The 144,179-nt window shown below is 40.1% G+C and overlaps 4 protein-coding genes across 8 annotated transcripts in view; 1 reads left to right on the forward strand and 3 right to left on the reverse strand.

Annotated features, from left to right (window-relative positions):
* Positions 1-20,957: 20,957 nt before the first annotated feature.
* On the reverse strand, positions 20,958-74,309 carry LOC109419854 (uncharacterized). Its single transcript, XM_029853685.2, has 13 exons — positions 74,159-74,309; positions 68,283-68,473; positions 68,011-68,195; positions 67,483-67,945; positions 51,945-52,170; positions 48,517-48,712; positions 47,965-48,449; positions 27,997-28,183; positions 27,445-27,929; positions 22,111-22,154; positions 21,889-21,913; positions 21,665-21,818; positions 20,958-21,598 (listed from the first exon to the last, which is right to left on the reverse strand). The coding sequence occupies exons 1-13, from the start codon at positions 74,174-74,176 to the stop codon at positions 21,093-21,095; spliced, it is 3,165 nt and encodes a 1,054-aa protein (XP_029709545.2). The 5' UTR covers positions 74,177-74,309; the 3' UTR covers positions 20,958-21,092.
* LOC109420716 (larval cuticle protein LCP-30-like) lies at positions 27,298-56,185 on the reverse strand. 2 transcript variants are annotated; one of them, XM_062850270.1, is made up of 3 exons: positions 56,034-56,185; positions 48,517-48,712; positions 27,298-27,929 (listed from the first exon to the last, which is right to left on the reverse strand). In XM_062850270.1, the coding sequence occupies exons 1-3, from the start codon at positions 56,049-56,051 to the stop codon at positions 27,412-27,414; spliced, it is 732 nt and encodes a 243-aa protein (XP_062706254.1). In that variant the 5' UTR covers positions 56,052-56,185; the 3' UTR covers positions 27,298-27,411. The 2 variants fall into 2 exon arrangements, with proteins under 2 accessions (XP_062706254.1, XP_062706253.1); XM_062850269.1 differs by lacking the exon at positions 27,298-27,929 and adding an exon at positions 47,932-48,449.
* A 21,986-nt stretch (positions 74,310-96,295) lies between the features above and the next one.
* Positions 96,296-97,242, forward strand: LOC109419855 (larval cuticle protein LCP-30-like). Its single transcript, XM_019694141.3, has 2 exons — positions 96,296-96,485; positions 96,551-97,242. The coding sequence occupies exons 1-2, from the start codon at positions 96,296-96,298 to the stop codon at positions 97,051-97,053; spliced, it is 693 nt and encodes a 230-aa protein (XP_019549686.3). The 3' UTR covers positions 97,054-97,242.
* Positions 97,243-132,665: 35,423 nt separating this feature from the next.
* The window catches only part of LOC109420713 (integumentary mucin C.1-like), a 15,061-nt gene continuing 3,547 nt past the window's right edge, over positions 132,666-144,179 (reverse strand). Inside the window, exons 2-4 of one of the 4 annotated variants that reach the window (XM_062855031.1) lie at positions 134,419-134,641; positions 133,988-134,153; positions 132,666-133,921 (exon numbers count right to left, since the gene is read on the reverse strand). In XM_062855031.1, the coding sequence (XP_062711015.1) occupies positions 133,270-133,921; positions 133,988-134,153; positions 134,419-134,641 (1,041 nt within the window). In that variant the 3' untranslated portion in view covers positions 132,666-133,269. Of the gene's footprint in view, positions 134,154-134,418; positions 134,642-144,179 lie in introns of all 4 variants that reach the window. The other 3 variants (XM_019695169.3, XM_062855030.1, XM_062855032.1) reach the window with 3 other exon arrangements.

The raw sequence follows: 144,179 nt of genomic DNA on the forward strand, positions 1-144,179 counted from the left end.
CGTTAAAAGCGTGGTCGATGGAAATTTCGCAAGTTTTACGTCTGTTTGTCTGTTGGGCTGCAAAACGGTGAGTCGATAAGGAGAGCGTCCAACATAGCTCTGGTCCTCACAAGTTCCTACCTCATGCTTCCACGGGTCAAACGATGACAAAGACCGCCAGCTAAGAGTTGTGTGCTTAGCTGGTAGTGCAGCCTGGGCACTGTTGTCCTTCTGACTTCAGCTAGATTGAGGAGGTACGATCCGAGCGTCTGTTCACCAAGGAGGTGCGGCTCAAACAGCGTCTGTTCTGGCATCCAGCGGCTGAGTATGAAATGCTGTATTGCGTCAGCTATACCTAAGAAGGCAGCCCCTTCAACGCAATGTAGGTAGCGCGGCCCCGGTAAGGTAGCCTGCTGAATACCTTCAAACACCCAGAAAAGCAATAGTAGAGTAAACGGATTGATTCAACGGCAACAGACCCGGCAACGAATAAAGGACAACGATTGGAAAGTCGGATCTTGGAACGTGAGAACTTTGAATGAACCCGCACGTGTTGGGCTCCTGGCTCGTGAACTGCGGAATGTCGGCGTTAACGTGGCCGCTATCCAGGAGATACGCTGGCCCAAAACTGGAGAACGCGAATTCCGAGCGGTGGATCCCATCGCCAACACTTCATTCAAGTACCATATCTACTACAGCGGCGGCGATAAGGCAGAACGCGGAGTTGGCTTTATAGTGATCGGGAAGCAGATGAAGCGAGTTATTCGGTGGAAGCCGATAAGCGACCGAATCTGTGTGTTGAGGATGAAGGGCAAGTTCTTCAACTACAGCCTGATCAGCATCTATGCGCCAACGAACGACAAACCCGATGACATGAAGGATGAGTTCTATGAGAGCCTTGATAAGGCCTACGGAGAGTGCCCAAAACAAGATGTCAAAATAGTCATCGGAGATGCAAATGCGCAGATCGGCAGAGAAAGTTTCTTTCGGCCTGTCATTGGAACGGAAAGCCTTCATTCTGTTACCAACGATAATGGTCTGCGTCTTGTGACATTCGCTGCTGCTAGAGGGATGGCAATCAGCAGTACCTACTTCGCACGTAAGAATATCCGAAAACACACCTGGCGACACCCGAGTGGTGACACTTGCTCCCAGATAGACCACGTGCTGGTCGACGGGCGACATTTCTCGGACGTCATAGATGTGAGGTCCTACAGAGGCCCGAACATCGACTCGGATCATTATCTTGTAGCCTCTAAAATTCGGGCGCGATTATCCAGCGTCACGAGTTCAAGAAACAACAGGACGATGCGTTTCAATATCCAGCGCTTGTCAGCCGAAGGGGTTGCTGCACAGTACCATCAGAAGCTAGACGAGAGGATAGGAGAGACCAACGGATCTGGAGATGTCAACAGCTTGTGGGGAAGTATCCACGAAGCAGTGACAACAACAGCGCAAGAGGTGATTGGTACCGCTCAGCGACGCCAACGTAATGGTTGGTTTGACGAGGACTGCCAACGAGCGACGAACGAAAAGAATGCCGCCAGAAGTCGAATGCTAGTGGCCGGTACCCGGCAGAACAGAGAGCGGTACAGGGTTGCAAGAGCAGAAGAGAAACGAATCCACCGCAGAAAAAAACGACAACACGAAGAGAGTGTTATTGCTGAAGCGCAGGAAAGTATGGACAGGAACGATATGCGGAGATTTTATGCAACTGTCAATGGCGCGCGGCACAAGACTGCGCCAGTGCCCGCCATGTGCAATGACCGGGAAGGAAATTTGCTGACAGACAAAACAATGGTGGCAGCCAGGTGGAAGGAGCACTTCGAAGATTTGTTGAATGGTAGCAGCGAAGGAGCACCCAGGAATAGGATTAACATAATGGATGACAGTCAAGCAGTGGAACCACCAACACTGGATGAGGTTAAAAAGGCCCTTAAGGAGCTGAAGAACAGCAAGGCTGCTGGGAAGGACGAGATCCCGGTCGAACTTCTTAAGCACGGAAGCGAGCAGCTACATCAATCAATCCACCAGATTATTATAAAGATTTGGGAGGATGAAGAATTGCCCACCAGTTGGTTGGATGGCCTCATATGCCCAATCTACAAGAAAGGGCACAGACTGGAGTGTGCCAATTACAGAGGGATTACCCTTTTAAATTCGGCGTATAAGATACTGTCGCGTGTCCTGTTCAACAGACTGCGACGTCTTGAGGAGTCCTTCGTCGGCGAATACCAGGCTGGTTTTCGTGAGGGCCGATCAACGACGGATCAAATGTTTACCCTGCGGATGATCCTAGATAAATTTCGGGAATATAACTTGCAGACTCACCATCTGTTCATTGATTTTAAAGCAGCGTACGATTCAGTGAAAAGAAATGAGCTTTGGCAGATAATGTCAGAACATGGTTTTCCGGCGAAACTAATTAGGCTGATACGCGCAACGCTGGATCGATCAAAATCAAGTATTCGGATCGCGGACGAAGTGTCTACGTCGTTTGTGACCTTGGATGGATTGAAGCAGGGGGATGCTCTTTCAAATTTATTGTTCAACATTGCACTCGAAGGAGCGATTAGGAGGTCAGGTGTGCAGAGGAATGGCTCTATCATCACACGGTCGCACATGCTCCTCGGTTTTGCGGACGATATTGATCTCATCGGCATCGATCGTAGGGCAGTGGAGGAAGCTTATGCTCCTCTGAAGAGAGAGACAGCGAGGATAGGCTTGACGATTAACTCTACCAAGACGAAGTACATGATAGCGGGTAGAGACAGAAGCAGGCCTAGTGGTGTTAGTGCTGAGGTAGTGATTGATGGGGAAGTGTTTGAAGTTGTTGAAGAATTTGTTTATCTTGGAACACTTGTGACATGTGACAATGACGTTTCCCGTGAAGTGAAAAGGCGTATTGCAGCTGCGAATAGGGCCTTTCACGGATTGCGTAGCCAGCTTAGGTCCCGTAACTTGCAAACGCAAACAAAATTCGCTCTGTATAAGACTCTGATTCTTCCGGTTGCCCTCTACGGTCACGAAGCGTGGACGTTAAAGGAGGTAGACCGAAAAGCTTTTGGAGTTTTTGAGCGCAAAGTGCTGCGGACAATTCTCGGTGGGAAACAAGAAAATGGAGTGTGGCGCAGACGCATGAATCACGAGTTGTACCAAGTGTACGAAGATGCGAATATTGTGAAACGTATAAAATACGGCAGACGTAGTGCGAATGTCGGAAGAAAGAATAGCGAAAACAATATTCAGCAGAGAACCCGGTAGAGGTAGGCGACTTCGTGGGCGGCCGCGAACTCGCTGGCTGCACGCGGTTGAAGAAGATCTACGATCCCTACACGTTCGGGGAAACTGGAGGAACATCGCCCAAGACCGACGAAGATGGTGCTCTACTATACGCTCGGCATTGGAGTAAAGTTACTTTGTAGCCAACAAGGTATCAAGGTAGGTACGTCTGTTTGTCTGTGGTTTAACCTTACAATCTATTTGGCCTAACGACCCGACCCATCTGGCCTAATGGCATATTCGACTTAACGACCCTTTCGGCCTAACGACCCTTTCGGCCTACCAACCCTTTCGGCCTGACGACCCTTTCGGCCTAACGACATTCGGCCTAAGGGGCTGTCCATAAACCACGTGGTCATTTTTTTAGGACTTTTCAACCACGTTAATTGTTAGAAAAGGGGATAGTTTTTTGAAAAGTTAGTGAATAGAAATCAAGAATGGTTTGGAAAGGCAACTTTTTGTGTTTACTTCATGTTCCGGAACAGTTTCTTCACCGAGAAAATTTGATTTTACTACCACAAAAAAAGAGCCATCTGTGATATTTTTAGCTTGGAATGCCGATCTATTGACACGCTTAATGCTAGTAATGCCTTTCGTATATAAACAAAACCAGTTAATGAAGGCAAATTTGCAACATTCAGTTTGAGTGTTTTTTTTTAATAAATAGTTTATGTCAATTCCTTGATTTTGCTTTGGCTGACCAAGCCATGTGAGAAATTCCACTGTTGAAAATGCTTTGACATCCATGTGCACAACAGAACATATGCTCGATGAACAAATTGAGATTTGAAATTATGAAAAGAAATCCATGTACTCTGGTGAGACTCGAACTCACGACTCCCAATTCGCTAGACGGGCGCTTCAATTCCTTCAAGCTACGGAGTCACTCGACTATCTCCGTCGCCAGTAGGCCTAGAACTGAACTCGATTCCACAATCGCACATGGTTATCATCTTTTCACAATCCAAACCTCCTTCGGATGGGATTAGATCAAAGCAGAGAAACCGTAGAGGAATTCATTACTGCGTGGTAATCACGTTGGATGTGAAAAATGCGTCAGCTGGGCCGCCATTGAATGCGTCATTCATCACCTAGGAGTCCTGGATACTGGAGACCCGAGCAAAGTTTCATAATAAACGGATAACGAACTGTGTTATCTTATATCAAAAATAATAATCAGAATTTGTTCTCAGTTTGGTTGAATAAGCAGGCAACCTATTATATCCGCGATATCATTAAAACATCACATTATGTTATCATCAGGGGCATTCTGATAACAATTTCTGAAAATCAATTGAATTGATCTGATTGAAAACTCATTTTGTTATCAGTGAGATATTTGCTCGGTCATTGATAACTAACTTCCAATGTTGTTGTCGATGATGACGCCTTAGAGTTTGACAGGTGCGGTTACATGAATTATCAGGGTGATGACACAAAATTGGTACATTAATTCTGGAATGAGCACCAGTTATCATTTTGTTATGAGGCTGTTATTCGACTTTGCTCGGGGAGCTACTTCCAGAATAAGGTGCTACTCTATGACACTGACGAGGGCAAAATGAGGTACAACCACGGCTTCGTGGTCGTGCGGTTAGCGGCCGCAGTCGTCTAGACGTATCGTAAGCCTCGGAGTGTGGGTTTGATTCCCGCTCATGTCGGTGGAAACTTATCGTCAAACGAAAGATTCATCACTGAGCCACTGGGTGTTCTGTGTATTGTCCGTTGTCTAGTGTAAGTAATGTATTCAGTCTGTGCAGCCTCTGGCTGAAGACGGTGTGAATGTCTTTTAACACAAAGGTCAATCTTGGGCTCGGTACTATGGAACGCGGCGTAAGATGGTGTATTGAGGCTCAGACTTCCACCCCGAGCAGAAGGGCATACCTTGCAAATACCATGCGAAGAGCAACATGTGCTCTAATACCTAGAATTGTTATTGCTGCGTTATTCTACGAAATGTTATGAGAACATCACAATAACAGTTGGAGGTATTTGAGCAGACTTTGGTATTGATGTAGTATTTGTTGGCTTAGCTGTGAAAATAACCGAAGAACAAGATTTGCTATTACATCATCAAGTCATCGAACAAATGAAACATTTAATAACAAGAAATGTTATTAGTTTGTTATTCAATAACTTTAGGATAACAAATACAGCACTTGAAATTTGAGGTATGCATTAATTATTGAAATAACAAGACTTGTTATATTCTAGGTGTTATTTATACAAAATTTTGGTATTCGTTTTTGTTATATTGCCTCTTATTACCACCTAATGGAGGGCATATCAAGGTATGATAGTATTTAAAATAAATACCTTGATATGTTATTCTCTTGTTATTTTCTTCTGCTCGGGACCGGGCGTAAAGCCGGTCGGCTTTGCCGATGACATTACCTTCACGGTATACATCGAGTCGATAGAGGAAGTAGAACTGACAGCGGTGCATGCAATTGGCATAATCGTGGATTGGATGAGGTCTCGTCAGCTGGCACTCGCACACCACAAGACGGTGGTGGTGAACAACCGCAAGTCCGAACAACATGCGGTGGTCACTACAGGCGGGTGCGCGATCAACTCCAATCAACTGAAGCAATACGGAGTCATGATCGATGATAAGCTGATCTTTGGCAGCCACGTGGAATATGCTTGCAAGAGGGCAAGCATGGCGATTACGGCACTATCGAAGATAATATCAAATAGCACGGCAATTGTCTCGAGTAAGCGTAGGCTTCTCGCGACAGTCGAGCGCGCTAGTGGTTAACCGAAACGTAGAGCGGCTCGAAAGCACCCACAGGTTGATGGGCCTTAGGGTCATCAGCGCATACCGCATACGGTGTCAAAGGACGCGGTATGCGTGCTGGCGGGTATGATGCTCATAGCACTTGTGGTGTCAGAGGACGAGGAGTGCTTCGCGAGACGCGGCACAAGAGGCGCGAGACAGATTGCCAGAACATCGTCAATGTTGGAATGGCAGAGGGATTGGCCATTTTCCAACAAGGGTAGATGGACATTGGACACACAGGCTCATACCGAGCGTGTCTAAGTGGACGAGCAGGCCCAATGGCGAGGTGAATTTTCACTTGACACAATTTCTGTCAGGCCATGGGTGCTTTAGGTGGTATCTGCCCAGATTCGGACTGCAGGCTCTCCTATGTGTCCGGAGTGTGCAGACTGCGACGAGACCGCGGAGCATGTGCTCTTTGAATGCCCACGCTTCGTGGAGCAATGGCCGAGTATGCAGGAGGTATGCGGTAGAGATATCACTCCTGACAACATTGTTGAAATGATGTGTACGGGGGAGGACAAGTGAGATTCCGTTTCTTCGACGGTATCTGGAATCGTCCTTGAACTACAGAGAAAATGGCGAGCTGAACAACAGCTGGTTGCGTTGGCTCCCCCTCCCCATCCTGGAGCTTGAGTTCAACGGGGGTAGTCTAAGTACTAGCCAGGGCCCGAGCCTCCGGGGAAGAGTTGAAAACCCGCCTTAAGGCGGTAGCAGGTGGAACGCTTACCAGTAGAGTGTACTCATTCACGAAGTCACCCCCCTTTTCGAAGACATTCCTGACGTGCGTACCGCGAAGGTAACCCTCGAGCAATCGCGTCTTTGACTACCTGCAGTGACGCCGCGCTTACGCTGTGTACCACATTCGTGCTTTTTTCATGGTGCGTGTACTCAGTACACGACGCGACCGCTCCCGGGATAAGGAACAGAGAGAAAGAGGTTTTAGTGTCGACCCCACATCACCCGAGGATCCACCTCTCGGATATCTGTAAAAGCAGATTTCCTCTTTCTATAAAAAAATACATGCGCCGAGAAAGTCCCGTGCATTTTTCATTCAATAAATGACAGTTAAGTTGTTGAAAACGTTTGGCAAACTATTCATGCAAAATAGGTTTAATGTTTTGAAAGTCTTCACCTACACATATCTATTTTTCATATGTTTTTAGTGAAAAAAGTTGTTCATGCAACTAGTTGGTTTTTAAGATTCATACCATCACAGAAAGTAACTGGTGGCTTCCAAGTGCTATCAGGGGAATTTGAGGTAGGTTTAAAGAGCTTCATGACGTTCAGGAATGGGATTTCAGGAGAGCTTTCGGAGTTTTGGGAGCATTTTAAGAGGTTTTAGAGATTTTAGGGGCGTTTACAATGCTCTGCGGGGAGTTCCGGAAGGACGTTATGGAGTTTAAGGGGGTCACAGAGGGTTCAAGGAGTTTCAGAAGGGCTTCCGAGAAGATTAAGGATACTCAGAGAGTTACTCGAGGGCTTCGGGGACCTTTATGAAAAAAATCAGGAAGGTTAAGAAAAAGACAGAAGGACTTCAAGGAAGACCCAGAAAATTTTGAGAGGTTTTGTATTGGAAACCAGTGGTTTTTTTGGAGCACTCAAGGGTGTTTCAGTGGACTTCAGAGGGTTTCAAGGTGGTTCAGAGAGTTATCAATGGATTCTATGGGGTTTTATGGGCCTCCAAGAGAACTAAAAAAGGTTTAGAGAGTTGCAGGGGATTTCAGGAGCATTTCAAGAGTTTTAGAAGGGTTCAGGTATCGGTTGGTCGGCTCCAGAATGTGATTAAAACGGAGAAGAAGAAAGGTATCATTACTTTGTATTCACTAAACTTTTCTTCAACTTACATTTATGGGTAAATTCAGTGGGTGCGATAAGTTTTGAATTAATGATTTTGTAAGGAGGACATTGAGCATGAACAATTCAAATTCTTTAGCTGCCATGACATGGATTCGCTACCATATGTCCTTAAGGGTTTTGTCTAGATTTATATCAGCTAAAACAAATCAGGTTCACGTGTTGTACTGCATTGAAGTCTTTCTTTGCACGAAATTGTAAAAACAGCTCTCAGTCCAACACAGTGTCTTAAATCGTATGTCTAAGTACTGGACAAGTGGAAAGTGATGAAAAACTTAATTGCCGGTGATTTTTCAACGGCACTGGGACGTTATCTTGGATCATCAGTACCGATTGTTGTTGCAAGATATTACTCCCACAGATAAAGAGACGTATCATTCGACTTATTTCCATTGTACATTAACCCTCCTAAGATGTTAGGATTTTCGCACCACGATGGCGTAGTGTACGTTCAGCGTACTTGCCTGGGCATATTAACCCCTACATCCTACTAGGGTTAATTGATCAAACCAAACATATCTTTTATTCAACTGTATACTACCACTTGCGTATTCTTCTACATCTACTTCTGGCAATACATCCCAACTGCAATAAAGGCTGCTTCTCAGCTTAGTTCTATGAGCACTTCCACAATTATTAACGGGGAGCTTCCTTTGCCAATCGATCTAATTCGTGTGGCCGGCAAGATATTCGGTTATATGGTCTTTGTAATGTCTACCTACTGCTACAAATGCTCAAATGGTCGAACTTTTTCGAACTATTTTTAGAATTTTTGCACATGCACTACGCTGTTTAGTTACTATGCTTGCAATCTACCAACCCTTTAACAGCAACTTCTGTTTGTCTAAGATTGTCTTGATGCAAACCTGCTAGAATACCTCAGCAATTGTACACCGCTCAATTCATAGTGAATCGAGTTCGTTGCATCAACCAAACCGAAGATCAATCAAAAAAATTTAAATTGTAGTACAACCTAGAAGGTACTTGGTAACTGTTTACAAATTTCGTATTCCTATCAAAAATAAAAAAAAAAACATTCCTAGTAAGAACATCATTAGATGCATTTTTTCCCCGATCCGGTTCGAAATCGCACCTTGCTCGTCGTCATTTCCTAGAATGTCCTTGGCCATCACACTGTCATCGGCTATTATCGAGATGTCAAGATGATCACCGCTGCTGCTCGACGACAGATGCTAATAAGTCAATAGACACGACTTGGTGCAACTTTCTTGGCGACGGACGACGATGACGACGAAGACAACGATTATATCATACACTTCTCGTCCAGTACCCCGCGCACAATGCATAATGCAGCCGCCGGCCGGAGCAGCAATCTACGGACGGACGTTGTTGAGGTGCAAGAAATACAACCAGATATTCTCGATTGTGGTGGCAGGTAAATCCGTTGATGCGTGCTCATCACCGAGGCGAGGGTGCAGCACATCTCGCTTTCGATTTCATCCGCGCAGATAAGTAGGTAATAGGTTTGCACATACCAGCGAGTGGAAGCTGGAAAGTGCGAAGCGTTTTGGAATGCGTTTTGTTGTGAGGTATGTGCCCACAAGTTAAAGATTGCGATGATGGGAAAAATGTCAGATGAACTTTTTGAAATGTCAACCGGTAATAGGGTTAGAACATTAAAGAAGCGCGTGAATGCTTGAATGCGAATTGGTTGAGTTTCGATTAGTCATCGATTAAGCTAGAATGAGAAAATGCAAAACTAATGGAATAATGAGATGCATTGCATATGCGTTTGAAGAACATTCTACTTTTTATTTTGGCGTAATGGTCAAACTGTGAAAAAGCCTGCTTCTCAGCGTAGTGTTTCATGTGAGTGTTATTTGTCATTTTGCATATGACGATGCACGATGATAATTTATGCTAAAGAAAGTTTCATCAAGAAAATGCCGTGTACCGATAGGAAAACGACCCTGTCACTCTCTCATCAAAATTTATGGAAAATAAGTGTACTATATAAGCCTGTGACAATATGTACCTGATACACGATAGCCTTATTTGGCTTGTGGATCCAATGATCTATCTCAATTCAGATGTTTGATAACCATAACTAATCATTGTGCACAATGAAAGAGCTGACAGAATGTAATAATACACAGCAGCCTGAGTTCCTAATAATTTTGAACAAGATTTGAAATGCCAATAGATTTGAAAACCACTTTTTTTTAAATACGTTATCCTGGACATCCATCAGCACATACCTACCTGACAAATCATTGTACAAATTACACCTTACATTGTTTTTGAGAAAGTGATGATGTTCTGAATAGTTTACTAATACATCAAATTCGAAAAAAACCGAAGTCGATTAAAACAAACACCTTTTTATTTCGATGAAAGTTTGTCTTAAGATAGATAATTATGTTCCCTACCAATCGTCCATACACAACAAGATGAAAAAACTTTAAAATAAAAATATAGTTTCTCATCCAAAGCCCAGCTGCTAAAAGATGTCCCGTGGAATTTTTCGGCAATTTTGTATCTAGGCCAGTCTATTTTAGCAGCCATTGGAATGCCGCAAATTGACTCAAACTAGAAGTTCAGTTTCATTTTTGAACAAATTTCGTGAAATAAACCACTGTACAATGAACTAATAAACTGTATACAATTATTGATATTTGCCAACATAATTTTTGATTATAGAAAATGATGTTGTATGACAGTTATCATTGAACCTGCTGACAAAAGTATCTGCATATCAGCTCATAGAGGGAACACTTTTGTAATAAAGCTTACTTAAAGGTATGTACAGCTAACAATTGTTTAACTTTTGTAATTATGATTAACCTGGGCTTGTTAGGGGAAAATCTGTAAATAAAAAGAAAATCGCGTTAAGTACTGTTCCTTTGAATTCCACTAAGAATTTGCATCCTTTGACAGATACGTATTTCGACCTCAACTGTAAGGTCGTCTTCAGTGTCTTGTACTAGTCGAGTCAAGGCTCCAGTTAGCCTACTGGTTAAGGCTATGGATCGCCAATCTGGAGACGGCGGGTTCGATTCCCGTTCCGGTCGGGAAAATTTTCTCGACACCCTGGGCATAGTGTATCATTGCACTTGCCTCACAATATACAAATTCATGCAATGGCAGGCAAAGAAAGCCCTTCAATTAATAACTGTGAAAGTGCTCAAAGAACACTAAGTTAAAGCGAGGCAGGCCAAGTCCCAGTAGGGACGTAGAGCTACAAAGAAGAAGAAGAAGAATTTTTGAGGGCGAAGATCTTAAAATTTGAGAAATTTAAAAGAAAAACGAAAAGTATCAATTTGAAAATATCATCATGAAATGATAATTTTCATGATGAAGAACGATCAAAGGTTGTATCTAATTCGGATTCATTTAACTGTTATACGACCCGTCAGTAGCTAGTCAATAAAGCAGCTTGTAGAACAAACATTGAGCTTTCGCTTACGCTTGGTGCGTAGGCAACAAGCAAGGTGTTCAGCTGATAGCTATTGGACGGATGCTGTGTGGTTGCTTCATAGGAATCGACGAGCACACGGCGAGTGAAAGAAGGAACCATATACGCCGGTCGAATCATGCAAAAATAAAAGTTCGAAAAAATGTTTTGTATGGAATTTTTTTTTGCACGGCCGTGCTAAAAAACTTCCGTGCAAATAAAGAATCGGGTGTATTATTATTATTAGTGATAAGTGATTTTCATTACGGAAAAATAGTATTCAGGCAATCATCCTAAATCGCGAAATGGAATAAATACATTCAAACCTTCATTTAGGTAGGATCCATTTAGGTAAAATCTATTTACAGTGTATCAAACAATTGTCGGTACAGCAATTTTTTGGTCAAAATAATTTTTCATTCAAATGTTCATAACTTTTTTATACGTTAATCAAAAACGCTGAAATTTTGACCAACCATAAACCATATATTGAAGCTCCATTGGTAAAATTTTGAGCGAGATCGAATAAGTTTTCTGAAAGTCATAATTCATATTTTTTGTAGTGAATATAAAACCTCAAACGTAGCCGCATATGAAAGCCTTAAGTTTAAGTTGTCACACACAAGAAATTGAAAAAGTTTCATCGAGTACATATTGAGATATAATGTTTTAAAAATGTGTTCAAAAATCTTATAAGTTTTACTAAAAGTTCTATAACTTTCACGAAACTTATTTGATTGCGCTCAAAATTTCATCAATGGAGCATTAATATATGATTCATGATTGGTCCGAATTTCAGCGTTTTGATTGACGTTTAAAAAAGTTATAAACATTTGAATAAAAAAATATTTTGATAAAAAAATTGCTGTACGGACAATTGTTTGATACACTGTAGGTTCTTCCATTTAGGTAACGTTACCTAAATAGTATTTGATTGTGTTCAGAACAGTTGGAGTATGTACTTAAGATTAGGTATAAGGTTGGTTAATGGGACTTAAGGGGATATTGTTGGCAGGGGGAGGGTCCAGTGTTGATAGATGTACCTAAACCACCGACGAACCGACGTGTCAGCTAGAACAAATAAATTCAAATTTGTTGTCCGCGACGCCATGATGAAAAGTAGCCGAACACTATCGCCACCTCAATAACGGCTCGCGATGATTTGATAGCTCGACACCGAACACCCGTGTCATATAGGAAACGGTTCGCGTCTGCGCTGATTTGACAGAAGCGATCGCTCGCTTTGGTGGTCGACCGTTAAATTTGGGGGGGGGGGGGCACTTTTGAATCACCTAAACCATTCCCCCCCCCCCCTTCGTGACGAAATGTCAGTATCAAACGACATTTCTAGGTGAAATTGAGATAGGCAACTACCCATGCAATTGATAATCAGCTCCAGCATCAGTCAAGGCATATATCATTCAATTGGGCCCCAGCTAGGAAGCATAATATATGGTGCTGTAGGTTTAAAGCTTTTACCATCATTGATGACGTCATACCCGACATTAACCTATCATTCACCTATTTTTTTTTTGGCCACCTAACCCAACATAGATTCAACAGTTGTTCGATGTTGGTCCAACAGTGGTCCAACTTACGATAAAAATTTACCCGATTTTGACCCGATATTCAATAATTTTTCGGTCTGGCGGAATTTTGCAGGGTTTGTGTTCCGTGCCCAGCTAGTCTTTTGAATGACAATTCTCACCTGAGACCCTCCAAAACCCCCGAAAACGCCCCTGAAGCCCATCCCCTCCTGAAACTCCCTTGAAAGTTCTCTGAAACTCCGCATGACCCTCTTTAAATCTCACTCTCCCTAATTAAATTTAGTTGCAACCTTATACTCCATTTTGCTAATAAACTGAATCCATTTAGGTAAAAAATCTATTTAGGCAGTCCCGACTCATTAACTAAATGGAGGTTTTGGTGTACTAAATTGTTTCAATATGTTTTCCGATTTTTTGTTTTCATATTATTGCATTTAGAAAAACTGAAGAACTCAAATATTCAGGTCACCTATTGTCATTCACATGAAATTCTTTTTTTTTTTTTTCAAATTATAGGTAATAGTGATATAGTCCACCTTATAAACCACAAATATTCTACAGATTTTACAGATCTTAAAAGTAAAGGTTCACAGAAAAAAAAATTGTAATTCAAATTCAGCGAGAAATCATGCACATAAAGGGAATGCTAGAGTTAGTGCACTTTTACATGAGATTTAATGTAAAATTACTGCACCATCGTGTAAATTTCCGCCAACCATTGCGTAAACCATCATGGACTCCAACCAGTTACGCGACTATTAGCGGAAATTTACACGAACGTAACGTAATTTTACATGATATCTCATGTAAATATGCACTAATTCTAGCATTTCCTTTATGTGCATGATTTTCGCTGAATTTTACATGAATATTTTTTTCTGTGTTATGAAGATTGCAAAATATATAAGTATTCCTAGAGCATTAGATGCAGTATACAGACAGATACTATTTTAGTCATTATACTTATATATCGTATAGGAACGGCGTGGAAGTGGAACTCGGCGTTCCGAATTTTAAAATTCAGGGCTTTTTTGCAAATTACTCAACAATATTCGGGAACCGACTTTGCTTGGAATCCCCCTTATTCCAAGCAAAGTCTGATTGCAAATTGAAAAACTAATTTTGGTATTGTGTTATTGCAAGTTTCGATAACTCAGGTTGTTGTCGTTTTGGTCGTTTTAACAATTAAACATCACAAATGAGAGCAGAAAAATGTTCCTGTGGAAGGAAAGTGAAAATAATTCCTGCTATCGATGATAGCAAATTGATGACTGTTTTTGTTATCAGCGCTAGAAAAGTGAAAAATTGTTGTATTAGAGTTTTTTGATTGATTTTTTTAATTCTTCAGCCACTTAACCTAATTTACACCTCCTTTTTTGTCCAGTAGGGCACTGCGTGAGCGATTCCAATTGGCAGCTGCACTTACACTTTGTACAGCGCCTAAATATATTATATTCTAATTCTACTTTATCGAACTGGTTGTCTTTGAGCCACACATCAACATCCTCGTGCTCATCATTCTACCATGGGCAGGGTAGAAAAGTACAGCAGCGCAAAAGCCAACCAGTTCGATAAAGTAGAATTAGAATATAATACATTTAGGCGCTGTACAAAGTGTAAGTGCAGCTGCCAATTGGAATCGCTCAAGCAATGCCCTAGTGAACAAAAGAGCTGTAAAATTAGGTTAAGTAGTTGAAGAATAAAACAAAATACGCCTTAAACTTCACAGAAAACGTCATTACGTAAAATGTTTTCCGAGATAAACAAATTATTCAACCATTTCATTCACATCCCCAAGAGGGATTCCGCATCAATCAATACCTACAGCTTTAACGTGTCTACGCAATCATGTAGGGAGAAGAGGGGCATAACGCCCCGGCTAAGCATATGTGGTCATAAACCTCAATTGATGCTTATTTTAAGGATGTATTCTGCCTTGGAGAGCAGTTTACTCCCTTACCTAAGAGACTTCAACTTCTACTTTTGGCCCGCGTGCCCTCAAAATTTCCCATTCAAATAAACAATTCAAAAGAGTGTACTTTTTAGGTGCCGGAAAACTGCAGGAGGCAAAACGCCTTTTTGGGTGAGGCAAAACGCCCGCTGGCATTTTCCGCTTTGACTTAATGTGAAATACCAAGGGGCTTCATCGAACTCTTCCCAGCAGCAAATGAAGGAGTAGGAGGCGCGTGGTAGTTTAATTGGTTGATTCCATATAATCAGCGCAATATCTTAATATCTGTGCGCTGCAAATTAGGGAATCTTTCCAAGTGTGGAAAATCGTCGTTTTTCTCGCCGTTCTTGGGCTTAACCTGCTCAGTTTGAGGTCTAGTTTGCTTGCATGTAATGAAGACCTCCACAATATGATGAAATCGTGTGAAGGCGTTTTGCCCCCGGGGGGCGTTATGCCCGCATTTCCCCTACTTTGTTTGAACAGGCTTTCTTCCTTTTCAGAAGAGTAAAAGCTTCCTCCACTGCGTACAATCAATGCCGATGAGATCAATATCGTCTGCATAGCCAAGGAGCATGTGCAACCGTGTGATGATACCTAGTGCTATTCCTCTGCACACCAGACCAGCTAATCGCTCCTTTGTGCAATGTTGAAAGTTAGTTTTAAAAATCATCACCCTGTTTCAGTCCATGCATCGAGAAGACAGACACAACGTCTTCGATTGGAACGTTTTTTGCCTATGTTAAAGCATGTTTTCGTTGAATCGTTAACTGTTTAAAAATCGATAAACAGATGACGAGCTTTCAAGGTATTCTATCTGAATTTGATTTTTCGTTGAACGGCCCTCACGAAAACCAGCCAGGTATTCACCGACGAAAGGCTCCTTAAGAGGCCTCAGTCTGTTGAACATAGCACGTGACTGACAGTATCATGTATGTTGAATTTGAAAGGCTAAGCCCCTCAGTAATTGACACACTCTAGTCTGTGTCCCTTCTTGTAGATTGGGCCATCCCATCTGCTGGAGGGCTCCCATATCTTCATAAAAATCTGGTGAGTCGATTGATACACTGATATATGTTGCCCTTTACTGGCATTTACCAGGTTAGCTGGTATGTCATAAACATACAGAAAAACTTGTAGTTAGAAGACACAGAATGTTGCTAATTGACAAATTGAGGGATGCATTTTTGAAAAAAATCGCGTTCTGGTGGGATTCGAACCCACGACCCCGTATTCGCTAGACCGGTGCTTTAACCAACTAAGCCACAGAACAGGTGATAATTCTGCGGAATAGAAAGCCAAACTGAACCCGAGCCCTCACCATGAACATTCACTTTTTCAAGAACCATCTATCTCTCTTTCGGCTTAGATGTCAATCCACAACAGTCGATTGATCTAGGGCTCACCTTTGTGCCCTAGAAGGTTATCCTGTTCCTGGGTGCTCCTTCGTTGTAACCATTCAATAAATCCTCGAAGTTGTCCATCAACTGGACAATTACTCCTGAAGTTCTCAGGAAACCCCCGGAAATCACGTGAAACTACATAGAAATACCTCCAAAGCCCCTGAATTCTTCCATGAACCCCATAAAATTTCCCCAAAACCTTCTACATTTGCAACATATCCTACCCATCGTTAACTTCTGCTTTGGCCACCATGTGGATGCTGGGTTCGCCGTTAAGTACAGCGAACTTGTGTTTCATCTTTCTCCCGCACACCGTCGAAGACAGTCCTTAGCACGCGTCGCTCGAAAAACCGAGTGCTTGAAGTACCTCCCTGATCTATATTCACCGGTAGAGGACTACCGGTATTAATAGCGTTTTGTACAAGGTATATACATTTGGTGCGTGGGTGATTCTTTTTAGACAGCAGCTTATTCGGGAGCCCGTAACAGACCCGACTTGCACTAATGGTATGCCTTTGAGTTTCACAACTAACATTGTTCTTAGCCGTCATTAAGGATCCAAGGTAGACAAATTTCTCCATCACCTCCAAGGTATCTCCGTCTTTCGTGGCATTACTACATAGACGAACTCGGTCATGTTTAATTTCGCCTGCCAGCATGTAATTTGTTTTTGACGCATTCACCAAAAGTCCTTTACTACTTCGCGTTTCTGGCGGGTGTACAGTTCTGCCACCGTTGCAAATGTTCTGGCGGGCGATTTGCCGTACGCAGAAGTTCTGATCCGTTTCCGACCGGCCGTCAATGAAGCCGGCTCAATAACATCCCTCGTGCTCTTTCGTTTAAAGAGAACACACGGCCACCGTCTTCAGCCAAAAGCTGCACAGACTGAATGAACCTTAACACTAGACAGGGGACATACGGAGCATGCACCAGTGGATACGGAGAAGAAACTATTCTCACGAAAAGTTTCATCGCCCGGAGCGGAAATCGAACCCTCACCCCTCAGCATGGAGCGATTAGAAGCTTGGTGGCTCCACGAGGCTTCACGATAGGTGACAGACGACGGAAGATGATCTGGGATAGCACTTTGTAAGCAGCTTTCAAAATAGTGATCTCTCTGAAGTTCTCACATTCCAAATAGTCGCCTTTTATGTGAATGGGGCAGGTAATTTCTTCCTTCCACTTCTCTGGTAGCTGTTCAGTTTCACACATCCTGACTTCCAAGCGGTGCAGGAAGTTGGTCAACTTTTCTGGTCCCATCTTGATGTGTTCAACTGAGATACCATCCTTACCAGCTGTTTTGTTGGTTTTGAGCTGGTGAATGGCATCTGATCGCTCAACCCTTAAATATCGTGAGGCCCCCTGTATTGCGGCCATCACCAGAGAAAAACGCAAAAACTAATTGGACGTTTTGTTCAAGTCAGTGGCCTAGCCACGGGGGGGGGGGGGGGGTTAGGGTTAAAAACCCCCCCAGAGGCAAAATTTGTGGGACAAATTTCCAGAATAAAACGCTTTATGGGGAAAAAAAATTTTCGGCTGCGCCGCTATTTTCAACCTATGATTTAAATTGAATGTATATCACCATATTGCCCATTGTTGTTTACGAAATGTAAGTGTCAAATAAGTGAAAAAGTGTCATTGATCGTCGAAAACCCCTCCCAGAGCAAATTTCTGGCTACGCCACTGGTTCAAGTGTATTTTTCAGTATTAATAAAGACGCAGTTCAAAATGGATGCAAACTGTTCTGATTCGACGCAAATTAACCGAAAACCAATTCCAACTGAGCTATTCTGATAAACAGCATCCTTAATTTCCCTCAGTGTGGAAGTTGGCTCATTTCCATCCTCTGCGGCATTGACGTAGTCGTTCCTTCCATTGTCGTAGTATCCTGCCTATATTTTCCACGCCATTCAGGTGTTCGTTGAAGTGCTGCCTTCACCTTTCGATCACATTAAGTGCGTCTGTCACGAGACCAACGTCCTTATCCCTGCATATTCCGGCTCGCGGCACGAAGCCGTTGCTGGGTGCGTTGAGCTTCTGATAGAACTTTCGTGTTTCATGGGAACGGCTCAACAGTTCGCTTCTTCCAGGCGTCACTTTTTTACAAGAAGGAGGCGGGTTCAGCAAGTGTCCAAATGGTCTCAGACTCCATACAGGGTGCGTGCGATATTTTTGCACTAGATAATATCGGAATGAGAAAACCCGTTTCAAGAATAATTCAACAATAGATTTGAAATGATTATTTCAATGATATAGGAAAAAGGGGAATATCTATAACTTTTTTGTAGGATACTGAGAACCGTTGTCAGTCCGTTGTGGTATTACTCTTTATGTTTTGTTCAACAGCTTTGTTATTTGAGATAAAATAAGGATAAGTATAAGGAGTTCAATGATATCATTATTGTGCATGCCATTCAAAAAATATCGCTAAAGTGCAATTGATGGAGCTGTCTCCCATTTGCTTTTTCGCAGTTGCCCGGAACGCTATGAAGCTGATTTTTTTTCAGTGTAGTTGGAGGAATCCATAAGTTGTTACCAGCGGGGCCGCGCGGACGTCAACCACGGATAGATGTGCCGTAGTCCACATGAATTTGACATGTTTGGGAAATTGACACTTTTGGGCACTCTGACAGATCTGGGATGTGCACGACATTTGCGAATTAGTCATTACCATAAGTTATTACTTAAGTAAAACGTGTAAAACTAGCAAAAGGTTACCAACATTTTGGCGTGAAATCGTTCGAAATTACACGACAACGCGAAGATAGCAAATAAATCAGTAAAAAATTGTGTAATGCATCAGTTTTCAGCACAAACAATTTTGAACGTGTTTTTGTTGTGACCTACGAGGATTTTGCCTTTTGCTGGCCCCCTGGTTGTTACCAATAAAAAAATAACTCACTGGAGAGAAGCGCACGATAATTGTCGTGGGTCGGTATGGTTTTCACGGTAGGGTGATGGGGATGTGGGTGCAGAATGCAGAATCAAAATTGCTCGATAATATTTGAGTGACCAGGATTATGGTAGATTTCAAGGTTAACCCTCCTTTGGCAATTAGATCTAAGGTGACGAGCTTGACGAGCCTGAACTTTATTTAGAAAAAAAAATGGCAGGAATGCAGGACTGGCATATTGTCAGTTTCCTACCGTTAGGTGGCGCTGAAAGTGTTCAATAATTTGTGTGAAAATAAATTTCGTCACTTTTTTTGATTTTTGAAGGATTATTATTTTCTAGTGAACTGTGAAATATTGTGCATTAGATGCTCAAGATTTTATATTTTATCGCCCTTTTATAACCCTCTAATAAAATACCTATTCTGTTTGAAGGTTAACCCTCGAGCAGTCGCGTGTTTGACTACCTGCAACGACGCCACGTTCATTTTTCATGGTGCGTGTACTCAGTACACGACGCGACCGCTCCCGGGGTAATGCAAAATTACTGCACCCATGTATGGTAAGTGGGGGCAGGATGGGTCACCTAAGAAATGGACCCCTATAACTGTCTGAATATAAATCGAATTTCTCTGTATTCTACCACGACTCTCAGATACACTAGTCAGCTATGATATAAAAGTATAGAAAGGTCATAAAGTTTGAAACCTGCTTCTTGACAAGCAATTTTCAAAACATGACCCATCTTGCCCCACCTCATTTTTACGGGGCAAGATGGGTCAGCTATCAGAAAACTCGATTTTTTTCCAACAAAAAATACTATATCTACTATTTTTTCTTTATACATCTAAGCTTCACAGACGTACAGATTACATGAAAAAAGTGTTGAAACATATCGGTAGATTATTCTCAGAACTAGAAGATTTTTGTTCAGGTAGCCATGAACGGACTTTGAAAACTTATATTTTTTGTAGGAAAATTTCAAAAATAGTTTCACAAACTCTCAGTGCTCTAATTGCTTCGATAATGTAGGTCACAGAATAGCCTTTCAATGAAGAATAAAACATTTTCAAAAACTATGCAAACATATCGAAAAATTAGGGTGACCCATCTTGCCCCGTCTACACAATACACGTAGTTATATGGAATGTATAGCATAAGGAGTATAACGAAAAAATATTTTATTTTTTTCTGTGCAAGGAACGTAAAGAATTTTTAAAACAATATATCACTTTTTTGTGTATCCATTTCGTTCATCTGGGAAAATTATTGAAAGATTCAAAAAATATATAGTACGGTTGAAAACGGTACTGACTCATCTTGCCCCCTGACCCATCTTGCCCCCACATACCATACATATGTATATTCTGCTGACGATTCATATACCGCGCATGGTTTTATCGGACTTACCGGAAGTATCCGTTTCGATGAGAACTTGTTAATGTATTTAATATTCAGAATGATTGGATCTATTAAAATTTATGGTTAGATAGATGAAGGCTGTAGATTTTTTCAACACAAATTCACAGGTGTTCTCCCATCGATGACAAGAATACCTGAATACAAAACTTAAAAGTTACAACAAAATACCATAGGTCAAAATGCAAATGGTCGAAAGGAAAAAGGTAAAAAATCATTCATTTGAATGTAATTTCTTCGTCTTAAAAAAATATACATTCCACCCTTTGTTTTTTTCTATTTTATCTCTTCGGCTTTTTTCTTCCAAGCTTTCATCAAAAACTAACAAATCACAATGAATATCTACGATTTTCATGACAGCAGATCAATACCTACCATAGTACCTCTACTTAAAGTTTTTTTTCAATGGATTGTGATATTTGCTGATTTCATACTTTTCATTTACATTTTTCATTATTCTTGTATTACGTTATCGATTCCAATTATACAATTTACATTCCTCGCTTCTCAATCAGGTCACAATTTACACTCTAATGAACACTACGCGTTGTCTTTCGTAATTTTCCCGCTTAGATCAGTCCTTGGGATTTCAGTGATTCCAGGATTTCCTGTGGGATTGGTGGTGGGGTTGGCAGATGATCACCAACGGGCTGGAATCCGTTCTCATCGGCGACGTAGTCGACACGGTATTTGACACCATCATCAGCAACGAATTCGTAGTATCCCTTGACACGCATAGCCGAGCTGTCTCCGAGGTTCTCAACGCGTCCAGTTTCGGAGAATTCGATGTCGTTGTCGCTCAGCACCTTGTAGAAGTAGGATCCATCTTCATTCAACTCACGGGTATCTTCCTTGACTCCGACGTTCTGACCGTTGCTGGAACCGCTGCCGAAGCCGCTCTTCTTGGGGCTAGCAGAACCGAAACCAGATCCGAATCCGGCTCCGAATCCAGGATTGGCGGCAGCAACGAAGACTGGGGCAGGGGCGGGAGCTACTGGAGCAATGACTGGGGCAGCGACTGGAGCAACGAAGGCACCGCTTGAAGCGCCACCGAAACGGCTACCGGCACCAGATCCTGAAATACATCACCGTGTTCAACAATCCGTTTCTAACACACTTGACTCTTCAAAGCCGCGCTTACCACCAGCACCGAACTTATCCGGAGTTCCGCGGTACTGTCCGTTGTTATCTGGACGCCACTTGCCGTCATCGAACTTGGAAGCGTACACTTCTGGGTAGTAGCGACCATCGTTGACGTTCTGAGCGAGGGCACAGCCCACGGTCATGATCGATAGCTGCAAGTTCACAAACCAAATTAATTCACACTTAAACCCTTCACCCTCTGTCACGACAATCGATTCTCACCACAATCAAGCACTTCATTTTGATTCTCCTCACAAAAAAACCCTTCAACACTTAACACTGGAGACGATGGACTGCTCTTGATCGAGGCAGGTGAAATGATGTGATGAACTGGAAAAGTGCTCTACTTTATATACGCTTCTATGATGGGCTAGAATGCCCGATGGTTTCTTCAGGAGAAAAAGCTTCTAATTTGTTTGGTAACGGTGTGAATTTCAAACAAACCTCACACACCAACCCGCGATACCACCTCCTCCGATCCGGTTCGACTAGAGACATTTAGCCGAGGGAAAGAGAAAAAATCTATCCATTTTGCTGCAAATCACCCCAAAAAAAACAGGAATCTAGATTATGCGCGCGCTAACGACACACCACGCAGCCCCAGCGCCGGCAGACGGTCCTAAATGTGTAGCGATCGTGCGAATCTTCTTCGCTGATTTGTGGGTTCGAAATTCGGCGCGCGGAAAGTGACGGCTGCGCTGTGCGTGAACTGAACTAATTTGCATTGATGGGCGGTTTGGGGTGGACGATCTTTTTGTTTCGCTTTCAAAGGGGGGCCAAAGAATCCGGAAAGTCTGTGTTTCTGTCGCGTTTGGCGTTGGAAGCAGATGATAAAGCACGACATGATGGTTTTGGCAGGTTTTTCGATGGTGTCCTTTTAGTAGCGCGATTAACGCTAATCAGTCGTTGTCTACACTTGGAGGGTTGAGGATGAAGCTGCGAAAGAACTTGATTTTCTGGAAGCTGGAAGATGAGCTATTTTTGGAAGACCGCTTCCAATTTTAGTCATTTTATTACCTGGTTCTTGAAACACACATTTGAATTCCTGCTTGTGTCCGGGATCTTCAGATTGCAAATGTCATTGATTTACTTGGTTTGTGGTTTCAACGTGCTGGTCACATAATATTTGTTAGTACCTACAAGTGGTGTGTTTAGCATACAATTTAAATAAGATGGCTATGAAAGTGCACAAATTAACAAACTATGCTGAGAAGCTGTATGCTAAAACTGCTCAAAATAAATTGATCGAGACCTATTCACAAGTGAATAACTTTCAGATCAATATGTATCAAAAAAGTTTAACAATTGCACATGTTATCATGTATAGTATCGTGCTGGAAAAATAGATTTTGCAGATGTTTGTTTATTTCTGTGGTTATTTTATTCTGAGTCAGTTAGCCTATAGAGGTTAAGGCTATGGATCGCCAATCCGTAGACGGCGGGTTCGATTCCCGTTCCGGTCGGGAAGTTTTTCTCGACTCCCTGGGCATAGTGTATCATTCCCCTTGCCTAACAATATACAAATTCATGCAATGGCAGGTAAAAAAGCCCTTCAATTAATAACTGTAGAAATGCTCAAAGAACACTAAGTTGAAGAGAGACAGGCCAAGTTTCATTGGAAACGTAGAGCCGCAAAGAAGAAGAAGAACCCCTTCCCCCACAGCAGTGGGCATGCGTGGTTTTACCGCTGCAGGTCCTTTTGGACCTGTGGAATCCCAGGAATTTTTCGCAGTTTCTCAACAAATTTGTTTCAGAACTCCTCCAGAATTTGAGGGATTTCCAGAGACTTTTTGATGAGATTCTTCCGAGGATTTATTTAGGATTCTTTCAGAAATTCCCTCTGGGGTTCTTCCAGGAGATTTCTAAAGAGGCTCTGTCTCCAGGAAGTACTAACGGGATTCTTTAAGAGATTCTTTCCAGTTGCACTTGACTAATGCCTTCTGAGAATTCCTGGATTTAAAAAAAACTTCCGAATTTTCTCTAGAAATTAATTTTGAGATCCCTCCAAAATTACTCCTTCTATGATCACCCCAGCAATTTTTCCTGACATTTTTCCTAGAATTCTTCCGTGGTTTCTCCACATTTTTTTCTACGATCCCTCTAGAATTTCCTTCTGTGATTCCTAAGGGAGCTGAATCTGAGATTCTTTTTGGAATCCCCTTTGAAGTTCCCTTTAAGGTCTTTCCAGGAGTTTTTTCTGAGATTTCTAGCAGATTCCATCTCATGAACTCCTTCCTGGAATCCTTTTAAGATTCCTCCAAACGATGTCTTTCTAGATTTCTCATGGAGTTCTGGGAATCCTCCAGGAATTCCATCCGCTTCTGAGGAAAACCAGATGGAATTTGCTGCAGTATTTCCTCAAGGAAATCGTGTAAGAACTTCACGAGGAATTCTGTAAACAAAAACTGCAGGAGAAATTTTTCAAAATACTCCGCAATAAAATCCTGAAAGATTCTCTCATTGGAAATTCTTAAGAATTCCAGAATAAACATTCAGGGAAATTCCTGAAGGAAACTAGAAAAGAGTTCCTCCTAGAAAGAGCTCCTGAAGGAATCCTGGAAGCAGTTTCTGAAATAATTGTAGAAGAACTTCCCGGAATATATTTCAAGAGGAATCCCAGAAAGAGTACCAAAAGGGATCCCGGAAGAAGTTTACGAAGAAATCCACGAAGTAGTTCCTGAAGGCACTCCAGAGCCAATGTCTGACAGAAGCCCAGAAAAAAATCTCTGATAGAGCTTCCGAAGGAATCCCGGAAGAAATTTCCGAAAAAATCCTGGAAAAAATGACCTGAAGAACCTTAGAAGTAGTTTCTGTAGGACTCCCGGAAGAAATTCCTGTTGGAATTTCCGCAACAATCCTGGAAGGAATACTTCAAGCAATCCCAGAAGTACTCCCTGAAAGAATCTCAGAAGGAGCTCCTGGGAAAAATCCTGAAGAAGTTCTTGTAGGATACCTAGAACGATCTCAGACGATCTCAGAAAGAATTCCTGAAGAAATCCCAGAAGGAACTCAGTAAGTAATCTCACATAGAATTCCTGGAAGGAATCCTGGACAGAATTGTGGGAGGAGTTTCTGAAAGAATCTCAGAACGTACTCTCGAAGAGCTCCCGAGAGAACTCTGGGAGAAATCCCGGATAAAATTGCTTGAATTCCCACGAATACCGAAAGGAAGTAAAAAAACACTGTTGCAGACATTAAAAAAAACTTTTGGGAGAATCTGGGATAATATACCTGGAAGATGATGAAGTTAAGGAACTCCTGAAGTAACCTCAGAAGGTATTTCATAAGAAATCCCAGAAAAATATCCAGAACAATCGCGGGAGTTTTTCCTGGAAGAATTCTGACAAGAGTTTTTAAAGGAATCACAGCCTCAATCTCTTAAGGAATTTCAAAGGAAACTCCTGGAAGAACCCAAGAGAATCATCAAGAACTCCCTGGGAATCTCACATAGGTAAAACTCCTGGAGAAATCATGCCATAAATTTGTGAAGAAACCTCAAAAGATTCAATGGAGGAATCTTGGATGGAAACCCTGTGGAATCCATAAAGGACCTCTTGGAGGGGTGCCACGGTGCCATTATCAAGTCATATAGGGTAGGGCGGGGCAAGATGAGCACCCTAAGGATCACGTTGAGTTTATTGAAAGTTAACACAATTTCTCAAAGTACCTCTAAGTAGTTCTTTTCTATATCATGTTTTCTATCCTCCATAAACATGGGAGGGTTCAAAATTTACAATAAGGGTTATTTATTTGACTAAAAGCGCTAAAAATTGGCAGCTGCACTTACACTTTGTACAACGCCCAAATGTATTCTATTCTAATTCTACTATATCGAGTTGGTTGCCTTTACGCTGCTGTCACTTTTCTACCCTATCCACGGTAGAATGACGAGCACGATGATGTTGACGGGTGGCTTTTGTTCTTTTCCAGTTCAATTGGGGTTGCATTAAGAGCTGCCGTTGGCCTATATCCCAGGTTCATTAGAGCAAGTGCTCTCGGGGTGAAGAGCAACTGACAAAAAATTGCAAGTGCCGGGGCTAGGATCGGACCCATGACCATCCATTTATGAAGTGAACGACCACTACGCCACGGGCCCCCTATATTAAATGGTAATTTTTCACAAAATTGGCCATAACTCAGGAACGAAAAAAACAATTCATTCCAAAAATTTCAGCGATCACAGCTCATAAAATTACCTTCTCAATTTTTTTTTTAATTTTCCTCGAGTTTGGGCATAGTTTTCTGATTTTTCTTTATGAATTTTCTTAACTGTGGAAAATTTTGTGGAAAACTTTTTTTTTACTTCATAATTTTTTGGATTTCTGAGAAAATTTGCGTTCATTTTCATTAAAACTTTGTTTCTACGATGCTTCGTTCATGAGTTATGATTTTTCAAAAACAATGCTTAAATGGCACATTTGGACATTTTCCAACAAAATTGGCCATAACTCATAAACGAAAAAAAAAAAATGTGCATTCCAAAAGTTTCAGCGATTAAAGCTTATAAAATAACCTTCCCAAAAACAAGCTTTCTATTTGATGAAAACATGCGCGAAATGATGCGATTTGCTTTCGACAACGAATACGTTTTCACCCCTCCTAGCTTTATTCAATCAACCTCCCATACGACTAGCAAACGAACGGACTCAACACTGATGAGCATAGTTGACTCTTCCTTTTCGCCGTTGAGCCGTTGCGTTCTAGCCAAGCATCTCTTTTCATCGCTTTCGATGCTTTTCGACAGCTTATCGCGAAGCATCGTTGGCTGGAAGCTTTATTAGTATGGTATCGGTACATGCGAATGTTGCTTCTGTGTGCGTCTCGAGCGTTCGTGCCGTAGCTTCGCAAACCAACCTATTCGGTATGGTTCGGCTGTTCGGGCGAGCGTGTGGCGGCACAGTCAGATGTGTGCAAAATCGTTTGTGATTTACATCATGTTCGTTTTGCCACCTCTTTGCTGCTGGTCATCGCTGATCAGTGCACAGTTCAATCGCACGCGATAAATATACAGTTGATGAGTTGTGATGAGCACTAGTGAGGTGACAATTTGCATCATTGCCCAAAAATATTTTTTTTGAAAATTTTCCACGAGTTCGGGCATAGTATTTCCGGCTTTTCTTTACGAAGTTTCTCGACTGTGGTAAATTTTGTGGAAAACTATTTCCAGTTCACATTTTTTTTGTATTTCTGAGAAAATTTGCTTTCATTTTCTAAAAAAAACTTTGTATCTCTACGATGCTTCGTTCTTGAGTTATGATTTTTCAAAATAAGTAGTGTCAGGGGAAAACAAACAATTTCCACCTGAGTTTTCCAGAAAAATATGCGACCCTGAATTTTTCTATTTTTTTTGTTCAAATATCCATGAGCCCTGCCTGTGGAAAAAGTTTCTTGAAAATTTTAGACCCTTCGACCCAAACCCGTACGGTAATAAAAAAAAATCCCCATTTTCCAGAAGTGGAGAAAAAATACCAGTCCCTCGTCTTCCAGCTTACTAGTTTACAAGTTTATGTCCTCTAAATACTATTTACTTTACACCTTCAGGGACTGATACCACATACTTTAAGAACCTAACTTCGGTAACATTAATCTAGCCTCGGAAAGAAAATTGTAAAGACATTACTATTTTTTATAATAAATATTTCATTTATTTCTTATCATTTAGACTACAGTATATGGCACTGGAATAGACATCTATTTTGTATGGCATAAATTTAACTATACACCAAAAGTCTAATGTCTTACTCCTTAGTTCTGGCTCAGCTGCTGCAGAGCACGAACAATTTCCTCCGGGATTGGAGGTGGAGTTGGCAGATGGTCACCCTGAGCTTGGAATCCATTCTCATCAGCAACGTAATCAACTCGGTAGCGAACACCATCATCGCCGACAAATTCGTAGAATCCATTGGTACGCAGCACCTCATTATCGGATCCACGGTTTTCGATACGTCCTGTTTCGGCCACTTGAATTTGGTTCTCGGTCAAGAAGCGATAGGAGTAGCCATCTTCGTTCATCTCACGGGTATCCTCCTTGACACCGTCCGCACCGTCACGGGATGCACTGGAGCCTCCGAATCCTCTATTCTTGTTGCTGGAACCAAAAGTGGACGACGTTGGGACAAATACTGGGGCACTAGGCTGGGCGAAAACTGGAGTGAATTTCACTGGGGCGCTTTGCTGAGAGAAGACTGGAGTGAACTTCGCTGGAGCACTGGGCCTCGCTCGGTTTGCATTGGATGATGCAAAACGGGTACCAGAGCCGAATCCTGTGAAAAAATTTGATTGAATTGAGGATCATCTTTCTTCACAAAAAAAATCTGATCTGAAAATTACCACTCGATCCTCGTTGACCTCCAAAGCCACCGGATCCTCTTTGAACGAAGCCACCGGCACCGTCAGGACGATAAGAACCAGCATTATCCGGACGATACTGTCCATCGTCGAACTTGCCCCTCAGCAGCTCCGGATAGTAGCGTCCATCGTTCTGCGCCAAAGCACAGCCCAACGTCAGCACAGAGAACTACAAAGATGCAACGAAAGAGGTTCTTTGATGAGTTTCACTTGGTACAATGTTCTAGCATATCTTCAAGCACATCACTAAGTGACTTTTCAGGCCACATTTCAGAGTTCTTGGAGTAACAGTCTTTTTGTTCACTTTTCTTACCACGATTAAACACTTCATTACTGAACACTTCACGGCAGGCCTGCTGAACAGTTCGTAGAATTCTAGAGTGCACTCTTTGTTCTTCGCTGAGATCTATCTACGTTCGAAGTCGGAGGACTGATGTGATCTCTTCAGAGAATGCTCTAGTTTTTATATCCTTAAAACGACTTCCACCAAATCCCAAACTTCCATTTCTTTTTCCATTTTGGCAAAAGTACGTTCTACTGACTGTCACTGGCAAACCGTTTCCTTGGGCCAAAATACCTACCGGACAAGAAACATTTCGGAAGAAGGCTAGCCATCGCCTTTCGCCCGATGAAGAACGATGACCGCCAAAAACGCCTCACCGATCTATATCCACAAGAAGTCTATGTATGCAAATTAGCTGCGAGGAGATGACCCTAATCAAATATACGGTCCCATAAAGATACGGGCCTGGCTGTAGCAAGCAACACATTTATCGCACGGCGGAAGATGACTAGGTGTAAGCACTAAAAACCCGAACAGAGTCCAGCAATAAAATGATCGCAAATCGATATCATGATTTGTAATCAGAGCAAACTGATGTTTAAATTGGATATCAGCTTATCTTAAATCTATTTGATTTCAATTCTTCGGTTTTTGTTCATGGTCTAGGAAGGAATCTATGATGAAAGTTCGAAAATCAAAAGACCGAAGGTCAAAAGACCGATGGACCAAAGATCGAAAGGCCAAAAAAGGATGAAATAAAGAAAATTTAAACGAATATCGCTGAGTGCAGAACCAGGAATTGGCTTAAGTTAAAATACACATAAGGGAGCGTCCATAAATGACGTAGTTTTCAAGGGGAAGGGGAGAGTCTGGGATTGTGTGACGAGCCAGGTATTTGATATGGGAAAATATGCTACGAGGAGGGAGAGGGAATAAAAAATCGGCCAAAAAACGGCTACGACATTCATGGACGCTCCCTTAATATACGCAATGATGAATTATGGCTTTAGTGGTGTTTGCAATAACACTGAAAAGCAAACAGCATCCCTAAGGTGCGAGTATCGGATTTGAAACTCATTCAATTACACTAGTTTACAAAATAAAACGAAGGTGCGAGTATCGGATTTGAAACTCATTCAATTACACTAGTTTACAAAATAAAACGAAAGTCGTGAACTTCTGTCAACGACCAAAATTTTTGAAGCACAGTTTAGTACTGATTTCGAAACCGTGCTTCAAAAATTTTTAAGTACAGGGTGCGGCAGGAAAAAATGCGAAAAGTTCAAGGGACTATTACACGCTAAATATGGGATATATATGACAGTGTATCAGTCAATGTCTATGTACTAGCACTGAAAAATAAAAATGAACATATTTGATGTTTAACATGCGACAATCCCAAGTAACATTTTAGGTTTTGTTCGGCTCAACAAGAGATCTTCATGACCAATTTTATAAAACTTGCAATAAAACTGAATCATACATCAAAACCTCTTGATAACCTCTTTAAGAGTATCTTCCGGCTAAGTGGACCACTCTCGGAGAGGTTTTGCAAACCGCATTAAGAGTAGCAATAAACCCGTTTTAAAACCTAGTTAAAATATTTCCTTTTCTCGATTGTTGTTGTTTTCTTTTCAACAAAAACTATGACAGCTCAAGATGCAGTAAAGTTCAGGAGGATACATCATTTGTAAGCAGAAAGCGATTATTTCAAAGTAGTATTTTAGTAGTTATTGTGCTGGTAGGCTTATGCGCATTCAAATTTACCGTGAATATTGGGGTTGCAGAATCATAAAATTAATGCGCTTCGAAAATAGTGAATATTATCATCTTGGAATGAAATAAATCAATTTGTGAATTTAGTAAAACTATCCCGAATCACAAGAAAACTCAGCAGAGAGAGTTTATTTATGTGAGCATGTTATGAAAATGGTTGCAAACTACCAATTCATTGCTAATTTAAGCAAAATTAACTATTTTTCATTCACGTAAGCTTATTCTTCAATATGGCGACGACCATAATCAGCGAAAATAAAACGAAAGCAAGTTTACTTTTATGATGACCGCAATAAACCTAGCAGTGTCGTAGTTTCTGCTTTTCCACCAACAGATGTCGTTACTAATCGAACGGATCGCCATCTGTTGAGAGTATTAACAGTTTTATTGCGGTAATAATGATTGCCAGAAGGTTTACATATCGGAAAGTTTTGTTTACTCTTAAAATCTGTCTTTATGGATATCTTCAAGTATACTAAAAAAAACATTTTATTAGTGGTTTTCATAAAAGCAGTCATAAAACTGTGAGTTTTAATTATTGCTGTTATAAAACATTAATAAAAATCAAACAAAACCAATCAGCGATGGAATTGTTACTTGGGAATGTAAGCCTTATGTGCGGGTATCAATAAACTGCGCGCCCAATGGTCATTAAACAAAATGTCTATAACAGTAACAAAATTAGCTTAAATTCGATGAACAACCAGACCACACTGATCCAGAGCCATGTAGTTTCACATACTAGATAAAATAAGCACATATATCTGATGATACTGTGGAGAAAATTAAACATTTTGTTTTATCAGATACGAAATTTAGCGACCTGTGTGCTTTTCTGCGGTTTGAAAATTCTGATAGTCTTCAGCTTCAGGCACCGCTCTGTAAAGGTTAATGACCAAAATGGGAAAATTTTCAATTAACTTTTCAGAAAACTAGCCTATTAGACATCATGGAACGTTGAAACATAGATTTGTTAACATCAAATGGACGAAAACGAAACGAAAGTTGAAAAACACTTTCGCATTTTTTCCTGCCGCATACTGTAGAGCACTTTTTGAGTTTTAGCTCAATATCGAGTTTTACAACTTTTAAAAATATGGAATTTACTAAAATTCAAATATCTTGCGTTTTATTCAACCAATTTCAAATCTTTTTCCATAAATTAAGAGCTGAATACAATACCATTCAATCATCTGAATGCAGGTTTTGCGTCAGATTGATGAAATTCAAGATATTGACGAGTTTTAGGGACGATCTCCTTAAATTTTAGCCAAATTTCCAAAAATATATGAAGAAATGTATTTTTTTCAATAAGAAAAAAACAATCTTAAAATTCTTTCTCAACGTTAATTTGACATATCATATGTAGGCGGGTTACAGTAAAAAAATCAGCTCAATCGTAGCATTGATTACGGAGAATGAGATGTGTGAAATGAGCGACGTTACTTAAAAATAGAACAAAAATCGATTTCAAATCATCAACCTTGTATGGAAAGTCGGAGAAATTTCCGCTCTACTGTAATTTTTTTCCTTCGCGTTTTGGAACTCAGAGTATGATTCTACACCAAAAATGATCATCAGCTTACCGAGTTCAAAAATGCTGTAAACTTGTGTTATATATTTTTTGATTTATTTTATTTTTGATGAATTTTATTCTTCGCATTATTTTTTTTTACCTTCACACAATTCAATAAAGGTGAATAGTACAATTTTTTAGTGTTTTATTTTGGAGATGTTTCGGTAATTTCGTAAGGCTTTCTAATATTTCCATTGAAGTTTCCATGGAAATTTCTTTCTTTAACAATTTTACGATCATTCGTTTGAAACATAGTTCGGTGATACAATTGGATATTTCTTTCGGCATTTCAATAAAAAAAAATCTCCGCAAGTTTTGTTGAATTTTCTTACCGATTTTCCTTGGCAGCTTCTTTAAAATTTTAATTTCACAATTCCATTAACAACTAGGGTGACGATGGGTATTATCGGCAGGTTTGTTCTCTTCGTCATGGGGGGTTTTTGTCGGCCAAATTTCCTGAAATTTGGTCGTATGACTCAGCTTGGTTGGGAAGGATTCGTGGACAACTTTGAGTTCATCAGGTTTCAAAAACACCCCCATGACGAAGAGAACAAAATTGCCGAAAATACACAATTTCCCCTATTTTCCCTTCAATCACTCAACCTAATTTACAGCCCTTTTGTCCACTAGGGCACTGCGTGAGCGATTCCAATTGGAAGATGTACTTACACTTTGTACAGCGCCTAAATGCATTCTATTCTAATTATTGTACTATATCGAACTGGTTGCCGTTGCGCCGCTTTTACTTTCTACCCTATCATGGTAGAATGATGAGCACGAGGATGTTCATGTGTGGCTGTCTGTTGTTCCGTTTTCCAGTCCGATTGGGGGTTCATTATGAGTTGCCGGTTCGCCGATGTCCAAGTATCCGGGTTCGTTTGAGCCATGGGCTCAGAAGAGGGTCAGTGACAGCTGCTCTCACTGACGAGCAACTGACGAAAGTACCAGGGCTTGGATCAAACCCATGACCATCTGCTTATGAAGCAAACGTGTGACCAACTGCGTCACGGGCTCCGACCGATTACCTTAAAAAATCAGTCGGCAGTTCCATTGAATATGACTTTTACGGAATTGTTTGGAAATTTCTTTGGCTTTTTTTTTTTGAAAATCCAACGGCAATTTCCTCATTAGTTACTTCAACAACTTCCTTGGGAGTTCTTTCATCGATTCGTGTGGCAATTTTTGTAGCTATCATTTGATCATTGCTTTGGTAAATCGAATTGGTAAATTCTCAATGGGAGTCTCCTCGACAATATCTTGCATATTCCAGCAGCCATTTTTTTTATTCTGAGTTCCTCTGGAAATATCTTTAAAAATTCTTCGGCAACTTCGTAGAAAATCTCTTAACAATTCCTTCGGGTTTTCATTTTATAATTCTTAGGGAAATTCCTTTCGGGGATTTCATCGGAAATTTCCTTGAAGATTTTTCCAACAAATTCTATGGAAATGCCTTTTGCAATTACGTTTGAAATTAAACCAACAATTCTTTCGAAAATTCTGCCAGTAATCCCTTTGGAAAATTCTTCTTCAATTTTTGTTTGGAATTCCTTTAGATAGATGACCCTAAAATTTGTAGTTGCTCCTCTGCGATTCGTCAGAACTATCGAAATTACACTAGGAACCAACAAATGGAGCTTAAGAGTAGCTTCCGCTCTTAAATGTGAATTTGATGAATGAAGGAATAAATATTTAATATTTTATAACAAAAGCTGATTTAGAAACTTGTGCCGTGACGTGTTGTGACAAATCCTTCAACACTTGTTGATTAAATACACGATTAGCTTGGTTTTATAAATCATCGAAAAACTTACCGATAAAATTCCATCTTTTCTTCAGTGATGATGTGATCCTAATCGAACGCGGACATAAGCGAACCTAAAACCCTCAAATGTCGCCACCCGAAATATTTCCGACCGGCGAGCCCGAATTATCTTTTTTCACTCCTTTTCTTTAGCTATTTTTTATGATACATAAACGAACACTTCGGCAATGGTCTCGGAAATTCTTTCAGATATTACAGAAGGTTTATTACAAAAAAAAAATATCAAGCAAAAATTTCTCTGTAGATTTCTTTCAAAGGAATTACTTTGGCTATTTTATCAAGATAGTGTTCTTTGGAGCTCCAAAGAGATTTTCTTCGGAAAATTCTCTAAAAGATTCTGGCATTAGGACATGCTTGGTTTGTTCCTCCAAGAGTAATGGCTTCAGCCATTCTTTTTAGACAAATTTCTTCCAAGCTTCCCCTACATAGATTGTTTTTCGGTAATTCCTCTGTAATTGATCTCTTCGGAAATTTTTTTGAGCGGAATTCCTTCTCAGGATCCTTCATTTCTTAAAAAACCATTTAAGATTAATTCCATTTGCGATTTCTCCAAAAGGTTTTCCTTCATAGTTTGCCTTATGAAGAATCCCTGTGAATACTAATCAATTTTTTGCCTTTCTCGTACACTAAGTGTACTGGAAAGGCTATATGTTCACTCCAAAAATGAGTTTCTGATAGAAGGCCCGGAGGGTCGAGTCTTATATACCAAACAACTCAGCTCGACGAATTGAGGTTATGTATGTGTGTATGTGTACAAAAAAACTCACATCACTTTTTGGCAGTAAACCTCAACAGAGTTCATTCGACGCGGAATCTGGTCCCATTGTTTCCTATTGAAAATGATTCGGATCGGTAGAAACGGTCCGAAGTTTTGACTTTTAGGTGTTTCGGACCAGTTCCCCATGAAGGGGTCATACATAAAAATGTAACGAACACATACATGCGACACATCAAACTGCGGCATTTTCGGTTACCTGATGTGAAGATAGCAAAAATAAATCATTTCCAGACCATATCTGAACCGGTAGTGTTCCGGAACCGGTTCCGGATGTCCCCCCCAAAGTGGCCAAATATAAAAATGAACCAAATCCTTGCATGCGACATATCAAAGCGCGGCTTTTTTGATAACCTAATGAGAGGGGGCAAGAAAATAGTCTCAGACCATATCAAAACCGGTAGTGTTCTGGAACCGGAGCCGGTTCCGGGTGTCCCGCTGGAAGTGACCGTATATAAAAGTGAATAAAACTTATACATGCGGCACACAAAATCACGGCTTTTCGGACAACTTGATGATCGGTTATCAAGGAAGTAGGCTAAGACCACATTAGCGACTGCCAGTAGTGCCGAAACTAGTTCCGGGTTTCCCTCCAAAAGAGGCTATATAAAATTGAACCAAAACTATGCAAGCCACCCAGCAAAGCGCTATTTTTTTTTGATAACCTAATAAACGTTGGCTAGCAAATAGGCTCAGACTATTTAAGATACTACCGGCAATGTTCCGCAACCAGTTCCGGGTCGGAAGTGAAACCAAACCGATGCTTGGAATACCTCAAATCACGTCTTTTAGGTAACATTATGAACAGTTGCATGAAAATAGACGCAACCTATATCAGTGTGTTACGGAACCGATTCCGGGTGTCCCGCCAGAAATGGTTAGATCTAAAAGAGAATCAATACATGCGACTTATCAATGACGAATTCAGTAACATGAGAGGCGATTAGCTAGCAAAAAATCTCAGATCATATTTGGTGGTAATATATATAAGGGAACCAAACCATAGCGGCGTTTTTGATAATCTGATGAACGGTCAACAAGAATATAATCTCAGGCCACATCTAGAAATTGTAATGGCTTCCTCAAAAACCGAACGATTAACAAGAAAATAGCCTCAGATCACATTAATTTTCGGCTTGCTAGGTAACTCGATGAACAGTTGATAAGAACATAGTCTCAGATCATATTTGAGACAACCGGAATCGGTTCCAGGTGTCCCGCAGGAAGTGGTCAAACGTACAATTGATAAAAACCCATGCAAGATGCACACCAAATAGCGGAATTATAACAGTGAACAAAATAAATGTCAAAGCGATGAATCAAATGGTGGCTTTCTTGATAGCCTGTAAACGTTGAGTAAGATTATAAGTGAAGAAATGGTCAAAGTCTTCATATACACTCCCGATCAAAAGTTTGGGGTCACCCTCTCAAAAACATGTCATTTTTTTAGGACCATATCTTCGCCAATTTACGACCGATTTCAAACCCTAGGTCTCTTCAAAAGATAATAAGTCAAAGTAACTTTGAACATGATTTGGGTGAAACTTTTACAAAAATATTTGTATGTAAGCTTAACCCAAAGTTGCCAATTTTTCTAAAAAATGAACATAAACTTACGGCAGTGTCGCTGGAAATTGGATTGACAAAATATTAAGGTAAGAACGGTAATATAACCTATTTTATTTTAGCTTTCAATTGCTTTTTGCCGAAGTAAGCTAAAAAATCCAGAAAAAAAGTTATTAAGTGGATTAACTCTTGATGTCATCGGCCAAAAGTTTGGGGTCACTATCGTTAAACATGGAAAAATCATTTGTTGATATCTTTGTCATCTTTCATTTAATTTTAATTCTTCTTGGCTTATTTGAAACATAATACCTAAATGGAACTTACTGCATACACATTGAACAACACATATTTGATCAAATTTACATTCTAAAACTTAACGAAAAATTGCCTAATTTTTTTTAAATGCGGTGGAATGTATTAACATTACATACTATTTTTGTATACAAAAATCGTTGAATACGTTAAATTAAAGAAATTAAACGTAAATTTAGTTAATTATTCTAGAAATGAGCCAAATTAAATTAAAATTGAACTATCAAAGCACAATTCTTTCGTAGGTTCTTTCGGTATTTTTTTCTTATATCCAAGAGTACTTCCTTAAGGGATTTCTTCATGAGGATTTGTATTAAAGTATCTTCCATGAGGATTTATTACGAAGATTCCTAGAAGGAATTCTTTCAGGGATTCCTCCAGGAGACATTTTTAAAATTTGTTTTCCAAGAAAAGATCCCATAAACGCAAGGTACGTAGATTTTTTTAAATCGAAATATCAACGGACAAATTTCAAATAAGTTTGAATGAGGAAATTTTTGGAAGATTCTTAAGGGAGTTTTGGACGAATTTATCTGAAAGCAAATTAAATATTCGCTGATTTTTTTTACACAAATTCCTTCAACGATTTCTTTAGGGAATTTTCTTCGACGATTGTTCCTGCCACGTGAAATCCTCCAAATTTATCTGAAGATGCCTTTCGTATTTACGAACACTCCTCTAAAATTGAGTGATTGATTTGTCTTTATTTAAGAGACTTTCAGCCTTTGGTCCTCTAAAAGATTTTTTTTTTCTTTTTTTTTGGAAACAATTCCAGGAGCACTTTTTTGAAAAATCTTCCAAATGTTTGTTTTAGGGTTCCACGGGGTATGACTGGATATACGTAGAACTGGATATTTTTCGGCTTTCAGTCACAGAAAAGCGTTGATTGTTGTAGATCATTGCCAACGTTTCGATCATGTGGTTGGGATCTTCATCGAGCCCTGATGAAGGTCCCAACCATAGGATCGAAACGTTGGTGATGATCTTAAATAATCAACGCTTTTCTGTGACTGAAAGTTGACAAATATCAAGTTTTTTTTCTAAGAATTTTTATATTTCGTAAAAGACTTTTTCTGAGCTTTCTCCAATAAGTTTTGCACCAGAGAATCTTCCATAAAGATTTCGTTAGAAAATGCTACTAGAAGAAACTTGAAGATTCTTCCAGAAAACATTTAGTCGATTTTTTCCAAACAAAAATCCAAGCAGAATTTCGTCATTTTTTTTCAAAGATTTATCTTGAAGAAATATCTTGGAAGATTTCGAAAGAGATTTTTCCAACAAAAATGTATTTATGGATTACTTTGAGAATATTTTCTTCTGTGATTCTTCTTAGAAGCATTTCAAAAAAAAAAAAACTTCCTACAAAGGAAATTCTTTCGGAAATTATTCCAAGAAAAATTTCTTCAGAGATTCATCCGAGAGGATTGGGAACTTGGATCCAGATTCTGGATTCTTCCAAGAGCATTTCCGTTCGAGAATCTACAGACTGAGCAATTACTAACATGTGACAACGGACAACACTCTCCCAGAGGTCCAGTGGAGAAATTTAAACAAACTGGATCGAGAATCGAACCCACACTCCAAGGCTTTCGAAACGGCCAGATGATTGACGCACCTAACCGAATGGCCACGAAGCTCACAAATTAAAATAGCGAGGCCCACTGTGCAGATGAATTGGCATTGAAGAAAATTCAAAAATATACGGCAATCAGAATATCCACGTATGAATAGTATGATTTTCGTAATGTTTTGAATTTGATAAAGGGGGAAACGGAGAAACCGTGCAAATCTTTTCATTTTAAGAAGATTGCAAAAGGTTATTGCAACCGTAGCAAATTGCAAATGCTCCAGAGAAAAATGGAAAATTTTTCATAAAGAATGAATAAATGTACCATAAAAATGTGCAATGATGCCCATAAATAATAGAAAACGTTCCATACTTTTGAGAAAATATACCAGTAAAACATGAAATTTTCTCATTGAATGTACAATTTTACACCAATAAACAATACTGATAGGCTCCATAATAAAATACAAATGCCCCATAATAAATTTGAAATTCTCCATAAAAATGTACCCATAGACAATTAAATATTGATTCATAGAAAATGTAAATTGTATCTTAAAAATCAAAATTGCACAATAGAAAACAGATATTTGCACCATAAAATTATCAAACTGCACCACAAACAATATTAATTAGTCCATAAACAATTGAAAATTCTTCATAGCTTTGAACTTTTGCACCACTGAAGTAGTGCAATGTGAAGTAGTGTTAATTATCGAATTTGAATTATAACAATATGGACACTATGGACAATTTTCATTTTTTTATGGTGCAATTCATAGTTTACCTGGTGCAGCTTGATAACATTTATGGATCATTTATCTGTTTTCTATGGTGCAAATTTAATTTTTTATGGTGCAATTAGATATTTCTGTGCATTTAGAATATTCATTTTTCTATGGGTATAATTTTCATTTTTAATGGAGCATGAATTAGAACATTATGTAGCATTTATATTTTATTATGGTGCATTTTTGATTTATTTATGGATGCAAAGTTGCACTTCTAATGAGCCAATTTTATGTTTTACCGTACGTTTTCCAAAAAGGATGATTTTCGATTATTTAGGGGTAAAATTGCACATTTTCATGGAACGTATGTTCATTCTTTATGGTGCGCGTTTTGATTTTCTATGAAGCGTTCCTAGCTTCTTATGGGTGAAATAAATAGGGTGCCTTAAGGGAATGTATTTTGTACATATAACCGTTAGAATTGGCTACGCTTAGACCAAGCCCACGCATGGGCTCCATCAAGCGTTTTAACGTTAAGTAGAGCCGCGAACAAAGACGCGAACCGCACCGGTCGCTGCTAAGAAGGGCTCCAAAACGAAAATTTTACGTACGGTTCGTAACGGGGCTTAGTATTTAGAGACAAGCAAACTACGGTCTCTATCTGTAGGCTCGTGCGTTCTCTCGCGTTCAACTCTCTGGATAGCGCAAAGAGGAGACGAAAGAATATGAGTAGGGATTTGTTGACAATCGTTCCTGTTCAGTTCATATAGTTTGTAGAGAATGATTTTCCAGTTTTGTGTAGGTAGTTTATTTTAGTTTGTATCAAATATTGATATTTATTCTTGCTTTGAAATTTCCAACGAAATAATATCATAGATCATTACATAAAAAACATAACAATTTATCTGACATACAATAGTGATAGAGTGACAATAAAAATAATAGAATGAAACAGACAAGTTTTGATTAAGTATGTTTTGAATAAAGTTTTCCTTTCTTCGCCGATCATACATATCGAAAATGTATTGATTTTCTCCTAAAAGTAGTTACGATTGTTCTAAATTGCACCGTCAGCCGATCGTATTCAAACTTATGTTTGAAGAACTTATCTGCCGTAATTCTGCAAAGTGACGTAAGCGCCAAAGAGTAAATTTTTCAGGACGAAGCTTTTCTTGAAGTTGGATGTCTGTTGGATATGTGCACCCATTTTAAAAACCTAATCTGTACAAAACATGCGTAGTTCATGGCAAAATATGGCCAACGTTGCGTTTTTAGTGAAAATATCGTTCTGCTTGAGTTATGTTACCAACGTCACTTTGTTGTGGAATCAGCCATTTTTTTTCCACTGATTCCACAACGAAGTGACGTATGTCCATCCGATGCATCTGAGTAAGCGGGAATTTGACACTGGATAGTTTTTCGCTATCAGTCAAACATTGACTTCCCTTTTGGTATTTCTTACAACATATTCGACTGATCAAAAGGATCTGCACTGCGATTTCTGTAATTTGGGCAGTCGGTGGTCAACACGGATGGATCTTGGGAAGCAGCTCAGTGGGGATGTTATTATTACAACGCGCTGCGCGGACGGTTTGAGCCTCAGGGCTGCGGCTTGGGCTGCCCGGACGTGCTGAGCCTCAACCGGGCTCCAGGGTTCTATTCCTTTGTAACGATATTGCTTCTCACTGGTCACCCTTCTGAGCCACGGTACGAAGCAGTGGACAGCACGCTATAATAACGACATTGATATATCTATTACATCAACAATATAATCGTCTCAATATCAGTTTCAATGGAAATTTCCTATTTTGTGGGTGTGCCGAAATATCCAGAAACCATTAATTAAACGCTTTGGATCATGGAATGGACATGGAATACCATTCTCTTGTCATTAATTTCTTCTTTCGAAAAAAAGTTGAAGTTGCAACCAAATGTTTACTTCTGTGTATATTCCAAATGGTCACTTCTACGGATGTTCCAGAGAACACCCTAGTGGCCAGATTGCATCTAAAAGAATCTTGGTAAAGATCGAGCTACGAAACATCGTAATGCCACTAAAGCAGGATCTTTTTCTCGTCACCACAACATTTGAGTTCGCAAGGATTGCACATACGTCATATTGTTGTGGAAATGGCGCTTACGTCACTTTGTTTTATTGACTTTATAAGGTCATTTGAGGTTATTTATTTGAATTTATTATATTATTAGAAAGAGTTTTCTAGTCTTTATCGATTAAGCAAATAAAATGAAAATCAAAATTTTGGCGCTTACGTCACTTTGCAGAATTACGGCAGTTATATTGAATAGTGATTCAGTTCAGTTACTTTGATACATGTATCATATCTCTGATACGCTGCAATCATCAATATTGACAAGGACTGTAATTGAGCATGGTCTTACACACGGAGCCGCCTAACTACCCAAATTTGAGCTCTTTTGACGCAACCTCATAGTTTGGCCCAATAACTCAAATTTGAGTAAAAAGATTAAACTCACACTAGGTAGTTTGCCTTTGACTCCAGCAAAAAATATACTTAAGAGCAGATAAATTCAACCCAAACATAAGTTTTTTAAACCCAATTTTGACAAAAACGGCATTTACCCAAAATTGGCATATTGGGCCAAAGTACCCCAAGTGGGTCGATGCAGTTCGCTTTGTTTTTGACAACATCGGTGGGAGAAAAAGAGAAATCAACCTAATTTTTGGTAGAAAGTTTACACGATATACTTACTTTTTAGTAAAATAAACTAAAAAATAGATAGTTTTAGTTGTTCGTGCACAATTACTTTCCAGGGTGCTTCCTCGTACTGGATTAGATTGGATAAAAGTAGTTCCGATTGTTTAGAGATACTTATGGGTATGGATTCATTCAAAATTTGAATATTTAATATTACGTAACACAAGATTTTGCAATTTTAGATCGCCTCCCTCCCCAAACGTAACAACTTTTGTATGTGAAATATCGAAATTTTATGTGAAACGTAACACAGCGCTAGACCAACTCCCCCTCCCACAATTCGTTTGCGTAATTGAATGAATCCTATGTAACTCAATCCAGAAATCACAGAAAAACTGCAGATATTTTTTGTAAGAAAATTTAAATCATACCGATATAAATCTAGACTGTTGGAAGACAGTTTTTACTATGACCAAGAATGTTTACCTACGCGAAGTTGTAAAGGAGACAATTACATTATAAATGTATTTTAAACACATATCCAGAAAATTATAAAGTAATTGGAAGAGATGTTATTACGTAATAATTACCATAATATAAAAAAATGCTCAAAAGCTCAAACTCAGATATATTATTTGCGGGCTGATAAATATCTTGCGAGAAAGGCAACATGGATATTGAAGATATAAACAAAAACCAACCTACAAGCCGAACATTAAGTCACAATCATATTATTAGGTTAAAAAAACTTGAATTCCGGGATGAAATCCAATAACACATTCTTGAGAAAATGTTATCTTTAAACATAACAAATAACAGTTCTGACTTATATCCAAAACGCTCTCCTTCAAAAAACAAGATACTGCTCAGATTATTTGCCAGAATAAGATTTGCAATGTTACAGTGCAAAAACCGATGATACGGATGGAATAGAGGCCACCGGTGCGCAAAGGCGACCAATAATTATTTTACTCACATGGAAACGAACGACCGGTGCGAAAATGGATGGGTAACGGAATTAAAAATCGTTAACGACGTGCTGTTTCGTGTGTAGTATGGAGCCCACGCGTGGGCTTGGTCTTAGACCAAGCCCACCCATGGGCTTCATACTACACACGCAACAGCACGTCGTTAACGATTTTTAGTTTCGTTATCCACCCATTTTCGCACCGGTCGTTCGTTTCCATGTGAGTAAAATAATGATCGGTCGTCTTTGCGCACCGGTAGTCTCTATTCTATCCGTACCATCGGTTTTTTGCACTTCTGTAAATCATCGCAATATTTTGTGTATTTCTATGGTGTTATTGCAAATCTTATTCAGTATAATAATCTGTGGTCATATTTTGAAAGAAGGGGTTTTGGATAAGATTGAAAACTGTTAGTAAAAAATGAACTCAAATAAATAATTCCCTTGGAGATTTGTACCAGTTTTGGTGCGTTTAAAGATATCATTTTCTCAATAATGTATGATTGTATTTACTCCCGGAATTCAAGCAATCTTATTTTTAAATTATATGTTTGTTGCTTACTGTATGACTTGTAGGTTGAATTTTTATCTAAAATAATATCCATCTCTTCAATATCCATGTTGCCTTTCTCGCAAGAAATTTATCTGATTTTGAGATTATGAGCATCTTTTTCAATAATTAGGTTTATTGAATAATTACATTATTGTCTCCTTTACAACTTCGCGTAGGTCAAGATTCTTGCATCCTGGTCATAGTAGAAGCTGTCTTCTAACAGTCTGCGATAAGTTTGCGCAACCTTTTTTCATTAAAGTGTATTTTAACATCAGCTAATTCTATACTCAGTCACAACCTTTTAGTTACAAAGCATCAATCGGAAATCTTAATATATATTGCGATCTTTTGGATGCTGGTATATGAATATTTTGTTGGAAGCAGATTCTATGCGCTTGAAGTAGACTACGTATTTGTCAAAGTACATAATGAGCACACTCTCCTTTTTGGCACTTCATTCAACAATTGTTGTATTTTAACATCCAACACCTTGCTTTTTCTATAATGAGGAACCTACAATATGGCAGTCATGCACACCGCATATTTAAATTGATGAAACTTGGCAGCTCGACTTCATTTTTTAAGATTTTTATCGGTATGATTTAAGTTTGTTTTTACAAAAAAAAAACTGTTGTGTTTCTATGATATCTGAGTTGAGTTAGATACAGTCAAAGCATCTTTTGCAATCGTGTTACTTTTCTTGTCAATACTGTTGCTTGCCGCATATTAGAGATATGACACATGCACCAAAGCGGAAAGACACATTTACGCGCAAAGATGATTCTTCGAAATACTTGGAGTACAGAATATTTAATTTCGGCAAGGTACTTCTTGAATTTACAGGGGAGGAAGGATGCGTGGACATATTGTACCAAACGATTCAGATTACATGTTGATGAATATGTTTTGAATATATGAAAATGTGTATAATAGTGCTATGAATAAATGTATAATATTGGAAAGATCTCCCCAATTGTTGGGTTGTTTTTATAGATCTAATGTCGAATCTCCTATTCTGTATGATCGGTGTTATTCACATGGGGTCTTCGCAGATTTTTTTTCTGCTTTGCCCTATTGTTTCTACAAGGGTGAAGTTACTCATTTCGCACACTTTCTTCCTAATGTCTCGTTTATTTAATTTATATTTTTCAATTTATACTTTTAACTTTTAATGTAACCACCCACTGACGATCACCATTTTCAAAAACAACCTTTGAGCATATGGTTTATTTAAAGGGAAAATAATTCCAGAGTCTTCCTATTCATTTTCTTTTTGAGTTTTCTTGTATTTTCGATGAATTTGGAGTGTTTGAAATTATAAGATTTCCTTAAATTTTTAAGGACATGCCGTATTTTCAAAATGGGGAGACTTGATCCCCATTTTCTTGGTTTGTACTAAAGTTATAATTATCTGACACATTTTATCGTTGAATAGACTAGAATTCCAAGTAAATAGAGGCTTCCGAAAAGAATTTTATTTTTCACATGTATAATAGCCTGGTACACGGTTTATATGGGAAAATATTAAAAATGGAAAACTCCAACTCCTGTATGCTTTTTGAGTTACATTTTGGTCCTTTATTAACTATGCAAAATTTCAGATCGATCGAAGAAACTATATTTTAGCGCCCGCCATTCTTAATTTTTCATACGATTTACTATGGGGAAAATTTTCTTCTTCAAATAAAAATCGCTTGAGGTCACCCATTAAACCCTAAAAATAAGTCGTTGTATGATTTCTGTAGATAACTTCATGAGGAATCAGACCTCCGAAGACCGCAAAGCGATGCGACTTTCGTGGAAAAAGTTATTAAGCCTTACCTGATCGATAAAATGACGAGATTTTATTATTTATTGTTATTCCTTACATGTTAAACAGCGTTGGCATGCCATTCGGTTTTCAGTCAATAACTTTTTCTACATGCCTTAAATCACTTTGCGGTCTTCAGAGGGTTTGTTCCTCGTAAAATTTCCAACAGAAATCATTGATCGATATATTTTCAGGGGTTAAGGGGCAACCTGTGGCGATTTTTGTTTGAAAAAATGATTTTCCCCATAGTAGATCGTATGAAAACTTAAAACGGCTGGCGCTAAAATATAGTTTTTCCGATCGAGCTGAAATTTTGCACATTTGATATGGGGCCAAAATGGAACTCAAAAAGCGTACAGGAGTAAAATGTCTTTTTGTGTCCCAAGCTAATGTATAATGTATGTGTAATCCTCGAGGGATCAAGTCTCCCCATGTCACTGTTGTGTATACTAAGCAGAATTAATTGAAATATAATAACAACAGCCTTATTTGAATAAATAAGTTTGAAACTATTCTATTTAAACTATGTGCAGTGAAATTTTGACACGATTTGGTTTAATATTCACAAAGTTATTGAGATTTTTCGGAAACGCCTAAAAGATTTCTGAAGGACTGAAAACAAACCATCAGCCGTTAAAAAATAATGCAACGTACAATCGTAATCACTTGTAGCCAAAACATAATCATTTATCCAGGAGTAGTTTTGGATAAATTATGCTAGAAGAAAAATGTTTTTGATTCCGAGCAAATATGGGGAGAACAAGTCTCCCCAGGGATCAAGTCTCCTCAGTCTCCCCTACACGACAAAACGAAACGCGAGGCACAGCTCTTTCAAAGCGGGGTATCTCAGTCCGGAAAGTGAAGAAAGAAAACCTTGTGGTCACTTATTACCGTCAAATGGTATCTTTTCGGGTTAGAAAATACGCACATCTTCTCACCGGAATTTGCGACGGATGACAATAATTTTGGAACTTGTCGGAACGATCCGAGTTATTTATTTGGACATTTTTCTAAATGTGCGAAACTAAACTTTACTTGCCGCGTAGAAACCCCGGCTCAAACATGTACGTGTTAAAACAGCAAAACTCACTGAATCACTATACATTAATTCAAATATTTGTTTCGAAACGATCGACCGAATAAAAAACTAAAGGTGCGATTATGAGCAATCGTAACTATTTTTTAAGAGAAAATCAATACATTTTCGATATGCATGATCCTTAAATTGGCGAAGAAGGGAAAACTTTATTCATAACAATCTTAAGCAAAGCTTGTCAATTTGAACCTATTATTTTTCTGCGTTTGTATTGTCACTCTATCACAATTGTATGTCAGACAATTTGTTGTGTTATTCGTGTAATGATCTATGATATTAATTGGTTGAAAATTTCAAATATTTGATGCAAAATAAAATAAATTCCTACCTATACAAAACAAGAAAATCATTCTCTAGAAACTATATAGGGGATTCTGGGGTAATACGCACCAGTTAAGGAAGATGCGTCCCAATGCATATAAAAAGACAATCATTTATTGTTTTAATGCATGCATTCATTGCAAATACTTGCATTCTAAGCGATCTCGAACAAAACTTTGGCCTTAATATAGTATATAGCTTTTGAAAATAACGTTTTTTGTGAAGACCAACATTACGGCTTCGTATGTTTATGCGGGGCAGTATGCACCCATGCTCGGGGTAAAATGCACTACAACAATGGGGCAGGATGCACTCAAACAAAGGGGCAAGACGCACCACAACATTGGGGCAAGATGCACTGTCGAGTTTATAAATCTCTTCCTTTTTTAGAGAAAATGGATGTTTTCTAAGGTTTTAAGACGAATAATAGCTCAATTTCATTTGCGATTACTTACACAGTGCTCATAGATTTGATTACAGCTTGTTTTCTATAGGTGCGTTTTGCCCCAACACATGGAGTGCATATTGCCCCAATCAAGAGTGAAAAATAAAATTGTTTAAAATATATAATTTATGTACATTACTGTTTATGTTATTATTTCTACGCTTAGTATTACCCTCAATCAACTGAATAAATACAACAGCTTAAGATATTTGGTCGGTTTTCACCATCGAATCGTTCGACAAACAATCGGAAAATTACATCAGAAACCTGCGTTTTGATTTAATTCATTTTTCTCACTAATTACGTAACGCAAATATGTAAAATTTTCCAGGTGCTCATTTATAAGGACGTTCTATTAGACTGGCAAGGTTTCAAAGCTCCAAAACCGATAATTCCTGAAAAATCAAGGGGGTGCGTTTTGCCTCGACAGTGCATATTACCCCAGATGCCCCTACCTGGAAACAAATCCATACTCATGTTCTTTCGTCTCCTCTTTACGCTACCCAGAGAGCTAAACGCGAGAGAGCGCACGAGCCTACGGATAGAGACCGTACTCTGCGTGTCTCTATATTCTAAGCCCTGCTACGAACCGTACGTAAACTTTTCGCTTTCGAGCCCTGCTTAGCAGCGACCGGTGCGGTTCGCTTCTTTGTTCGGGGCTATACTTAACGTTAAAACGCTTGATTGAGCCCATGAGTGGGCTTGGTCTAGTAGGCTAATGTAAACTCCGTTCTTACTGGTGATTCTTCTTCTGGATCGGAATACAGGTGTTTGGAACAGAGACAGAGGCAGGCCTAGAGGTGTTAGTGAAGATGTAGTGGTTGATGGGGATGTATTTGTAAAAGAATGTATTTATCTTGACACGCTTGTTATATGTGACAATAAAGTTTCCCGTAAAGATAAAAGGCGTATTGCAACTGACAATGTGGCTTCAGCACATTGACCTTAAATAGGGCCTTTTGCTTAGCTCAGGTCTCAACACTAGGAAACGAAAACGAAATGCGTTCAGTATAGGAAGCTAATTCTTTCGGTGACCCTCTACGGTCACGAGGCGTAGACTTTAAAGCAAGAAGGCCGAAAAATCTTTCGGAGTTTTTGAGCCCATAGTGCTGTGGCGGGGATCAAGGAAGTGGTGTGTTGCGCAGACGCATGCATCACTAGTTGTACCAAGTTTACAAAGAAGCAAATATTGTGAAAATAACAAAATACGGTAGACTTTAGTGGGCTGAACACGCTGTACAAATGTCAGAAGAAAGAGTAGCGAAATTATTTTTTGGCAGGGAGCCAGATGATGGCGACTTTGTGGGCAGCCCCACACTTTCCGGGAAACTGATGAAAATGGTGATCGGCGCTGGTGTAAATTTACTTTGTAGCCAACAAGGTATCAGGATAGGTAGATAGTTAGGTGCCTTTTATGGATCGAAAGAGTTGAGAAAGCCTTCTCCTCATACAAAAGTGAAAAAGTGGAAAGACAAAGTAAAGTGTGCAAAAGCGAATTATAAAGTCCTAGGAAATTTGTTTATAATAAATGTTTTATTTATTTCTTATCACTTATCCTACAGTATATGGCACAGACAAATACACCTATTTCTTATTGCATAAATATAGCTCCACTCCACCATCAGAATCTCTACCCTTTTTAACTCTGGCTCAGCAGCTGCAGAGCCCGGACGATTTCCTCCGGGATTGGAGGTGGAGTTGGCAGATGGTCGCCCTGAGCTTGGAAACCATTCTCATCAGCGACGTAATCGACTCGGTAGCGAACACCATCATCTCCCACAAATTCGTAGAATCCATTGGTACGCAGCACCTCGTTATCGGATCCACGGTTTTCGATACGTCCAGTTTCGGCCACTTGAATTTGGTTCTCGGTCAAGAAGCGATAGGAGTAGCCATCTTCGTTCATCTCACGGGTATCCTCCTTAACACCGTCCGCACCGTCACGGGATGCACTGGAGCCTCCGAATCCTCTGTTCTTGTTGTTGGCACCGAAAGTAGACGATGCTGGAACAAACACTGGGGCACTAGGCTGGGCGAAGACTGGAGTGAATTTCACTGGGGCGCTTTGCTGAGAGAAAACTGGAGTGAACTTCACTGGAGCACTGGGTCTCGCTCGGTTTGCATTAGATGATGCAAAACGGTTACCAGAGCCGAATCCTGTGAACAAATTAGGTTTAATTGAGTATCACCTTTCTTCATACATAAAATCTGATCTGAAGTATACCACTGGATCCTCCTCGTTGACCTCCAAAGCCACCGGATCCTCTTTGAACGAAGCCACCGGCACCGTCAGGACGATAAGAACCGGCATTATCCGGACGATATTGGCCATCGTCGAACTTGCCCCTCAGCAGCTCCGGATAGTAGCGTCCATCGTTCAAATTCTGTGCCAAAGCACAGCCTAGCGTAAGCACAGAGAACTACAAAAATACAACGAAAGAGATTCCTTGATGAGTTTTCAGTTAGTGCTCAACTTCCGAGCCGATCGGTCGATCTATTCGATAGAGCGAACTTCGGGAGCCGTTCACGGACTATTCAATATTTTTCGGTATACGCGGTACACGCTGAGTTTTTGAGAATCGCAGTTTTCGCTTCGGCGGGATACGCGATGCCACGCCGCGAAAATACGTTTCGCGTTGATTACTCGCAGTTTCCGCGGCAGCTTTCCCATGAAGAAATTCATAAATTCGTGGGGAAGGAACTTGGTTTGACGCGAGAAAATGTGTGCCTACTCCAGCCAAGCAAGCGGCTCGGTTGCACCTTCGTCGAGGTTAACAACCTTGAGCTCGCTGAGAGGATTGTTCGTGACCACGACAACAAACACGAATTCGTCTTTGATGGGAAGACGTACAAGTTGCGTATTCTAATGGAGGATGGAGCAGTGGAGGTACGCTTGTTCGATCTCTCCAACGACGTCAGCAACGTTCACATCGCCGAGTTTCTCGCCGAGTACGGAGATGGCACATTCGGGACCTTCTCTGGGACGAGCGCTCCGCTTTCGGTGGTGTGAAAACCGGCGTACGTATCGCTCGGATGGTAGTTAAAAAGAACATCCCTTCTCTCGTAACGATTCGAGGAGAAGACACGGCGGTGGGGTACAGGGGACAGCGACAAACATGCGTACACTGCCATGAGTTCGTACATGTCGGCATTCCGTGTGTGCAAAATAAAAAACTGCTCGCGCAGAAGCTCGTAGCAGACCAATCGTATGCTAATGTTGCGAAACAGCCAGCGCTGTCGAAGTCGAACAATCCAATACCGCAACCTCAACATCTGAATGCCAAACAACACGAGAACCGAGGTTCGCCGCAGTTGAACACGATGCCACCTCCGACAAACAAACAACCCCCTCGAACTCTACCCATCACCCCAATCTCTTCGATCCCAACCACGATCGGCAGTCTATCCACATTGCGTAAAACGGATGAAAACGACACGGACAGCTCGCAAGCCTCTTGTAGCTCGACCAGCACCCGGCGATTGCGTAGTAAACGTTCGCCTCCAGGCAGGCCCGTGCACAGAAGTGGCGCCAAGGGAGGGGTTTTTCCCAATTTCGGCAAAAGGCGGAGGGGCGCATTGTGTATGAAGCGCCGTTAATGGGAGGGGTTTAACCCCCAAAACCCTCCCCTTGTGCACGGGCTTGCCTCCAGGTAAAAAGATGCGACACAACAACGAAGTCAACAGCGAACACGGCCGAGGCTCCGGGGAAGAAATGCAGCAGTAATGGAGCACACCAGCGTGAATATCGGCACAGTCAACATCAATACCATAACAAACGCAACGAAAATCAACGCTCTCCGCACGTTCTTACGCACTACCGACCTGGACATTGTTTTCTTACAGGAGGTAGAAAACGAACAGCTGGTCTTGCCCGGCTACAACATCGTGTGTAATATCGACCATGCAAGGAGAGGTACGGCAATCGCTCTGAAATCCCACATCAAGTTCTCGCACATCGAAAAAAGCCTGGATGGAAGACTGCTAGCTTTGCGCGTGCACAACACCACACTGTGCAATGTGTATGCCCCCTCGGGATCCGCTCTCCGTGCCGAGCGAGAAAGATTTTTCAACAGCACGATAGCTTACTACCTGCGGTTTCGTACCGACCACATCATTCTGGGAGGCGACTTCAACTGTGTGGTTCGGCCGTGCGATGCGACAGGGCCCAACCCGAGCCCCGCTCTCCAAACAACCGTACAGCAGCTTCGTCTGCTCGACGTGTGGCAGCAGCTTCGTTCTCGCGAGTCAGGGTATACATACATCACACACAACTCTTCGTCCAGGCTAGATCGGCTCTACGTCAGCGCTGGCCTTCGCAATCAGCTGAGAGCAACAGCTGTTCATGTTTGCTGCTTCTCTGATCACAAGGCGGTCACTGCGAGAATTTGCCTCCCTCTCCCTGATAGAGCACCCGGCCGAGGATTTTGGTCCCTCCGGCCCCATTTGCTGTCCGCCGAAACGATAGAGGAGCTCCAAATACAATGGCAATATTGGACTCGCCAACGTCGCTACTACCCGTCTTGGATGGAATGGTGGCTGTCGTGCGCAAAAACGAAGCTAAAATCATTTTTCCGATGGAAATCTAAAATCGCATTTGATGCCTTCCATCGTGAGCAACAACGCCTATACGGCCAACTAAGGCTAGCGTACGACAGCTACCACCACGATCGCTCCATGCTGGTCACCATCAACCGCGTGAAAGCAGAAATGCTTTTGCACCAACGACGTTTCACTGAAATGTTTGTGCAAATAAATGAAACGTTTGTAGCTGGCGAAGCCCTCTCCACCTTCCAGCTAGGGGAAAGAACGAGACGAAAAACAACAATAGAGCAGCTCCGAAACGAAAGAGGCGAAATCATCGACAACTCCGATGGGATTCGAGATCACATGGTCGAATATTTCACCAACCTCTACACACGGGGGAACGTAGAAGATGTGCAAGGCAGTGGCTTCCAATGCGAACGGGTCATCCCCGAGCAGGACCAGCTCAACACTTCATGCATGAGCGAAATCACATCGGTGGAAATTCTCTCCGCTATTCGATCTAGTGCGTCGAAAAAATCACCAGGTCCCGACGGGTTGCCGAAAGAGTTCTACCTGCGAGCGTTTGATGTGATCCACAGGGAGCTGAACCTAGTGATGAATGAAGCAATCAACTCAAACATTCCGACCAAATTTCTCGATGGTGTGATTGTGCTGGTGAAAAAGCGTGGAGCTGGGGACACCGCTCGTGCGTATAGACCAATCAGCTTAATCAATTACGATTATAAAATCCTCGCACGGGTCCTCAAAATGCGACTCGAAAATTTGATGCGCACCTACAACGTTCTAACCGATTCGCAGAAGTGTTCCAACGGTAGGAGGAATATCTTTCAAGCAACGCTCGCTGTTAAAGACCGAATCGCCCAGCTGAAGCGAAGTAGGCAGTCTGCTAAATTGATTGGGTTCGATCTCGACCATGCTTTCGACCGTGTTGACCGTGGATTTCTTTTGGACACAATGCGTGGCATGGGATTCAACACAGCACTGGTGGACCTATTATCGCGAATAGGAGCTGCCTCGTCGTCTCGTCTTCTCATCAATGGCTTTCTTTCTGAGAGTTTTCCGATCCAGCGGTCGGTGCGACTGTCTATGCATCTTTTTGTGATTTACCTGCACCCTCTCCTCCAGCGTTTGAAGCAAGTGTGCGGCAGAGATTTGATCGTGGCCTATGCGGACGACATCAGCGCTATTGTTAACAGCGTTGAGAAACTGGATGCGATGCGGGACATATTCCGGCGCTTCGGACGTGTGTCTGGAGCAGTTCTCAATGAAGGCAAAACAACAGCAATCGACGTTGGGCTTGCGGATGAGCCTCTTAATGTGCCATGGCTGCGAACTGAGAACACAATCAAAATTCTCGGTGTAACTTTTTCAAACTCGGTGCGGGAAATGATCAGCTTGAACTGGGACTCAATCGTGACAAATTTCTCCCGACAAGTTTGGCTTCATTCACAACGCACCCTGACACTACACCAAAAAGTGATTTTGCTAAACACGTTCTTGTCCTCCAGAATGTGGTACATGGCATCGCACTTGACTCCGTTAGCGGCACATGTGGCAAAGATAACGGCGACCATGAGAAGGTATTTATTTCGTGGATCACCTGCAACCATACCAATGCTGCAACTAGCTCGTAGGAAGGAGGACGGTGGGTTAAAACTGCATCTTCCGAGCATGAAATGTCCATCGTTGCTCATCAACAGACATTTATTAGAGATCGAGTCCCTTCCTTTTTATCATTCCTGCATTAGTCAAGTTAATCCTCTCCCGGCAAATGCCATTTCAAACCTTCCCTGCCTGAAGTTAATCATTAGCAGCCTTCCAAATTTCCCCCACCAAATCAGACATTACCCCTCCGCCGATCTCATCCACCGCTTCTACGTCGATCAAACAGACAGACCAAAAGTGGAAGCAGATCATCCAAACTCCAACTGGGCTCGTATATGGACGAACATTTCGACGCGTGCACTGTTGTCGTCTCAAAAATCAGCTCTATACGTGTGGATAAATCAGAAAGTGCCACACCGGCGGCTTCTGTTTAGAATGCGACGATCGGATGGAGAACAATGCTTGTTCTGTGGTGCACCCAGCGAAACAATAGTGCACAAATTTTTCTCCTGTACAAGAGTACAAGCTGCGTGGCGACCACTTCAACGAAGGCTGCTGGTGATAACTGGTCGCCGGCGTTTGTTTGACTGCGAGGAATTATTGAGGCCATCCCTTGAATGGATTTCGACCGTGAATAAAACCATTGTTTTGAAAACGCTAGTTAATTACATTACCGTCATTGTAAATTGTAATGGCAGGGTAGATGTAGATGAACTAAGTTTCCATTTAGAAGTCGATGTTTAACCAATTATGTAAATAATTTTTAATAAGCAAATCGACCAAATAAACGTTTTATAAAAAAAAAACTAGGAGTGTGTAATGTCTGAGACATAACCGCAATGTTGACGTAGGACTAATTTTTAACGCATAATAAAGAATTTGGGGCTCACAGATGAAGTAAACGTGTATCTATTCAGCAAAAATAACGGAAGAGTAAAATCACTATATGCTAAAGACTCGAAATCTGGCGATTGTTGCTGGTAATGATGATTCCCGTATCATGACGATGATGCTGCCGAGCAATGCCTTTAAAGCGCATTTGACAGGTATCCTACTCGATTGGAATGACATTGACAGTAAATTTGGAATTTCAAATACCAAATATACAGCGGTGTATATTTAGTATAAAAATTAAACTTTATCGATAAACTAAACTATAAAAATTAGAATTAGTTGAATTTTTAGAAATAATTGAATAATGCTCCAAATAACTCTTTCGGAAGCTTTGGGGCCCTTGAAAGAACCATTTTGGTATAATTCATTGCCACCCATGCCGCCACCACCGATTGATCCGAAAAGAATCGAGGCTTCATTGGACAGAGGGCGGTGCCACCCGCTTGCTCATCCGTTGAAGCGGATCTTTTTTGGGATCTTGCTGCTGCTGCCACCGACAATCCATGAAAGAATCGGGGCCAAGGCAAACGAAAAGTGACGCCAATCGAATTTTCGTTTGCCGAGGCGGATTTTTCTTTGGATGTTGCTTCCGCTACTGCCTCCACTGCCGATGGATCCGAAAAGAATCGAGGCTTCATTGGACAGAGGGCGGTGCCACCCGCTTGCTCATCCGTTGAAGCGGATCTTTTTTGGGATCTCGCTGCTGCTGCCGCCGGCAATCCATGAAAGAATCGGGGCCCCGGCAAACGAAAAGTGACGCCAATCGAATTTTCGTTTGCCGAGGCGGATTTTTCTTTGGATGTTGCTTCCGCTACTGCCTCCACTGCCGATGGATCCGAAAAGAATCGAGGCTTCATTGGACAGAGGGCGGTGCCACCCGCTTGCTCATCCGTTGAAGCGGATCTTTTTTGGGATCTTGCTGCCGCTCGGTGCTGTCCGTCCGCTGCTGTGTGTGCCGATGAAATGATCGAAATGAGTGTGTGCACCACTTATATAAGTTTCGTCGTGTCGCCTCACAGAACTATGCTTGATTGTGATTGGTTGGGTAAGACTGATCTCGAGCTTTTACTAATTTTCAGCTCCAGCCTCAGTCAAGGCACATCATTCAATTGAGCCCCAGCTAGGAAGCATAAATTTGTGGTGTTGTAGGTTTAAAGCTTTTACCATAGTTGATGACGTCAAACCCGACATCAACCTATCATTCACCTATTTTGATTTTAGCCACCAAACCTAACATAGACCCAATAGTTGATCGATGTTGGTCCAACAGTGGCCCAACATTCGATAAAAATTGACCCGACTTTAACCCGACATTCGACATTTTTTCAGTCTGGCGGAATCCAGAAAGAAATCAGAGGGAGCAGCTTTTATGCCCTAGATTAGCAGATGAAGCTCCTCCCATTCGGCTGGCTTTTCAGTATATTTTATTTGCATGACCCGCCCCGCATGCACCAGACGCTTAAAACGGTTAATCAACCGAGAAATGAGAAAATTTCCATTTAACGAATAAAGTAATCAAAATATTGTAAGGTTAAGATCATTTTAACTCGAACAACGTTATAATTTATCGATGTTTCACGAAAAATGGTTCGGATAGGGTTGATAAATTCCGGATGGAACCATTAGTGGCCGGCATCATCATTCTTGCGGGGCCACCAAGCATTCAATTTTCACTTTTCGGTTGCACCACACGTTTACCGATCCATGATGGAATGAAATAATTATCTGATTCACAACTCTTGATGAATAATTTTCTATGGTCCTGAAAAGAACCGATTGAATATTGAAAGATTTTAGACAAAAAATGACATGAATTTATCATGCCACGCAATGCGTGTTGGATTCCTCCGTGCTGAATGCTGAACGCCGTCGAAAATTGGCCCGCCGCTTGTTGCCCTGGATGTTCCTGATGCTATCATCAATGCGCCACCGCCAATCAATCGGCGAAAGGACCGAGCCCCGAGGACAGCGACGCAACTCGCAAATTCGTATGTCGCTGATCTTTCTGTGGATTTTGCTGCCTCTGCCACCACCGCCGAGTAATCGATGAAACGTATTCTTTCCTTCGTCTGCCGCGTTAGACGGTTAGAAGGCGAATGTGCAACAGCACCCTTGCCGACAACCACCGACGCCGAGCCAACACGGCCGTCAAAGAATAATGAGCGAAAACGCAAACGAAGAAAGTGGGCAGCTCTCGTTCGATGCGTTCACCTCGAGACGACAAAGGCAAATGAGGGAAGATGCGAAGAAGCAGTAGCTTTTATATTCGACGGGAGCATCCAAAATGTGCTCCAAAATGTGCTCGATCGTGATTGGCTGGAATAAACATGGGTTCACTTTTCCCAATTTTTCAATAGTTTGTTATTGAAAAACAGCAAATATTATTATTGGACATAATTGGTGTAAAGATTTGCAATCGATTGGTGCCAAAATTTTGAAAATTCAACAAGAAATGGCTGAGCTATTAACGCTCAAAATCTCCACTTTAAACGTAACGCGGCTGATTTCTGAAAATTTAGAATGACACCCGGTATAGAAAAGAGAGACGTAGTCCTACGTCAAAAAAAAAAAAAAAAAAGTTTCACTTGGGACAGTTTTCCAGCATATCTTCAAGCACTTCACTAAGTGGTTATTCAGGCCACATTTCAGAGTTCTCGGAATAACAGTCTTTGAGTTCACTTATATCACTTATCTTACCACGATCAAACACTTCATTGTTGAACACTTCACGGCAGGCCTGCTGTACAATTCGTAGAATTCTAGAGTGCACTCTTTGTTCTTCGTTGAGATCTATCTACGATCGAAGTCGGTGGACTGATGTGATTTCTTCAGAGAATGCTCTAGTTTTTATATCCTTTAAACGACTTCCACCAAAACCCAAACTTCCATTTCTATTTCCATTTTGGCAAAAGTACGTTCTACAGATTGGCATTGGCAAATCGTTTCCTTTGGCCAAAATACCTACCGGACAAGAAACATTTCGGAAGAAGGCTAGCTAGCCATCGCCTTTCATTCGATGATGAACGACGACCGCCAAAAACGCCTCACCGATCTAGATCCACCTGAAATCTCTGCATGCATATTGGCCGCGAGGATCTGACCGTAATCAAATATTCGGTCCCACAAAGATACGGTGTGGCTGTAGCAAGCAGCACATTTATTCCACGGAGGAAGATGGCTAGGTGTAGCCGGTGTGAAGTGTATCTTTCTGGTGAAATGATGATTCAATGTGTGAGTTGCAACGAACTTTAATTCTTATATGTATGTTCAAAATTTATTACAAGATTATTGTATGCTTTAACTCACTCCATAGTGCATTTCTCCATACTTTTGTATTGTTTTGTTATTATTTTCAGTTCCAGTAATCTGGAATCTAATGCAATGTCCTGTTGTGTCAATCAGTTCCAGTCGTTGGCTGGCTTTCGTTTCCGAGTATATTTCATCAAAATACCACATTTAACACCTCTGTCCCCTACTTTTACCGAAAGACAAAAAATAACATCATAGAAAGACCTTCCTAGAGCTGATAGCCGACCAAGTGTTGCAACGTTGCTGTTGGAGGCTGGCTGCTTCTGGTCTTTTACCCGCACAATCGCCGGACGAAGCGATGGGAGGATGCCTTTTTCAGTATCAAGGTTTCGCCGATGGTATCGACAGTGTTGTCGTCGTGAAGATCGTGTAGTGTCCCAGCTAGCCATCTTTGACGATGACTTTTTAGCGCAATCGTTTGAACCTGAACCAGATGCTGACAGGTGTGTGTGTGCGTTGGAAGGTGAATTATGCTGACTTAGCTGTTTGTTTTCTCAATTCATAGGATAGGCTTGAGGTGGAAGCGAGATATGAAAATTAGCATGCAAGGGCTGCCTCCGAATGAATGGGTTGTAAAAATGATATGGGGTGATACTTTGATTGATGCCCATCATGTTAGGATGGTTGTTTTATTTGGTAGATCGATGCCCTTCATCATTTTGATGCTTATATGATGTAGAGATGATTACTCAATAATCTTATGGTTATTTTGAGTGCTGTCAGTATCTGGATTGATTCTAGGCGAAATTAGATTTTTTTATTATTATAATTATCTTAATTAACGAGATTTTCAGACCAGGGCTGGTTCATCTCGGTAAAAATAGTAATTGTTTGACGTAGTCTAGTACAGAGTGTTGATGTTACAAAGATGAGTTTACAATAATACTGTCAGATGTTTTGGGTTATTCGTAGTTGATTTTCATGTTATCCTGCTCGTTATCCGGGATCCTTGCCTTGGTCGTTGATAGATGCGAAATTAGATGTATTCCATTTGTTAATTTCAATGATATATCGAATTCATCATATAGGGTAACTGAACCAATTATGGCACTAGCTAAGGACCACTATTTGTACAAAAATAACGAGAAGACCAACGAATGTCAACAATATGTTAAAAGATAGCTTAGTTTCCATACTTTACAGGAAAAATATAGAAACGGAGCCAAAACTTATTTTAGTACTTATTACAGCGTGTGCCAATGATAGGAACCATGTACCAGTTATGGCTACATTTTTAACTTCGGCACCTTTTCGCACTATTTGCATGCATTCCTTATGGGATTAGCCATAACTGGTACACCATGGCGATATTAGGTGCAAGGAAGCCGAAATTTTAAGGAAAATGATTTATTTCTACCATAACACTAGTTTACAGCATTTTTGAACTCGGTAAGCTGATGATCGTTTTTGGTGTAGAATCGTGCCCTGAGTTCAAAAACGTGAAGGAAAAAAATACAGCGGAGTGGAATTTTTTTCGACTTTCCATACAAGGTTGATGATTTGAAATCGATGTTTGTTCTATTTTTAAGCAAAGTCGCTTACTTCACACATCTCATTCTCCGTACTCAATGCTCCGATTGAGCTGAATTTTTTACTGTAACTCGCCTATATATGATATGTCAAATAAACGTTGAAAAATAATTATTAATTTGTTTTTTTTTTGCCTTTCTCGTACACTAAGTGTACTGGAAAGGCTATATGTTCACTCCAAAAATGACTTTTTGATAGAAGGCCCGGAAGGTCGAGTCACATATACCAATCAACTCAGCTCGACGAATTGAGGTGATGTCTGTGTGTGTGTATGTGTGTGTGTATGTATGTGTGTATGTGTACAAAAAAAATCACATCACTTTTTGGCAGTAAACCTCAACCGATTTAAATGACCGACGGTTCATTCGTCGCGTAATCTGGTCCCATTGTTTCCTATTGAAAATGGTTCGGATCGGTTCAGCCGTTCCGGAGTTATGGCCATTTAGGTGTTCCGGACCGGTACCCCAGGAAGGGGCCAGATATAAAAATGCTACAAAACCATGCATGCGACACATCAGACCGCGGCTTTTTTGATAACCTGACGAACAGAAAGCAGGAAAATAATCTCAGGCCATATCTGAACCGGTAGTGTTCCGAAATCGGTTCCGGATGTCCCGCCGGAAGTGGCAAAATATAAAAGTGAGCCAAATCCATGCATGCGACACATCAAAAAGCAGCTTTTTCGATAACCTGATGAACAGTGAGCAGGAAAATAGCCTTTGATCCAGCAGAAACTACCGGAACCATTCATTGCATTCGATTCATTGAATCCGGAGATATAACAGCTTAAAGTTGGCTATCGGATAATTATACCTTTTTCTAGAACCTTTATAACTTCGTGTAGAATGGCTCGATCTTTTCCAAATTTTGTTCACTGATACACAACTAGTTGATGAACTTACAGTAAAAATTTGAGAATATTTGATGCCCTTTTCGAAAAGTTACAGCGAGTTGAACATTTTTCGAAAAGTGAAAATTTTACCTGTCCCAGTTATTTTGAGTATCCCCTGTAGCTTAAATGCCTGCAAATAAAACCAATATATTGTATTCACAATAAACTGGAACGTTATTTATCGATGGTGCAAACATTATCACGCATACGGTAGAATAGGGGTTGCATGGGAAAATTGAAATTTAATTGCATCAACCTCGAACAAAATCTTTCAATCACCCTTTGCGTCTAAATAACTGCGCAAAATTTTGATCCGACTGGTTGAAAAATTTCACTTGCTTCCATTTCTCTGGTCAAATTTTGTGAATCTAGTAACCAGTAAAGTGTGCAGGAAAAAGTTTATCGAAGACTGTAAAGTGATTTTTGATTGTGAAATAAATTAAATTTTAGCTTGTTATTATCGTCTAGGTATTGATCGGCCTCCATTAATAGTAAAGGCGGTCACGCATTAAACTAAGAGATCTGATATTTTTCAGCTCTGCCTATACATTGAACATAACGTCGGAAATATGTACCATCAATAAGTTTCCCAAATCGATGATGACTTGAATAAAATTCTTGCTTTTATAAATAAAGTATTCATAGGTTTCAGGATGCTTACGTCGACGGAAAGATCATGAGTACATATTCGACGAGAAAGGCACTATCACCACTAGGTGGATTAATCCGGGTTTTTTCGTATTGAAAAAATACATTTCTTTATATATTTTTGGAAATTTTGCTAAAATTTAAGGAGATCGTCCCCAAAGTTCGCAAATATCTTGAATTTCATCAATCTGACGCAAAACCTGCACTCAGATGATCGAATGGTAATATATTCAGCTTTTAATTTATGGAAAAAGATTTGAAATTGGTTGACCAAAACGCAAGATATTTGAATTTTAATAAATTCCATATTTAAAAAGGTTTTAAAACTCAATATTGAGCTAAAACTCAAAAACTGTTCTACTTTAAATTTTTTGCAGCACGGTTTCGAAATCAGCGCTAAATTATGCTTCAAAAATTTTGGTCATTGACAGAAGTTCACGACTTTCGTTTTATTTAGTTAATTAGTGAAATTTGAGCAAAATGTGGAGTTTAAATGAGTGCAACCATCTTTTTTGAATGTCATATGTTGTTCACATTTTTTTCTTGTTGATTCACATCGTTAAAGTGTGAAAATCAACTATGGCGAATAATTGGTACTATAGCCATAATTGGTACACTGACCCTAAATAAAGCAGGGTGAATAATATCACATCATCGCACAATGGGGAAAATAGGTATAAAACGCGAATAAATTCAATATCTCTGCTCGGAGTGAATGGATTTGAATGAATTTTTGATACGAACTGCAAAGATCTTTACAGTTTCAGATAAGTAGAGTATCATTCGCCACACGATGCTAGGAATTAGTGTCTCCGTCCCGTTTACCCCACTCTCTCTCTTTTTCACCTTTTTTGAATAATCCTGGAGTGCAAAATAAATTATTTATTTTATTTGTATAGGTGTAAAAACTTCCGTAGTAACGAATGCAGCTAATTTGGCTCACCACATGGCCTTTTAAAATGAAATATCTTCAAATAACCCCAATATCCCCTATTTCTTTGAAATTTTACATGCATTTCTGCTCGAACTAGAACGCAATCGATGAGAGCAGGGCCAACCCTATGTCAAATTGCCGATACTATGGAAGTTTTTACAATAATACGAGTTAAAAAAGCAATTTATTTTGCACGCCAGTCGGGTTTAGATAGAGATTTTCTCAAAAAGGTGTGTGCGAAAGAGAGCGGAGTAAACGAGCACAAAACACTGATTTCCAGCGGTGAATGACACCCTTCTTATCTGAAACTATAGAGATTTTTACATTTCGTGTCAAAAATTCATTCGAATCCATCCACTCCGAGCAAAGATATTGGATTTATTCGCGTTTTACACCTTTTTTTACCACTGTGCATCGGTTCACGACCACGTCTCTCCACAAACGCCTAGCACTTACCAGACCACACTCATTTAATGCACTCTTTGGAGGCTCCAGTCCATCTTCTGTCAATAAATTCTTCTAGGAATTTCTCTATGGGTTTTTCCAAAAAATCTTCCAAAGGTTTCTTCAAAAGATGCAATTCCAGATGTTTTTTTTTACTGATATACGTTTTGCCTTTCTCGTACACTAAGTGTACCGGAAAGGCTATATGTTCACTCCAAAAATGACTTTTTGATAGAAGCCCCGGAGGGTCGAGTCATATATACCAATCAACTCAGCTCGACGAATTGAGGTGATGTCTGTGTGTGTGTGTGTGTGTGTGTGTGTATGTGTGTGCATGTGTGTGTGCGTATGTGTGAGTGTGTACAAAAAAAACTCACGTCACTTTTTGGCAGTAAACCTCAACCGATTTCAATGACCGACGGTTCATTCGGTTCACGCGAAATCTGGTCTCATTGTTTCCTATTGGAAATGGTTCGGATCGGTCCAGCCGTTCCGGAGATATGGCCATTTAGGTGTTCCGGAACGGTACCCCAGGAAGGGACCAGATATGAAAATGCATCAAACCTATGCATGCGACATATCAAACCACGGCATTTTCAATAACCTGATATGCGGTAAGCAGGAAAATAGTCTCAGACCATATCTGAACCGGTAGTGTTCCGGAACCGGTTCTAGGCACACCGCTGGAAGTGGCCAAATATACAATTGAACCAAACCCATGCATGCGACACATCAAACCACGGCATTTTCGATAACCTGATGAGCGGTAAGCAGGGAAATAGTCTCAGATCATATCTGAACCGGTAATGTTCCGGAACCGGTTCCGGGTGTCCCGCCGGAAGTGGCCAAAAATACAATTGAACCAAACCCATGCATGCGACACATCAAACCACGGCATTTTCGATGACCTGATGGACAATGAGCAGGAAAATCATCTCAGACTATATTTGAACCGGTAGTGTTCCGGAACCGGTTCTAGGCGTCACACTGGAAGTGGCCAAAAATACAATTGAACCAAGCCCATGCATGCGACACATCAAACCACGGCAGTTTAGATAACCTGATGAGCGATAAGCAGGAAAACAGTCTCAGACAATATCTGAACCGGTAGTCTTCCGGAACCGGATCTAGGCGTCCCGCTGGAAGTGGCCAAATATACAATTGAACCAAACCCATGCATGCGACACATCAAACCCCGGCATTTTCGATGACCTGATGGACAATGAGCAGGAAAATCATCTCAGACCATATCTGAACCAGTAGTGTTCCGGAACCGGTTCCGGGGCTCCCGCTGAAGTGGTCAAATCTGAAAGAGCCCAACATACCCATACATGCGTCACATCAAATAGCGGCTTTTTCGAAAACCTAATGAACGGACAGCAAGTGTTTCGGAATCGGTTTTGAGTGGCCGGAAGAGGCCAAATGTAAAAGTAAATCAAATCCAGGTATGTGACACATCAAATCGTGGCTTTTGCGATAACCTGATGAACACTTAGCAAGAAAATAGCCTTAGATCACACTAGAGACAACTGGTAGTGTTCCGGAATTGGTTCCGAGAGTCCCGTCGAAATGGTCAAACCCTGCATGTGACACCTTCAATTTGCAGCGTTATTGGTTAACCGATGAACAGTTAACAAGACAATAGTGTCAGACCATATTTGGTTCAACCGGTAGTTACTCGGAATCAGATCCGGGTAGTAAAATGTACAATTTGACCAAACCCATGGAAGCGGTACATCAAACCACGACAACCTGAAGGAAAAAAAAAGGTCCAACCCACATTAGATTCCCGGTAGTGTTGCGGGTTCGGCTGTGGCTTCGAAAGTGGTTAAAAGTATAGATAGTAGAGTAAACATAGATCCGTGTTGATGAATGTCAAAATCTGTATCCAAACGAGCATGACGTCACGATTTGGACAACATCAATGGAGCGCATGACGTCATATTCAACCGTCACACTCTTGAAAATTACTACTTACACGATTGAAACATTTTAGTCAGCGGTGTCCGCGGATCTATGTTTACTCTACTATCTATAGTTAAAAGTAAAGGTGAATCAAACCCATACATGCGATATATCAAATCGCGGTGGTTGGGTAAAGGTGAAGAATTAGCAATAAAATAATCTCAGACCAGATTTGGGACAACCGTTAGTGTCATGGAATCAGATCCGGGTATCCCACCGAATATTGCCATATATAAAAATGAACCAAACCCATACATGATACGACACATCAGATCGCAGATTTTTTTGATAATCCAATAAACGGTTAACGGTTTCTCGACTGCATTCACCGATCACGTTTGAGTACAAGATGGAGGCTTCACTGGTACACAGAGTTGCATCCGTTAAAGATCTTGGCATTATACTAGATAGTAAGCTAGCGTTTACGGAACACATTTCGGTTGTTACTGCAAAGGCTTTTGCTGTTCTGGGAATCATCAAACGAAACACCCAGGCCTTCAGAGATATCTATTGCCTGAAGGCGCTGTACGTGTGTCTTGTACGCAGCTTATTGGAATACTGCGTTACTATCTGGGCTCCATATCACGCTGTGCATATAGCACGACTGGAACGTGTGCAGAAAGCCTTCATCAGGTTTGCTCTTCGTCATCTCCCGTGGCGCGCCGACCATCATCTCCCTCCGTACAATCAACGTTGCGCGCTTATACGCTTACCTACTCTGCAACAACGACGTGAACTTTTACAGCGGCTGCTGATCTTCGACATCCTGAGAGGTAATGTTGACTGTCCTGACCTACTTGGTAGACTTCGCATCAACGCGCCGGTGAGGACAACAAGAAGATATGATATTTTCCGACGGGCTACTCATCGCACTCAATTCGCACAAAACAATCCGCTAGATGTATGTTGTCAACGATTCAACGAAGTGTATCATTTGTTTGATTTTGATATGTCCAAGCACTTATTTAGATTAAGAATTAGTTTTTAAGTACTAGTCTGTACGATATTTTTAATTGTCGAAGACTGTAATGAATAAAATAAAACAAATAAAATAGCTTTAGATCACATAAGACTAGCTGTTGTGTAGCAGAACCAACGTTCATATGAAAAATCAAATCGTGGCTTTGTTTAATGGCCTGATAAACATTCGGCATGAACAACAGTGACGAATAGGTTTCATCAAATCGCACCATTTCAGATTCCTAAGGTTTAAATTTATAGCATGATGGGTCAACGTTGAATGGAAAAATAAGAATTTGATCGTGTCAACCTTGAACAGAAGATGGCGGCTGTTTAAGGACAAGGTATTTGGCGTACATAGCTCAAATTTTCTAGAGCACCGTTTTTGAGAACCCTTAAAAGGATTTGGATGAAAATGCATCACCCTGTTGACAATCACTGAGCAATCAGCATGATGCATTTTCAGCCATATCCGTTAAACGGTTCTAAAAAACGGTGCTCTAGAAATTTTGAGCTATGTACTCCAAATACCTTGTCCTTAAAGGAATTTTGAGCTCTAAAACTATGTAAAATAAGTGTATTTGGTATGGGAAATATGTTCGAAGTCCACCAGAGTATCCAAGATAATGCCCCGTATTCAAGTTAGCGCCTTTTTTAGGGTTTTGAATTCTTGCATTATGGGCATATGTTGTATGGAAACATGTCCAGAATTCAAAATCTGTGATCAGAAAACCCTCCTCCGAAACTGTTTCTAGGGATCATAACGCTACTCACCCCCCCCCCTCCCCTTCCCGCCCATAGCGTTACGTAATTCGTGTACAATGCCATAACAAATTCCTCAAAGAATTCATAGGGATATTCTTACAGTTATCCTTAGAAGAAATGCGCATAACATTTTTGGGGAAAACACCTGGAGGCAACCCTAAAATAATCTCGGGAGGAGTTTCTGCAGAATTTTCTGGACGAATCTCTACTGGACTTCCTGAATACATTCCTACGGGAATTTCAATGCAATTTCTTAAAACCTCCTTGGTGGGTTTCTTGAAAAATAAAATTTTAATAGAAGCTATACATTTTGCTAAAGAATTCTTAGAAGGAATTCTCAAAGAAATCTAAAAATGCATTCCTGACGGAATTTTTAAAAAATCCTTGCAGTTTTTTGAAGAAAACACTCAAAGAATTTTTTAAGAAATTCCAGGAGCCTTAAGCCTTAATTCTGGCAACAGTATATTTTACACACATAAACTTTTATCTAAATGAATCACTTGATGAATTTCTGAAAGAATTACTTCAAGATTTTTGAATTCACGGAGAAGTTTCTGAAGCGATCCATGTAAGATATTCTAAAAAATCTTTTGAGAAATTTCGGATAGTAACTTGTGATCAGTGATGGAATTACTTTCACCGCAGACAGACGTTCAAGTTTGACTCAGCAGCTTGTGTAAAAAACATGGCCGCCACAAATTGCCAAGTGGCAATCAGCGAACAGATGGCGTTAGCGACGTTCATATTCAATCGCTGCCTCCCATGTGCGTTGCGACCAACAACTGTCACCACTGTTGTCTTCCAGCCGGTGGCGGGAAAAGACCGCACGTGTTGCACGCTAATAATGTTTCCACATGATTTGTGCAGAGTAAATGACTTTTATTTAATGTCTAAAATCTTTTGCACAAATTAGCGCAGGACTCTTGTAAAATATTTTACACATTATTACTTTTATTTTACATAGATTTGCTTGAATAAAACTGCATTTGGATGAACTTCACTCGCATTGGGAAATCTTTGTAAATGTGACGCAAATGTAGGAATGATTTTGACAGTGTTTGTTTTGATTTCATTTTTCGGTGGGTGGTGAATTGGGTGGTAAGTAAGCGGCTGGAAGCACGTGGTTTCTAAAACTGTCAACTGCACGCGATTGCACTGTGGCAATCGGTTGCCTAGGTGTCGCTAGTGAAAATTTACATAGAAAATTTGAAAAAATTTGTTCGAGCTAGAACGTCTGTCTGCGCTTTCACCATGAAGCAATTCGCGAGTGTAAAGCCAACACAAGGCTTACTCACGATTCCGAGAGTAAACAGTGTGTGAGTTTATTCGCACCCGCCTGCTTCGTGAGTAAGAAGCAAAACAAAAACAGAAACACTCATGAATTTTCATTCGTGAAGAACTAGTGGAGGTGTGGGAAGTGCATTTGATTGTGGTTATAATAGCAAATCCAGTGATTATCCAACATAAATTAATACTTTATGCTTCATTGTTCCTGAAAAGCAGCACTGCCAGTCGTTAACACCTATGTGCCTGAGCCTCATTTTGCACCCAATTTCAAAACTTCAAAAATCTGATTCTCAGCCGTTTCTCAACGAAAGTTAATGAAATTTATGTTGGAATGACAGTTGATTAAAAAATCCTTCCTTACGTATCCGGGATCATGGTTCCGGATTTTTTCGTTGTTTCGGATTTATGGCCGGGGGTACTGAGATAACCTCCTTATCAGATAGAGGTACAACCTATAATTGGCCTTCGAAAACTAGCTTGCGGCATATCAAACTTCATGATTTTGCAAAACAAGAGTATTGGACCATGTTTCTAGAGATTTCAAATACAATGGCCACTTCTCCGGATGTTCCGGACTCAGGTGCCCTCAGGGTAGTGGCCACCTACTGACTGGTTATGAAACCTAGCTTGAGACGTATCAAACTTCATGATTTTGCAAAACAAGAGTATTGGACCATGTTTCCAGAAATTTCGGGTATACTGGCCACTTCTCCGGATGTTCCGGAAACCTGGTGCCCCCAGGGAAGTGGCCACTTTCTGCTCGGTTCTGAAACCTAGCTTGCGACATATCAAACTTCGTGATTTTGTAAAACAAGAGTATTGGACCATGTTTCTAGAGGTCTCGGATACACTGGCCACTTCTCCGGGTGTTCCGGACCCAGGTGCCCCCAGGGAAGTGGCCACTTCTTGACCGGTTCTGATTGAAAATAGTATGTCCAAAAGTTTTTTTTTTTCACATAAGTCATCATAACTCAAAATTTTAAATTTTTATTATTTGAATTTTTGCTCATTGCTTGTCAATACTAATAATAAAGTGGTGAAATTTTCAGTCAAACATATTAATAATTGCCAATGTTACAGAAGATTGAACATGAAGTATTTTGGGAGCATTTCGGCTCGGCTTTTGTTTTTTTTTGCCTCTGAGAGTAGGGTACAACTTTTTTAACAGACGTAGGATCACTTTACGGTCTTGCGGAACAGGTTTTTTTTGCGATACATCTAATTTTCAAAATATCGGTTAATCAGGAGTTCTTTCAATCCACGGCACATTCTTGAAAAGCATAGTCATAATTTTTCTATTTTTATTTTGTACATTTTCAACTTAATTTCGAAGAACACAGGTATTTCGACCACACATTGAGTCTGACTGGAGATAATTTAGAAAGCTTGAAGTTAGAAACACAACATTCTACTGCTGCAGTTTGCTAACGTACTCCAGAGCTCGCAAAATGGCCTCTGGGATTGGCGGTGGGGTTGGCAGATGGGCACCACGAGGCACGAATCCATTCTCGTCGGCATTGTAGTCCACTCGGTACCGCACACCATCATCGCCAACATACTCGTAGAAACCCTTGGCACGGAGAGTCTCACTTTCGGTGTCCCGATCCTCAATGCGACCCGTTTCGGCCACTTGGGCATCCTGTTCGGTCAGGTACCGGTAGTAGTAACCGTCATTGTTGTATTGCTTGACCTGTTCCTTGATGCGATCGAATCCGCTACCTTTGCCGCTTTGGGAGGAAACAGGGGCGAATGCGGGAGTCTTGACCTTCTGGGCTGGGGCTCTTGGGGGAGCAGCCAGGGGGGCTGTTGATACGGTTACTTTTCCGGAACTGGCCGAACCGAAGCGGTTTCCTTGGTTGGATGGCTTCTTGGGTGCTGTTTAGAAGAGAAATGTAAAGTTTTGATTGATTTGGTTTTGGACAAGTTTTGGAGTTTATTACCCTTCACAGCCCCTGAGGAAACTGCGGATGCCGATCCGAATTTAGATCCAGACCCAAATCCTGCTCCCGATCCGAAACCGCCACCGGAGCCAAAACCGCCGGCACCACCCTTTCCTCCGGATCCGGATCCAGCACCGCCAGCTCCACCAAATCCTCCCTGGCCACCGACGCCGTATTTGCCATCACTGAGAAAAGACGATAACACTTGATTAGCACTTGCCTTGAAGAATGTGCCTCGACAAACCTTGAAAAGTTGCAAATTACGAACTTACACATAGGGCACATATTGGCCGGAATACTTTCCGGAATCATCCGGTCGGTAAGCTCCACTGCCGTCCGGGCGGTACTTTCCGTCGTTGTACTTGCCCTGGTAGAGGTCCGGATAGTATCGTCCATCGTTGTACCGGGCTGTGTCCTGACTGGCTTGCTGGCGCTGAGCGAGGGCGCATCCCACGATTGCAAACTGTGGGTAAACGAACATCATTTTCATGTTTCAATGTATCAGACAATATGTGACAGTAAGTATTTGGATCATTTCCGCTTGTTCGATTACTTAGCGAAAGTTTTTGAGAACGGAGTTGTTTCAGGCAGTCATATGTTCTAACACATAATACGCGATTAAGGAGCAATGGTCAGGCAATAAACTTACATAGACAAAAGTGCTGTTCAATTTTCATACTTTGATTCGGTAAAGGCTTCGGAAGCTCCCTCCTATATTTATATTTTTTTCTGGGAGGAAAAAGTTTATCAATTTTCCAAAAACTATTTTTTCAAAACTTTATTTAAAAATGGTTACCTTGGTCCATACTCTAAATATGAATGAAAACTAATTTTTAAAATAAAAAAAAACATAACCTAAAACTGAGGGTATGAATCCAGTTTTGGCTTGAATAAATAATATTAACAAACAACCGGTTCCGGGTGGTTTTTAAAGTAGTTTCTGAATATATCACAAGGTTCACGTGGTTTTAATTAATGGTTCTGATGGTTTCATTGATGGTGGTCCCTACCACACCCAGAACCAGGCATCACAGAGTATCAAATTCGTTTATAAGAAATTCAGACGCGTTTCAAGAGGATTTAAACATTTCATAAAGATTTCAGAAGAAACAGAGGCGTTTCAAGAGGTTTGAGGAGGGTTCCAGAGGAATTTAGGAGGGTTTCAGTGCCATTTGAGGCCCTGAAGTTTCTTAAACCCCCCTGAAACGCAATCAAATGCTATAAAGCTTTTGGAATCTTCTGCAGCCCTTTGAAACTCCCTGAAGCGGCCCCAAAATCTTTCTGAAACCTCCTCATGCCCTAAAAAAGTTACTGAAACGCTTTGAAACGTTCCAAAAACTCACTGATATGCTCTGAAATTCCCTGAAGTTCCTTAAAATGCCTCAACCCCGTGAAACCCTAAAAAACTCCTGAAACGTCCCATGGTACCCGCCAAATTGCCTTAAGTCCCCATGAAAAGCTGTGGAATGCGCATGAAAACTTCTAAAACTTCTCTGAAATATTTCTACGGTTTATATAGAAAAAAACTTCTGAACCAGCCCTATAAAGTTTCTCCCGGAACCCCCTGAACAATTTTCGAATCCTACGGAAATGGCCTTTAAAACCTCTCATACCTTCAAACTGTGAAACGTTCTGAATTCCCCTAAAAAGACCTAAAATCTCTCCGAATACCTACTGAATCTTGCAGAAACGTCCAAAAACGTGGATAAAGAGATTCAGTAGGCAACGATGGACCAACAATGATGCATTATGTCCCCGAATTTCCCAAGGGGCCGATCATAAACCAGGTAGACTTTGAGGGGAGACGGGGGTGGTCTGGCCGAAGTCTAATGGTCTGTGTGTCAACCTCTAGGTTTGGAATCAACTAACCGCATTTGTCCGGGAACTCCTCCAAATCCTGCTTGGTTTCCCGCAAAAGTTTTTTTTAGGTATTTTTAGGCAATCCCAAAGCCTTTAACTATGGTATTCTTCTGGAAATCTTTAAGAATTCCTCTAGAAGTTTGCTGGGAACTCTTCTAAGAGTGTTTTTGCCATTTTCAACTGGAATTTGTACGGATTATTTCTGAAGGAGCTCTCCAGATATCCAGGAAATCTTCGAATGTTCCTCAAGGAATTCTTTTAGGTAGTCACTAGAAGTTCCATCTGGTTTTTTTTTTCTCAAAGGATTGTCAAGGACTTCTTTTCGCCAGGTGACCTTGTAGGATTACGCTTTGTTGGGTAACCGTAAAAAATGTCTGATTTCTTAGATATCTCAAAGAGTTATTTTTTCAAATTTCTCCAGGGGTTTATTCGGGGATTCAGCTAAATGTCGCATCTTAAGTTCCTCCACGAGTTTCTATGGGATAGAAATTGGTTCAGGAGTTATTCAGAAGTTCTTCAAGAAGTTCATTCTTGAAATCCTCCGGGAGTTTCTTTTGGAAATTTTCCAGAAGTTACTTCTGGTTTTCTTCCACGAGTTCCAACAGAAAATGCCATTTAAGTTCTTCCGGGAAATCCTCCAAGAGGAACCCTCCATGGAAATTTTCTGGAAATCCTTCCAGATATACTTCCGAAAATCCTTCACGATTCTTTTTTTAGAGATCCGCAAGGAGTTCTTTTGGGAAAACCTCAGGATTTCTTTCTGAAAAACCTCCAGGAGGCCCTTCTGAAAATATTCTTGGATTTTTTTTTTTTTGGAATACTTTAGGAGCTCCTTCTGGATATCTCCTAGAAATTATTTATGGCAATCATCCAGGAGCTCCTTCTTGATATAATCCAGGTGTTTCAACCGGAAATGCCTTTGAAGTTTTTCCTGGAAATCATCCTAAAAATCCATTTAGCAATCTTTCAAGAATTCCTTATGAAAATCCTTCTGGTGTTTCTTTTGAGAATCCTTCAGGAGTATTTTCTGAAAATTTTCCAAAAGTTCCCACTGAAAACTATCCAGGAATTGCTTCAGGAAAATCTCCAGGAGTTCTCTCTGATAATGCTTCTGGTGTCTTTACTGAAAATTCTCCAGGAGTTTTGATTGAACACCCTTTAGGAAATTCCTCCTGAAAATTCTCTCGGAGTTCTCTCAAGAAATCCTAAAAGAATTGCAATGAAAATGCATTTCAAGTTATTTCTGTTCAAGTTAGTTTTAAAAAACATCTACGAGCTCCTTCTAAAAATTCCCTATGAGTTCTGGAAATCCACTTGAAGTTTATTTTGCTGGGAATCCTCACGGTGCTCTTCTGGGGATTCTCCAGAGATTACTACAGAAGCTCCTTCGAAAAATTCTCAGGTCTGGAAATGCTCTGGCAGTTTCTTTCATGAATCCTTAAGGAATTCCTTCTGAAATTGTCCTGGGAGTTCTTCTGGAAATTCTAAAACTGTTCCAGGAGGCCTTTCCGGAATTACTCCCGTAGTTCGTTTTGAAATCTTCCATGAGTTCCTTCTGGAAATCATCCCGGACTTGCTTTTACACGTAAATGTTGGAGTTCTGGAAATCCTCCAAATGATGCTTTTGGGGGAATCCTTGAGAAGTTATTTTTGGAAAGCATCCCTGAGTTGCTATTGGAAATCTTCCAGAACTTCCTTCTAGAAACCCGCCAGGAGTTCCTCATTATTGGAATCAACCATAAATTCCTTCTGGGAGTCTTCGAAAATTTCATTTTGAAAATCCTTCAAGAGTCCCTTCTAGATGTCCATCCCGGGAATTGTCCGGGAGTTTCGTCTGGAGACCCATTTGGAGTTCTTTTTTGAAATCCCACAGAAGTTCTTTCTGAAAATCCTCATGGAACCATTTCTGGGAATCCTCTAGGAATTCCTTGAGCGATTCCAGCAGCAGTTCATTTTTGTAATCCTGCCGAAGTCTCTCCTGGGATTCCTAAAAGAGTTTGTTCTGGAATTCATCCATAATTGCGTCCATGGATTCCTCTAACAGCTTCCAATGATCTACCTCAATCGTCTTTGGAATTTCTACCGGAGTTCATTTTGGGAATCCTCCAAGGGTTTCTTCTGGAAACCCTCCTGGGCTTCTTTCTGGGAATCCTCTGTGAGTTATTTTTGTAAATCCTCCAGAAGTTTCATGCAAAAACCCTCCATAAATTTCTTTAGATTTTTTTTCTTGAAGTCCTTCTGGAGTGCCTCTGAAAATATTCTAAGAATTACTATTCCTGGGAGTCCTCCATCGAAATCCTTCAGAAGTTTCTTTTTGTGATCTTTTAAGAGTTATTCCAGGAATCCTTCCGAAGTTTTTTTTCATTTCTCCAAAAGTTTCTTCCAGATTTCCTTAATCTACCATGGTTGTTTAAGAAATCCTTCAATAGATATTTGTGGGAATCCCGCAAAAATTTCTTCTGGGAATCTACCTGGGATTCCTTCTTGGGATCTTTCTAGAGTTTATTCTAAAAATTGTCTAGGATTTATAAGCCAAGTAGGTTGGAGTAGGTTATGAACACCATTATAAAGCCAAAAAAATTTTTGTTGCTTTTATTTCGTTTCTTAAAACTTCTTGAACGCAAATTGAGCATTATATTGTTCCTTGAGCAGAATCGTTTTTGGAAACTCTTCCGAAGTTTCTCATGGGAATCTTTTGAAAGTTTCTTTTTAAAACCCGTCAAGAGTTCTTTTGTGAAATTTCCCGGACTTCCCTTTGACAATACCATAGGAATTGCGTCTAAAAATGTTTAATAAGTTTCATCTAAACATCAGGGAATTCCTTCTGTAAGCCCTTCGGGAAATGCATCTGGAAGTATTTCAGGGCTTCTTTTGATGCGTGCTCCATAAGTGCATCGTGAATCCGTAGGATGCCATCGGAACTTCCTTTGCAGAACTTCCCGCAGATCCTTGTGGTAATATACCTGGAGTTCCTACTTAGAATCTTTCAGGAGTTTCTTCTGGAGCCCTACTGCGTATTTACCATTCCTTCCCGAGTTTTTTTCTGAGAGTTTTCTAGAAGTTCCTTTTGAGAATCCTCTAGGAGTTTCTTCTGGCAAACTTTCAGGAGTTTCATAAAAAAAATCCAGGAGTTTCTTCTGGAAATCTTTCAAGAGTTTCTTGTGAAAACCTTTCAGGAATTCCTTTTGGGGATCTTCCAGTTTATTTCATCCACGAATCCTCCAGGATTTGTTTTTTAAGCTAGTTCTATATGAGTTACTTCTTGAGAACTTAAAGAAATGTACTCTGCAAATCCTTGAGAATTTTTTAATAGTTGAATCTTCCTGAACCTTATGAAGAAATCCCCCAGGATGTTTTTTTTAGGGAATCCCAGACTAAACTAAGGAATCCCTCAGGGAACTACTAAAGGAGTTCTGGAGACATCACCACCAGCAATCCTCAGAAGGACTGGAGGAGTCCCAAATGTGATTTTTGGTGGGAAATATAATTGCAAGTAGAAGTTTTAAGAGAAATCCCTCGCAGAAATATCTGTAGGTATCGCCAAAAGGGGTTCCTGAAGTGGTCTTCAAAGAGAATTCCTGGACTTTTGGCATTTATATATATTTTTTTTAAGTGTCTGTCAAGTGTCATTGTGTCTGACCTGTTCCAACAAACTCAAAACAATTCGACTGATTTGTTCATCTCAGAGTTTGAATGAATATCAACAGATATTTTCCTAGACTATAAGCAATTTATTGATTATTTGTCTGTAAAATATGCATAGAAGACTTTTGTAAAATGAGCACTTCATCGCTCAAAATATAGAAAACTGTACCTCAAAGATTAAAAATCCGGTTTTCAATAATAACTTCCACAATTATTGAATAAAGATTTTCCCTGTCGCTCAGCTTCTAACCTTTAAATTTCTTGGTGATTCAAGGATATTAAATGTTTTTAAAACTATGAAATACGTAAAAAGTTAGCTTGAAAAAATATTCCAATGATGCACAGGCTCGTAGATACACATATTCTTACTGGTTAACATGAATCACAAAACGTTTATGATATCTATACTAATTCGAAAGAAACTAAAACAAAATCACGAGAACTGCACAAAAGAAACGATAGATAAACCATTTTTCAACTGATTTTTGACCACTCCTGTAGCAGTGCTGCCAATTATCTCCGCATCCGTTTTTAATTCACAGTCATTAAGCTAATGGAATCAGTCTATCATCTCCACTTCACATTCACTCAATTTCCACACATCAATCAAACCGCGTCGCGCCTAATCCGATTACGAACTTACCAAAATTAAGCACCTCATGTTGACCTAATGAACTTTCGGCGGACAAAAGTTGAATGCAACCAACCGAACCAAAAAAAAAAAAGATCTAAACTCAACCAAGGTAGAAAAACTAATGCAATAACATCTTCACCCCAAAGCAGCTTTTATAGTACCATATTAATATGAACCAACAACCGATCGACCGCTCGAAACTAATTCCGGTCCTGGTGAGGAACGATTCCGAGTTGCACATAGGTCGCCTCCGATGCCTCTCTTGAATGAACGAACGGGGTGGCAGGGCAGAAGGCAGTAGCAGCACAACAAAGCGCAGGAACACAGTTCGGATGAGTTTTCGGTATCATGGTGCGCCGCGCCGCTTGGAGACATCATAAAACGTGAGAGAGAATGTTCTTCTGCGATGGCGAAAAAATGTCGATCAACATATAATATCAATTTCAATACATTAAATCAGACGCAGGTCGTCGTCGTCGTTGTCGTCGTTGGAGCAGCTTTAAGTCAGCGCCGATGTTAGACAAGGCTTGGCTTCCGGGCGGTGGGTTAATATGAATTTTGGCGTCTTAGTCCCTGGTTTATGTGCATTGATTACAATGGGGACCTGGGGAAGACGCTATAGAACGAAGGGAAACGATATAGATTGGATTTTTTTTCCTAAGATGTTCTAAATTATGCATTTTTGGGAACCTGTTCGGCTCACGACAGGATGGAATTCAGATGGACGGTAAAGTTCCGGGATCAAAATGTCTCTTCCAACTGCAAATTATTGGTTTTATGTGCAAATGTATAAGATTTTGAAATATAATCCAAAACACCAGTAGTGCGAAACACCACAATTCAAGGAACAGGAGTTGCCTGCTCCTGGTTGTGTATTGAGCAAAATTTTAAAATTTGAGTTTGTTGCTGAATGCGTGATTGGTGTAACTCTCTTTAGTGATGCGTTTGTTTACCGGTAGTTTGAAGTGTAAAACTGTATGTGCCCTTCCATATCACCAAAGACCGAACAACCCAACTGCGTTCAAGATGACGGACGAAGTATAACGCTTCTACTAATAATAACACACATTCCTGTGAGATTTCTTACTTACTTACCTTTCCGATCAGGCTAAGGCCGGGGTAGCCTCTGCTGTACATAGTAGCCGTCTCCATTCCACTCGGTCCATGGCTGTTTGTCTCCAGTTCCGCACTCTGCGTAGGGTCCGTAGATCGTCCTCCACTTGGTCGACCTACCTTGCTCGCTGCGCTCCACGTCTTCTTGTACCGGTTGGATGACTCTAGAGAACCATTTTAGTCGGGTTGCTATCCGACATCCTGATGACGTGACCCGGGATGCATTACAAGCATTAAAGCGGCCAGGCCTACTGTGCAGCGTTGTTTTTGATATTGTAATCAGAAAACGGGGACATCTCGTATCAACCGTTCAGTGGAAAATAAGAATAAAATACCGCTTCATTGGAAGTGACTTTGCTAAGAATGTTAATGTCACTCCATGTCCTCTAGAATACTGGGAAGGGACAACGGTATTTCCCCCGTATGCCCTGGCTTTCAAGCCTAGGCTTAAGCGCCTTTACCCGCTCTCTGAAACGAAATCAAAAGTTATGGTATCCAGCCCTCCCCAAATGAACATTTATTCGTAATATTTGGTTGTTATTTACACGAGTATAAATAGAAAAAAAAATCAGAAAGATCTCACCATGTTGTTTCCAATTGGGGCCTTGGCAATAAAGCAAGATTGTTTCAAGCTGATCAGGTAAAATCAGCGTCAGAAATGGTTTCCTGGGGAGTTTTGTGTGAAAACTAACACTGTAGAACAGAAATTCTACGATGTCGACCCTAAATTCAAAATGGCAGCCTAAAATTCAAAATACCGGTTCAAAATTCAAGATGCATGCTGATTAATTGAGTATTAGGCTCTTAAAACATGTAATATGGGGATAATTGGTATGGGAAAGATGTCTGTAGTTAAAAATGGCGACCAGAATATCCAAGATGGTGTCCAAGATTCAAGATGGTGGCTATTTAATAGAGTTTTAGGCTCTAAACTAAAGCCATGCAATATGGGTATATTTGAAATGGGGAAGATGTCTAGAGTCCAAAAATGGCGACCAGAATATCCAGAAAGATCGCCGTGTAGAATCCAAGATAGAGGCTCAAAATTCAATATGGCTCTAAGATCATGCATTGTTGGTATATTTGGTACGAGGGAGTTTAAAAAATCGCGACCACGATATACAGGATGGCATCTTAAAATCAAAGACGGTGGTTGTTTCATGAAGTTTCAGGCTCTAAAACCTTGCAATGTGGGTATATTTGATATAAGGATGTCCGACAATGATGACCATAATATTCAAAATAGTGATCTAAAGTCCAGAACGACGGCCTAGAATCCAAGATGGCGACTTTTCAATGGAGTTTAAGGGAAAAATATCAGTAATTATGGGTATATTTGGTATAGCGAAGATTTTCGGAGTCCAGAAATGGCAACCAGAACATCCAAGATGGTGTCCAAAAATTCAAGATGGCAGCTGTTTAATCGAGTTTAAGGCTGTATTTGGTATGGGAATCAGAGATGGAAACACTCTCATCGTGAATCAACTTGCGAGTGTAAAAGCAACAAACGGTTTACTCACGGTGCCGAGAGTAAGCCGTGTGTGAGTTTATTCGCACCCGCTTGCTTCACGAGTATGAAGCAAAACAAAAACAAAAACACTCATGAATTTTTATTCGCGAAGAACAAGTGGAGATGTGGGAATTGCATTTTAGTGCGATTTTAATAACAAAACAAGTAATTATCCATCAGATAGTAGTGTTTTGTGCTTTATTGTTCCTGAAAAGTTAATCTGTCGGCCGCGTAAATTCGTTTTTTCACAACATTGAAAAATGTTCAGAGCTGCTTCGCGAATCAATCACGAGTGCGAGCAGCTTCGTTAGATCGCGAGTGACGGAAGTGCGAATATATTCTGGCTTCTGTTGTTCACGAGTAGGATAGCTTTGCGTTTGTGTCTACTCAGCTGCATTCCTCACTGTTTTCCATCACTGATGGGAATAGCATGTATACGTGAAGTCTAAAAATGGTGACCCGAATATTCAAGATGGCGGTTTAAAATTCATGATGAAGACTCAAAATTTAAGATGACGGCTGTTTATTTTTGTTATGGGTATATTTGGTATGGAGAAGATGTCTAGAGTAAAAAAATGGCGGGCATAATATCCAGGATAGCGGTCTAAAATCCAAGATGGCGCCCCAAAATTTAAGACGCAAACTGTTTAATTGATATTTAAGCTCTAAAATCATGCATTATGGGTATACTTATTTGGTATGGAGAAGATATCCTGTATCAAAAAGTGGCAGCCTGAATATCCAGGACGGTGGTCTGAAACACAAGATGGCGGCTTAATGTTCAAGATGGAGTTTTAGGTAAAAAAATCAAAAGTCAGATAAACGATATGATTTGTGGTGTCTTGAAATAGATTTTTGTTAAACGGATGAAATATTCATCAAAATGTTACTTGAGTTTTGTTGAAATAGTTTTTCGAAGGCACGAGGAAGGCGCTATCACCGCCAGGTGGATTAATTAGGGTTTTTCTTTTCTCTTTATTAACGAGATTTTGACGTAGGACTACGTTTCTGTTTTCTATACCCGGTGTCATTTCAAAATTTATGAAACCAACAGCGTTGCGTTTGAGGGAAAGATTTTAAACGCTCACATTATCTTTCCTACTGAACGAAATGCTATTACAATCCCGTTATCCGAGAGATGAAACTCACACGTTTAATTTGCAACATTCGGTGAACCTGAAAATCATTGATAAATAGTTGATCATTGTTTTAAAGTTAGACATTGAAATCGCTGAAATCTATAAATATGGGGAGCGAACAAAATTTATCGTTCAGTCTACCAACGCTCTCTAATTGGTGCGCATCGTGCGGAGCAACAACGACGCGGCAAGGAATGCGATCATGCGAGAGCTGTTTTCCAGTTTCATTTCGACAAACGTCGAGGAGTAAGCAGCTCTTTTTCGTCATTTTCGTTGGAGTTGAAAGATGGAGGTCACCTCTAGCTGGGAAGCGGTATATCAACCCAGCGACGACACACGACTATCGTACTGATAGCATCAGGAGGAATCGCATCCAAGACTGCAAGCGGCGGGCCAGTTTTCGACGGTATGCAGCATTCAACGCGAAGAAAACCAATAGGCAATGCGTGGCATAGTGAAATTATTTCATTTTCTTCCTAAAATCATTCATTACTCAAACGGTCCTTTTCAGGACCATCGAAAATGAATCCTCAAGAGTTAATTGGATAAATTACCTCCATCGATTTAGAAAATTTGTAGTGAAACAGTTCAGCAACAGTGAAGCCGGTCACTAATCTCATCCACGACAGCAAGCGGCGTGGCGGGCCAATTTTCGACAGCGTCCTGCATTCAGCGCAGAGAAAACCAACACGCATTGTAGGGCATGACCAATTCATGTCATTTTCTGTCTAAAATTGTCTATTTTTTAAACGATCCTGTTCAGGACTATCGAAAATTATTTCGCAGGAGTTATTAATCGGATAATTTATTTCATTCCATCGATCCGGCAAAATGTGGTGCAACCGAAAAAAGAAAGATTGAATACTCAGATTGAATGGCTCAGCAACAGTGATGAAGCTGGCCATTGATGGTTCCATCCGGCATAAGCAACGCATTATCATATCCGGGCCATTTTGCTTGAAATATTGTTCAATTCTATCGGGTTTTGAATGAAAATGATTAAAACTTTCCAATTTGTTTGTTACTTACTCCGTTCAATGATTTTTTTTCTTATTTCTCTGTTGAATAATCGTTTGAAGCATCGGGAGCATAAGGGGCGGGTCATGCAAACGAATTAAACTGAAAAGCCAGTCAAATGGGAGGAGCTTAATCTGCTACTCTAGGGGTATAGAAACTGTGTCCTTTGTTTTCTTTCGTCAGTTTTGTTGGATCAGTAAAGAAGGGTGGAGGTGGATGTCATCTCCACAGCTGGGCAGTGGCACATCAACCCAGCGACGACTCTCGGCTATCGTGCTGAAATCATCGAAAACATAATTCATGGCAGCAAGTAGCCGGTCAGGGTCAGTTTTCTATGGCTTCCAGTATTCAGTGCGAATAATACCGCATTGCGTTGCCCGTGGATTCATCAAAATCGTCTATTACTCAAACGGTTCTTTTCAGGACCATCGAAAATGATTCCTCAAGAGTTAATTGGATGATTTCCCCATCGATCGTAAAAAGTGTGATGCAACCAAAAGCAAAAGACAGTGCTTCGTTTCTTAGAAAGAGTGAAGCCAGCCATTGTTCTAATCCACGGCAGCGAGCAGTGGGCCAGTTTTCGACGGCATCCAGCATTTAGCGCAGAGCAAACCAACTCGCGTTGCGTGGCATAGTGAATTCCTCCATGAAATCATCAATTGATCAAACGATCCTTTTCACGACCACCGAAATGATTCCTCTAAAGTAGTGAATCAGATAATTTCATTCCCATCGATAGGGAAAAGTGCGGTGCAACCAAAAAGTGGAATATGGAAATCTTGGTGGCCCAGCAACAGCGATGAAGCCAATCATTGATGGTTCCTCCCGGAATGAGCAACGCATTACCCTATCCGGGCCATTTTGGGTGAAACAATGTTTAATTCCAACGGGTTTTGAATGAAAATGATCAAAACTTTCCAATATGTTGGTGACTTAATTCGTCATTGAAAATGGTTCTCATTTCTCGGTTGCAACAGTGATTAAGCTGGCCATTAATGGTTCCACCCGGAATAAGCAACGCATTATCATATCCGGGCCATTTTGTTTGAAATATTGTTCAATTCTATCGGGTTTTGAATGAAAATGGTTAAAACTTTCCAATATGTTTGTTACTTACTCCGTTCAATGATTTTTTTTTTCTTATTTCTCTGTTGATTAATCGTTTGAAGCGTCGGGACTCGGGAGCATAAGGGGAGGGTCATGCAAACGAATTAAACTGGAAAGCCAGTCAAATGGGAGGAGCTTCATCTGCTATTCTAGGGGAATAGAAGCTGTGTCCTTTGTTTTCTTTCGTCAGTTTTGTTGGATCAGTCAAGGAGGCTGAAGGTGCATGTCAGCACCACAGCTAGGCATCAGCATATCAACTGCGACGGATCTAGGAACCTTATCCACGGCAGCAAGCAGCGGGCCAGTTTTCGACGGCTTCCAGCACTCTGCGCGTATAAACCCAACACACATTACGTTAGGAGTAAATTCCATTTTCTTGACAGAATCGCCCACTATTCAACCGGTCCTTTTCAAGACCATCGAAAATGATTCCTCAAGAGTTAATTGGATATGTTTCCTCCAGCGATCGTCAAAATTGTAGTGCAATCAAAATGCAAAAGACAGATCTTCGTGGCTCAACAATAGTGAAGCCAGCCGAAGATCTCTAATCCACGGTTGTGAGCGGCGGGCCAGGTTTCGATGGCATCCAACATGTAGCGCAGAGAAAACCAACAAGTATTGCGTAACGTAGTGAAATCATGCAGACTAATTGCCCAAAATTCTCAAATATTCCAATCGGTCAATTCTAATGCATCGATCGGTTGTAGTGGAACCAAATAGTGAAAGATTGAATGCTTGGTGGCCCTGCAGCAATGAAGACGGTCATTAATCTTACCGACGGTAGCAAGCGGCGGGTCAATTTTTGATGGCGTCCAGCATTTAGTTCGGAGAAAACCAACTCGCATTGCGTGACATGATGGATTCATGTCATTTTCTTTCTAAAATCGTCCATGAATCGATAATGCTATTCCATCGATCGGGAGAAGTGAATTGCAACTGAAAAGTGAAAGGTTGAATTCTTGGTGGCTTAGCAACAACGAAGTCGGTCACTAATAGTTCTACTCTACTATTATCTTATTTATCTTGACAATTTTCTAAATCAATAATCTAAATCATTCAATACTACCATTACTTTATCCGTTTGATGAACATTTTCTCAACGGTTGATTGATCGTATGAAGCGTATGACACATGCGGGCGGATTATGCAAACGAAAGCTACTGAAAAGACATTTTCGTTGCATCTGTCAAGGAGAGTGTATGTCATTTTCGCAATTAGGTAGCAGCGATGGAGAAACTTATCCATGGCAGCAAGAGACGGCAGCTTTAGATGGCTTCCTGCATTGAGTGCGGATGAAAGACACACGCATTGCATGATTGAATTCATGCAATTTTCTAGCCAAAATCTTCCGTTATTTAAACGATCTTTGTCAGGAGCAACGAAAATGATTTCTCAAGAGTTATGAATCGAATGACTTTAGAATAATTAAAAGCGACAGACTGGAAGCTTGGTAGCTTTGCTCCACTAATTGTTCTTCTCACTAATTGTTCTTCTCAGAAATGAACAACATATTATCCAATCCAGTTCATTTTACGTAAAACTTCAATTGAAATTATGCAAAGCCATCCAATATTCATATTATTGCATCCGGAAATTCTTCTAATGAACGGTTAATTCATCGAAATGCAATATTTTTTGAACTAGTTAACAACTTATTAATGCGATCAACGAAATGGATCATATTACAACTTTATTCCACACACCGCTCCGCCTATTTGAATTTTGCCAGCCTTTTCATTTTCAGTAAGAACCTTGTTTCAGCCTTTGTCCTACGTCAACATTGCGGTTATGTCTCTGACATTACCCACCCATAGTTTTTTTTTTAACACGAGGCTATAGTTCATCCCTAAATCCACGACTCTACTTCCGGAGGAAGTCAGGAGTGGGATTTGATAGTCATGTGTGCCAACCATCCCATCAGGTCGATTCGCTCTACATATTTAGAGATATTGAGGGCACTTGGGTTCATTTAAGGTTCTGACCAAGGTTTTAACGTACCGGATTCCGAGTTTCATATTTCGTGGTGTTGAAAGATACATCAGCTACGTTACCGGGATCACGTTACCTACATCGCGTTGGTGTGGCTGCCACCTTGAGTAAGCTGACGCGATACTGGATTTCTCATCCAGACGCTGTTTAAGTCACAACTCCTTGGTGGACAGATGCAAGGTTACTTAATGAAATAAGTTGTCTGAGATGGACCAATGTGGGGGCGACACGAGTGCGCGGGGTGGCGGAGGAGGAGTTCCCGGTGGAGGAGCTTCCTTGTGAAAGGAGCAGAAGGAGAGGGGAGGCAGCGGGTGAAGGGGCAGGCATAGGATTCCCCGGTGGAGGAAGGAGGGAGGCAGGGGAACTTCACCGGGAACATCCCTTTTAGTAGGAATTGCTCTCACACAATCGGAAAAGCTCCCATACCTACAATCCTACTTCATCGGAAATCCAAGATGGCTGCCGGGCCAAAACCGGGAGTCAGACAACCTACACTACCCGCCATAAATATGGAATCGCATCGCCTAGTATTGCAACACCCTAGTTGAATATTGCAGCACCCCCAGAAAGTTTGGCATCACCTGAAGACTTCATCACTTTCTGAACTGTATCTCAAAAACCGTATCCCCTGCATAGTTTAGACCTTCAGCAAAGTTGATCAGAGGACCTATGGCTATCAAGTGGTGGTAAATTCAGTGCGTAATTCCGCCGCTAGGTGGCGGCAGTGTGCGTTTAAAACGAAGTACTTTGACATGGTTGATCTCATGATTCTGACCACCTAGAAAGTTCGTGTCTTCGGCAAAGTTGATCAGACGGTCTATGGCTATCAAATGGTGGTAAGTTTAGTGCGTAATTCCGCCGATAGGTGGCACCAGTGTGCGATTAAAACGAAGTACTTCGACATGGGTTATCTCATGATTCTGTCCACCTAGAAAGTTCGTGTCTTCGGCAAAGTTGATCAGACGATCTATGACTATCAAATGGTGATAAGTTTAGTGCGTAATTTCACCGCTATGTGGCACCAGTGTACATTTAAAACTAAGTACGTTGACATGGTTTATCTCCGTGTGCATTTAAAACGAAGTATTTTGACATGGTTTATCTCATAATTCTAACCACCTAGAATGTTCGTGTCTTCGGCAATGCTGATCAGACGGTCTATGGCTATCAAATGGTGGTAAGTTTAGTGTGTAATTCCGCCGCTATGTGGCGCCAGTGTGCATTTAAAACGAAGTACTTTAACATGGTTTGTCTCATGATTTTGATCACCTAGACCATACGCCGCAGTTTGTCACACCGCCGGTTTTTATTTTTCGCACCGGTGATCAGTGCACAAACAAAATTAATGTTGAATTCCTTCAAGGGTTCCTCTTGAAATTCTTTCGGGGATTTCTCCTGATACGCTGTCGTGGATTTCTCTTAAAATTCCTTCGGGGTTTCCTCCTTTGATGATTTCTTTTAGAATTCCCACGGAGATTCCTCCTTGATTTCCTCCAGGGATTCCTCATAGAATTCCTCCAGGAGTCCTCCTGGAATTTCTTCGGGGATTTCTCCTAGTGTTTCTTCGGAGATTTCTCCTTGAATTCTTTCGGAGGTTTCTTTTGGAATTCCTTCGGGGTCTCCTCCTAGAGTTCTTTCGGGGATTTCTCCTGGAATTATTTCGGGGATTCCTCCTGACATTCCGTCGGGGATTCCCCCTGGAATTTCTACGGGAACTCCTCCAGCAATTACTTCGGAGGTTTTTCCTGGATTTCCTTTGGAGTTTCCTCTTGGGATTTCTGTTGTGATTCCTCTTCGAATTTCTTCGGAGATTGCTCCAGAAATGTTTTATTGAATTCCTCCGGGGATTCCACCTAGAATTCCTTCGGGGTTTCCTATTGGAATTCCTTGGGGAATTTCTTCTGAATTTTATTCGGGGATTCCTCTTGGAATTCCTTCGGTGATTCCTCTAGAATTCCCTCAAGGATTTCTCCTGGAACTCTTTCAGAGGATATTTTTCGTTGATCCGTTATTGAAATCCTTTGGAGATTCTTACCCGAATTCCCTTGGAAGTTCCCACTGGAGTCCTGCTGGAATTTCTTTGTGGATAATTGCTGGAATTCCTTTGGGATTCATGCAGGATTATTTTCGGAATTTGCTCTTGAAATTCCTGTGGGGATTCCTCCCGAAACGCCTTTGGGGATTCCCCCTAAAATTCCTCCGAAGATTCCTTTTCAATTTTATCCACGGGTTCCTCATGAAATTTCTTCGAGGATTCCTCTAATTTTTTTTCGATGGTTCCTCCTAGAAGTCTTTTGAGGATTCCATCACGAATTACTTTGAAAAATTCTTTCTGGAATTTCTTTGGGGATTCCTCCTGGACTTCCTTCATGGATTCCTCCTGAAATTCTTTCGGGGATTCCTTTTGATATTCCGCCGTGGATTCCACCGAGAATTCCTTCGGGATACCCTCTTAGAGTTCCTTCGGGGATTTGCCTTGGAATTCCTTCGGCCGCCGGCCAAAAATGGCCCTCACGCTGCCACCGAGCAAAATATAGTCGGCGCACAGGTAGGTCTAGGTGGTCAGAATCATGAGATAACCCATGTCAAAGTACTTCGTTGTAAACAGGGATAGGGTGCGACTCAAAACTCTTTGCGTGCCGCACACTCTGTTACGAGACAGCACAACAAACTAGAAGGAGACGAGTACGCGCAATCGGTTGTGTGTTGCTCGCTTACTTTGCCGCGCGCTGGAGCTCTCCTGTCTCTTACGCTTTGTCGTATGCACTCTCTCGGTGCTTGTCTCCGTGCTTGGCACTTGGCTTGATACTACGCACGATTGGAAAAATTTCGAATCAAACGACCTATCACTTGTCAACCCTTGACAAGCTTAACAACTTTGCCGAAAACACAAACTCTTCAATTAATTTATTAATTGATTTTTTTCTGTTTGGAGACAAGCGCAGTCCCAAGCACCGTGCATTACTCCCTGCGCCATTGAGCTAGTGCTGCGATTGTCTCTCGCGCAATTATGAGAGCTCTCACTCATACGTCTCTTGTCTCTCGGCAAAACGGGAGACGAGCACTTGCGATTGTGTGAAGCACACGCTGTTTTCGCACCGCACGGTGCATGCCGCCAATCCCTGGTTGTAAATGCACACCGCCACATAGCGGCGGAAATACGCACTAAACCAACCACCATTTGATAGCCATAGACCTTATGATCAACATTGCTGAAGACACGAACATTCTAGGTGGTCAGAATCATGAGATAAACCATGTTAAAGTACTTCGTTGTAAATGCACACTAGCGCCACATAGCGGTGGGATTACGCACTAAAATAACCACCATTTGATGGCCATAACCCTTCTGATCATCATTGCTGAAGACATGTACATTCTAGGTGGTCAGAATCTTGAGATAAACCATGTCAAAGTACTTCATTGTAAATGCACACTAGCGCCACATAGCGGCGGAAATACGCACTAAACCAACCACCATTTGATAGCCATAGACCTTATGATCAACATTGCTGAAGACACGAACATTCTAGGTGGTCAAAATCATGAGATCAACCATGTCAAAGTACTTCATTGTAAATGCACACTAGCGCCACATAGCGGCGAAATTGTGCACTAAACTTACCACCATTTGATAGCCATAACCCTTCTGATCAACATTGCTGAAGACACGAACATTCTAGGTGGTCAGAATCATGAGATAAACCATGTTAAAGTACTTCGTTGTAAATGCACACTAGCGCCACATAGCGGCGGAATTACGTACTAAACTTACCACCATTTGATAGCCATAACTCTTCTGATCATCATTGCTGAAGACACGAACATTCTAGGTGGTCAGAATCACGAGATAAACCATGTCAAAGTACTTCATTGTAAATGCACACTGGTGCCACATAGTGGCGGAATTACGTACCAAACATTTCACCATTTGAAGGTCATAAACCTGCTGAACAACTTTGCCGAAGGTCTAAACTTTGCAGAGGATACGGTTTTTGAGATACAGTTTAGTAAAAAATAAGGTTTTCAGATGATGCCAAACTTTTTGGGGTGCTGCAATATTCAATTGGGGTGTTGCAATACTAGAAGATGCGATTCCATATTTATGGCGGGTAGTGTATATATATGGGACAAACCTACCTATGGGAAGACTTATCTTCTCAATCCAGCTAAAATCAGCTCCAGATTGTCGACTCACCGTTTTGCAACACAATACGTACCAATGTAATTGCGTATGTACGTTTACCAAAGAGCTGAACGATTTTCAGAACATTAAGAATTTGCTTCAGAATAATTTAAAACTTTACAACCATTTCCAATTTCATGCTTTTTTAATTTTACGAAATCGACATGGCCAAATCGATCAAGGTTGTCACACCAGGTACAGTAATAGCAGAACGCGCTTCAAGTTGGAAATAAATAGCTAAGAACTAAATTCTGTGATGTGAAGTTATGCATATTATTTTTATCCAATGAGTCGATTCAAAAATCTAAACAAATGTTTGGAATATGAAACAGTTTGCACACTTTTTGGTATTTACATCACATTCTTCAACAGTGAAATATTTATGGTAATATTTTTAAAGTCATTCTGATGTTAGCTAATAGGATATTCGAATCTCTAATGCCAATTAACAATCTAAGCCCAAACCCTTAAATTTAATAATATTCACCCAAACAAGCCTAAACCCATAGCAATTTATTCTACCCCTCACAAGCGTATTTGCATTTTACTACGCTGAAATCAGCACGTTCAAGCCGTAGCACACAGCAGACGCGAGTTCTTCGGTTGACCTCTGAACGAGCCAATCCCAACAAACTAAAGCTTGTGATAGCACCTAAAGCCTAATGCCAAACGCGGTGAAAGGGTTCAGAGCATTGAAAGCGCTAGCTGCTGACGAGTCGTCGCTAATTTGTCACAACATCATCATCGGCTGATGACGTCCTGCGACGGCGCTGACGGCGACGCTTCTAGCGCCAAGTGCCAAGCAACGATTTTACGATCTGCCTTCTTTCTAAACACACAATGCAGAACGTTGTTCGTGCTCTGTCTCAAGCCAACCATAAACCAAAATCTGCATAATACCGAAGATTGAGATCGTCCCGAAGAACATCCCATTCTCCAACAACCAGAGAACCAGTTTTGCGTTGCCTCTCTTATCTTCCGGGATTCTTTCAAAGACGCGTAACGAAAGTGAATCCACCAAGTGGTGTGGTAGATTCCGCGGACCATCGCTAATTCGGCAGGGGACACTCTAATTTAAATATTTTTTCCTCGGCGCGTCTAGATCACGACGAACCCCTCACTTAGTTAGCATCGTAATTCACCGAATGCGAAACGACATTCTGATGTTCTAACATTCCGTCCAACCGGACCCGAGCCGGTTGTTTTCGGAGGTTTTATAATATTTAAATGATTTTTGCAGAAACTTGTTTTGTAATTTTGGATTGGTTAGGTTTTGTATACATAAACCGAGCCGGACTTATGTACAAACAGAAGAAAATGTTATGACCATCCCGAATCAACCTACGCGGTTTTAAGTTCCTCCGGGATGAGATCAGATCCGAAAGAAACCAGAAATCAGAGCACTTCTCTTTTATTTTTAGACATCTTTGTTTTCAGTGTGGTTCAACAGGGATAACAGGGACTGCATCTCAGCTTTAGTTCTATGATTTTGATTCTTCTGTCAAGGTTGGATGGGCAATTTTCCTTACTTTTGACGATTCAGTTACGGATTGGATTATTTCTTGACAATTTATCCAACAGCAAAATGATTAAAGGCAAAGTGAATATGCGAAACCCTTATGAACTCTCCGGGAACCCTTCTGGTCACGTCACATATTTTACGCTCCCAGCAGTGATGTGGGTACTTACCGACCTGATCCAAACCCTAGCTGCAACCCATCAAATTTCATGAATTGTTGGCGCCAGCTCGTCAGTGGCTATAGCAGTCACGCATTTTCTATGTGGAACCGCTTGACCATGTCCCGGAGCAGATGCCTGGAGGATGTGGACACTGGTCAATAGTATGAGACACGCTTGTATGGAAAAAATAAATCCTCGCTCTAGTTGACTTTTTAGATCCCATTTAGGTCCCTTATGAACTGTACAAAATTTCAGCGCAATCGGTGAAACTATAATTTAGTGCAAGCGATTCAAAGTTTGCATAGGATACACTATGGGAAAAGTTATAATTTCAAACAAAAAATCCCAGAGGTCGCCCTTTGTCTCTTTAATTCAAATCGATCAACGCTTCTTGTAGAAAAATCATTTATGAAACTTTCCTTCGAAGACCGCAAAACAATTGGATGCACGTGGAAAAAGTAATTGATTTATTGTCGATTAGTGATCCAACGAACGGCTTTTTGTTTTGTTTTATCAGCAGCACTGGCTGCCGCTACAGTGCTGCTAATAAGACAAAACAAAAAGCCGTTCGTCAATAACTTTTTCCACGTGCATCCAATTGTTTTGCGGTCTTCGAAGGAAAGTTTCATAAATGATTTTCTCTAAAAGTAGCGTTGATCAATTTGAATTAAAGAGACAAGAGATGACCTCTGGGATTTTTTATCTGAAAGTGTAACTTTTCCCATAGTGAATCCTATGAAAACTTTTAACCGCTTGCGCAACCTGACTGTCTGATCCAACTCCTATCAAGTGACTTATCAAACTTAATTAATTTTTAGTACATAGCAGTTCTAGCAGAGTTAAACCCAGACATTTTCAAGAAGCTCGCTTATACATATTTCTCGATTTTTGTTTTTAAATTTGTCATGAGATTTTCCTCAGAATTACTCCTGCAATTTATCTGGAACTCCACGCGGTTTTTTTTAGATCTTCTCCAGGGGTTTTCTTCGATTTTCTTTCGAGGTTTTTCGTGGAATTCGTGTCAATGCGGTTTTTCTATTCTAATTCTCTTTTTGGAACTCCTCTATCTGTGTGCGTGTGTTTTTTTTATACAGTTCTTCCTGGAATTTCTTCCAGAGCATTTTTCCTCAAATATCTATTGTGAGAGCTTCTTCTGGTATTTTCTACAGGATTTCATATGACATTTCAATGTCGTCCATAATATTCTGTATAAGCTTCTAGGTACAGATATTTCTCTCGGAGCACTTTTCGGGATTGGAATCACTTCCAGCAATACTTCCAAATGTCTGTCAGATTTCCTTACAAATGTTGCTGGTGTTCCGCTCGGTATTTTTCATTTACCTGCACTTGTGCGTCGGTTTCACATCGGTTACGGATCACGAAATTGTTCCACAGAAAACGGCAGTTGATTTGATAAGTATGGTTCCCTCGAATAGACTCCAGTAGTCTAACATCCAGGATGGCCACTTTCAGCTCCCAATAAGGGATTGACAGGATGTTTAGAGGTTGCACCTGGGGTTTTTGTGCACATTAACAATTTATGAACTCCGTTTTCGGTTTCCAGTCGATAGTAAGGCACGCAAGCGTACGGCAAGTTACTGGCAACCGACGACGCGACGAGAAAGTGCACTGTTGTGGTGATTTTCCTGTGAAACTGGCTACACTGAAGGAATCTAAAGAGACGTGAAAAGTGGATCAAATAGATCAGTTGAGGTGAATTGTTGTCGGGAATGGTAGCAGAATACTATAGTGTAAGTTAACTTTAAGATTGATATAATGTGTATTTCTAAATAAAGATAATAATTCACAGCATTGAAGCTGACCAAACCACACCAAACCAAAGGCTGCTGTCAATACAAGTGTTTACCCATTCCGGAGATGACCCGCCACAACATGCACTTTTTTTGTTTTCATTACCATCTATTTTAACTTAAAACTAATCCTATAGTTCTGAACGGCACTTCCAATCAGAGAGCTAGGTATAGCGAAGTATTCGGTCATCCCAAATGACGCCCAAGCGTCAGCAACTATCCGTACACGAGGAAGAATTAAATAAACCCCTACTTTTTCGAAGGGACTCATGATGGCTTGCACAGCCTCGCGCTTCGTAGGGGTGTTTTTTTGTGGAGATTGTCATCACTCATAGCAAATACATATGTGAATACGTCTTCCACCGCAGTGACATATCAGGTTCGATCTTCTCAACTAAAATTGTGGAATTTGGTCTTCGTTTGATAAGAAACTTCAAATCTCCAAACTGCTATTGGAGCAAGCCCGTGCGCAGATTTTGCTTCCGCCCCTGCGTAGAGTGTGGCCGACCCACCATCACTCTCGCTCCCGATTTTTTGTCGCTATCGGCTTTTGATGACATCAACGATGGAGTTCCACGTTAAAAAAAAGCACACACACAGACACGTTTAATGCTTCCAGTGAGCTATTTGCTCTTCAAAGGAAGCACGACACTAGACAACGGACTAGCATGCAACGCCCAGTGGCACAGCCGAAAAATTTTCCTGACAGCTGCGGCGGGAATCGAGCCCGCGCTGCTTAGCACGATGCGACTAAAGGTTTGGTGACCTTAGCCGCATGACCACGAAGACACACCATGAAGACCTGGTGCTGTTAAGTGTTCTCCATTGGTACACACCAGGTTTCACTGGCGTATAGCAGCACAGCTTTCACGTTCGAGTTAAAAAATCGGGTTTCGGTTTCATTTTCGGTTTCTGTAACGTTTTTTTTTGGATTTCGGAAACAGTAGATTGTTGGCCTATGGTCCCCTATCCACCATGGTGGGGCTGCCACCTTTGGTACACAGTATGCGGCAGGAAAAAATGCGAAATTCTCATGTTCGTCCATTTGACGTTGACATTTCAACATTTGTTACCGTTTAGGTACTTTTACCTTAAGGAAAGAAGCCCTAATAGAGCGAGAACAGTGGCGGTAAGAGATAGAACTCAGCCGATAGAGATGCTTAATCACCAGCATTCTGCGATTCGGCATGCATTTATGAGAACCACGTTAATACCTGTTAATAAATAAGGATTAAACCTAAACGATGAGTTCTATATTATTAAACAAATGCTTAATTAATTATTTACTGCAAAATCCATCAAAACCTTATGTAATAGTACCATATAAAGTAGCTAAGCTAGTTGTAATACACTCCAGGGGAAACGGTAAGCTCAAAAATGTTCCTACACTTCACATACACGTAAACAATTACCAATGGGATTAAGAAGTATAAGGGAAATTTGGATAAGAAATGAACGGATGAGGAATAAAATGGGAAATTTTGTTTAAGGAAAAGGGAAAAGGGGGTCAGCTACGAGTCTAATTAGCGAAACCAGGTCTTTTCCACGTTGACCAGCAAGCCATTAGGAAGAGCTCAGCCAAAGAAAGTCACTGTAAAGTTATCCCAAGTATAAGTTTGAAGATAGTTACTATCATATCGTGCATAGTTAAAAAGTGCAGTTTCAAAAGTGGAAAGTCTTATTTGAGACTTTTCATACCGAAGAACCAGGTATGAAGTGGATAAAAGTTAGTGGACTCGGTAGCATAACCCTTAGTGCCCCCTTTTCAATCGTTCACCAGGACCCATTGTATCCAGGTTTGGAGTCCCTGTCGAACCACCACCAAGCGGTAGGGTTTCTCCAGAAGGTTTAGCCGAAACCCTAGGGTACACCGTCAGTCGTGGGCCACTGCGATCAATCCGATCCCCTTCGGAGCAGTTCCCAGGAGTCAATAGTAGCCGACTATATACCGTTAAAGAGTACCCCCAAGACTTTTGCATTCCCGATCAGAATCCGAGCCGACCCTGTAAGAGTATCTCGAGGGGCGAAGCAAAGTTAGAGCTCATAGAAGTGAGGGAAACACATTCCATGTCCTCTAACAGGCTAATTTTATAAAAAAAATAATTCAAAATGTTTACAAGACTGCGCATGAAGCTGAAGACAATCAAATTTTCTTTCAAAACACTGAAAAGTACGCAGGTCGCTAAATTTCATATCTTGTAAAACATAATTTTTAATTTTCTCTACAATATCATCATATATACAGGGGATGGCCAAAATGTTTGGGATAGGCAACTTTTTTTCTCTAACAAAAAAATTCAACATGCTATAACTTTTCGTAGAGTGCATCAAAAAATCTCAAATTTTGACTGTTTATCAACCTGTTATATGTGCATCACTGGTACAAATTTGTGCTCGATTGATTAAACTTTCGCAAAGTTATAACCGTTCGGGTGAAACACTATTTTTTAGACAACTCATTTTTGAGCTGTCATATCTCGGAAACCAGTGAACCGAATTGAATGAAATTTTGAACGTACACTAACAATATACAGATGCTTCACAAACTATTAAAGCATAGATAGTTTTTGAACGTTGAAAAAAGTTATCATGGATTGACACTTTTTGGATTTTTCTCGAAAAAAGGTATTTTTTTTACGTCAATGTCAATAAATTTTAGTGTTGATGTCCAAAGATTTTCCACTTCTGTTCTCAAGTTATCTCTAATCAGATATATTTGAGCCTATTTAGATTGAAGAAAGAACACATTTAGCAATATTTGTATGGTATTGTAAATTTGACTTATTTGCCTCTATACGGGTAAAAATTTCAACCCGGTATAACTTAATTCGTCGTGAGAAAATATTACATTTTATAACGTTGTATTAAGTATCAATATATTGTTCATAAACGTTAAAAAAATCATTCAATTCGGTTCACTGGTTTCCGAGATATGACAGTTCAAAAATGAGTTGTCTAAAAAATAGTGTTTTACCCGAACGGTTCTAACTTCGCGAAAAATTATTCAATCGAGCCCAATTTTGTACCAATCATGCACATATAATAGGTTGATAAACAGTCAAAATTTGAGATTTTTTGATGCGCTCTATGAAAAGCTACAGCATGTTGATTTTTTTTGTGGGAGAAAAAAAGTTGCCTATCCCAAACATTTTGGCCACCCCCTGTATGTGTTTATTTCATCTGGTATGTGAAACTACGTGGCTTTGGATGTAGGGGAAGAATATAAACGTTGACAGATACATTGTCATGAAAAAAAAATAGTCATATACAGGGGATGGCCAAAATGTTTGAGATAGGCAACTTTATTTTCTCACACAAAAATGTTCAACATGCTATAACTTTTCATAGAGTGCATAAAAAAATCACAAATTTTGACTGTTTGTCAACATATTATATGTGCATCATTGGTACAAATTCAGGCTCGATTGATTAATCTTTCGCAAAGTTAGATCCGTTCGGGTAAAACACTATTTTTAAGACAACTCATTTTTGAGCTCTCATATCTCGGAAACCAGTGAACCGAATTGTATGAAATTTTGAACGTACACTAACAATATCCAAATGCTTCACAAACTATTAAAACATACTTTTTGAACGTTGAAAAAAATTATCATGGATAGACACTTTTTAGATTTTTCTCGAAAAAATGTATTTTTTTTACGTCAATGACAATAAATTTTAGTGTTGATGTCCACTTCTGTTCTCAAGTTATCTTTAATCAGATATATTAGAGCCAATTTAGCTTAAAGGAAAACACATTTAGTAATTTTTGTGTGATATTGTAAATTTGACTAATTTTCCTCTATATGGGTAAAAATTTCAACCCGGTATAACTTAATTCGCCGTGAAAAAATATTACATTTTATAACGTTGTATCAAATATCAATATATTGTTGATAAACGTTAAAAAAAATCATTCAATTCGGTTCACTGGTTTCCGAGATATGACAGCTGAAAAATGAGTTGTCTAAAAAAGAGTGTTTTACCCGAACGAATCTACCTTCGTAAAAAAACTATTCAATCGAGCCCAAATTTGTACCAATGATGCACATATAACAGGTTGACAAACAGTCAAAATTTGAGATTTTTTGATGCAGTCTATGAAAAGTTACAGCATGTTGATTTTTTTTTTGTGGGAGAAAAAAAGTTGCCTATCCCAAACATTTTGGCCACCCCCTGTATATCCCATATTCAGCGTGTGATAGCGACTTGCAATTTCCGCATTTTTTCCTGCCGCTCCCTGTAGCTTCCGGTGGAGGGGCATTTCATACTCAGCCGCTGGATGCTAGAACATACGCTGTTTGAGCTGCACCTCCTTGGTGAACAGACGCTCGAGACGTACCTCCTCAATCTAGCTGAAGTCAGAAGGAAAACAGTGCCCAGGCTGCACTATCAGCTAAGCACACAACTCTTAGCTGGCGGTCTTTGTCATCGCTTGACCCGTGGAAGCATGAGGTAGGAACTTGTGAGGTCCTGAGCTATGTTGGACGCTCTCCTTTTCGACTCACCATTTTGCAACCGCTATCTGAGAATACCGTAATTCATAGGGAGACTGAGGAAACTAACCCCGTCTTTCGAGGACACCTGAAGTGTCTGAGGAGACCTGAGAAGCCGGCAATGTACCGGCCCCATACTTAGGAGGTGAACTTACAACCTAACCTCCCCTTAACTGAGGTTCCCGCCCAGATATTTGATGAGCAGATTGATAACAGAAGAAATAAAAGGTTCCTTTTTTCGACTCAAACGTAACATCTGTAAAATCTGTGTATCATTGGAGAGCGCTCAGGAGAGGCTGTTTTTTGCTGAGCGATGCCATTTACCATCTGAAAACCAAAAAAAAACAACTGGTGTAGATGGTATCGCAGCTGAACTAACCACGATTGGCAGATGAAACTATCAAAGAAATTGCCGAAGCAATCAAATAATTCCGAATAAAATTCTAAAAGAGTTCCCTGAAGGATAGCTAAAAAAAAATTAAAAGAAATTTCGAAAGGTGTTCTCATAGAAATTTCCTGATAAAGTTCCGAAATACAAGAAGATAAAAATAAATCAAAACATACTTAAAATCTGAATGAATTCTCAAATGAAATGCAGAACGATTTTGCAAAGGAGTGTTGAATCAATTGTCAAAAGAAACGCCGAATCAAAGAAATTGTTGAAAAATTCCAATGGAACTCCTGGAAAGCTTTCTATCAATTGTCTGGGAAACTTTCACAGAAGTTTCTAAAGAAATTTATCGAAAAATTCACATAAAACTTAAAAAGCTTTTATTCTTTTGAGAAATTCTTCTGCAGCCAGGTTCAGAACATGAAATATACGACAAAACTCGTAGCTCTTTACAACACTTGAATTAGTTGTTGAAGTATGTTTTTAGTCGTCTCTTCGTGCAGAAGCAGTATTCTTTCAAGTGGTCCAAATTGCAGGATATTAGACGCTAGGACTAAACTGGAAGCTGCTAAGATCACCAGTGCCACGTTGTTACACAAAAAAAGTGTAACAAAATAACACAACTTGTAATAATTTTGTTTTTCCCATCTATTTGTTACACCAGCACGTCGGGCGTTTCTATCACAAGCTCTTAATTTTATCTGAAGAATCATCTTTCTGATATCTGCGGACACTACGTAGCGACCGATAACAAAATGCTATGAGAACTCTGAGTTAAAGAGTGAGTAGGTCAGGACCCTACAGCAGACAATATGTAGTTGAACGATATTCCGTCCACTTTACGCCCGGCAGCGACCCAAATCACCCGAATTTTCCCTGGTTTCATCGGATTTTTAACAACTCCCAAAGGGAACTCACAATATTTTGAAGGCCTTTCTTTTGCAGTGAGTTCCATTATTTGTTACAAAAAAATGTTTTAATATTCGCAATAATTTTCTTTAGCATATAAGTTGCAGACGAACAACGATGGGATTTATCTACTCCAAATATAAACATTATGACAGCATCCCACAATCAACTCAACACTCGCCTTCCTTAATCAATAGATTATCTTAACGTAACTGAATAACAAACACTTTTGACTCTTAGCTATTGTGTCCATTTCAAATAGGTGAGCGAGCATTAATCTGGCATTATCGTCACCAATTGCCAATAAATTTAGGAATCATGTCAAATGTCTCCAAATCAATAACAAAGCCAGTAACGATGAAGATCATCATCGGAGCCACCTACACTTTGACCGAACTTATTCCATGTGCTAAGACATCCATCGAACCAATATACCACCACCGTTTAGCTGAGAGTAGCAGACAGTTCAATGTTCCCGGCCACATATTTTTGAGTTAGAAGATGACCCCTGGCCGGCCGCCTGTGGCCAACCACATTCGATAATCGGCCCAAATAAAGTAGAACAAGTGATTCAACTTTTTTTGTAAAGAGGTTTGGCAAAATGTTTTACACCTATATAAACTGGAGCGGTTGGAGAGCGATGGACATCATTTTTTTGATTACCGTCCGAGAAAGTGTACCTTCGAACAGTGGGGAAAATGAAGTGTTTAATTGTGGTAAGGGTAGTGTGTTTTAGTGCGATGATTGCAGGGCTTTGCCCTAATGACTAATTATAAAGATGGATTGTGATCTAAGCGGATGAAATTTGAAACTAAGTGTGCAATTTCTCGGTTACAGTTTTCACTGTTGACGGTTGGTTGTGCCCTGGCTCAGAACTACAACGATGGTCGCTACTATCCGGAGCTATACGCTGCCAAATTCGACGATGGCAAATGGCGGCCGGACAACAGTGGAGCTTATCGGGGCTCGGGATCCAACAGTAGATCAAGTAGGATTTGCATTTCAAGTGTAAAATACTTGAGCACTTTTTGATCAAGCTGTGAAACCTTTCAGAAACTTCGTCCGGAACTGTCGGTAACCGCTTCATAGGTGCTTCCGTCGCAGGAAGTGGAGTGGCTGCTACCAGTTCTTTCAGTGATTCCTTCGGGGCTTCTTCGAACATTGGCTCGAGCAACGCCTTCTCCGTTGGTGGATCGTTTTCTAGTGCCAAGAAAACCAAAACTGGATTCAGTGATTCCTCGGATGCCGGAAAAATTGGTATCAAAGAGGATACCCGCCAGCTGAACGATGATGGTTCCTATTACTACAAGGTGGTGAACGAGAATAATATTGAAGTTTCGGAATCGGGACGGGTGGATAATGTCGGAACTGACGATGAGGTTATGCGTGTGAAGGGATACTACGAGTACATTGGCGACGATGGTGTGCTGTATCGTGTGGACTACATTGCCGATGAAAATGGATTCCAACCAACTGCTGCCCATTTGCCGACCCCACCGCCAATTCCGGAAGAAATTTTGAGATCAATTCGGGAGCGAGGACTGGCACGAAAATAGGACTTTTAGCTTACCAGGAAATATTGATTGAAACTGATTGCATATGGCGAATCGGATAAGTGAAATAAAAAATGTGTATGCATAATACTGTTAATGCCGATCATTTGTCCCGAACGCCAACGAACTGTCTCATTTCAAACTCAAAAACACAAGTTAAAAACAAGTTTAATTCCAGTTATGTGCTCAGCGAAGTAAGGGGCATCCATTTGATACGTCACGCAAAATTTGGGAATTTTCGGTCCCTTCCCCCTTTGTAAGAGATTTTTATGTACCTCTGCATTGCTTTTTACCCTTTCCAGAACCGTCCTCCCCCCTCTGAGCGTGACGTACTTAATAGATGCCCACATATGTCAACACATCTTATAAATTGTTGGGCATCATTCCATGGATTCCATAAGTTGCAGTAAAAACGTAAAATAAGAAAGAAGCCGACAAAAAATATTTAAGGTTATTTTCGGTTTTTATTATTTTTTCAATTTTTCCTTCTGACCTTTCGACTTTTTGACCCTTTGAACTTTTGACTTTCAACATTTCGCACTACAACTTCTTAAGCATGTGAGAAGCTATGTAGAATGTTGTGATATACCGTCTACCCCCGATGGTTTGACCTCATCTAATCTGAACACTTTTTAATTTGACCCCCTCTAATCTGCACATCGTTCAAACTAAAAAAGGTTCAAACGTCATTCTACTCATGGAACGGGGTGAAACGGAACGCAGAATCAAAACAAAACAGCAAAAAGGGTTACCCACAGGGTTACTAGAAATTCAAATTAAAAAATGAACCCCGTTGGTTTGCATGAGGTGTCGTTCAAACCAACGGGGGTAGACGGTATTGTGATATGTTTTATTTAGGATTACAAGTTTCGACTGGATGATGGTTGACTTTTGGAATTTTAAGCTCTCAGTCTAATAAATTGCGTTGATTACTCTTCTATCATCGCCGACGTTTCGGTCCGGCTATTGGACCATCTTCAGGGCCTAATTATTTATTGAAATTGACCAAAATTAACATCAGACATTTGAAATAACATTACACGAACTCACTCGAGACACAAATCAACAGGTCACACAAATTTTGCAAATGTTCAAACAGTCGGGTTGTAAAGGGTCACGCCGTCTGGTACACTTTTGGGCCATTCGTGCTGGTTTGGTTTGGGGATTCCCTAGCTGGATACTACCTGCTATCAGCACATCACTATCGGTTTACCAATATTTTTAAAGAAATATTCGGGTGATCGTGACGGTTTTCCAATAGTCAAGAGCAATCGCAGTTTTTGTGATGCTGTTAGATTAAAATAGGTTCAGATGACAGATACTGATTGCATATAGATAAATTTCAAGCAAACAACTTACTTGTACTTTTGTAGGATAAACCATTACCGTCTACCCCCGATGGTTTGACCTCATCTAATCTGAACACTTTTTAATTTGACCCCCTCTAATCTGCACATCGTTCAAACTAAAAAAGGTTCAAACGTCATTCTACTCATGGAACGGGGTGAAACGGAACGCAGAATCAAAACAAAACAGCAAAAAGGGTTACCCACAGGGTTACTAGAAATTCAAATTAAAAAATGAACCCCGTTGGTTTGCATGAGGTGTCGTTCAAACCAACGGGGGTAGACGGTATCAGTAATAAAAAAAGAAAAGTTCACTAGTCTAAGCAAAACTACTTCAAAATACAAATTGGTAGAATTAAGGATTACAATTTAAAAACATTTTTTCACGATTCACTTAGGCGATCAAAGTTGCAGTCTCCAATGTCATCGTCTTTGATGTGTCTGTCATCAACACGAAGCGAAGAAGTGAAGGGTTTTGGTTCAGTACGCGTCACATATCCCCTACTCGTAAACCTTGATGACCTGCTAGAGTTTCCGGATACATCACAACTACAGGAATTCGCGACATTCACAATTACTAGTTTGACGGCTGGTCTTCGAAGAACTCCTGTTGCTAGACGTACTTTTCCGTCCTTCGTCTTATTACTTGTAGATATTCTTTTATATACTGTCTCCAGAACTCTTCCGTGAAGAACTGCGCCAACTTCTAACTGCTCTTGTACCGACTTTTCAAACCCTCTAAGCAGAATACCCTCTTCGAATTAGTGTAATCAGTTTCATACCTTCTAATTCCGCCCTATTTTGCTTATCCTTTGACAGATGCGCGTATTTCGACTACCACTTACAAGATTACAAGTGGTAGTCGAAATACGCGTATAAAAGGTATGGAACTGATTACATTCAATCGAAGATGCTAGCTGCTTTTAAGAACTTTAAAAAAAATAGTGGTTTCCATTTCTTCCTTTAGGTCCTTGGCTTGCACCATGGAAGCACGTGTCGTTGTCCGTGTACTCCGTACTAAGAGAGAGCACCACTTCCTAGTGTACTGCCCTAACGGTAAGTCAAGCAAAAATGGCAACCCACCTTAAAGCTAGGATTCTGCCAGCCCTTAAGAAAACTGCTCCGAAATAATCAAGATCGACAAATATGAATGCCCTGATTTACGGAGTAAGTCGATATTCAGGTTATGAGCCCATGGCGGGAGGTCGTGGAGCGGCTTTAAGGGGTTATTTATGTTGAAGTGCGTGAAAAAAAGGAAAAGTTTGAACTTTTGAAAAAGTATGTAACCATGTTTTTTTTTAAATTCTCGTTTTACGTCAAATTTCCATCGCGTTTTAAATTTACACGAGTTGATTTGCGAGATAAATCGTGTAAATTTAAACGCCATTGATTTTTACATAAAACACAGCCCGCGGCTCTCGTGATATGTTTCTTTTTCCGTTTGTTCCCCCTGATCCCACTTCCCTGGTCCGTAGAAGACAATATGGTTTAATAAACATCGGTAGATCATGTCAATATTGATTTGACAAGTATATTTTATTCAGCAAGTTTCCATATTTTCATTCTGTACATTGGAATTTAATTCGCAAAATCAGCTGCGGTTCCAGAAATGGGTGAATCTCGTCGCCCGTCTCGATGGTCAGCGCCTCTGGCTGATTGCAACGAGCGAGAAGCAGCCTCAGATTTGTTGTATTATGTGCATATCTGCAAATACGCAATTTATGGATAAAATACTTACTACACTCAACAACAAGAGCTTTATCTGTACTTACAATTCACTTCGGATGGATTTCAATCTAACGTACTCGCGTTTTCTCCAGTGCAATGGTCAATAGTGCAAAATCCTCAGCAGCGAAGCTATTTCGTGTCGGCCATACTACTTTTCTGAACGTATCGGTTTTGGAAGCCGTCAGTGTAATTTTACACGTCAGTGGAAAATTATAGTTTTAATGATAGAGAAATCGATGCATATCCATGCGTTTTTAAGAGAAACGTTGCAAATACACGATGAAGTAATATCGTAAGTATAAAAATGTAAAATCGTATCGTTTTTCATGCTCTTATTATGTGCATTGATTTCAATGCAATTTTCCATCATTTTCCTTTTTCAAGTAATGTAAATTTATTGTTACACGCAATTTAAATTTCAACATTTTTTGGTGTGTGGTTCACACGTTTATATGATTGTATGTTTGTCTATTTGTATGTTTATATGTATGTACGTATATAGGCATAACTCTGGAATGCGTCATGAAATTTCAATCAAATTTGGCATACACATTCCTAAGGATGTGGAGGTGGTAGTAGGGGGTATTGGAGTTCAAGATGGCGGCTTAGGTTCCACGATGGCAGTCGAAACGCCAGAATATATGCTTTTTAACGACAATTCTGCTTCGGATACTATGCAATATAGGTATCTATCTATCGGGCTTCATTGGTAGAGCTCAAAAATGAATATCCGACGCCAGTTTGAAATCCAAGATGGCGGACCATATCCAAGATGGTGGGCATGGAATGGTAGTTTGTGCTATGATACCATGCAATACGGGTATCTATCGATCGGGCGTCATGAGTAGAAGTCAAAAATCGATAATTGACCCAATTTCGAAATCCAAGATGGTGGACCATATCCAAGGTGCCAGCCACGGAATGATAGTTTGAGCTATGCTACCATGTAATACGGGTATCTATCGATCGGGCTTCATGAGTAGAAGTCAAAAATCAATATTTGACCATATTTCGAAATTCGATATGGTGGACCTTCTCCAAGATGGCAGCCACGGAAAGATAGTTCTAACTATGATACCATGCAATATGGGTATCTATCGATCGGACTTTATGAGAAAAAGGGTAGAGGGCAGTGGCGTAGCAAGGGGGGGTGCGGAGGTGCGGTCCGCACCGGGCCCCCCAATTCAAGGGGCCTCCAAATCAGTGAAGGTTCTTACACTAGATTGAATAAAGTTTTTTAAATAGCGAAAGTTTGCTACAATTATAAGTTCAATACTTGCAGATCTGCTGAAGGGTGTGTAGGGGCCCCTTCGTGAGATTTTGAAATGGGCACACAGATGACTTATTTGAAGTCCTTTTTTTTTAAACCGGGGTCAAATTGATCTTCGAGTCGAAATTGATCAACCGTTTTTCCGTTAGAAAAAGCATATTTTTAATAGTTTGCTTTCAGGTATCATTCTGTTGGAATCTGATGCTAAACGATATTTGTAAGGAAACTATTCAAAAAATGCTTTATCTACATGAAAAACGACTGATCAATTTCAACCCGAAGATCAATTTGACCCCGGTTTACGGTACCGATATGGAAGTAAAATTTATGAGCATAATGAAAATGTCCCTGATATATATCCCAACCACAGGACCAAACATAGCTGTTTACTTAGCTTAGGATAGCAGTTGAAATTCAGAGGTCTCATTTATTAAAGTTAAGATCTAAACACATGTCACGTCAAAACTGTAATAACAAAAGTTTGTGGATAAGTTTTACTCTCGTATAAAAAATGCAATCAACTTATTCCAGCTATTTCATCAAGTATTCCTTTCTACATGTTCCTTGGAGGGTTTCTGCGGGAATTCCGTCAGTTAAGGTACTTGTCTCTGGGGATATCTTTTACGATTTATCAGGAGTTACATCAGGAGTTCTACAAAAATTCCTTTAAGATTAACTTCAGAACTTTTTTCAGGGATTACTTCAGAAATTCCTCTAAGCATTGATTTAGGAAAGCTTACAATGATGCATCCCTTCAGGAACTTCTCCAAGCATTTCTACAGGAACTTCTCAAGAACTCCTTCTCGAATTCCTACAAGGATTTTTTCAGGAATTTCTTCAAACATTCGTTCAGGAATACCTCTTCGAATTCCTTCATAAAATCCTACAAGGATTATGTCATGAAGTCCTTCAAGGAATCCCTCAGATGAGCCTTAAGAAATAATCTTGTAGTAGTTCCTCATGGAAAATATTTTTCATGAGTTTCGGAGATCACGCTTGGAGCCATACCTGAATGGATCCTTGGAAGATTTTCTAAATAAATTGTGGAGGTATTCCCGAAGGAATTCTTGTGGAAATGTTTGCAACAATTTTTGGAGGAATTTCTAATAGAATCTTTGTCTTGATGAATTCCAAGACGTATTCGGAAAGAATCATTGGGTTGGTTTTGCAGGTATCTTTGATGACATTCTTGAAGGGTTACTACAGTACAAGGAGTAGCTTGAGGATTTAGGTAAAGAATTCCTGAAGAAATTTTGAAGGCAAAGAGATTTTTGGAAGAACTAATGATGACATGCCTATTATTTTTCAAAGAAATCAATGGCGGAAACCTCAATGAACTCCTCTCAAATTCTTTGGAGCAAATCGAAAAATAAAAGAAATCCTGGATATTTGGAGAAATTTATGCAGGAGGCCTTGGGGGAAATTCTGTATAAATCCTTTGGGGATGAATGTGTTCATATTTGTAGGATTATCTGAAGGAAATCCATGAATGAATATTTGTATTGCAGCTTGAAAAAAAAATCCTTGGAGAAAAAGATTAAATCTTCACTGAACTTCCATAAAAGATTATTGAACGAATTGTGAAAAAGGACTTGAAAAATTCGCATAAGGAGTCTTTGGTCGATTTTCTACAGCAATTATTGGAGGAATTCTGACAAAATCCCTGCAGGTAGAACTAAAGAAATGCTTGAACAAATTCTTAAGACATCATTTGAAGGACTTCAAGAAAATCCATTTGAGGCATTGCAAAAAGAAATTCTTGGCGAAATTTCTTCAAAAAAGAATTCCTAAAGGATTCTTCTCTAAAATTGCTGAAGTGATTATGTGAGGTAGCCCCAAAAGAATCATTTGTGGAAATCCTAAAAAACTTTTTATAGAATTCATGGGAATACATATAATTGAAGAAATTGCTTCAGAAACGCATGGAGAAAATGTAGCAACTTTCGAAGGAAATCTTAGAGAAATTTGTAAAGAAGTCCTTTAAGTAATTCCTAGATAAATCGTAAAATATATTCAAGAAAAAGTTCTTGGAGTTCCTCACTTGGAACAAATGCATCATGCAATCGTAAGAATCATTTTTAAAAGTTTCGTGAAGGGAATCTGGACGAAACTGGTGTTCCTGATGGAAACCTTGTAAGAATACCTGAAGGATTCATTGAAAGAATCACAGTAGAATTTTCTGGAGGAGTTTCTGTGAGAATTCTAGAAGGAAATTATTTTTTTTTATTAGAATTTCTGATGCATTTCTTCGGAAATTTCTTTTGGATTTTTTTTTCACCAATTACTTTGAAAATCCGTGCAGCAATTCATTAAGGAATATCTTAATCTCTTCAGCAAATACTTACTCTAAAAATTTTCTTCGGAAATTCCTTTGGGAATTCCCTAAGGATTTTTTTTCTGATTTAATTCTGCATTATTTCTAGAAAATTTCTGTGGCTATTATTTTGGAAACTGTTTCAGATATTGTGTCGAAAATTGAGTGCGCTATCCCTTTGGTAAAAATTCTCAAGCTTTTTTTAGGATCTCTGTTAAAAGTATCATTTCTGCGGCAGATCTATTTAGAAATTGTTAGGCAATTCCTTTGAAAACTTCTTTAATGAACTCTCGGCAATGCTTCAGCAATGACTTTACGAACTTCAGATTCTCATTTCTACGGAAATTTCTTTAAAAAAATTGTCTGCAGCCTTTTGCTGTTTTTTTACTATTCATTTGAAAAATCATCTGATAATTACTTTGGGAATAACTTTAACACTCTTTTGGAAACTTCTTCGCCAATTCATATGGAAATTGATTAATTAATTCATTTGGCATTTTTTTCGGCAATTTCTTTGGAATTTGTTTTGGTAGCTCTTCTGATAATTTTTCGGCAATAATATTCGAAATTGATTTTAGTTATTATTTTTGAATTTTCGTTATTCTTTGGGCATTTGCTTTGGAAATTTATCAGGAAACTCCTACGGGATTTCAGCAATTTTATTGAAAGATTCTCCGGCAGTCCCTTTGCTAATATGCCTGAAATTTACGTTTGTTTTTATTTCAATAGTTCCTTTAGAAATTCATTCGACAGGTACTTTGAAAATTCATTAGTCAATTCGTTTGACTGACTCCGGTAATTCCTCAGAAAATTCCTTTGGTAATTCCTCTGGATTTTTTTTTCATAATTCTTTACGGAATTACGTCTGTTATGCAGCTGGTTTTTGTCTGGTTTTGCAGTTCTGTGAGATACACTCCTGCGAATTAAAAAAAAAACAAGAATTTAAAACGGAACGGCCGAAGAAAATCGCAAAGGAATTACCTAAGGAATTTCCAAAAAAAATAACCAGAGAAGTTTACAAACAATTTCCTAAGAAAATCACAAAGCAATTTCTTAAAATGTTTTTTATTTTATTTCTTGAAAAAAAAATCTAATATTTTTTTAAATTTCTAATGAGTAGTTCTTGAATCCTTGAATAAATTATTGGAGGAATTTCTTAAAAATCTTCGAAAAAATCTTGCTGAAGTAATTATATAAATACATGAAGAAATCCTTGCATAAAAGAATGCCCGAAAGATTTGTTGTAAAAAAAAATAATTTATGAAATTCTTGGGGACATCAGTTTAACCCTTCAGGACGCGCGTCGTTGTAAAAAGTACAACAATGCCAAAAAAAAACCTCGCTCGTCGTATACAGCGCAAGCACAGTGTATTTTTAGGCTCGAACAGGCGCGCGTCCTGAAAATTTAAGTAAGAATGAATGAAATCAATTGAGGAAATTCTAAGAGAATACTTTATAAAATTTTGAACGAATCTTTGGAGAAATCGTAAGAGCATGTATTGGATGAACTACTAAAGACATCTTTAGAAAAATTCTCGAAGAAAATTTAGAAGGGATTTCAAAAGGCCTCTTTGAAGGAATTTCTTTAAAATTTTGAATAAAACCTTGGAAGAATTCCTAAAGCGAGTCCTGGAAAAGTCCCAAGAGTAATCCCCGGTAAAATTCTTGGAGAAATTGTTAAATAAATTAAACAAGGAAAGCTTTCTCCGATTGATGAAACCCTTGCAGTAGTTTCTAACAAGATCCTTAAAGGAATTCTGAAAGAAGTTTTTTGATAATTTTCGAAAGTTTTGTTTTGGAGAAATATTTAAGAAATCCTTGGAAAAATTCCCGTAGGATTTCTAAAAGCGATTCCTGAAGAATTCCCTATGGATATCCTCTATAAAATCTTAATCTTGCATTAATCACTTAAAAGATGTTTCTATGCATTCTTAAAGAATTCCTGAAGAAAGTAGCAAAACAGTCTTAGGGGGAATCCTTGGAGTAACATGAGATTTTTTTTTATTTGATAAGATAGGGCATCTGTTCCTTTACTATTTAAGCATATACGCTCCAATTTTCATCCGTCTCAAATCAAAGGAATGAAGCGCTTTTTGTCTTGTTTCTTTTTTTTTGTATTTTTGTTAGAAGTGAGCACGAATGATAACAAAAATTACGTAATCATCGGTTCCGTAATCGCCTTGTTATCGAATACAATTCAATTGCGATTGTAGGATTATTAAGGGCATGTTAACCCTACCAGGAATTCTCAGAGATTTTTAAAACGATTTTTTCGGAGGAATTTCTAGCGGAATCATTAATAACCTGGTAAAAGAAGGTCTCGAAAGAACTTTGAAAAATCACCATAGATTTTTTTTAATTAGTGCCCAGAGAAATGTTAGCAAAAATTCCTGTAGGAATCCTTGGAAAATGTCCTTGAGTTCATGAATATTAAAGAATTTGTTGGAGGAATTCCAGAAGGATTTTTCAAAAGAATTTCTGCAAAACTCCTACGGAGTTCCTCTGAGAATTTTCTTAGTGGAGCTTCTGTATTAATCCTTGGAGGTTAAAAAAAAATCCAACGAATTCTTTGGGACTTGAAGAACCCTTGCAGATTTTTATCGAAACAAGCGTTCTTTAAGAAATCATTGGAGGAATTTCTAAAGAAATCCTTGTGAGCATAACGTGATTTAATTGCGTTTCAATTCCTTTGTGTTCCCGGTTAAATTAACCAAACAGTTTTAATTTCCGTGGGTAGAATGGCAATTCAACCGATAAAATGACAGTTCACCCCGATCAAAAAAAAAAATCCCCATTTAAAATTTAATGGATTTTAAAAATAGTTCCCGGGCACCAAAAATGATGAAATTTTGGATTTCGACTATTTTTTGGACGAAGATTCCGATTATGAAATAATCGGGATACCCCTACAGAACCCGATTCCGATTTTATTTTTTCGGAAGATTATGTGGTTCCAAAAAATCTTTAGAGAATTTTTTGTAGCATTTTTTTCTGGAATCTTCTAGATGAATCTTAAGAGATATTATTGATAGAAACCCAGGTGAACTTCCTGAACAAATGTTTCGAGAAATACTCGATGAAGCCTTTGCAAGAATCTTTTGAAGTACTTTGAAGTATTTTTGAAAACATGCTCGGAGACAATACTGTAAGAACTCCTTACTGCTTATAGAAATACTGAATGACATCCTTGCATTAACGGTTTGAAAGATTCTTGAAGACAAATTGTTCTTCAAGAAAGATTTTTTTTAAAGAAAACGGTAAAGCAATCTTTGAAGGAATTCCTTAAAGATTACTTGGTACATTTCCAAATAATTTGTTAAAAAAATTCGACATAATTCTTAGAAAAAATCTTACGTTCATTGATGGATTTCATTGGTTTTTTGCGATCAGTAATTTTCATGGGGGCCCACGAATTTTGTTCCGCACCGGGCCCCCAAATTCCTAGCTACGCCACTGGTAGAGGGTCATGGTAGATGGTAGAGTAGCGGGTAGGGTAAACGGTGGAGCAGACGGTCAGGTCGGGAAGAAGGTTTGGGTGAAGGATGAGTAGAGAGTGGAGTAGAAGGTTATGGTAGAGGTTAGGGAAGACGATAGGGAAGAGAGTAGGATAGAGAGTAGGTTTGAGGGTAGGGAAAAAGGTAAGGGTGGAGAGTAGGGTGGACGGTACGATTAAGCACAATATAGACTAGAGGGTACGGTAAAGGATAGGGCAGTGGTATGGTAGATGATAGGGTAGAGGATAGGGTACAGGATAGCGAAGGGGATAGGGCAGATGGTAGTGTTGAAGGTTGTGATAGAGCATAGGATAGAAGGTTAGAATAGAGGGCAAAGAAGGCAGTAAGGTAGAGGCTAGAGAGTAGGATGAAAAATTGAGATGACATTAGATGAGCTGAGGTTTTTTTTTTCGAGATATCATCAGGAATTCCTTTCGAGAATCTTCCCAGGGATACAGGGAGTTGTGCTGTAATTCCTTCAAAGATTCCTTCCAGGGTTCCAGTTGTGATTCCTTAAGGGATTACTCCCGAAAAAAATGAAAAAAATATAGATTTCTTCCGAGATTTTTTTTTTCAGGCAATCCTAGATCATAGAGACATTTTCTATGGTTCTTGCAGGAACACCTGCTTAGTTTCTGACCGGCATTTCTGTCATGATCTCTCTATAGGGATTCCAGGTATTCGTTATGGGATTCCTTCAGGAAGAACTTCAGCGATTTCTGCCAGAATTGCTTTAGAAAATCCTGAAAGGGTTCTTTCAGAAATTTTAACCAGCATTCTTTTTTGGATTTCTGCTGGAATTACTTCACAGATTCATTTTAGTATACTTTCAAAGCGTTCTGTCGAAACATATTCTGAGGATCCCCATGGAATGCTTTCTACGAGCCGGGATCCTGGCTCGGGATTTTTATAGCAAATCCTCCCGGGATTTCTTCGGTGATTATTTCAAGAATTCCTACAAAGCTTTCAGCTGAGATTCCCTCAGAATTCTACCAGATATGCCTTTCAGAATTCCTTCAGTAAATTTTCCCGGTATTCCTTCAGAGATTTCTACAGGAAATTTTCTTCCTCCCAGCGTTATGTTTTACAGACTTTTGTACGTAATTCTAAATTGCAATTGGTAGATCAAATAAAATTGAAATTTTGGGTGGTTTATCATTTTTTATGTAGCCGAAAGACACATTATCTCTTCGATGTAGCTTTGAAAGTGCCATGAATAACACCATAAATCCCACACGAATAAAAAAAATCATGGAGTATGTAGTACAAACGTAAGTGGAGAAGCCGTGTAGAGTGTATATGGTTGAAATTTTATATCAAAACATGGAATGATGATGAACCTAGGCGTGTTAGTGGAATACCTGTAAGTACGAGACACTGAAGACAACCTTATAGTTGAGGTCGAAATACGTATCTGTCAAAGGATACAAATTAACACTAGGAGCACCGAGATCAAAAAAGTTACGCGGAGCACCGGGATCGAAAATTTGTTGTAACTAAATTTTTAATTGGCTATATCTCAGCAATGGCTCAACCGATTTTCAAAATTTTTTTATCAATCTCATGTCTGAATCTTAAAATTTCAGATGCTTGAACAGAAATTGTTCTAGGGGTGTTCAAATTCCCTCTAGAACAGTGCAACCGATACAAATTTTGTTTCGTCATACTTATCTGGCTGTAAACGTTCCAAATATTTCAGAAAACATCATAAATCTGAGGTGTTCAAATGAAAATAGTAGAAGATAACTGGATGCATGCTAATCTAACAGAAACATATTTTGAACATCCCTAGCGCTCCCGGCACAGTGGCTAGTTGCAATTAAATTTTCAATTGACTATATCTCAGCAACGGCTCAACCGATTTTCAAAATTCTTTTACCAATCTCTTCTCCGAATCCTAAAGTTTCAGATAATTGAACAGAAATTATTCTAGGGGTGTTCAAATTTCCTCTAGAACAGTGCAACCGATATATTTTTTTTTAAATGTTTACCTAATTGGAAGCGGTCTGAAAATTACTGTACGCATAATGGATGTGTGTGGTATAGTATAAGATAAAATATTTTGAACATCCCTAGCGCTCCCGGCACGATAATCGAAAATTTGTTGAAACTAAATTTTAAATCAGTTATATCTCAGCGATGGCTTAACCGATTTTCAAAATTATTTTCCTTACATGTTGTCCTAATCTTCTAGTTTCAGATAATTGAATAAAAAATATTCTAGGGGTGGTCCAATTTTCTCCATATCAGTGCAGAAGATACGATATTTTTCAGCCATTTTTTCTTCATTGAGGACGTTCAAAATATTTCCTTGAACTTCATAAACCTACATTATTCAAACGATAATAGTATAAGATCTATCTGGATACATGCAGTAAACCTCAATTAAAAAGATGTTGAACATCCCTAGTGCTCCTTGAATTGTGACCGAAGCTTGACTGTAACTAAATTTTCAATCGCTTATATCTCAGCGATGGCTCAACCGATTTTCAAAATTATTTTACCAATCTCTTGTACGAATCTTCAAATTACAAAAGTTTGAATAAAAAACCCTTCTAGGGGTGTTCAAATTGCCTCTTGAACAGTTCAACTTTTTTTCAAAATATTTATATCATTGTAAAAGTTCTAAATATTTCGGTAAACATCATAAATCTTTGTGATTCTAATGAGAATAGCATAAGATCACTTGATACATATTGTGAACTACATAGTAAATTGAACATCCCTAGCACTACTGGCATTGTGATCGAAATTCGGCTGTAACTATATTTCCAAAGGGGTAAATGTCAGCGATGACTTGACCGATTTGCGGTGTTCAAATGAAAATAGTAGAAGTAACTGGATCCATATCGTTAATCTAACAGAAACATATTACATCCCTAGCGCTCCCGGCACAGTGGCTAGTTGCTATTAAATTTTCAATTGACTATATTTCAGCAATGGCTCAACCGATTTTCAAAATTCTTTTACCAATCTCTTGTCCGAATCCTAAAGTTTCCGATAATTGAACAGAAATTATTATAGGGGTGTTCAAATTTTCTCTAGATCAGTGCAACCGATACACTTTTTTTCGACATGTTTATCTGGTTGTAAACGTTCCAAATATTTTAGTAAACATCATAAATCTGAGGTGTTCAAATGAAAATAGTATAAGATAACGATACATATCTCAACCGATTTTCAAAATTATTTTACCAATCTCTTGTTCGAATATTCAAGTTTCAAACAAATGAACAATAATCATTCTAGGGATGTTCAAATTTCTCTAGAACAGTGCAATCGATATAATTTGTTCGACATGTTTACCTAATTGTAAACGATACATGCGCTTCCGTAGACATGATTAATTTGTATGGTTCAAATGGGAATCGTATTCAATAAAATATTTTGAACATCCCTAGCGCTCCAGGCACGATGGTCGAAAATTAGTTGAAGCTTCATTTTAAATCAGCTATATTTCTGCGATTGCTTAACCGATTTTCAATTATTTTTTTACTAATATGTTGTCCTAATCTTCTAGTTTCAGATAAATGAATGAAAAATAATCTAGGGCTGGTCAAATTTTCTCCATACCAGTTACCCTCACATGGCTACGTGCTAGGATGCTACGTGGATACTTGATTTCAATTGTTTCAGTTACAGTTGCCACCACGTCTGTCCAGCCACGTGCAGTACTATAAGCAGCTGTGTATAATGTTGTCTTGGTTCTGGAAATTGAGTTCTACACCATTTATCATCAAAATCTAATGCAAATATTACATGAATCACGCCGATTTATGACGATTCCATCTAGAACATATACAATGTAGTAAAAAAGGGCGAAAAATATTGCAACGTCTGTCCTTTTGTGTAGGAAATTTGAACAACCCTCCACTATATAGAATTTTATACAATTCTCTTATGAATCACCTAGATGTATGATGTTCACGGAAATATTTGAAACTTTTACAATGAAATTTTTAAAACTGTGCTGGAAAAAAAATTCAACACCACTAGAATAAGTTTGTTCAATGGTTCCAAACATGAAGCTTCAGACAAGAGATTAGTAAAAGAATTTTGAAAATCGGGCGAGCCATCGCTGAGATGAAGCCAATTAAAAATCATAGTGCCGGGAGGGCTGGGGATGTTCAAAACCTGTTTCTGTGAGGCTAACTACATGTTTCCGGCATTTTTATGCTTTTCTCATTTGAAGCCAGCAAATTGATGATGTTTGCGGATTTTTTTCATAACGCTTACAATGATCTGAAAATGACTTAAAAAAAGTGTGTCGTTTGCACTGTTCTGAAGGAAGTTTGAACACCCCTAGAACGTATTTTGTTCATTTGTTTGAAGTTCGAAGACTTGTACAACATATTAGCAAAATAACTTTGAAAATCAGTTGTGCTATTGCTGCGATATTGCAGATTGAAAATTTAGTCATCGTTATAGGAGCGCTAGGGATGTCCCAATATTTTTTTCTGTGACAGTTTCAGAACGTTTACAATTAGGTAAACATGTCGGAAAAAAAATTGTATCGGTTATCTGGTTCAGGGGAAATTTTAACATCTCTAGAATGATTTTTGTTCAATTGTCTGAAACTTGAAGATTCGATAAGTAAAAGAATATAAAAAAACAGTTGAGTTATTTTTCGAGATATAGCCATTTGAAAATTTATGTATAGTTTAATTTCAATCACCGAGTGTGTTTTTATGTGATTCACAATATGTATCCTTTTATGTTCTAATAAGAATCTCGCAGATTCCTCATGCTTGTGAAAATATTTAGAACGTTCACAATGAAGTAAACAAGTCGAAAAAAATACACCGGATGCAGAGCTCTTGAGGAAATTTGAACACAAAACAAAATTCTGACAAGAGATTAGTCAAATAATATGGCAAATCGGTCAAGTCATCGCTGACATATAGCCCATTGAAAATATAGTTACAGCCGAATTTCGATCACAATGCCGGTAGTGCTAGGGATGTTCAATTTACTATGTAGTTCACAATATGTATCAAGTGATCTTATGCTATTCTCATTAGAATCACGAAGATTTATGATGTTTACCGAAATATTTAGAACTTTTACAATGATATAAATATTTTGAAACAAGTTCAACTGTTCAAAAGGCAATTTGAACACCCCTAGAAGGGTTTTTTTTCAAACTTCTGTAATTTGAAGATTCGTACAAGAGATTGGTAAAATAATTTTGAAAATCGGTTAAGCAATCGCTGAGATATATGCGATTGAAAATTTAATTACAGTCAAGCTTCGGTCATAATTCAAGGAGCACTAGAGATGTTCAACATCTTTTTAATTGAGGTTTACTGCATGTATCCAGATAGATATTATACTATTCCCGTTTGAATAATGTAGGTTTATGATGTTCAAGGAAATATTTTGAACGTCCTCAATGAAGAAAAAATGGCTGAAAAATATCGTATCTTCTGCACTGATATGGAAAAAATTGGACCACCCCTAGAATATTTTTTATTCAATTATCTGAAACTAGAAGATTAGGACAACATGTAAGGAAAATAATTTTGAAAATCGGTTAAGCCATCGCTGAGATATAGCTGATTTAAAATTTATTTTCAACAAATTTTCGATCATCGTGCTGGGAGCACTAGGAATGTTCAAAATATTTTATCTTATACTGTACCCCACACATCCATTATGCGTACAGTTATTTTCAGACCCCTTCCTATTAGGTAAACATTTTGAAAAAAAAATTATATCGGTTGCACTGTTCTAGAGGAAATTTGAACACCCCTAGAAAAAATTCTGTTCAATTATCTGAAACTTTAGGATTCGGAGAAGAGATTGGTAAAAGAATTTTGAAAATCGGTTGAGCCGTTGCTGAGATATAGTCAATTGAAAATTTAATTGCAACTAGCCACTGCCGAGAGTGCTAGGGATGTTCAAAATATTTTATCTTATACTATACCATACACATCCATTATGCGTACAGTAATTTTCAGACCGCTTCCAATTAGGTAAACATTTAAAAATATATATATCGGTTGCACGGTTCTAGAGGAAATTTGAACACCCCTAAAATAATTTCTGTTCAATTATCTGAAACTTTAGGATTCGGAGAAGAGATTGGTAAAAGAATTTTGAAAATCGGTTGAGCCGTTGCTGAGATATAGTCAATTGAAAATTTAATTGCAACTAGCCACTGCCGAGAGTGCTAGGGATGTTCAAAATATTTTTCTATTGTATTTACGATATGCATTCAGCTATTTTATACTATATTCATGTGAACCACGCAGATTTATGATGTTTACTGAAATATTTTGCACGTTTACAATTAAATAAGCATGTCGAAAAAAATTTGTATCGGTTGCACTGTTCTAGAGGAAATTTGAGCACCCCTAGAATAATTTCTGTTCAATCATCTGAAATTTTAGGATTCGGACATGATATTGATAAAAAAATTTTGAAAATCGGTTGAGCCATTGCTAAGATATAGCCAATTAAAAATTTAGTTACAACAAATTTTTGATCTTGGGGCCGGGAGTGTTAAAAGGGACAGTACTTAACACGATTTTCTTTATGAAACATGCAAAATTTGGTGAGTACGTTAAGAGAGTTTGTGGGGTACCTCAAACGGGGTTACTTGCAACAGCGGTGTAACTTGCAACACGATGGCATAGACTAAATGTGAAGTATTTTCTAATAATAATGAAAACTAGTATGCCCTTCTATTTCGGTTATAGAGATTATTTATACCAAGAATCGATTTAGTGGAAAAAATAGTTTTGTTTCTTTATTTATTGTTTAGCTACACTGTTAAAACGGTTTGCTCATTTTATGCCATAAAAACAAGTATGAAAATCGTGTTTCACCTCTCTCCTATGGTAAATGCGATAAGTCTGATGACCTTGGTTGCAGTTAGGGTACCTAATAGTAAGCTTGGCTAAACGATAAAAGTTTAATAAACTTATCGACTAAGTACTGTAAAAAAACATTATAATATTCGTCAACCACTATGGGGTAACTTGCAACAGTTAAATTTGACAAAATCTTCTATTATTTATCGTCATTTCACGATATTTTTGACAGAAATAACCGAACCCGATCATTTTTTGATTACGTAACGAGTTCATTTACAAATGACAACTCATTTTTTACATTTTTTTTAACGTGATTTTCAAACATTGTTAGGAAATACCATATTATGGAGTTTTATTCATGTTACATCTTGTTAAAAGTTTAATTTAATTTATGGGCGCTTCAAAACAATCACCAACATCAATTCTGAACCTAGATGGACTAAATTATTTCAGCTGAGCATCAAATTAACGACTTCGATATTTACAAAGTTCAATAGATGTGTTTCAATCAAGGTTATTTTAAGCTGAAATTGTCAAACACCACTTCAAACTGAAAACTACTTAAAGATGACTCACTCTACCTTTTCAAGAAATGACAATTATCATTGTTGACATTTTGTTACGAGTACTATGTCACGAAATCCATATATATTTTATATTTGATGGACGTGAGACCTGTTGTTAAACGATATTCTCTCACTTGCAATAACTATCAACCCTTTCTATTTTTTCATGAAAGGGTGGTTAGTGTACAATTTAACAATGCATTTTTCATGCATTTCATCAAAAACTTACAATACGACGTGCTGTTTAATGATAGCTAACTTAACTTCATGTCCTGTGTTGCAAGTTACCCCACAGATGGGGAAACTTGCAGCAAGCATGTATTTCGCACCTCCTGATTAAGGTGACAATATATTTTGATAAATCAATTGCTGCATAGTATTCTACTCTGGGTAATTAGCGTACACGATGCTTTACAGGATGGTTCAAATGTTTAGATTTTCAATGATATTGCTTCAAAGTCGAAAAGTGTTGCAAGTTACCCCATTTGACGGTACTCTAAAAAAAACTCAATTACTTTATTAGAAATCATTATCTGTGTAAACTCTTACTTCTACAGTATTTTAACGTTTGGTTATGCTTTGGTTTGGTTACATAGTGAGCACACTTTATTTGATAAGTCAAAAAAAATTGAGAAATTTTGAACACTGCAGTGAAAACTACGTGAAATTATAAGGACCATGCATTGAATACTTTTCGGCGTTTATCGGGTATATTTCTACCCCAATTTGTAAGTCCATTTTGTATTCTTTTTGAGTGATTGTCATCTCTCTCACTTGTTTGGAGCTGTATTGTATCTAAACGGATCAAAAAGAAATTGTGCTGAAATAAATTGAGGACATTGAATGAAGAATTGTTTTTGGAACTACACCATGGACTTCCTTTTTTTTTTGTCAAATCATGCTTATTTTATTGGCACTTGACCTTTGATAACAAAGTTATTCAAAGATTTAAATTGTGAGACACCTTGGGCGTTAACGGGTTAAGATAAAGCAATAAAAAATCGATTTTGTGCTCGCCCTCGACATATATAACCCCTTAATATGACACCAATGATAATTATCATTGAAAAGTTTGAAAAAAGAAGAGACTTCATATTACTCTAAATTAGACGAGCACAAGTATCAAATGCAAAACAACAAATTTAGTGCTCATGATAATGCTTGTGCTGGCTCAAGTTACTTCTTTGTCGATTTGCCTTGCAGAATTCTTCTTAAATCGGGACTGATCAATAATTAGGTTGGGATTTTTTCAATTATGATGATGATGATGAAATGATGACGAAACATCCTGAAATGAATGAAAAAGGCGACAGATCTAAACAAATAGGAAATTTATTCAACGCTCGCAAATTATCCGCCAACCGTGGAAGTGCGATCTGACCAGCAGCGTTTAGTTTGCACCACATATTATGCCTTCCCATCAAAACGGAAATATAATAAATAGGTACCGCTGATATTTGATGGATGCCCTGTTTTGCATAAACTATGGTGGCCTCAGACGGTTCGTTGTTGACAATTCATTGGGCTCATCACACGGTTGATGCTCTTTGCTTTTTGGCGTTGATCTGTCACTGGAAATAAATGAGGCAGCGCAAGGTGTTGACAAATTCGGTCGGCTGATTGATTTTGCGGCGTTGGAAGCAGAAGATTGGAGGTAGCCGTTTGATCAATTATTGGAAGATGATTCAATTATGTGCACGGCTTCTTGAATTTGTCGTTTTGAATCGTGAGATGACGAATATGGGAAGCGTGATGGATAATGAATGAAAGATCTTTTTGAATTTGGAACACTAAAACATACTAGATTGGACTCGGGTTTTGTAACTAATGTCACAGGCGCCAAATTCTTTTTGAAACGGTCAGTTCCTAAGCAGACACAACCCTGTTTAATTATTTTTATGTCACGTATACGCTAAATTTAGCAAGCCATAAAAGCAAGATGAGATTCAGTCAATCGTTTACGATGGGAGTCATTTTTTCAAATAAAATTTAATGATGTTTAATAAAAAAGAAAATTTAAAATCTCACATTTCAGAAAATCAAACTCAAATTTCAACCATTCAACAAAAGATGGCACCGTAAATCTAACACACACCGATGTTTGCCTTAAGATTCTCGTCACGATCTTCCCAATGCGCTACCCTTGCGTGGGTTTGAAGGATTTTGTTTCCACCGCGAAGAAGAGAGAAATTACTATAATTATACTTGGAGACGACATCTTTCCTGGCGATGATTTTTTTTGTCTTCTTTCATTTCAGAAGCAGCAATCTTCCCCGCGCGATGGAATGCCAAATCTGCGATCTGGATTGTTTTATGCGAGATTTGTCTCAAACGGCAAATGCCAAGGTCAGCTACTTTTCTGATGCTCTGCGCGGATTCACGGGGTGTGGTGTGGGTATTCGAGTAGAAAAACTGTAGCATCTTCTGGTTTTCGGTTGGAACGCTATCGGAGTTGATCGTGCCCAGAGCTAGAGATGGCCCAAGCGATCGGTTGGATATCATTAGAGTAGTCAGGGTAGCTACTCAAAAGGGTACCGGTGCTTCGATTTATCAATGAATTGCATGATAAATGTGTAAGGAATTTACTGCCGAAATTCCTGCTGGAACTCCTGGATTGCTGAGGAAATCCTAGAAGGAATTCATGGGAGGATCTTTGGTGGCTTCCCTTGAGGAACTCCAGAGGAAATCCCTGGAGAAATTCCTGGAGGAACCCCTGGAGGAATCCCTGGAAGAATTCCTTAAGGAATGCCTGGAGGAACTCCTGAAGGATTCCCCGGGAAATCCCTGGAGGAATTTCCAGAGGAATCTCAGAAGAAATTCCTGGAGAAATCTCAGGGGGAATTTCTGGAGGAAAACCTGGTGGAGTTCTTAGAGAAATCCCTGGAGCAATCTCCAGATGGGCCCCTGGAGGAATCCTAGAATGAATTCCAGGCAGAATCCCTGGAGGAATCACTGAAGAAATTTCTGAAGGAATTCCTGGAGTAATTCCTGAAGGAATTCCTGCACTCTTAGAAAAAATCAGGTAAATTTAATGATGATTAACCTGGGCTTGTTAGGGGAATATCTGTAAATAAAAGAAAATCGGGTTAAGTACGGTTCCTTTGAATTCCACTAAGAATTTGCATCCTTTGACAGATACGTATTTCGACCTCAACTGTAAGGTCGTCTTCAGTGTCTTGTACTTGACTCGACTTCGAGTCGAGTCGACTTCGAGTCGAGTCAAGTACAAGACACTGAAGACGACCTTACAGTTGAGGTCGAAATACGTATCTGTCAAAGGATGCAAATTCTTAGTGGAATTCAAAGGAACCGTACTTAACCCGATTTTCTTTTATTTAGGTAAATTTAAGTTCACTTGGATGCACATAAAAGGAACGGTCCGTTTGACACAAATTTACGTCTATCACAAATAAAGTCGAGCTAGCAATCGCTAGAGCCGAAGTGAGAGATAAAACATATGTAAGTAAAATAATGAACTAGATTCGAACTCTGGTCCGCTGATTGAGAGGCACGTTCTGTACCTCTCGGCTGTATCCGAGTTGTGAGACAAACGATAAATGTAAAACTGTTTCTACCTATATGGTCAGATAGGTTTGTTGACATCTTGTGCAACCAAATCGAACTTACATGAATGATGTAAAAATGAGTCGAATTTGCCATTCAGTCATGAAATGTTTCCGTACGTTGATGGTTTACGTCACGTGTAAATTCCTATTTTTTTAAGAGTGTGAAGTAATCCCTATAGAATTTCCTGAAGGAATCACTGAAAGAGATCCTGAAGGAATCCCTAAAAGAGTTCCTGGAGGAATCCCTGAAAATATTCCTGGAGGAATCCCTGAAAGAGCTCCTGGCGGAATCCCCGAAGGAATTCGTGGAGGAATCCCTAAAGGAATTCTTGTAGGTATCCCTGAAGGAATTCCTGGAGGAATCCCTGAAGGAATTCCTGGAGGAATCCCTGAAGGAATTGCTGGAGGAATTCCTAAAGGAATTCCTGGTGCATTCCTGGAGGAATCCCTTAAGGAATTCCTGGAGGAATCCTTGAAGAAATTCTTGCAGGGATCCTAGCAGGAATTCCTGAAGGAATCCCTGAAGGTATTTCTGCAGAATTCCCTGAAGGAACTCCTGGAGGAATCCCTGAACGAATTCCTGGAGGAATCGCTGAACGAATTCCTGGAGGAATCTCTGAAGGAATTCCTGGAGGGATCCCTGAAGGAATTCCTGGAGGAATCCCTGAAGGAATTTCTGGAGGAATCCCTGAAGGAATTCCTGGAGGAATCCCTAAAGGAATTCCAGGAAGAATCCCTGAAGGAATTCCTGGAGGAATCCCTGAAGATATTCCTGGAGGAATCCCTGAAGATATTCCTGGAGGAATCCCTGAAGACATTCCTGGAGGAATCCCTGAAGACATTCCTGGAGGAATCCCTGAAGACATTCCTGGAGGAATCCCTGAAGATATTCCTGGAGGAATCCCTGAAGATATTCCTGGAGGAATCCCTGAAGATATTCCTGGAGGAATCCCTGAAGATATTCCTGGAGGAATCCCTGAAGATATTCCTGGAGGAATCCCTGAAGATATCCCTGGAGGAATCCCTGAAGATATTCCTGGAGGAATCCCTGAAGATATTCCTGGAGGAATCCCTGAAGATATTCCTGGAGGAATCCCTGAAGATATTCCTGGAGGAATCCCTGAAGATATTCCTGGAGGAATCCCTGAAGATATTCCTGGAGGAATCCCTGAAGATATTCCTGGAGGAATCCCTGAAGATATTCCTGGAGGAATCCCTGAAGATATTCCTGGAGGAATCCCTGAAGATATTCCTGGAGGAATCCCTGAAGATATTCCTGGAGGAATCCCTGAAGATATTCCTGGAGGAATCCCTGAAGATATTCCTGGAGGAATCCCTGAAGATATTCCTGGAGGAATCCCTGAAGATATTCCTGGAGGAATCCCTGAAGATATTCCTGGAGGAATCCCTGAAGATATTCCTGGAGGAATCCCTGAAGATATTCCTGGAGGAATCCCTGAAGATATTCCTGGAGGAATCCCTGAAGATATTCCTGGAGGAATCCCTGAAGATATTCCTGGAGGAATCCCTGAAGATATTCCTGGAGGAATCCCTGAAGATATTCCTGGAGGAATCCCTGAAGATATTCCTGGAGGAATCCCTGAAGATATTCCTGTAGGAATCCCTGAAGATATTCCTGGAGGAATCCCTGAAGATATTCCTGGAGGAATCCCTGAAGATACTCCTGGAGGAATCCCTGAAAATATACCTGGAGGAATCCCTGAAAATATTCCTGGAGGAATCCCTGAAGATATTCCTGGAGGAATCCCTGAAGATATTCCTGGAGGAATCCCTAAAGGAATTCCTGGAGGAATCCCTGAAGGAATTCCTGGAGAAATCCCTGCAGGAATTCCTGGAGGAATCCCTGATGGAATTGCTGGAGGAATCCCTGTAGAAATTGCTGGAGGAATCCCTGAAGGAATTCCTGGAGGAATCCCTGAAGAAATTCCCTGAAGGAATTCCTGGAGGAATCCCTGAAGGAATTCCTGGAGCAATCCCTGAAGGAATTCCTGGAGGAATCCCTGAAGGAACTCCTGGAGGAATCCCTGAATATATTCCTAGAGGAATCACTGAAGGAATTCCTGGAGGAATCCCTGAAGGAATTCCTGGAGCAATCCCTGAAGGAATTCCTGGAGGAATCCCTGAAGGAATTCCTGGAGGAATCCCTGAATATATTCCTGAAGGAATCACTGAAGGAATTCCTGGAGGAATCCCTGAAGGAATTCCTGGAGCAATCCCTGAAGGAATTCCTGGAGGAATCCCTGAAGGAATTCCTGGAGGAATCCCTGAAGGAATTTCTGGAGGAATCTCTGAAGAAGTTCCTGGAGGAATCCCTGAAGGAATTCCTGGAGGAATCCCTGAAGGAATTCCGGGAGGAATCCCTGAAGGAATTCCGGGAGGAATCCCTGAAGGAATTCCTGGAGGAATCCCTGAAGGAATTCCTGGAGGAATCCCTGAAAAAAAAAATTCCTGGAGGAATCTCTGAAGGAATTCCTGGAGGAATCCCTGAAGGAGTTCCTGGAGGAATCCCTGAAGGAGTTCCTGGAGGAATCCCTGAAGGAGTTCCTAGAGGAATCCCTGAAGGAGTTGCTGGAGGAATCCCTGAAGGAATTCCTGGAGGAATCCCTGATGGAATTCCTGGAGGAATCACTGGAGGAATTCCTGGAGGAATCCCTGAAGGAATTCCTGGAGGAATCCCTGATGGAATTCCTGGAGGAATCCCTGAAGGAATTCCTGGAGGAATCCCTGAAGGAATTCCTGGAGGAATCCCTGAAGGAATTCCTGGAGGAATCCCTGAAGGAATTCCTGGAGGAATCCCTGAAGGAATTCCTGGAGGAATCCCTGAAGGAATTCCTGGAGCAATCCCTGAAGGAATTCCTGGAGGAATCCCTGAAGGAATTCCTGGAGGAATCCCTGAAGGAATTCCTGGAGGAATCCCTGAAGGAATTCCTGGAGGAATCCCTGAAGGAATTCCTGGAGGAATCCCTGAAAAAAAATTCCTGGAGGAATCTCTGAAGGAATTCCTGGAAGAATCCCTGAAGGAATTCCTGGAGGAATCCCTGAAGGAATTCCTGGAGGAATCCCTGATGGAATTCCTGGAGGAATCACTGGAGAAATTCCAGGAGGAATCACTGGAGGGATTCCTGGAGGAATCCCTGAAGGAATTCCTGGAGGAATCCCTGATGGAATTCCTGGAGGAATTCCTGAAGAAATTCCTGGAGGAATCCCTGAAGGAATTTCTGGAGGAATCCCTGAAGGAATTCATGGAGGAATCCCTGAAGGAATTCCTGGAGGAATCCCTGAAGGAATTCCTGGAGGAATCCCTGAAGGATTTCCTGGAGGAATCCCTGAAGGAATTCCTGGAGGAATCCCTGAAGGAATTCCTGGAGGAATCCCTGAAGGAATTCCTGGAGGAATCCCTGAAGGAATTCCTGGAGAAATCCCTGAAGATATTCCTGGAGGAATCCCTGAAGGAATTCCTGGAGGAATCCCTGAAGGAATTCCTGGAGGAATCCCTGAAGGAATTCCTGGAGGAATCCCTGAAGGAATTCCTGGAGGAATCCCTGAAGGAATTCCTGGAGGAATCCCTGAAGGAATTCCTGGAGGAATCCCTGAAGGAATTCCTGGAGGAATCCCTGAAGGAATTCCAGGAGGAATCCCTGAAGGAATTCCAGGAGGAATCCCTGAAGGAATTCCAGGAGGAATCCCTGAAGGAATTCCTGGAGGAATCCCTGAAAAAAAATTCCTGGAGGAATCTCTGAAGGAATTCCTGGAGGAATCCCTGAAGGAGTTCCTGGAAGAATCCCTGAAGGAGTTCCTGGAGGAATCCCTGATGGAATTCCTGGAGGAATCCCTGAAGGAATTCCTGGAGGAATCCCTGAAGGAATTCCTGGATTAATCCCTGAAGGAATTCCTGGAGGAATCCCTGAAGGAATTCCTGGAGGAATCCCTGAAGGAATTCCTGGAGGAATCCCTGAAGGAATTCCTGGAGGAATCCCTGAAGGAATTCCTGGAGGAATCCCTGAAGGAATTCCTGGAGCAATCCCTGAAGGAATTCCTGGAGGAATCCCTGAAGGAATACCTGGAGGAATCGCTGAAGGAATACCTGGAGGAATCCCTGAAGGAATTCCTGGGGGAATCCCTGAAGGAATTCCTGGAGGAATCCCTGAAGGAATTCCTGGAGGAATCCCTGAAGGAATTCCTGGAGGAATCCCTGAAGGAATTCCTGGAGGAATCCCTGAAGGAATTCCTGGAGGAATCCCTGAAGGAATTCCTGGAGGAATCCCTGAAGGAATTCCTGGAGGAATCCCTGAAGGAATTCCTGGAGGAATCCCTGAAGGAATTCCTGGAGGAATCCCTGAAGGAATTCCTGGAGGAATCCCTGAAGGAATTCCTGGAGGAATCCCTGAAGGAATTCCTGGAGGAATCCCTGAAGGAATTCCTGGAGGAATCCCTGAAGGAATTCCTGGAGGAATCCCTGAAGGAATTCCTGGAGGAATCCCTGAAGGAATTCCTGGAGGAATCCCTGAAGGAATTCCTGGAGGAATCCCTGAAGGAATTCCTGGAGGAATCCCTGAAGGAATTCCTGGGGGAATCCCTGACGGAATTCCTTAAGGAATCCCTGAAGGAATTCCTGGAGGAATCCCTGAAGGAATTCCTGGAGGAATCCCTGAAGGAATTCCTGGAGGAATCCCTGAAGGAATTCCTGGAGGAATTCTTGAAGGAATTCCTGGAGGAATCCCTGAAGGAATTCCTAGAGGAAACCCTGAAGGAATTCCTGGAGGAATCCCTGAAGGGGAATCCAGGAGGAATTCCTGGAGGAATCCCTGAGGGATTTCCTGGAGGAATCCCTGAGGGAATTCCTGGAGGAATCCCTGAGGGAATTCCCGGAGGAATCCCTGAGGGAATTCCCGGAGGAATCCCTGAGGGAATTCCCGGAGGAATCCCTGAGGGAATTCCCGGAGGAATCCCTGAGGGAATTCCCGGAGGAATCCCTGAGGGAATCCCCGGAGGAATCCCTGAGGGAATTCCCGGAGGAATCCCTGAGGGAATTCCCGGAGGAATCCCTGAGGGAATTCCCGGAGGAATCCCTGAGGGAATTCCCGGAGGAATCCCTGAGGGAATTCCCGGAGGAATCCCTGAGGGAATTCCCGGAGGAATCCCTGAGGGAATTCCCGGAGGAATCCCTGAGGGAATTCCCGGAGGAATCCCTGAGGGAATTCCCGGAGGAATCCCTGAGGGAATTCCCGGAGGAATCCCTGAGGGAATTCCCGGAGGAATCCCTGAGGGAATTCCCGGAGGAATCCCTGAGGGAATTCCCGGAGGAATCCCTGAGGGAATTCCCGGAGGAATCCCTGAGGGAATTCCCGGAGGAATCCCTGAGGGAATTCCCGGAGGAATCCCTGAGGGAATTCCCGGAGGAATTCCTGAGGGAATTCCTTGAGGGAATTCCCGGAGGAATCCCTGAGGGAATTCCCGGAGGAATCCCTGAGGGAATTCCCGGAGGAATCCCTGAGGGAATTCCCGGAGGAATCCTTGAGGGAATTCCCGGAGGAATCCCTGAGGGAATTTCCGGAGGAATCCCTGAGGGAATTCCCGGAGGAATCCCTGAGGGAATTCCCGGAGGAATCCTTGAGGGAATTCCCGGAGGAATCCCTGAGGGAATTCCCGGAGGCATCCCTGAGTGAATTCCCGGAGGAATCCCTGAAGGAATCCCTGAAGGAATTCCTGCAGGAATCCTTGAAAGGGAATTCAGGAAGAATTCCAGGAGGAATTTCAGGAGAAATTCCAGGAGGATTTCCAGTAGGAATTCCAGGAGGATTTCCAGTAGGAATTCCAGTCGGAATTCCAGGAGGAATTCCAGGAGGATTTCCAGGAGGAATTCCAGGAGAAATTGCAGGAGGAATTCCAGGAGGAATTCCAGATGGAACTCCAGGAGGAAATCCAGATGGAATTCCAGGAGGAATTCCAGGAGATATTCCAGGAGGAATTCTAGGAGGATTTCCAGAAGGAATTCCAGGAGGATTTACAGGAGAAATTTCAGGAAGGATTCCATTAGGAATTTCAAGAGTAATTCCGGGAGTAATTCAAGGAGGAATTCCAGGAGCTATTCCAGGAGGAATTCCAGGAGGAATTCCAGGAGAAATTCCTAGAAAAATCCTTGGAGCAATCCATGGAAGAATTCGTAGAATCCTTGTAAAAAATCCTTGATAAATCCCTGGATGAGTTTTCCTGGAGAAATCTTTTAAGGAATTTCTAGTGGCGGAATCTCTGGAAGAATACCTGAAGGAATCCTTAGAAGATTTGCTGCAAAATTCTTGTAGGAATCCAAGGTGCACCCCCTAGCTACGCCATCGTAGCTGATCGTCGATCGCAAATCTGCACAGAAAGTAGCGTCCCAACCAGTTTTGATTAGGCGGCCTACCCTAGGCCGTGGTGGCACTATCCTATTCGCCCTTGAAAATTAAGGCCCAACAAGCCTTACCCCGGGGTGTACCGATAAATTTGGTTTCGCTCTCGATCGAACTGACGTTATGGAAATTGAGGCACCTAGCACAACCCTGTCAAACCGGATTTTTTGGGTCTGTAATTGGATAAAAAATGTTATGAGCGATTCCAATCATTTCTTGTTTTTTCACCTAAAGCAGTCAACCCTTATTTGAATAGCTGCCCTCATCTTTTATGTTAAGTGACACTCTGGAAGATGAACGCGGGCAATCTTTCAACCCTAAATCGGAAGCCCTTAGTGATGCAAAGATGACCGTCAATGGGGTGTAAACTGCTATGGACGATCGATGATCACACGGAGGACTACGATGATGTCGCTCCACTACGATTAGGATTATAAAATTCAGAACATCAAATTCACATCTGGTTTGATCAGGATGGTCGCGGCGGATGTTCGTTCATTGGCGGCTGATGCCACTGAGCAGCTCGGAATAGAAAACCTGCTTGAGTGCAAACTGTGGTCGTTTGTATGGTTATTTGAATACAAGCTATAAAATGATTCCGAATGGTAAATGGTCCATCTGGGAGGTTGGCTGAACAACAATTTAAATTTGCAGAAGAAAATGTATATGACAATTATTCAGATATCGGCCATGATACAGAATACATATAATCTCCCAACATAATTTAACTACATTAATTCGAATAAATTTAGGCTTTCCCGGACATTGTGATTTACATTAGAGTCTTCTTCATTTTTGTGACTTGAATCGTGCACCTGCGCCATTTGCTTGTTCTATCTTGAGTTACTCCTCAATTGGGTCAGAACCAGCCTCGCATGTAATTATTTATCATATAAATACACTGTGGTACATAGGGTTATTGATCATCGAACAAACGCCAATTTTCTTATGAGATGCTATAACATAATTATGCTTTGTTTTGAAGAATTGACATAGAGCTACAAATATGCTGAATTCCACGTACACGAAATATGGAATGTTTTCGTTCATACATCTGAACATGACAAAGCAATCAAAATATGAAAAAGTGACCGGACAGCGGTACACCGTTTTGAATGGAACAGAGCCTGCTACTCAACTTAGCGTTCTGTGAGCACTACTACAGTTATTGAATAAGAGCTTAGCTTTCTTTACCGATTGCAAACGGTCGCATTCTAACAGAGTGCATGACAAAGCTATGCCCAAGCAAGCATATTTGATAGGTGAGTAGTTCAGGGGCAGAAGGGGGGGATAATAGGAGACTCTGAGATTTTCGGATGGGCCATCAGACAGGATTCAGGATATTTTATCTTTCAGGACGCGTGCCTATTTGATGAACTGCAGCTGTATACGACGAGCGAAGTTAGTTGGTAGTGTTGTACTTGTGTTGTAGGATCAGGGTATCTCAAGCGTAATTAGAGTTATAATCTAAACTTCGAAAACTCGCTACCTTCGCTGTTAGATACGATAATCCATAGTTTAATTCATTTTTAGGGATCCTGGACTTACCACTGAACACAATTTCAGAAGCCTGGTAAACTTGGTTCATTATGTTTCTAAAGATCCCTCCTGACCTTTTGCTGCTCAGTGGGAACATTGTGGGTGGTAAATTATGTGGAGCACGGGGTCGCTTATTTAGCACCTTAGTGACTCCTTGCAACTCATCTGTACTGTACTTCGCGAACATTAATGGAGAAGGCGCACGGGTCTGTCATCAGGACACGATGTATACACTTTGCTTGTTGGACATTGAATGAATGATTTTTATTAGTTAGAAAAGTTACACATTACCTGAGGAAAGAATAAAGCATGTTCACACGAATTAATGCTGCGTGGTCAATTTGAGCCGCGCATGGGGTGTTAGATGACATCGGCCGGTCAGGTAACCAAAAGTTGGCACGTTGTCGTTAAGCTAAGCATAATTCATTATTTCTCGTGGGAAATAATAAATTTGCGATGCAGAAAAAGATGTTGTGGAAAATTCCACTACACATCTAGACAGCGCATGTCTTTTTAGGTTCTAAACCCGAAACGAGTTGAACGTATTTGTTTCCAGCGGACTGGCAGACAGAGGCCTGACGGCTACCCCTTCCTGGGCACAGTGAATGGGAAAAACTTAAAATATGTTAATAAAACAAATGTAGAGCTTGCGACTGAGCCATCTGCGCCATTTTGCGCCGGAAATAGTTACATAAGGTGAAAGTACGGCTTAAAATATGATAAATTTGCCTATAACTTTTTTGGTTTAAGATATAATGACTTAACATCTTTGGAAGAAATGTGTATTTTGACGTCCTGAACAAGTTTGTAGAAGGTCACAATACTGTAGGATTTTATCTGTTGTAGTTACACTGAACAAAACTAGTTTAGGGGTACTTCGCACAAAACGCTCCATATCTCGAAAACCAAAAGAGGCGGAGCTTTGATTTATTCTATGAAATTCTTTTTCTTATTATAAGCTACAAGTTTGCCGAAGACGTCAAACCTCTACAATTTTTTTTTTGGAAAAATAATAATTCTATCTCACTTCTAGGGGAATTATTCATTTGTTACATTTTATCAGAAGATGTCTTTTATTATGCAGAAAAACTTTGTAGAACACGCTAAACCTCTAGAACCAACCTAAAACAAGTTATTAAATTTTGATCGAAAAATCATCGATTTCGATCACTGTGCGGTGTCAGCTAACGATGGCGGTGGGTCCTTCTGGTGCAGCTGATAGGGCCTGAAGGGTAGTGATACCCTTGCCTTCAGCAGGTCAGATCGGGTTGCACGTGGGCATCAGTTCTTGATGTCTGCAAAACAGTTTGGCGCGGGCGGGGTTGACCTTGCCCGCCTTCCGAGGACAAAGGGAGTGGCGAGGACCACTCGGGAAACTGGCTAAGCGCCAGCATGTTACCGTGATGGACTCTCCAGAGCGAGTCATCGATGTTCGTTGCTGCTAGGCTACGCAGCTAACCTTGAGGGTGCGATGTGCACTATCCCCTCTCTGAAGCAATACCTTCTTGGTGGTTCCGGAGAGACGTAGGGTTTGGCGACCATAGGAATGGTTTAGTGGGTACGAGGAGAGAGTAGTCCTGGCTTTTACTTTTGTTGTAGAAGACGGCCTCAGACCTACACTACCCTAACCTTCTGTTAGGGTGTCTGTTGAGCAGATTATCCCCCTATGGTTTAGAAGGAAAAAAAAGGTCCTCCAGCGATGAACGATGACTAGGGTGGCCGGATTGGAAGCGATGGTCATTGTTTGGGGGCCTGAACACTAGCTGTAAGCCGGGTTGGGATATATAAGCACCGGCTGTGGGCCATGTTGATGGAATTCTTTAAGAAGTACTTCCATTCCGTTGGAAAAATCTTATTTTCTCTTGAATTTTCCTCAAGGTTTTTTTTTTAACTAATTAATAAATTAATTTATGAACTTTTCCATAAAACCTTCCCTGGATTCCTTCCGATATTCTTCCTTGGATTCCATTCTCCGAAATCCTCCAGGGATTTTTTTTTTAAAGTCTTCCACAAATTTCTTTAGAAAGTTCTTTATGTGTTGAGGTCGAGCACAAAATCGACACGACACATAAATAGCGAACACTTAAAAAATATATTGACATTGGTTGAGAACTGTTTCCGTAATCGTAGTCACTGCATTGACGTTTTTGGAAAAACATAATTCCGAGATAACCACGCTTAAGGCGAAACTGAAAGCATTTCCTCACTTTTTCGTTTTTAAGTTTTTATTAAATAACGAAGCAATATTTTCAAAATCGGTTTTCGTACACAAGTAGAGTATGGATCAGGGTATCTTCTGATTATTTTTTGTTATGGAAAATGCTTTTCGTTTTTGTAGAAACCAACTATACCTTTGCTCGTACTGCTTGGATCTCTATGAAAATTTGGCACAGCATACTTAACCCTAAAAGGGATACCTTTATGGCCTCAGTTTCGTCACCTCGCTGAGTGTGTTCCATCAAAGACGAGCTCTGAAAGGCGCCTGGGGTCCGATGGACCCTAGGTATCCCTTTCAGGGTTAAGAACCCAGAATTTAAAAGTTGATCGACCTCAACATATCTCTCACTCTTCTTGGCGTAACGTCCTCATTGGGACAAAGCCTGCTTCTCAGTTATTAACTGAGAGCTTCCTCTGCCAATGACCATTTTGCATGCGTATATCGTGTGGCAGGCACGAAGATACTCTATGCCCAAGGAAGTCAACGAAATTTCCTTTACGAAAAGATCATGGACCGACCGGGAATCGAACCCGTCACCCTCAGCATGGTCATGCTGAATACCCTTGCGTTTACCGCCTCGGCTATATGGACCTCAACATATATAATTCCTTAAAACACCCGCTTCAGAGTTTGCTCTAGAATTTTCTTTGAAATTTTCGAAAGAGGATCCTCCAGAAAGTTCTCTAAAAATATGTCCAGAAAAGAACTTCCATGGATTTCTTCAAAATAGATACAACTTTCCTTAGCCCACAGCATGGTGCGATTTAAGATTACTTTCAGTCAGTGATTCAGGCGGGAATTCTTTCAGAGATTATTGCTGGGGTTCATACAGCGATTTCTTCAGAATTTCCTCTAGATATTCCTTATGTATTACCCCAGAAATTTATTCGGCATTTCCTATAGGGAAAACTTTAAAAATTGCTCCATGGATCCTTTAATTATTTTTCAAAAATATTTTCAAAAAAAAAGTTTCTGGATATTCTTTAAGAAATATCTGAAAAGTTTTTTTCTGGGGTTCTTTGCAAAGATTCAGCCAAAAGTGCTAGCTTAGATTTCTACTGGTATTTACTTCAGGATTTCTTTCAAATTTTTCCGCTATTATTTTTGTCCTATACAAAAATATGATCTCAAGAGATTTCTTCAAAATTTTATGGATTTCGTCAGGACTTTCAGCAGAAAAATTCTTAAAAAGTTCTTTCATAGAGTTTTTCAGAAATTAAAAAAAATACAGGAATCCTTTTGGAAAATCTTCTTAGCGTTGTTGGGAAGTTTGACGAATTTGTTGAGCTTTTTTCAGTGATTCCTTCAAAAATTTCTGCAAATACTTAGTTTTTCAGAAATTTCTCTCGCAGTTTCATCAGAAATATCTCTTGGGAGTTCTTTGGAGATCCATGCAGAACTAGTATAGATTCGTTTCTTACAGAACATTCTAAAAGCTCTCCCAAAAATGCACACAAGTTACTGTAGAATTTTTTAAGAAATCCCTGAAGGAATTTCTTAAAAGTCCCTGGAGGATTGTTCAAGGAATTCCTTAAAAAACTCCTGGAGATACTTTTGGAAACTCCGAGAAGAAATTCTTGGAAAAGTTTTGGAGGAATTCTTTTAAGATGATTTCCGAAGCAATTTCTGAGGTTCTTTCTGTGAGAGGAACTTTGCAAGTAATTCTAAAGGAAAAAATGCTTGAAAAATTTCTATCAAGACTCATGGAAAACCCGTAGCGTAATTTCTGAAGAAATCTCTTTAAACATATCTGCAGAAATTGCAGACAAAGATTCTGGTGTAATTTTGAAAGAAATCCCACAACAAATTTCCAAGGATTCCTTGTAAGAACTGCACGAGATACCTCTGTATGAATTCTTAGAAAATGTCTTCGGAAAGATTACACCGTGCCCAATAAGTTCTCATACAAAATACAAATTTAGACATTTTAATTTTATTTCACATCTGTTATTCATATTTTCAAAGTGAATGCATGTATTGAAGGGCCACATAATACTGATTCACTAAAGCATACGGTTTAGAATAACGATATTTTCTGTTTGTTTTTAGAAGCCTAGTAGTACACTTCCGTTTTCTGAGTTCCGTTTGCTCCGGCACGCAAGAAAAATGTTCGAAAAGTTTTTCATTCTACGGTAGCTAAATAGAGTCCATAAGGTTATATTTTGAGTTTTTATCCCCAGTATTGTACCAAATGGATATACGAAGGTTAAATTTTAGTAATTTTAGTGATGATATGATAAGAAATTTCCAAGTAAGCTCAACTTGGGCTGATTTCCTTGAAAATGACCGTTATATTAGAGATAAACATCATAAAACGTAAATTTTGAACAAAATTTACCACAATAGGAACACAAGCATGTTTTAGAAGTGAGAATAATGTGAATCAACAAGATAATATGCAGTCATGCTTCTTTAATACAACAAATTTCATTAAAACAGGTAAATGGACTATTTTGTTTAATTTACGTTTTATTTTGTACAACATAAAACGGCTTCGTACTTCACCAATACAGAATGTTATATTTTTTTCTCTTCTGGCCATAGTTGCTACTAGCAATGGTGAGGACAGGAACCTAATTTGTTTCAACCTAAAACCTTTACCTGTTAAAATGAGACGGAATACCAATGAAATGGCGTGCGTGCCAGCTGAAATCGACTTACGACACATAAGCGATCAGCAGAGAAGGATAAAGGACAATTAATTCCAAAACATATGCTGTATTTGATCAACGTTAGTTGGCCTTTCAATAAATAATCTTACTTTGAAAATCCTAATTACAGATGAGAAATGAATTCAATTTGATTTTGTATGAGAACTTATTGGACACGGTGTAGATTCTTTAGAGAATCACTGAAGAAATGATGAGAAATAACTTTTTGAAGGAATCTTTGAAATAGTACCTAGAAGAACTGGAGTACCCACTGCCGGTATTCATATAAATATTCTTGAAAATACATTCATGAAAAATGCTAATGGATAGATTCTGGAAATGTCTGCAGCAGACACTTTGAAAAAAAATCTTAAAAAATCTGCGAAGGAAGATCGGAACAAATCCTAAGCAATGCCTGAGGAACTATGAGAGAAACCCCTGGAGGAACTTCCAGGTAAATCCCATGTGTATTTTTAGAGGGATTTCCCTAGAAAATCCTTGAATCAGTAAAGTAATACCTGAAGGAATCTCTTGAAAAACTCAAGTTAGGGAAGTCCATGGACAGGAATGCGTTTTGAAGTGATACTAAGAGGAATGATTAGATGACTTCTAGCTAAAATTATTCTAAGAGATTCTGCAAGACGCTTCATTTTGTAGACATTCGAGAAAAATCACAGAAGTGGTTTCCCGGAGAATTTTCTTAAAATTAAAAAAAAATCTAGCTCAACTCATTAAAGGAATGACGGCAAGAATGTCGATAATTACAGACATATTTAGTGAAATTATAATGTATGGAGGGGTTCTCCTGACATAATACTTAACCGTTATGTGTCCGACAAATTTTTGCTTTTTTCTACACCGTGCTTTTCAAATGGGCGCTGGGTACACGGGTACCCTGTCGGCCACATAAGGGTTAATTAGCCGTGATAAATAATGAAGTCATTTCATTGGGGAGTGCTGAAATTTGAAAATCGTGAGTATCCTGCTCTGGGTTCACCATCACAGCACTAAATCTTAGTCCTGCATAAATTCTAAGCAATCCCTGGAGGAATACTTTGAGGAACCTCTGGAGAAATGACAACGATAATTTCTGAAAGTGTTTTTGGAGAATTTTCTGATTCCCAAAGGAAAACTCTGGAGGAATTTATGAAAGAATCTCCGAATCTGTGTAGAAAATTTATCCAAGTATTGCATCTTTTGACGAAATCTTCAAAGATGTTACTGAAAAAACTCATTAATAAATTCTTAGTATAACTTCTTGAAAAAAAAATCTAGGTAAATTCCTGGAAATATTCCTGAAGGAAATTCTGATAATATTTCTAGATGAATTTCTTCAGCAATGGTTAAAGAATAACATGAAGAAATACATGCAAGAACTTCTGCAGGCATCTTTGAAGGAATTTCCTAAAGATTCTCTGAAGGAATTCCAAGCGGAATTTCTAAAAAAAAACCGTGGATCAGTTTCAAGATAAATCTTTTGAGAAATGTCTTGACAAACTTTTTAAAAAAGCCCCAAGGAAAACTCTTTTAAGAATTCAAGAAAGAATCTATGGAGAAATCTCTGGAAATGTATAAAATAAATACATTGAATGAACGCCGTCGAAAGGGGTTCCGAAAAATGTTGATGAATCCCAAAAGAAACCAGCGGTGTTCCTGGATGTAATCGTGAAGAAAATTTAAGAATTCTTGGGGAAATATTTAGAAGAATTGTTGCTGAACTCATAAAAGGAATTTCTGCAAGAATGCACCTTCTACGATAAATACCTACTGAAAAAAAAAACTTGAAATTAAAACTTATTGAGTGAGTTCCCCGAAAAAATCTTAAATATTGAAGTCATTTTTATGCGGGCGTACCAGTATCTGGAGCGCTATAATTTGCTAACCTTGAGTAACCAGCTCTGATTTTATCATGACACCACTGATCCAACCCTCCAATATGCATTCCTGATTCACCTCACTAAATCAAACCCAATAATCGGCTATAGTCGTAAGTGTCAGAAGCATATGTTTCTACATAAATTCTCTTAAAAATCTATCAAATTTATTACACTACATACAAATGGACGGTCTCGTCCCCGCCGAAGAGCCGCCTCTGTTGGTTTTATTGTGTTTCATTTTTATTACAATACTCAACGATGTTTCACAGATGGAAATAAATATCTTAAAGCTATAGGGGTGTCGGATTAGTCAGCAATGCTTTCATCAACCGAAGAAGGGGCAAATTTGATTTTCAAATTCCACGATCACTCACTTTGGGTGTACGTTGAGATGCAAAGATGATTTTCTCGTTGCGCGTGGATTAGTCGCATTTGGAACGCTCGTTATGGCTCAGCTTGAGGAGAGCCGTTTGAAGTTCTGATCGACATTGATGAAGCTGTTCGCCGATCGATAACCGAGGTTCTAACAAAATTGCTGCTGTGGTGAATGTTGTTGTCGCCGTGGTCTTTGGAGTGGTCGTTGAAGTGGTGGAGGATCTCGTGGTTGTAGGGGTCGTTGTGGTTCTGGTGGTAGCCGGAGCAGTCTCCGTTGTGGCTGTCGTGTCTGTCACTTCCGGTATTACTCTTTTGGACAGGGTGACGTGAGTTCGTGTAGTTTCAGGATTCTCGGTAACAAGACTGAGTTTTGATTCCTGACCGGTGGTTGTGAGCGATACTGAGCCAATATCGATGGTTCTAAGGGACGTTGATTTTGTCGGTTTCGCAGAAATACTGAATTTTGTTCGTTCGAGAGGACCGTACTCAGCTGCTGGCTTTGGAACAGGAAGATAGGAGGTACCAGGGAAGGTCGATGCTCGTGGATCAAGTTGCCCAGCCGACGATGCCGATGTAAGTTTCTCCTGCCGTGAAGAAGCGTCGACATATTCTGGTTCGGGAGTTCCGTATTCCAGGTAGATTGACGGTTGCCTAATATCGAATTCATTGGCTTTGAACGGATTGTTCAAGCTGGAATCGCTGCAAGTGTTAGAATACTGTTCTAGCAACCGTAAACAGGATTCGTTTTTCGGTTTCTGAACGTACGCATACAATCCAGAGGCATCGTACGGCGGATTACGGAAGGGTTCGTGACCACCCTCGTAGTTGCCGTATCCGCCGTCGTATGGAACATGCACATGGATGTAGCGACCTCGATCGCCATCGTCGTAGTGAACGTAGCGATAGCGATCCAAATCTTCTACGTAGTCACCTGGAAGAATATCAAAGGCTGTTAGCAAAGGGCATATGGAGTGGTTTGATAATTAATGATTTCCCGTGTGTCCATGTGTGTTCCAATTTATCTGAATTAGTTTAGATTTATTGATACTGCCCCAACCAGGAAGCGGATTTTAGGTATCGAAGACGATGCAGCCAGATTTATGGCTAGTGTGGAATACCTTCAAAGGTTATGTTTTTATTTTGAATTTAAAATAATAAAATAAAAATAAGCAACGCAAGAAACTCGATTTGTATACCTACGGAGCGCCAATCGGTGTGCGGGTGATTCGGCCAATTGTGGTGCATTATGTGTGTGCCAGTAGTGTGCAAACTTAAACTATCGGTCAGAGCTACCTTACCTCCATTTGTGTGCACGTATTTGCCGTGGTTTCCGTTGCCATACTTCTGTTTGTTATATTTCCCATCGTGCGCTGCTCGGGCTGCTGTTTCCACTATGATGTCCAATGTGAAGAATGCGATCTAAAATATAAAACGAATAGGTGATTAGTTATTCTTTGAAGAAACCGATAGGTTCATATTTCAGAAACCGTTCACCTGCTGAGAGCAAAATTGGGCTTAAGTGCACCAATCTTATAAGTTCCGGCATATTATTCTTAGTAGTTTGAAAATATATGATTTATTTCAGAATTTAAGTGTTGATTATTTTATCATCGAAAAAGCCATGAAGCCATAAGAGTTGCATTCCTGCTTTGTAAACTGGTGGTTATGGATTTAATTTCCAGTACTGAAATCAACAACTCCGTAGTAATTAGCGAAAAAGCCGTAACCAACAAAATGTACACAATTTGAGTAATTGCAGGAGTGAAAAGAAGCTAGATTTGTCTTCTAAATGCTCACAAAGTTTCCTTGATATCACTTTTCTAACTATTGAATATCACTGATTGAGTGAAAGGCGTAATCCCATTCTAATCCAAACGAACAAAAACAAGAATTACGCTTCTACTCCTTTGTTTTGTTTGGTGTTTTGTTTACGAAAGTGAAAGGCGAAACTGAAATCAACACGTAAACACGGCGATAGTAGAAGGTGAAACTGAAATAAAAACGTAAACACGGCGAAAGCAAATGGCAAAATTCTGTCAAAATCATAAACAAGGCGAATAGTAAAAGGCGATTCTGAAAATGATATCGATTCGAGGCGCATAGTATTGGGCGAAATTAGCATTCTCAGGTATCAATTCAGGCGTAATTAAATAAATGCAATTTTCAGTGCAAAAACCCTAATTAATCCACCTAGCGGTGATGGCGCCTTTCTCGTGCCTTCGAAAACACATTTCAACACAACTCAAGTGACATGTTGATGAATATCGCACTTTCATACGTTTAACAGAAATCCATTTCATAGCATCATAGATCATATCGTTTATCTGGTTTTTGATTTTTGAGCCGCAATCTTGAAGTTTGAATCGCCATTTAGGATTAAAGTCCGGCAGCTTTAAAATTCTGGTAGCTATTTTTGGACTCCAGACTTCTTCCCTATGCCAGATACACCCATATTGAATGGTTTTAGAGCCCAAAACTCCATTAAATAGCCGCCATTTTGAATATTGAGACGCCTTCTTGGATATTCTGGTAGCTATTTTTGATCTCCGGTTGTCTTCCCCATACAAAATATACTCATATTGAACGGTCTTAGAGCCTAAACCTTCATTAATCAGCTGCCATCTTGAAGTTTATACCACCATCTTGAATTTTGAGACGCTATCTTGGATATTTTTGTCACCATCTTGGATATTTTAGTCGTCATTTTCGGACTCCAGATTTCGTCCCAATAGCAGATATACCCATATTGCAAACTCCATCAAACCCATTGCAAAACTCCATCAAACAGAAGTCATTTCGAGTTTTGAGCTGCCATCTTGGATTTTAGACCACCATCTTTGATACTCTCTTTGTCATTTTTGGAGCCCAGATTTATTTTTCATATAAAATTTACCCATATTGTATGGTGTCAGGCTGCCATCTTGAATTTTGGACCGAAATCATGGAATTTCTGGTCTCCAGTGTTTATTTTCGCATTGAATTCGTAAACCATGCTAAATAGTACAAAAATCGTCGCAGTTTGATGTGTCCGCATGATGGGGCTTTGTTTAGTTTAATATACGTTCAGTTCCACCGGTGCTGGTCCGAATCAGTGATATGGCCATAACTCCGGAACGCCTCGACCTATTCGGTATGCGGTAAAATTCCGGTTCGATTCGAGCTATAATCCGAAAAATCCACCAATGGGAAGTGCCTTAAAATGAGTGAAATACACACATACTTAGCGTGGTTCACAAAATCGTTTTTGCTCCACACCGCTTATTCGATTCCTAACCAGATTATATGCCTTCTCACAAAATTTGAGCTCATTTGGTTGAAAATTGAGACTGCACAAGCCCGTCAAAGTTCGTATGGGAATTACTATGGGAAAACGACTTTTTTCATTCAATCAACCGCAGCATTTCCCCAAGTGCCCTAATGGGCTAGTCGACCCTTGGTAATACTAGGCTACTCTATCAGCTACAACTTTGCCGAAGACCGCATTCAAATCGGACGCCTCATTAATTAGTTACCGATTTTTATCCAGAATCGAATTCTTTACTCATGATGGTTAAACTATTCGGTGGGCATCACTGCATTCTGCAGTGGAACATAGTAGCCATGATTTCAGTGTGCTATCTTTGGCGCCATATGCAGCAATGTTGCCTGCTGGGAAGCTGGAGGATCATAGCTAAAGTTTGCCCAGTTGGATACAAATCGATAACTAATTAATGAGGCGTCCGATTTGAATGCGGTCTTCGACAAAGTCGTAGCTGATAGAGTAGCCTAGTATTACCAAGGGTCGACTAACCCAATAGGGCATTTGTGGAAATGCTACGGTCGATTGAATGAAAAACATCGTTTTCCCATAGTAATTCCCATACAAACTTTGCCAGGCTTGTGCAGTCTCAATTTTCATCCGAATGAGCTCAAATTTTGTGAGAAGGCATATAATCTGGTTAGGAATCGAATAAGCGGTGTGGAGCAAAAACGATTTTTTGAACCACGCTAACATACATACAGACATCATGTCAATTCGTCGAACTGAGTTGATTGGTTCCACTATCACTACTTAAAAAGCTTGCATTCACTCATCGGGACCCTCCGGAACCGGTTCCTGTACACTACCGGTTCAGATATGGTTTGATACTGTTTTGGGAACGTTCAAAAATTACGTCCAACAATTGGGGGAGGGGGGGGGGTCTAGAAAAGTGTGACAGTACGTGTATTGGGTATAGGAAAAGTGCGTGACAGAGGGGGGAGTGGGGTCTACAAATCCCGAAAAACGATGGACGTAATATTTGAATCTTCCCTTTCCTGCTCACCGTTCATTGGGTTACCGAAAATGCCGCTGTTTGATGTGTCGCATGAATGAGTTATGTTCAATTTTAGATTTGGTCACTTCTGGCGAGACAAACAGAACCGGTTCCGGAACACTACCGGTTCTGATATGGTCTGAGACTATTTTCCTGCTTACCGTTCATCAGGTTATCGAAAATGCCTCTGTTTGATGTGTCGCATGCATGGGTTTGGATCTCTGTTATATTTGGCAACTTCCGGCGGGACATCCGGAACCGGTTCCGGAACACTACCTGTTCAGATATGGTCTTATACTGTTTTTCTGCTAACCGTTCATTAGGTTATCGAAAATGCCGTGGTTTGATGTGTTGCATACATGGGTTTGGTTCTCTTTTGTATTTGGCAAATTCCGGCGGGACATCCGGAACCGGTTCTGGAACACTACCGGTTCTGATATGGTCTGAGACTATTTTCCTGCTAGCCGTTCATCAGATGATCAAAAATGCCGGGGTTTGATATGTCGCATGCATGAGTTTGTTGCATTTTCATGTCTGGCCCCTCCCAGGGGTACCGGTCCGGAACACCTAAATGGCCATAACTCCGGAACGGCTGGACCGATCCGAACCATTTTCAATAGGAAACAATTGGACTATATGCCGCGTCGAATGAACCGTCGGTCATTAAAATCGGTTGAGGTTTACTGCCAAAAAGTGATGTGAGTTTTTTTTGTACACACACATACTCACACACACACATACACACACACACACACACACATACATACACACACACACAGACATCACCTCAATTTGTCGAGCTGAGTCGATTGGTATATGTGACTTGACCCTCCGGGCCTTCTTTCAAAAAGTCATTTTTGAAGTGAACATATAGCCTTTCCAGTACACTTAGTGCACGAGAAAGGCAAAAATATCAAATTCGTGCAGTGTTCTTAGAAAAAACAAGAAACTATGTCAGAACTGTATCAATAAACCCTATTTAAGTTGAATTATTCTGTATTACTTCTAAATAGGAATTAAAATTTGATCAGTAAAATTCGGTTGTTGTTTTCGCATTGTTATTGCTTTGTTAGTTACGCCGTATTCGCGAATTACTCCGGAACTGTTCTTCAAGACGACACGAACCGTCCATTGTCACTTGCTCACTTTTTGATAACTCCTCAAACGAAACTCCTCAAACTTGATAAGTATGACTTATAGTACTGTATAAAGCTAGTTAGTTGAATTATTGAGGATTTCTTAGATACATCTTCAGTCATCGTTTAGATTTATTTGGATTCGTTTTAGAGCAAACGGCACACAGAGGTCCGATTTTGAGAAAAGCTGGCAGAAATTTTTGAACATGTCTTATATGGGGTACAGTTTGAGCATTCATATCCATAATACCAGGAACACTAACTGGCATTGAAATAATTTGAAAATATTGATTTTGTATCTTGTTACAGCACTGAATAGCTGCTGATGGAAAAGTGATGAATTTTTGATTAAGAACGCAAACAAGTTCAACCACTACAAAAGTCTATTAAAAGAAAGACAATATACCGTCTTCAGCCAGAGGCTGCACAGACTCAACATTACACTAACACGAGACAACGGACAACACACATAACACGCAGTGGCCCAATGGAAAATTTTCCGTTTGACGAAAAGTTTTCCCCGACTGGAGCGGGAATCGAACCCGCATTCCGAGGCTTACGAAACGCTTAAACGGCTGGCACCGCTAACCGCACGGCCACGAAGCCCAATATTGATATAAGTAATATAATTTCTTTCAAAAGTTCACTTGTTACTTATTGTGTATATCAGATATCTGCAATAGAGCAAGAGATCAAAATAACACTTTTGGCTTCAAAATTGACGTTACATGTCATTAGTACGAGATATTCTTAGAGTTCGACTTCAAACTGTCTTACAAATCGCTCCCTGCTACTCCCCGCGGAGAGATTCCGTTCAAATGCTCGTTTATGTATGCAGAATCGGTTAAAGAAAAATGCAACTGCCATGAGTTGCCAAAGCAATAGCGCCATGATGATATGTGTATTGTAAAATTGTATGAAAAAACATCATTTTCTTCAGATTTTGGTCGAAGAAACCAACAAGAAATGAAAATGCCTTTAAAATGAAATTGTGCGCTAAATCATGTTCCAATACATTCATATAATTCTTAAACTAGCAGACTGCTATGATTTGACACAAAATGAATTGCTATATTTTTTTCTAAGTCAAACTCTTTTTAGGAGTTGGGACTATTTAAGGTTAATCAAAAACTTTCTCAATCGTAAGTCATCGGATCTGCACTCATGGCTGGTTACCTCCAGCTATATGATTATGAAAAGTTGCACTCTCATGGACGTTATAGCTCACTTAAAAGCCAACCAAGCCCCTTAAAAATCCTCTAAAATCTCAGAAACTCCCATGAAACACCCTGAAACGCCTCTACAACTCCCTGAAGCCACCTAAACTCACTGTAACTGCTCTGAGATCTCTACTGAACGGTCTTGCAATCGCTTTGAAACTCCTCCGAAACTCCCTGCAGCTCTCTTGACAACCTTTGAAGTCCCTGACACCCCCCTGAGGCCCCTCTGAAACGCCTTGAAAGCTCTGTGAAGTTTTCTTGAAACCCTTTTGAAAGCCCTCTAGAATACCGTTAACCCTTTGGGACCGGAGGAGCCACATATGAGTCCGGGTCGCATGTGACCCCGGTGATGCAACGTGTTCGAAAGCTGCGAGGTTACGGCTTAGTGGCTAAACAAACCGGCTGGAAAAAGGTTGTACCTTTCTGAAACCCTTTAAATCTCCTAGCCAGTCGCTCATCTGAAACTTCTTCGCAACCTTGAAAACTCTTAAAAACAAGAATTGCCAATACACTGAATTTTCCATGGCACAAATTGAATATTTACCGTAATAGCTGGTAAAAACTCAATTTGTGCAATGGAAAATTCAGTGTATTGGCAATTCTTGTTCTTTTTTTTTAAGGTGAATATAGAACGAAGCGACACTTTGAATTTTCAAAAGCACAAATCTGAAGAACCAAGTATCGGACTAAGCTGAAAAGTTGACCGATTGGTCACCACCAGCGGGTGACCAATCGATCAACTTTTCAGCTCGGTGCAATGTTTGGTTCCTCAGATTTGTGCTGTCGAAAATTCAAGGTGTGGCTTCGTTCTATATTCACCTTAAGGGTCGCCAGAGACTTTCTTCACCACACATCTATGGAACAACAAGCGTACCTAGAACTCTTTTGAAGCAATTAGAGCAAAGCTTATGTTCGTGCAACCTAATGGGGCTTAGTTCTGTCAAGTTGTAGGTTCAATGGCTTTTAAAAGTCTTTTGACTACAAGCGTGATCTCTTGTAGTATCATGAACATGAACAGCTCTTCTAAAATCCCCTGAAACATTTGGATTCACCTAGAACATTCTCGCATCATTTTTGTCATTCTCCTGAAATCCTTTGAGCCTTCCTAAAGTTGCTTTAATGCCCGTTGAAAACTTCCAAAAGTCCTCCTGGAACCCTCTTTAAAATCTCCAGCATTTTCCTGAGATCCTCTGACACATCTTAAAACACCATTAAATTCTCTGAATCAATATAACCAACATATAAGACTCCTAAAGCCTTCCTGAAATCCCATCGAAACTGCTCTGAAACTTCTTTAGACACTTCTAGAGCTCAAATTAGAATCGCATTTTATCCAAAATCGAAAAAGCACTTTTCTCCAGTCCAGAATGCAGTCTTGTTAGCGATCACAGTCTTTGACACCTTCTTGTCGATATTCGGCTGCCTTTGTCTCCAACATTCGCAACACAAGCGATCAAACTACTGTACGGAACAAAAATGTCGAATGAATGCGCTTGACCACGATTGCGTCTTTGGGAGATGGTTCGGTTTTTGTTATTCCTGTCTTTCCCATAAAGAGAGCTGTTTTGGATAAATGTATGTGTCGTAATCGATTTATCACAAACGAATAAACTAATATTATACCAATCTTAATCAAAATTGGCTGAAATCTTGCGAAAAGCTGGAATAAGACAAATGTCACCAAGGATGGAAATCTAGTGATCATGATAGGATTCCAAATGTGTCGCGGTTGGAAGGCATCGCGTGATCATAGCAACAACGATAGAATTTTGTCGTCAAGCATTCATAACAAGCCATGCTCCGCGAATAATGAATCGCTCGGCATATGCAGCCGCGATGCGATCGTTATCATGAAGTCGAAATGATAACTTTCGATTTTCAATCACTTTTTGTGCATTCTTATTGCTGAAGCTTCACGATCTGCATATGAATGTAATATTCCAGATCATGAATTTTGGTTTCGGGTGCAAAAGTGGCCATAATCGTGATGAATCAAATTTATCGCGACTTGTAACATGATCCGATAACGATAGATCCCGCGATAAAGCGTGCATCAGATGTTTGATTGCTCTGTGATGCGAGCACTGCGCGAGAGTATCGCATCATGCTACCGCAAGAGCAACGGCTATCTTTGATTGTACGTATGGTGTATCATTTATCGTTAGAAGTGATTTTCTTCCATCCTTGAATGTCACCGTATCAGACGACGTTGATTTGATCCACTTTTTTGTTTATTGATCTTCGTTCTGCCGCCTCGTGTTGTGTGTAAGAGGTAGCGGTCGCGCTCGAATGAAAACAAAGCAAGCTGACACCCGACTGCGGCAGCGAAACGAAGGTAGTGAAAAGTGTCGAATGTACACAAGCCTGCAGAATGACGAAAAGGCGAACAATATCAACAATATCATAATTGACTAAACAAACAATCGGACATTCTTATTTTCTTCGATTTTGGGAGACATTTTTCGAAAAAGTGCTCTTTTGGTTCTAGAGCATTTGCCATTCCCAATGGAGCCTTTGGGGCTGTCCATAAACCACGTGGTCATGAAGGGGGGGGGGTTTCGGCCAATGACCATTTTGTATGGACAAATAAAAAAAATTGTATGGACTAATGACCACGCGGTTGGGGGGGGGGGGGGTTGAAAAGTCCCAAAAAAATGACCACGTGGTTTATGGACAGCCCCTTTGGGTAACATGATGCACATCACTGAGCTTTCATACGAATCATTGGCTTTTGAATGGTTGCTTGCCTCGCGTTATAAAAAACGAGTACTATTTTTATGTACATGGCTGCGGGTGCATAAATGAAAACCCTAATTAATCCACCTAGCGGTGATGGCGCCTTTCTCAATCCTTCAAAAACCCATTTCAACAAAACCCAGAGTCGGATTCTGAAGCTTCCCAAAATTATATCTGGCAAACGGAATTCTTTACAAAGCTGAAAGTTTGACTGATTACACTAGTTTACAGCATTTTTGAACTCGGTAAGCTGATGATCATTTTTGGTGTAGAATCATGCCCTGAGTTCGAAAACGAGAAGGAAAAAAATTACAGTAGAGCGGAAATTTTTTCGAGTTTCCCTACAAGGTTGATGATTTGAAATCGATGTTTGTTCTATTTATAATCAAAGTCGTTCACTTTAACCATCTCATTCTCCGTAATCAATGCTCCGATTGAGCTGAAATTTTTACTGTAACTCGCCTACATATGATGTGTCAAATACACGTCGAGAAAGAATTTTTAAATTGTTTTTTTCTTATTGAAAAAAATACATTTCTTTGAAAAATTTTGGGAATTTTGCTAAAATTTAAGGAGATCGTCCCTAAAACTCGCCAATATCTTGAAATTCATCAATCTGACGCAAAACTTGTATTCAGATGATCGAATGGTAATGTATTCAGCTTTCAATTTATGGATAAAGATTAAAAATTGGTTGAACAAAACGCAAGATACTTGAATTTTATTAAATTCCATATTTTAAAAAGTTGTAAAGCTCGATATTGAGCTATAACTCAAAAACTGTTCTACTTAAAATTTTTTGAAGGTTGGTTTTGAAATCAGCACTAAATTGTGCTTCAAAAATTTTGGTCGATGACAGAAGTTCACGACTTTCGTTTTATTTTGTAAACTAGTGTTACTAATCAAAGTTGACAAAATGTAAAAATTTCAGCTTCGAACAGCATTACGTTCCCCAGTTACATGTTTACGAAGCTTCAGAGCCGCACTCCGACCTGTAGACCATATTTCATGGTTTTAGAGTCTAAAACTGCAGCAGCTATCTCGTATTTCCAGACGCCATCTTGGATTTTTGACCGCCATCTTGATATTTTTTTTTTACTTATTTGGAAGGCTCCGGCGCCACATGGGCATAACTGACCCGAAATCTTTTGTTTTTACATTGATTTTACATTTTACAATTTATTACTGCCTTAAGACTATGTTAGTTTGGGAAGCCGAAGTACTCGCGGCTGTTTCGAGGTTAAGGATTGAAAAAAAAAATAAAATTGGGAAGGATGGGTTTATGGGTTTAAAACTAAATTATTTGCTAACTTGTACTAAAAACATTGATGGGACAAATTGTCCATATCTGTAACGGAACCAAAAAGAAAGGACTTTATTGGTAGACAACGACAATAAGAGGACAAACGGAAGGGGGCGACGACAGACAGGGTCGAACAACAAAACCAAAAGGCAGACAACGAAAACAAGGAACGTACTACATCAAACTCTGACATCAACACGTTTCAAAAACTGGTAAATCAGGTTCATGTATTCCAAATCAAGTCCTGCCAACACTTCTCTAACGGGT

Source organism: Aedes albopictus, chromosome 2, assembly GCF_035046485.1.
Source record: "Aedes albopictus strain Foshan chromosome 2, AalbF5, whole genome shotgun sequence".
NCBI lineage: Eukaryota > Metazoa > Arthropoda > Insecta > Diptera > Culicidae > Aedes > Aedes albopictus.

What these genes read in the sequence shown, in the direction of transcription:
- LOC109420716 (XM_062850270.1), bottom strand. An exon ending in TCAACGAGGAGGATCCAGTG is followed by an intron (nt 27,930 to 48,516) that starts GTATACTTCAGA and finishes ATTTTTTCACAG; the next exon opens with GATTCGGCTCTGGTACCCGT.
- LOC109419854 (XM_029853685.2), bottom strand. An exon ending in GGCCAATATGTGCCCTATGT is followed by an intron (nt 68,196 to 68,282) that starts GTAAGTTCGTAA and finishes GTCTTTTCTCAG; the next exon opens with TGATGGCAAATACGGCGTCG. An exon ending in AAATGAAGTGCTTGATTGTG is followed by an intron (nt 21,819 to 21,888) that starts GTGAGAATCGAT and finishes GTGAACTTGCAG; the next exon opens with CTATCGATCATGACCGTGGG.
- LOC109419855 (XM_019694141.3), top strand. Translation starts at nt 96,296, where the DNA reads ATGAAATTTGAAACTAAGTGTGCAATTTCTCGGTTACAGTTTTCACTG. An exon ending in GGGATCCAACAGTAGATCAA is followed by an intron (nt 96,486 to 96,550) that starts GTAGGATTTGCA and finishes GAAACCTTTCAG; the next exon opens with AAACTTCGTCCGGAACTGTC.